The sequence below is a fragment of the Symphalangus syndactylus genome, chromosome 5 (assembly GCF_028878055.3).
Source record: "Symphalangus syndactylus isolate Jambi chromosome 5, NHGRI_mSymSyn1-v2.1_pri, whole genome shotgun sequence".
Classification (NCBI taxonomy): domain Eukaryota; kingdom Metazoa; phylum Chordata; class Mammalia; order Primates; family Hylobatidae; genus Symphalangus; species Symphalangus syndactylus.
In genome coordinates, this window is record NC_072427.2 from 84,006,206 (window position 1) to 84,128,101 (window position 121,896).

General features: G+C 44.5%; 2 protein-coding genes across 20 annotated transcripts; one reads left to right on the forward strand and one right to left on the reverse strand.

The window, feature by feature from the left end:
- Positions 1-47,982: 47,982 nt before the first annotated feature.
- PRMT2 (protein arginine methyltransferase 2) lies at positions 47,983-104,199 on the reverse strand. Of its 17 annotated transcripts, none has more exons than XM_063640418.1 (13): positions 104,028-104,188; positions 79,111-79,213; positions 78,552-78,657; positions 76,817-76,911; positions 70,219-70,326; positions 69,379-69,561; positions 64,227-64,388; positions 63,107-63,271; positions 54,035-54,210; positions 51,986-52,115; positions 51,006-51,142; positions 49,350-49,521; positions 47,983-48,623 (listed from the first exon to the last, which is right to left on the reverse strand). In XM_063640418.1, exons 4-13 carry the CDS (start codon positions 76,853-76,855, stop codon positions 48,591-48,593), a joined length of 1,305 nt encoding a protein of 434 aa, XP_063496488.1. In that variant the 5' UTR covers positions 76,856-76,911; positions 78,552-78,657; positions 79,111-79,213; positions 104,028-104,188; the 3' UTR covers positions 47,983-48,590. The 17 variants fall into 17 exon arrangements, with proteins under 17 accessions (XP_063496488.1, XP_063496489.1, XP_063496487.1 ...); XM_063640419.1 differs by lacking the exon at positions 79,111-79,213 and adding an exon at positions 80,876-80,963 and having other exon boundaries at positions 104,028-104,150; XM_063640417.1 differs by lacking the exon at positions 79,111-79,213 and having other exon boundaries at positions 104,028-104,199.
- A 3,958-nt stretch (positions 104,200-108,157) lies between these two features.
- Positions 108,158-114,600, forward strand: S100B (S100 calcium binding protein B). Of its 3 annotated transcripts, none has more exons than XM_055280068.2 (3): positions 108,158-108,400; positions 111,133-111,271; positions 114,048-114,600. In XM_055280068.2, exons 2-3 carry the CDS (start codon positions 111,134-111,136, stop codon positions 114,186-114,188), a joined length of 279 nt encoding a protein of 92 aa, XP_055136043.1. In that variant the 5' UTR covers positions 108,158-108,400; position 111,133; the 3' UTR covers positions 114,189-114,600. The 3 variants fall into 3 exon arrangements, with proteins under 3 accessions (XP_055136043.1, XP_055136042.1, XP_055136045.1); XM_055280067.2 differs by having other exon boundaries at positions 108,292-108,400; positions 111,126-111,271; XM_055280070.2 differs by having other exon boundaries at positions 108,293-108,400; positions 111,100-111,271.
- Positions 114,601-121,896: the final 7,296 nt, after the last annotated feature.

Below are 121,896 nucleotides of genomic sequence, written 5' to 3' on the forward strand. Positions count from 1 at the left end.
GAAGTTTCACAGAATGCTTCTGTGTAGTTTTTATTTGAAGATATTCTTTTTCCCAATATAGTCCTCTTAGCGCTCAGAAAGTCCAATTGCAGTTTCTACAGAAAGAGGGTTTCAGAACGGCTCAATCAAAAGTAAGGTTCAACACTGTTAGTTGAATGCACAGAACAGAAAGGAGTTTCACAGAATGCTTCTGTGTAGTTTTTATTTGAAGATATTAGTTTTTCCAATATAGGACTCTGAGCGCTCAGAATGTCCAGTTGCAGTATCTACAGAAGGAGTGTTTCAGAACTGCTCAATCAAAAGTAAGGTTCAACTCTGTTAGTTGAATTTACAGAACAGAAAGAAGTTTCACAGAATGCTTCTGTGTAGTTTATATTTGAAGATATTCCTTTTTCCACTATTACCCTCTTAGCGCTCCGAATGTTCACTTGCATTTTCTACAGAAAGAGTGTTTCAGAACTGCTCTATCAAAAGTATTTTTTAACTCTGTTAGTTGAATGCACAGAACAGAAAGAAGTTTCACAGCATGCTACTGTGTAGTTTTATATGAAGATATTTGTTTTTCCACTATTCGCCTCTTAGCGCTCCGAATGTGCACTTGCAGTTTCTACAGAAAGAGTGTTTCAGAACTGCTCAATCAAAGGTAAGGTTCAACTCTGTTAGTTGAATGCACAGAATGAAATGAAGTTTCACAGAATGCTTCTGTGTAGTTTTTATTTGAAGATATTCCTTTTTCCACTGTAGGACTCTTAGCCCTCCGAATGTCCACTTGCAGTTTCTACAGAAAGAGTGTTTCAGAACTGCTCAATAAAAAGTAGGGTTCAACTCCGTTAGTTGAATGCACACAACAGAAAGAAGTTTCACAGAATAGATCTGTGTAGTTTATATTTGAAGATATTTCTTTTTCCACTATTACCGTCTTAGCGCTCGAATATACACTTGCATTTTCTACAGAAAGAGTGTTTCAGAACTGCTCAATCAAAATTATGGTATAACTCTGTTAGTTGAATGCACAGAGCAGAAAGCAGTTTCACAGAATGCCTCTGTGTAGTTTTTAATTGAAGATATTCCTTTTTCCATTATAAGCCTCTTAGCGCTCCGAATGTCCACTTGCAGTTTCTACAGAAAGAGTGTTTCAGAACTGCTCAATCATAGGTAAGGTTCAACTCTGTTAGTTGAATGCACAGAACAAAAGGAAGTTTCATAGAATTCTTCTGTGTAGTTTTTATTTGAAGATATTCCTTTTTCCACTATAGGCCACTTAGCTCTCCGAATGTCCACTTGCAGTTTCCACAGAAAGAGTGTTTCAGAACTGCTCAATCAAAAGTAAGGTTCAACTCTCTTAGTTGAATGCACAGATCAGAAAGAAGTTTCACAGAATGCTTCTGTGTAGTTTATATTTGAAGATATTCCTTTTTCCACTATTACCCTCTTAGCGCTCCGAATGTTCACTTGCATTTTCTACAGAAAGAGTGTTTCAGAACTGCTCTATCAAAAGTATGGTTTAAATCTGTTAGTTGAATGCACGGAACAGAAAGAAGTTTCACAGAATGCTTCTGTGTAGTTTTATATGAAGATATTTGTTTTTCCACTATACGCCTCTTAGCCCTCCGAATGTCCACTTGCAGTTTCTACAGAAAGACTGTTTCAGAACTGCTCAATCAAATGTAAGGCTCAACTCTGTTAGTTGAATGCAGAGAACAGAAAGAAGTTTCAGAGAATGCTTCTATGTAGTTTTTATTTGGAGATATTCCTTTTTCCACTATAGGCCGATTAGCGCTCCGAATGTCCACTTGCAGTTTCTACAGAAAGAGTGTTTCAGAACTGCTCAATCAAAGCTAAGGTTCAACTCTGTTAGTTGAATGCACAGAATGAAATGAAGTTTCACAGAATGCTTCTTTGTAGTTTTTATTTGAAGATATTCCTTTTTCCACTCTAGGCCTCATAGCCCTCCGAATGTCCGCTTGCAGTTTCTACAGAAAGAGTGTTTCAGAACTGCTCAATCAAAAGTAAGTTTCAACTCTGTTAGTTGAATGCACAGAACAGAAGTTTCACAGAATAGTTCTGTGTAGTTTATATTTGAAGATATTCCTTTTTCCACTAGTACCGTCTTAGCGCTCGAATGTCCACTTGCATTTTCTACAGAAAGAGTGTTTCAGAACTGCTCAATCAAAAGTATGGTTTAACTCTGTTAATTGAATGCACAGATCAGAAAGCAGTTTCACAGAATGCCTCTGTGTAGTTTTTAATTGAAGATATTCCTTTTTCCATTATAGGCCTCTTAGCACCCCGAATGTCCGCTTGCAGTTTCTACAGAAAGAGTGTTTCAGAACTGCTCAAAGGTAAGGTTCATCTCTGTTAGTTGAATGCACAGAACAAAATGAAGTTTCACAGAATGCTTCTGTGTAGTTTATATTTGAAGATATTCCTTTTCCCACTATTACCCTCTTAGCGCTCCGAATGTTCACTTGCATTTTCCACAGAAAGAGTGTTTCAGAACTGCTCTATCAAAAGTATGGTTTAACTCTGTTAGTTGAATGCACGGAACAGAAAGAAGTTTCACAGAATGCTTCTGTGTAGTTTTATATGAAGATATTTGTTTTTCCACTATACGCCTCTTAGCGCTCCGAATGTCCACTTGCAGTTTCTACAGAAAGAGTGTTTCAGAACTGCTCAATCAAAAGTAAGGCTCAACTCTGTTAGTTGAATGCAGAGAACAGAAAGAAGTTTCACAGAATGCTTCTATGTAGTTTTATTTGAAGATATTTTTTTTCCACTATACGCCTCTTAGCGCTCCGAATGTCCACTTGCAGTTTCTACAGAAAGAGTGTTTCAGAACTGCTCAATCAAAGGTAAGGTTCAACTCTGTTAGTTGAATGCACAGAACAAAAAGAAGTTTCACAGAATGCTTCTGTGTAGTTTTTATTTGAAGATATTCCTTTTTCCACTATAGGCGTCTTAGCGCTCCGAATGTCCACTTCAGTTTCTACAGAAAGAGTGTTTCAGAACTGCTCAATCAAAAGTAAGGTTCAACTCTGTTAGTTGAATGTACAGAACAGAAAGAAGTTTCACAGAATGCTTCTGTGTAGTTTATATTTGAAGATATTCCTTTTTCCACTATTACCCTCTTAGCGCTCTGAATGTTCACTTGCATTTTCCACAGAAAGAGTGTTTCAGAACTGCTCTATCAAAAGTATGGTTTAACTCTGTTAGTTGAATGCACGGAACAGAAAGAAGTTTCACAGAATGCTTCTGTGTAGTTTTATATGAAGATATTCGTTTTTCCACTATACGCCTCTTTGCGCTCCGAATGTCCACTTGCAGTTTCTACAGAAAGAGTGTTTCAGAACTGCTCAATCAAAAGTAAGGCTCAACTCTGTTAGTTGAATGCAGAGAACAGAAAGAAGTTTCAAAGAATGCTTCTGTGTAGTTTTTATTTGGAGATATTCCTTTTTCCACTATAGGCCGATTAGCGCTCCAAATGTCCACTTGCAGTTTCTACAGAAAGAGTGTTTCAGAACTGCTCAATCAAAGGTAAGGTTCAACTCTGTTAGTTGAATGCACAGAATGAAATGAAGTTTCACAGAATGCTTCTGTGTAGTTTTTATTTGAAGATATTCCTTTTTCCACTGTAGGACTCTTAGCCCTCCGAATGTCTGCTTGCAGTTTCTACAGAAAGAGTGTTTCAGAACTGCTCAATCAAAAGTAAGGTTCAACTCTCTTTGTTGAATGCACAGATCAGAAAGTAGTTTCACAGAATGCTTCTGTGTAGTTTATATTTGAAGATATTCCTTTTTCCACTATTATCCTCTTAGCGCTCCGAATGTTCACTTGCATTTTCTACAGAAAGAGTGTTTCAGAACTGCTCTATCAAAAGTATGGTTTAACTCTGTTAGTTGAATGCACGGAACAGAAAGTAGTTTCACAGAATGCTTCTGTGTAGTTTTATATGAATATATTTCTTTTTCCACTATGAGATGAAACGGTGTGAGAGTACATAGGGAGGCTCATAACCTCAGTGTGGTTGGAGAAAACAGGCTGAAAGGAGAAACGGGAGAAAGTTACAAACGGAATCAAATGTGTTAGTAGTGGAGGGAAAAGCAAATATTGAATACGACCCACAGATCTTGGATAACGCTGTGTTTGGTAGTACCTTACATGAAAGGTTTTGACAAAATAGCGAGATAGATGGAGAAAATAATAATTAAGTGTTATATTTCCTCAGTAGAAACAAACAAACAAAAAACGTGTAATCACAGCCTGATATTTTAACTGGCCTCCACTTAACTTGCTGCCTGGATTGGCATACATATTCCGCTGCCTGAAAACTGCCCAACACTTTTGAAAGGTTGTTGCTCACTATTACACCCAGGCATTATTGCTTCACCAGCTGAGTTGTAAGGGGCCTCCAGGTGGCCTAGATTGTTCTCCTTATCATATACATTATTTTCATTTATCGATTTGCCCAGAACATCTAATGAAATATTACGGACACCAATAACATGAATACAAACATAGCTATAGACACTAAAAAGTAAATTGATGTCTTTTGAAAGGCTGCAATGTCTTAGATGCTAAATTTGGAGTATTTGCTTCTAATAAATAAATAGCTTGCTTTAATCATTCTGGTTTATGAATATAATATAGGGGAGCAGCTTTGATTTTTCCCTTAATCTTAAAAAACAATTAGCGAGGCATGGTGGCAGCACCTGTAGTCCCAGCTACTCAGGAGGCTGAGGCAGGAGAATGGTGTGAATCCGGGAGGTGGAGTTGCTGTGAGCCAAAATCATGCCACTGCACTCCAGCCTCGGCGACAGTGTGAGACTCCATCTCAAAAAAAAAAAAAAAGTTCATACAAGGAGTAAATGATGATTTAGCATAAAACACAGTTCATAGAACTCAAACTTTGTTATTTTATGGGATTATACTAACCTGTTACTATTCAAAATTTACCATTTCAAAAGAAGAAATATTGGTCTGGGAAAATTGCCATTGCTTATACAGAAGAATGGAGGAATATTTTTGAGCACAACAATTCTAATGATATTCCTCATCACTGGTTCCAAAACCAAGCCCAAGGAAGGCCTGCGTAGGGATAACGTGTAGAACACGCAAAAGAAACACACATCACCAGCTCCTCAACCCAGAGCTCCAAGGGAATGGCCAAGGAAGCTGTATTGTCCTAAGAAATTTGAGATTGTTTTGACTTACATTAAATCCTGCTCAATCATATGTATGTACACAGACACACACACACACACACACACAGACGGTGTCGTCAGTGAAGCCTCTAACAATGCATCTGGACTGGATAGATTCGACAATTAAAATGACTGGAAGAAAATAGGGCTTCATAAGTGGCACTTACTATTCACATAACACATTAAAAGGACATCTCCTAAATTAAATCTTGTCTATGATAAAAAGGCAGACAATCATGACCCAAGGCTAATTTATAACCGCAGAGATGTTCAAGACAGACCAATGCTTGCTATGTTTAGGAACTGACAAGAAAGTACAGGTCTTTATAATCTACCATTTTGCTTCATTTGATACCAGGTGACCTTCATAATGCAGGCAATAGAGAATTGCAAGGTTTGTCGGAGATTTCAGGTCTTTGGAAAGCTATGCCCTTTCACAAGAACAACCGTGGAAACAGGAAGAAAGTCAACTCCCACTTAAGGCAATCAGAATTTACAAATATTCCTTCCTTCATTGAAATTTCAATAGGCACTTGAATATTATCTTTAATTAATTCTTTTGTTACAATCATACATCACATAACATTTTGGTCAAGGATGGTGCACACACATGACAGTGGTGCAATAAAATCATAACACTGTATTTTTACTGTACCTCTTCTATGTTTAGACATGTATAGATACACTTACTGTATAGATATAAGTAAGCATATAGATATACTTAACTGTTGTGTTACAATTGCCTACAGTATTCAGTGCAGTAACATGCTGCACAGGTTTGTAGCTTAGGAGGAATAGGCTATACCATATAGCATAGGTACGTAATCAGCTATAGTATCTAGGTTTGTGTAAGTAAACTCTGTGATGTTCATACAATAATAAAATTGTCCAGCAATTCATTTCTCAGACATACCCCTGTCATTAAGTGACACATGACTATGTTAGTTAACACTGAGGGAACTTCATGGGAAATGCACTCTGCAGCTCCATCATAAATAGGAACCGTTTATGTCAAAAAACACATAAAAGCATAGTTGCAAGATTACAATTCCTTCCAGATATTTCATTTAGTATCTCCACAGATCACTAACTGCCTGAATAGCATTCTTGAGTCTCCACTGCCTCACATTTGATTTCAGGTCATTCCATCAATTGTCAAAGACGCATCCAACATTAACTTTCCAATACTGGTTTGGATTGTGTCAACATTGTCATCCTGGGCCACAACAACACAAAAGGCTAACTCGTTGAGGTAACATAGACACTGATCAGTGAGATTTTGCTGACGGGTGGTACCATTTTTTACCAAGATCAAGGGTATTCATACCTTCAGGCATATAGATAACATTGAAAAGGGCAGGTTCGTAGATAAAAAGGCGATGAGGAAGGGTTATTGCAGGATACATGAGCTACGGTGTCTCCTGTTTAACCTGAGTCTGAAGAGATTCAAAGTGCAGGTGCCATGCATGCCTCTTCAATAGTTCCATGTCGATTGATTTTCTGGGCTACACATCTCAGCATTCAAATTGCTAAATGCATATAAATGACAACTGAATATTTATAACCTGGATTTGTGCTTTTCAGTGACCTTATCTATAGTTATGTGCTTCAGTGATCTAACTTGGGGTTGACTCCAAACTTTGATAAAGTAAAGACCCTGCTTATTCCTTCAGTATTGCTGCACTGACAACTGATTTAGTGAATGCCACTGTGAAAATAAACCTCTTGGTGAATATATTTAGACATGTCTTGTAACCTGTACACATCTTAACCAGGGATGTTACTTGATCTTTCTATGTACAGGAGTGTGTGGAGATAGAACAACATACAGGATTGTAATTGTTGCCTGTGAGACTAATAGAAAATTCAAGCTAGTGAAGTATGTTTATGCATGGCACACTTCTCACCAGCAATTTTAGGAAGTTCTACCCACAACCCATATGTCTTTTGATATGTGGGTTACCTTGGAGAGAGAAAAAGGAACTCTGAACACAGGCACGAAGTCCTTTAGAATTTTATCTAGAGTTGGACTTGTCCCAAAGCTTTTGTATAAACTTGCTTGATGAGCAACTGTTGTCCACTGGTACCTTCACTGTACAATCCACACACAACCAAACTTCACAACTGGAGTCCTAAATTTGCACTTTGTTTGGTAAAGTTGAATGAAAAATGGTCTTTTAAGCTTATGCTCTCTTACGAGAGCTGTTATTAGATTAATTTTACTCCAAGATATGCCAGTTAGGAAATAACTTCCAATATAATTTCACCAGCCCCCTGTGGGTGGACTAATTAGTCATACATCACACTTACTCTGGTGGTGAAATGCCTCAAAAGAAGGTCTGCAGAGTGTTGCTCTCCCTAGAAGGACATGAATAAAGACACAAAAAAAATCATTCATTAAGAAGGAAGAAGACTTTCCTTGCCTAGATTTTCACTTGTAGGATACAATTAATTTTATCACTTAATATTTTGTCCTGGTGGGCATTCATTTTACAAATTTGTAAGATCAGTAGAAATGGTAACTTTCAGAAATCAAACTGTAAATGTTCTGTAGACGTTGACAGAAAGAGCTATTTGGAGCTGTGCTTTTGCCAATTAGACACTCTGAGAAAATCTGTGAAAGGATATTTTCAGGAAGTCATTGAACCCCCTAAAAATCAAGTTTATTGCTCTTACCATAAATATAAATAATTTATTATCAACCATTTTCAATATTCTAATAAGTAACCTTTATTGTTCATTTCATTGGCATGATCTAAGTAGACACGTGATTTATCTTCTTTTCCAATAAATTCAGAAAATTTGCTGCCTGGAAAAGCCATGTTTTAAAATTACCACCTGTTTGATGATTTTCTTATAAAAACATTTCCACCTAAGTATCTACCTCTATTTGTCCTTTATTTTCCCTTCCATTCTAGCTCTACCCCTTGTCTCCTTTGTGTGTCTCAGGATAAGTGCCCTATAACATTATGTAATTCTGGAAACCCTTCGATACAATGTTATTACATGTAAAAAAAAAAAAGTATGTTTTAGCAAACTCTTTGTTCACAGATTATCTTTGACTACTTGCCTATTAGACAATTTTTGTAGCCTCCATATGCTATTAATTTATATTCACTTTTAGAAGAATTTTCATCAAAAGCAAAAGTCTTATGTAAATTGATTATATGCTACTTGTACTTCTGTGTATATATACACACAGAGCCACATACATATATGTAACTCCGGAGGCCTGCCTGGACTGTTTAATAACTGTCCTGAACAAGAGCAAGAAAAAGCTGGTCAAATTTCAAACAACAGGTTGAACTGGGGAGCTCACATTTTGCATAAAATAGACACTAGTGGCCTTTAAAAATTAAACATTTCTACTGTTTTAAAAAATTGTAGCCATCATAGTATGAGGAAAAAATGTAATAATCCTTTTTAATTCTTGCCGTTTTATTAACCACAGAGTCCTTACGCCCTAACTTCATTGGTATCCCTTTGAGATTAAACAGAACACTGAATTTAAAATTCCGATAAATAAATAATTACACCATTTACTTGAGGCACTCTTTCACCTTTCAAGAACTATTTTGAGAATTCATTAGCTAAATATTGCTATAATGCAGGCTAGTAATAAATGGAAATAACGAGTTCATTGTAAAGTTTAAACTCATGATGGTATGATCTGGAATTTTTGTTAACCTAGAATACATAATTAGCTCTAGAGGTGAAATGAAAGACAAAATCACTTTACATATTAGTAAAAAACAAATAATGTAACTTTATAAGCTACTGCTGTTCTTTTGCTCTTGAGAACCAGTGACATCTCTAATTAGAGAACATTATGGAAAGGTTAAAGATGAGAATACGTGCAGTCTGTCTACAGGAAACCTCAACTGTTCAGGTTAATGAAATGTTTGCAGAAGTCATATTAATTAGCAGGTTCACAGGAAACTAACATTTATTGTATAAATTCCATGGTAAAATGTATTAGGGCTCCAGGCACACAACTGTGCGCCATCTACGTGACCACACAGTGCCTACTTCTTTCCGTCTTTATTCATTTCTCTCCTGATGGTCTGTATGTTATTGTTACATAGTTCTAAAAATCTTCCATGAGGCAGAAATTTCATTTAATGATATAGCTTTGAAAATAAAGAAAAACAGTAGAAACTTTCTATTTTCTTAAAAAGCAGAATTGTTGAATTTTCAAAGTTTCATTTATGTAGTGTCACAAGGTGACAAACGTATTTCTTTAATTCCCTCTTGTTGTTATTTTTGTGTAACATCAAACAAAGCCGTTTCTTTCATTTGAAGGTGAAAACTGCTCATCAAAATCCAGTTTAAGCTGAGAAACAAAGAACTAAATTTTGCATGAGAGATTATACACTGCATAAGTATAAAACAGGACCAGAAACAATGGTGGGTCAGCAATTTTAAAAAAGATGAACGCAGGTTATCATCAAATCAATTGTTACCAACACACCAATTCCACCTCTAGGCCAGAAAATTAGCCACTTCCCACAGGAAAACAATAATTGAAGACAAAGTTCACCAGTGAAAGTTGGTTATTTTTTTTTCCATCCTTGCATCAACTAAAATGATATCTATAGTTCCTCTTAACACTTTTCTTACTTTCAAATATCTGGGTATGCTTAATTAGCTGAGGCCATGTTTCATAGGCACATCTGGCTACAAGGGAAACTGGGAATTTGAGCCCCAATCCTAATGTTTGTAGAGTATTTAGAAATTTGAGAATTCCCTCCAAAGAAAGAGTTTTTTAAAACACTGTTAGGCAAAAAGTTTGAATTACAAAATGTGGTAGTAGCTCATGTCTAACTCAAATGCAGGGAAAAAAAAAACTGTAAACTCTAAAAAAATAAATACACATTTGATGGTAATAAGAAACAGAAAATAGGCAGAAATAGTAGAATATTTGATCACTGATGAAGTTTTTAACCATTGAATAAAGAAAAATTCCAATGATTTAAATTTGCATCAATGCAGCTTCACACCTGATGACACTCCCTGGTCTGTGCAAAATTGCATGTCTACGAGTAAAGCAGTGAGTTTTACTAGCTTGAGGAATAAGAGCACAGAGTTCCAGGCTGACAGAAAAGAAGAACTGGGAAATTTGAGTGACATGGGAGGAAATCTCACACAAGTGAAAGTCACAGAGGAGAATGTCACAGAGTAAAAATCTACAATCAGCACTTAAACTTCATTCAGATATATGACGGCTGCTACATTTCACATTGATAAAAAGAGACTCCATAGAATCCAGCAGAAAACAACAGCTAAATTGCTAGTACAGAGCAGATATTTCAACCATTGCATATAGCTCAGGAGTAAAAGTTTGGTGTTTGACTACACAAAGAAGACTAATATTAGAAAAGAGTCACTCTTCAAAGGAAAATAAAAGAACCTATCTCTACAAAATATCCTCCACATAATGTAACATATAATTTAACCTGTCTAGACATAGAACCAGGAAAATATGACGCATAAGAAAAAAAGTAAACAACGGATTAAGACATTGAAATGGCCCACACGCTGGGATTAGAAGATAAGAAATTTAAAATAAGCTATTGTAAGCATATTCAAGGATTTAAGGAATAGACGGTCATAAGACTGAATATATGGAGAATCTCAACAGAGAAGTAAAAACGACAAAGAAATAATGGGACAAATTTTAGAACTGAGGGACACAATATCTTATCTAAAAATGACATCGTACGCACATACCAGTAAATTAAAGATGGCAGAAAAAAACTATCAGTGAACTTAAAAAGAGATCAAGAACAATTTCCCAATACAGTTAAGAACACAGAGGAAGAAAAATAATAAAAATAGGGCCAGTCTAGAACTAATAAAATTGGAGTCCTAGAAAGAGTAGAGAAGGAGAAAATGAGACAGAAAAAGCTATTTGAAAAAGTAAAGACCAAAAGTTTTCCTAATTGTCAGCATATATAAACTTACAGGTTTAAGAAACTCAAAGAACAGAATAAAAATAAAGAACCAAATGCAGACATATCATAGTCAAACCACTGGGCAAAAAAAGAGTAAATCTTGAAAGTAGCTAAAGGGAGGGAGAAAAATAATGTACATACATGGAAACAAATAGACAGATGACCTGTCATCAGAAATGACAGTTTAAAAAGCAATGAAACCACATCTTGAAAATAAAAAAAAAAACCTGTCAACTCCAAATTCTATAACTAGAAAAAGTAATTCTTGAGAAAATAAAGATTTATTCAGATAAAAGAAAGCTTCGAACATCTGTCATTTGCAGACCTAAATACAAGAAATGCAAACGGAAATTTTTCGGGCTAAAGAAAGATAACAACAGATGGAAATTCTGAACTACAGGAAGCAAGGAGAAGCTCTAGGAATGGCAAGTGCATCAACATGAAAAGCTAAGGCTTTTTTCTTTTAGTTTTATAACAAACAACTGATGGTTTAAATAAAAAATTAAGTGTACTGTTGATAATGTATGTAAACTATTCTAAATTAATAGCTCTGACAGGAGACTAAACGCAACAATTTTGCTGCAACATTTCTTTATGTTACATGAAAACGTTGACTGTTAACAGTAAGTGGACTGCGATAAGCCCAGGGTGCTGATTATAATCCCTAGAGAACCACCACATGATATGAAGACATTCTTCTAAAATGCCAATAAAGGAATTAAAATGGAATGCCGAATATTGTTCAGTTAATATAAAAAGGCATGAAAGAAAGAACAGAGGAGCAAAAAATGAGGGAACAAATAGAACATAAGAGCAAAATAGGCCGGGCGCGGTGGCTCACGCCTGTAATCCCAGCACTTTGGGAGGCCGAGGCAGGCGGATCACGAGGTCAGGAGATCGAGACCATCCTGGCTAACACGGTGAAACCCCGTCTCTACTAAAAATACAAAAAATTAGCCGGGCGTGGTGGCGGCACTTGTAGTCCCAGCTACTCGGGAGGCTGAGGCAGGATAATGGCGTGAACCCGGGAGGCGGAGCTTGCAGTGAGCTGAGATAGCGCCCCTGCACTCCAGCATGGGCGACAGAGCGAGACTCCGTCTAAAAAAAAACAAAAAAGAAAAAAAGAAATAAAAAGCAAAATAGCAGGCTTAAATCCAACCTTATCAATAATTATTTCAAATGTATTTTAAATACTCCAAATAAAACACAGATTGTCCATCGGTATAGTCTGTTGTATGAATATACCACATTATCTTTATTCATCTGCCAATAGACATTAATAAAAGTACCTATAAGAGATGCATGCCAAATATTATGATATAGATAAGCTGAGAGTAAAATAATTTCCAAGTATACCATGGAAACAACAAGCACAAGAAATCTTATGTGGCTATATTAATAGAAGAAAAAGTAGACCTCCAAACAAGCAATATTACAACAGAAAGCTATTTCATAATGATAAAATGTCAAGTACTTATGAAGACATAATGCTATATTGCTAACTGATAGAATAACTAAAGAAAGTTAAGATAAAATAATTTTGACAACAGCTTGACCTAATCAATATTGACCAAGACGATAGAATATATGTTCTATTATGCTACACGTGAAACATTTATCAATAGACTATAGACCACAAAATATCCCTCAAGAAGTTTCAAAACACTGTAATCATAGAAAGTATGCTTTCTGACCATAATGAAAATGAGTTGAAATGGGTAAAAACAAGCTACCCAGGAAAGTCTACACTACTGGAAGATTTAAATACACCTTAAAATGCCCTTTAGCTCAAGGAAGAAATCATGAGAAACACCTTAAAATACATTGAACTGAATACAAATAAAAATATCCTATATCAAAATGTGTGGGATAAAGTTAAGCAGACCCAGAGTAAAGTTTTTGTATAAATGCTTATTCTAAAAAAGAGAAGTTCAAAACAAGTGAACTAATTTTCTACCTTAAAAAGAAAATCTAAAACAAGAGAGCAAATTAAGTCCAAACAAAGTAGAAGAAAGGAAATAAAACAGAAATTAGAAATCAATGAGACAGAAAACAGACACAGGAGAAAATTAACATGGCCAAAAGTTAGTTCTGTGAGAAAGAAAGAAAACGCAAATTATAAATATCAGGGATTAATGAGATTGTACAGTTGTAGACACAAGGGACATTAACAAGATAATGGAATATTGTAAAACATTTTATACCAATTTTCATTACTTGGATGAAAGGGTGAATTCGTTGAAAAAAACTTATAAAAAAATTCACAAGATTAAATGGAACATATGAATTGACATTTATTAAAGTAATTAATTGTCAAATACTTGCAGATAAAAACATAAAACTAAAGAAAATAAAAAAATAAGCAAACTCCAGATCCAAAGAGTTTTGCTGGTGAATTCTTTCAAACATTTTAAAAAAATAAAATGTTGAAATTATTTCAGAAATAAAGAAGGGGGAAATTCCAAACTTGTTTTATGAGTCAGAATTCTGATACCAAAACTGCAAAACCCAGGAATGCAAAACTGATTTCAGCTTAAAGAGCTATCACCATTCTAATCTGTGATTCTAATGAATTTGGCTATCTTAGATACTTTATACACGTGGAATCACACAGTTTGTCCTTCTGTGACTGATTTCCTTTACTTAGCATTAATGTCCTCTAGGTTCATCCATGTTGCATATTGCAGGGCTTTCTGCTTTTAAAGCTGAATAATACTCCGTTGCATGAATATACCACATTTTCTTTATCTATTGATCTGCCAATAGACATTAACCTTATTCCCACATTTTGATTTGTGTAAATAATGCTGCAATGAGCCTGAGAATCAGAGAATCATCCCAATTTCAATCCTTTCAGATAAATAACCTGAAGTGAGATTGCCAGATCATATAGTAGTTCTACTTTCTTAATTTTTTTGAGGAGCCACCGTACAGCTTTCCATAGAGGCTGCACAGTTTTACATTCCCAGAAACACTGTACAAGTGTTCCAATTTCTCCCCATTGTTAACACTCATTATCTTTTTCTTTTAATAAGACCATTCTAACAGGCTTGAGGCAATATCTCTGTGGTTTTGAATTACATTTCCCTGATGATTAGTGATGCTGAGCATCTTTTTCATGTACCTGTTGGTCATTTGGATATTTCATTTGGAGAAATATCTATTGCTGATTAAAAAAAGAAAAAACTCTCAGCAAGCTAGAAAAAGAAATTTTCTCGAAGTGATGGAAAGCATCCACAACAAAACATATAAACAATATTATATTTAATGGTGAAAGCGTCAATGTTTAAACCACACAGATTAGGACAAGAAAAGGATGTGTGTGTTCGTCACCTCTATTCAACATTGTACTGGTGATTCCAGATTTTGTGTATTAATATTTAGGGGACAACTGTTGTCACTGAAGCCCAAATCTTGGTCATCCTCAGAAAAAAAAAAAAAAAGTTGATTAGGTTGTATATAATCTAATTCTACTTGCTTTGGGCTTAATTTTAGAGAAATTCAATTAAGTTGCTTAATTTAAGCAACTTTTGCTTAAATTAAGCAACTTAATTGAATTTCTCTAAAATTACAGCTTGTATCAACTCTAGAATTTATTGGGCACCTCCTAGGACATAAACACTGCAATTTGGTGAGAGACATCAGGTAGGAAACAGCCTGGCTCTGACATAAATTCAACACACAGAGGGGGACACATGTTATGAGACTGACCTGCCTTCTCCATCTCATAAAAGGGGTTCTTGTTGCTGGTAACACAGATTAAACTATTTCAATTACATTCAAGATAAAAGGATTAGCAATTGTATGTAAGATGAAAAAATCACCCCTCAGGAAGACAAAAGTCTCACAAAAGGATATTTAAACTAGCCAACACTTTGAAATTTAGGCAGAGATCGCGCATTCTGGGTGAACTAAAGTAGCAAGAACAAAGTAGAGGCTCCAATTCTAGGAAAAAGGGGCCCTAATAAGGTTTACGATCCAGAAACTCAAGAAATCCAGACAGAAGGATGCAGTCTCAGCATTCAAGGCAGTAGCAATACCTGGATTACTAAGCCAATCCCCAAAGCAGGAACTCATAAACACAAATTGGATTGAGGAAGAAGCTTGCCCACCAGAAGATTTAGGTTATTACAAGGTAGAATGTGATAGAGAAAACGAGCATGGGACTGGAAACAAAAGGAGGAAGCCCCATGATTACAACTAGAATATAACTGTCAGAGATGGTGCGGAAACAAGACTGAAGAGAGAACTCCTTAAACCCCACGTGCCTTACGTCAGGACTGATCCTGGACACAGGCTGGAAAGCATAGCCTGCAAGTGCTGAGGGAGGAGGCGTGGGCTCAGCTGTGAGAAGGAGAAGGACATACAGCTGAAAAGCAGATACGGGTCTTGAAATCGCGCAGAGGGTTTGGGCCTTTGTTGCTCTCTGCCAGCAGCTGCCAGTAGTTCTCACACTTTGGCTGACATCAAAATCGCCTAGGGCAGTGGTGGGGAGGGGGAGAGTGTTGTAAAACCACAAGTGACCAGGCAGAAAACACCTGTATGTTTTCCAATTCAGTAAGTACAGAAATCTTAATTGGAACAAGGTGGAGGTCAGACATTGATAGTTCTGTGGACTGCTCCAGGGACATAAGCATGATCTTTAAAGAAGTGGCTCTAACCAGTTGAGGGCAGCCACTGGACAGAGAGAGGTCCAGAACAACCGTACACAGAGACATCATGCAATTACACTTTAGCAACCTCTCCAAATAACATGTCTCTTAGTGAAACTTGGGAGGTTGAAAATTAAAAACATAAAATCCAGTGGCATTTATGTATCCTAGGCACTTACATTTGTCTGGTTCTTCCACCTTGCCTTTGCGTGGTTAGAATTTTGGGTAGATAAGAGGTGGACTTACATGTGCTAGTGTGAGAACTTTGATACACTCATTTAGACATTGACCTACTATCTTGATGTTTGAAAGCTACAACCCAAAGAAATTTTCTTTTTACATAAAACAAATTCAGCCCTTGCCTTCCTTATAGATTACATCTTCCACTAGCAGTAATAAAAAAGAAACAATATGCATAAGTCAAAGTATCTTCTTAGATCCTCTGTAGTGTTTTATTATTTAGTTGTGTGAATTAAAGTAACTCTCAAAATTTCAAGGATGCCTGAGAAGCAATTCATGTTCAAAGGCTGCCCTCTTGTGACAATGTGTTGTATGTTTTACTGTAAAAGTAATCTTATTTCACCTTATAACCTCTACAATCCAATTCATAACAGCATAAAAAGGAAATAAAACCTCACGTAATTTTGAATTTTAGAAAGTACCTTGTTTATATGGCTCCTTAGATAATGAAGAGTCAATTTGCTAAATATTCCAATGAGTTGAAGGCTTGAATCCATCTCACTTAACTAGCTTGGTGGATGTATTTCTAAACCTATACAACCCACTCCTCTGCTTCTAAAAATTAAAGTTAGCTGTAGATTGAGATGTCAGTGATACAGTTTATAGAACATAACTTAGATTGTCATCTACATTACTGTAACTACAAGTACCACCCTCAGATTGAAGAATCAGTTTTATCAGTAAACATCTCTAATTGAACTACAAATGGTGTATGTCTTCTGGCTTTTACAAGCTCTTGGTACAACGCAGGGGATACATGATGTAAAAATTACAAAACAAGGCCACGCGCGGTAGCTCACGCCTGTAATCCCAGCACCTTGGGAGGCCGAGGCGGGTGGATCACAAGGTCAGGAGATCGAGACCATCCTGGCTAACACGGTGAAACCCATCTCTACTAAAAATACAAAAATTAGCTGGGTGTGGTGGCGGCGCCTGTAGTCCCAGCTACTCAGAAGGCTGAGGCAGGAGAATTGCTTGAACCCAAGACGCGGAGGTTGCAGTGAGCTGAGATTGCACCACTGCACTCCAGCCTGGTGGCAGAACAAGATTCCATCTCATAAATAAATAAATAAATAAATAAATAAATAAATAAATAAATATAAAATAACAGTGACTATAATGTTTTGTGATGTTAAACTTTGAGAGCTTTTTTTTTCTTTCTTTTCCCAAGTCCCTTTCCCAGTTCCAGGAGCAGTTATTCTAAGCTCATTGACGTAAAGGAATAGAAAGAAAAGGTTTGGTGGAAAAAATAATAACCTGCTATCATTTCTGTCTTTTGTTTTTTAAAAGCTTGAGCATTTGGGAGAATTTGGAAAGATTGTGGAGTAAGTGCAAAGAAGGAATTCGCTAACAAAAATTATATAGGGTAAAATGAGTTTTTTCCAGGTTAGAAAATACTCGCTCCCTACACTCCTACCTTCCTTTCCCATAGTTAAGAAGAGGAAAAAGCAAAGGCCTCTTGGTAGCAGCGGTGACATAGGCAGTTTCTTAGAAATATTCTAGAAGGCATAGTCATCTTTAAAAAAAATAGCTACAAGGATATGTCTAAGCAGAAGGGACCATGGGCCAAATTACGAGTAGACTTTTGCATTCCAGATATGGTAAAGAAGAAGCAGGAAGCCGGTGGGCCTAAACAGGCCACACAGAAATGGACAAGGAATAGGCCAGCAGCAGCTTGTGGGGACAAGATGTCAAGCCCCAAATGTTAAACCCACCATCCATCCTCCAAATTCTGGCTCTGTTTAACAAGGCTGTGGTCTGGCACTAGGTGCCACCTCAGTGACTAAAGCATAATTCCCCGTCTCCTGGGAGTGTTGACAGCTGACTCCTGGCAACAACACTCACAGCAAAGTTCCTTCATCCAAGTTCATGTCCCTTCTCAAGGCATCCCACATCTGAGAACTGCTTGGTACAGAAATATAATGGCCTGGCTTGCTTGCTCCAATTTGAGGTCATTAGGTAAACTCACCAAGATCCCTGTAGAGCGGGCTGCGGCCATGATAGTGATTGCATTCCAGCCAGCTTCCTGCTCTGCCCAATCCTATTGCTTTCACTCTTCGCAGGTGTTGGGAATATCCATTTCAACTTCCTTGCATGCAAATCTCCAACTCCGAGTCGGATTCCCAGGACACCTGACTGGTGACACCTCTATCACTATCACAGTACTTAGAGGGGAGCATCTTAAAATGATTTAAGGCTAACTGCCCTAAGAGCACAGACAGATGGTGGCTTAAAATAGAATTTAAGTGGGTTTAAAAAAAACATGAAAGAAGTTGACATTGCACGCTCATATGAGCTTATGGATCAAACCATGCATATGATTTCTAAGATCCCTTGTGTAGTATATATTTGCACTGTTTATAAATGACATCCCCTTGAATTGAATTCAGTGCAATTCAAAACAGTAATTTGTGGGAAAAATTAGGTATGCAGATAGCCTAGACTCTACTGAGGCACACATCATTTGGAGAATAATAGTGAACTGGCTGGTCTATGAGGGAAGAAAACAGTGAATATAGACTACTAGTGAACAAGGATATTTTCCCATATATATTCAAATTAAGGTGAATTTCTTTACAGAATTATGCCTCAGAAAAAGTATTTCCCTATATATGAATCCTCACAAGTTTTCCCACGATGAGTGCTTTTGTGATTATTTTGAATAACGAAGTAATATTTAAGGAAACTCTCTTGCCCCGAATGTACTTTATGTCAATTGATGTTGCATATAGAGATCATCAGAGTGAAGCTACAAGAAAAGGAGGAACATTACTTAGCAAAGACTTAGAGAATTAGTCCTAATAGTGTGAAATCAAAATTTCAAGTGAGGGAATAAATGCAGCTTTTAATGATTACTTAAATGAAGTTTAACTGTAGCAGGATCTACAAGAAATTGGCAACCTTTGGCTCCGGTAACAGAAACTCAGGATATCCGCCTTTCAGGGCTTTTGGATTCTGCATCATATTGAGAGAGACTCCTTTAAACAAGCAATAGGAGACTTCCTGTGACAACATAATAAATTCAAAAAGTTCTGTAACTCAGACAATGTAGATAGAAGTGAGGACTTTGGCCTAGACAGCCCTGTTCACTCTAAAGATGGATTAAATAATGAAAAAGATATTGATATCAAAAATTCAATCGGGAATTTGATTAAAGCATTTCATTAAATGTGATAATTTCTTAGTATATTATCTCACATATGCAATATTCATGTGAAACAAATTAAATACAAGTAAACATTTGACTATATTATCTGCAGCATAATTTACATATCAATTTACATATTCAGTTTTGCTCACGTGAAAACTTGGATCTTCTCAAGAAGAAAATTTGTGAAATCTTTAATTCCTCATCCCCAGAAATTTAAATAAGTCAATATCAATACTGTAAGTCAGTGATTTGTTCCTAAGAAGACAGTAAAAATTTTACAAAAATGCTTTAGACCCCTTCTCATTGTAAACCTGGAAAACAGAGAAAGGCTCTCTGATGCAAAAAGACACACCTTAGGGAGGAGGACATTGCAATGGGAACATGCCTGACAAAAGAAACTATGTAGATTCAAATGATGAAGGAAGACAAGGTCTTTAACAGAAAAACGATCAACCTGGAAGCATGGGGGAGTAGAAATAAATAAAGGAAAAATGAAGAGGCTTATGTAATTGTTTCGATATAGTTATCTTCAACTATACAGATCAACAACAAGGTCGATGTCAGTTGAAGGTTGGGCAGGTGGTTGCTGGATAGATGTCCTCACAGAAGTGTATTTTGTGTAAGGTTGCTATGGCTTTTGTGCAAGGTTGTGGTTTTTGTGGTATTTTGTGATAGTTTTTGTTATCAGGCCTAGAAGCATGAGAACCCTCTCTTCAAGGCCTTCTCTGAATCTATTTGTCCAGGTTTTTTCTTTTCCTTTTAAACATTAGTGACAGTTTTGATTCTGATAACTTTCATATCATGATCCCTAATTTCAAAAAAAAATTAAACATGTAATTTGTTAGTGATGTATTTGATAGGCTTAGATTTGTGAGTCACCTCTACTATCTATAGTGGTAGATATATCTGAGCCTGCTTACACCAGACTTCCATCAGATTTTCTCTTCAGTGGAATTGGAAGAGGGAGTTTTGGAGAAGGGGATGAAGGAATTGTGCTGCATCAGAGGTCCCCATCTAACACCACAGGGACTTTTCCTGTGCTCTTGCCAGGCCGGTGTATTACGCTGATGCAAAAGCAATTTTGGTTTCGTCATCGAAAGTAATGAGACCATCTGACTTACAATGTCTGTGCCATGACCAGCTTCTAATAGCCTCCGAGGACCCCTCTGCCCTGACACATACTGTCCTGGAACCACGTCTGCCTTGTAACACCTGAGGTAGCTGCCACCATGACCAATCCCTTCTCATCTTTACTCTACATGCAGGTAACAGTTATAATTACATCTCTGGGTATTCACAGAACAATTAGTACATCTAGGACTTCTACAAAATTTCCCTAGCTGATTTTGGTGTTCTGGTGTCCTGGCAGCTCTAGCCATGAAGGGATGATGCTTTATGAGCATTTCTGTTGAGTTTTTTGCTTTTCCTCAGAAACTGATTCCAATTTTCCTACATATGTTTGACAATTTGTTTGAACTCATTTATTCTAAACCCATTATTTTTTGTCTATTATTTAATAGGGAGGGGGGCGAGGGATAAAAGATTACAAATAGGGTGCATACAGCAGGAGGTGTACAGCCACCCTGGGATATGACTCCGAACATCCACGGAGAGGAGAGGCTGCTATTACTCCCAATATCGCAGGGGGTGTACATCCATTCTGTGACATTGTTCTTAATATTCCAAGGCAGAGAAGTTGATATTACTCCCAATATCACAGAAAGTGTACAAACCCGTGTGATATTGTTCCTATTATCCAAAAGAAGACAAGATGATATTACCCCCCATATCGCAGGAGGTGTACACCCACTCTGTGATATTCTTCGTAATATGCAGGGCGGGAGAGGCAGGGGGGCGAGGCGCCCCCCGCGAGGTGGGGACTGAGAGCCAGCCCCTCTGCCCCCCTGGCTCTTAGGACCCGTGGTGGACTCACAGCCTGTTTACCATATTGTGACTAATATCTTCCCCTCTGGAAATTATCAACTATTTCACAGACGGGTGTACACCGGCTTTCTACAGAGGACGTACACCCGTCTGTATTCGAGTAACATCATCCTCTTCCTCCCTGAAGATTAACAACAGTATCACAGGGGTGTTTCTACTCCCTGCGATATTAATAACAATATCACAGAGTGGGTGAACACAGCCTGCGATGCTGGAATTATTATCATCCTCTCCCCCTCGGGATACTAGGAACAATATCACAAAAGGATGGACACTCCCTGCGATATTGGGAGTAACGTCATACGCTTCTTCCGTGAATGTTAGGAGCAATATCACCGGGTGGCTGTACATTCATTGCTATGTTGCAGTCATGTCATACTCTACCCGCCGGATATTAGGATCAGTGTCACAGGGTGAGTGTACACCTACTGCGATATTAAAACTAATATCATGCTCTCCATCCCTGGATATTAGGAACAATATCACAGGCAGGTGTACACCTCCTGCGGTATTAGGAGTCATAATATTGTGAATTATTAAACATCAGTCTCATTAATAACTATCAATGCTAATATTAATTCATAGTATAACGTTATTAATCATTAATGATTATTTTAAAGAGAGGATTATGCACGATTAGAATTATTACTATTAATGCCATTTTTAATATTAGTTATTAATCTTAATGTTTATCATTGTTTTATTACCAACATCGGGAATGAAATCACCCTGTGATATTTTTCTTCATATTATAGGGAGATATTGCTTCTAATATCACAGTGGGTGTACCCCTCGTGTGTATACTCTGTGACAGTGTTTTTTATATCCTAAGGAGGTATTACTCCTAATGTCACAGTGGGTGTTCACCCTGTGTTATCATTCTTATTTGACCTGAGTGCCTTTTTTAACCCACACTACAGAAGGAATGGAACAGATAAAAAGATATGGAGATTGGACCGTGCTGCCGTGTGGCCGCTGCAGGACACCTTTACTATCCCTGTTTCTCAGGCTGTCGACGAAGGGGTTCAGCATGGGGGTGACCACCGTGTACATCACTGAGGCCACTGCAACCTTTCTGGGGGAAGAGGACACATCTGAACTGAGGTCCCCTCCAACGCCTCTTCCATAAACCCAGCAAACAACTGACAGGTGAGACCCACAGGTGGAGAAGGCTTTATACTTCCCACCTGACGATGACAGCCTCAGAATGGAGGAAACCATTTTATAGTAAGAGGAAAGGGTCCCCGAGATGGGAAGGAACCCAAATACGGCAGCAGGAAAATACATGATTATGCTATTGGTGAAGGTGTCACAACATGCAAGGTGGGGGAGTTGAGAAGGGTCACAGAAGAAATTAGGAATTTCCGCACCCTTGAAGCAGGTCGTTAGCAAGGCAATCAAGTTGTGCAGCTGGGAGTCTAGAAGACTGGGAAGGAAAAAAAAAAAAAAGACAACCAAACTAGGAAGCCACAGAAACACGGGTTCATGATGGCCGAGTGATATAGAGGGTGACAGATGGCTACAAACCGGTCATAGGCCATCACACTCAGGAGCGTGTCTCTCTTCCATGCTTCGAAAAATGGCAAACAGAGACATCTGAGTCAGGTGGCCTGCCTAGGAGATGACTCTGCCGTGAGATTGGATGTCCACAATCGTCTCGGGGACCGTGTGGAGGTGAAACCCATGTCAGGCGAGGACAGGTTGGAGAGGAAGAAGTACATGGGGGTGTGGAGGTGGGAGTCAGGGCTGATGGCCAGGATGATGAGCAGGTTCCCCAGGACCGTGACCAGGCACATGGACAGGAACAGCCCGGCGAGGGTTGGCTGCAGTTCTGGATCCCCTGAGAGTTCTAGGAGGAGGAATCTAGAGACATCGGTTCGATTCTGTGGGTCTGCATGGTTTGGACACCTTTTGCCTAGAAAAGGGGGTTGAAAAATGGGAAACAAGTAAACCAACACCCGGCATTGTGTCTGCGTTTTGGATAGAAGCAATTCACAAGTAATGTTTTCAGATTTCAGAGCAATCCACGCTCAGCAATATTTTGCAGTTCTGACAAACTCAATTGTCTTCTAATGCTTTCATCATTGATTTCTGTGTTCTTCACTTCTTGCTGTACACGCCTGCCTTAGAGACACTAGATTCAAGAATGTTCCAAGAACCAGATCATCATATATAACAAATGCGTAACTGCTAGAAAATACAGCCTATCTTGTCCGAAGAAAAATACGTAACAAAGCCGTTCTCTTCACTTGAAGAAAAAGGTAATCCTAATTAAAGGAAATTAAGAACTCAAATATTTTATTTTATTCTACTAGATCGATACAAATTCCCTTGATTAAGAACATTTATAAACACTGTATAGCAGCTGAGACCGGGCGGGGCGCGGTGGCTCACGCCTGTAATCCCAGCACTTTGGGAGGCTGAGGCAGGCGGATCACCTGAGGTCAGGAGTTCGAGACCAGCCTCAACATGGGGAAACCCCGTCTCTACTAAAAATACAAAATTAGCCGGGCGTAGTGGTGCATGCCTGTAATCTCAGCTACTCGGGAGGCTGAGGCAGGAGAATTGCTTGAACCTGGGAGGCGGAGGTTGCGGTGAGCCGAGATCGAGCCATTGCACTCCAGCCTGGGCAACAAGAGCTGAGAACATATCAGCTGGAAATGAAATGAAAGCTGATAGTTCATAAGCAGAAAATAGTTCCACATGCTGGTTAGGTCCTAGTGATTTCATCGTTCCGTTTTCTGACTTTTCACCTTCAGCAGGAGAGTAATTGCTTCCTCAAATCGGTGGGTCTTCTTTGAAAATTCACGTCAGCTACAACTCCTGTCTTTAGCTTAGGTGGACTTAGAGTTTTCATCAGAAAGTTCGGCCGGACGCGGTGGCTCACGCCTGTAATCCCAGCACTTTGAAAGGCCAAGGAGGGCGGATCACGGGGTCAGGAGATCCAGAACATCCTGGCCAACATGGTGAAACCCCGCCTCTACTAAAAATACAAAAACTTCTCCCGGTATGGCGGCGGGCGCCTGTAGCCCCAACTACTCGTGAGGCTGAGGCAGGAGAATGGCTTGAACCTGGGAGGCAGAGGCTACGGTGAGCCGAGATCACACCACTGCACTCCAGCCTGGGCAACGGGAGCAAAACTCCGTCTCAAAACACAAAAAACAAAAAGAATCAAGTAAGTAGAAGTCACACTGATGACAGCCAATTGTTGTGAACCAAGGAAGTGTCAATTCAAGAATTAGCATAGATTTTGACTTTTGCTACCTCTTCTGTGCCAAGCAAGATACAGGGTCTGGGGAATCAGAAACAAAAGAGACTCACTTGTTCCTCTCACAATACTCAGTACTTACTGAGATAAGGACAGAAGAAAATGTCCTGTCTGGAATGCAGGGAAACCGGAACTTCAGGTCAGGGGATATTTCCGTTGAACTGTATGGAGTTGAAGCTTAAAATAGTAACGAGTGTATGGGAGATTCACTTTGCCTTGACTTTCCGCAGCCATCACAGAGAGATCACGCAGCAGGCACCCACGATCGGTTTCATCATCGCTCGCTTCCATTAGATCACCTAGAAATCAGCTCAGATGAGAGTGCTGAGTCTCAGAGGATGGACATCTCACCGCCTGCCATACAGAGAAGTAGAAAGGGTGGTATTCCAAATTCATGGCCAGACTCTAAGTCCCGGGTACTCTACTTCATGGTCTTCCAACTCTCAAAAAGTTGTGGTTTGGGTTTTGTTTTTGTTTTTGCTTTTTTGAGACGGAGTCTCGTTCTGTGGCCCAGGCTGGAGTGCAGTGGAGTGATCTCGGCTCACTGCAGCCTCCGCATCCCAGGTTCAAGCTATTCTCCTGCCTCAGCCTGCCGAGCAGCTGAGAGGACAGGCGCCCACCACTACGCCCGGCTCCTTTTTTTCTATTTTTAGTAGAGACGGGGTTTCCCCGTGTGGTCCAGGCTGGTCTCGAACACCTGACCTTGTGATTCGCCTGCCTCAGCCTCCCAAAGTGCTGGGATTAGAGGGGTGAGCCACCGCGCCCAGCTTCCAAAAGTTGTAAGCAGAGCTCAGAGGTCTTAACCACGGGCAAGTCTGAGGAGCATTTTTTGAAACGCTTTCCAGCTTCCTCAGTAGGAATGGAAGCCAAACTCCGAATCCATGACTCCTTTGAGGCAGCCGAGAGCTGTAAGGAAAGCCAGGAACAGGGGCAAGGGAGAGATGCGTCCCGAATGATCCTGTGCCCATTCTTTCTGGAACCTTTGATGTGATCTCAGCTGCCCTTTCTCTACTTGACACAGTGATTGTGGCACCCACTGGTCTAGCTGTGGTCTACAAGGAACCCCCAAAGGGAAGGGCACAGTGAGCAGGGGCATCGGCCTGAGTGACAAGGATTTGAGAGGGCAGGATGGATGCAGGGAGAGGATCGGCCAAATGCCATGTGTCCGGACTTAGACTGCCTGGTTCAAATTGGACTTCACCCTTTTGGACTTCATGATCTGGTACAAGTCCTATGAAAATGCGTTGCTCCTTCTCTAGTCCGTAAAATCATCATGAAATGTGCACTCGTAACTGGGAAACTACGCAGATGAAATGAAACAAGCTGCATAGAGCACAGAGCTCAGAGCCTGGCCTTTAGGAAGCCCTCAGTGAAGGTTCATTATGCCCTGGTGTCTGTCTTCATCCTCTTTATCCTCATCATCACCTTCATCATCTTTGTTGTTCTTAGGGAATAGTTTAGAGGGACTCATTCCCTGCTATCTTGGGTGAGGTGTCTATGAAAAGGACAACTCAGTGGGGGAGGAAGGCAAAAGTTTGAATAAGATTTCTGAGGCCCCCTCACCACAAGCAAGAACAGAAACTCCACAGTCTGCTGAGCTGACAGGTTGCAGCTTGGTCTCCTCCCATCTGCCCACCGCACTGTCCTGTTTGTCCTGAGGATGAGGAAACAAAGCGAGGCTCCCGAACGTCCCTCAGCTGAACTGCCCTTCCCCCCTGCCGGGCCATGACCGCGGAGAACAGGTGCACTGCCCTCCCTGCGTGGTGCACGATGGAGGCTCAGACTCCGTCCTCAAGGCTGGCAAGAAGACAGGGTGAGACATGAGCCTCCTGATACAGGTGACGGGTGTGGAGCCCCCAGGACTGGAACCTCAGACTGCAGGGCTGGAGGCACAGACTGAGTATTGACTATTCTATGGCCTGGGGGGCTCAAGGCACAGAGCTCCTCATTAGCCAAAGTCGCCCAAGCTCCCCAATCTCTAAAGATTTCCTCATAAGACTGCAGGAAGAAGAAGAGAAAAGGGAGTGTCCATAGAAGCTTTGGGGCTCTTCCTGTAATCAGGAGGAAGCTTGTGTGTATTCTTCGCTTCTTTCTTTTCTTTCTAAAGGTCCAACTGCTTTCATTTTCATCTGTTATTATGGGAAAATATAACACGTATCAATACTGAAAGTTGTAAATAGATATGATTTCATCTAGAATGGCCGCTATAAACATTGACAATTTCCACTATTTTTCAGTTGACAGTTGAATGACATTAAGTACCTTTACTTTGTTTAGCAACCATCACCGCTGTCATCTCCAGAACAGTTTTGTCTTTGAAAATGGAAATGGCACCCATTCACCAAACTCTCCATTCCTCTCTCTCGCCCACCCCGGGGGCCACCATTCTGATTTGCAACTCTATGAGTTTAACTACTCTAGGCACTTGATAGAAGTGGAATCATACCGTGTTGAATTTGTTTTTCTGTTTTTTTGTTTGTTTGTTTGTTTGTTTGTTTGTTTTGAGACACAGTCTTTCTCTGTCGCCCAGGCTGGAGTGCAGTGGCGTGATCTCGGCTCACTGCAAACTCCACATCGTGGGTTTGAGCGATTCTTGTGCCCCAGTCTCCCGAGTAGCTGGGATAACAAGCGTGCGCACCCACGCCCAGCTAATTTTTGTATTTTTAACAGAGACAAGCTTTCAGCATATTGGCCAGGCTGCTCTCGAACTCCTGACCTTAAGGGATCCGCCTGCCTCAGCCTCCCAAAGCGCTGGGGTTACAGGTGTGAGCCACTGAGCCTGGTCTTGTTTATCCTTTTGAGATTTCTTTATTTCACTGACGATAATGTCTTCAAGGTTCATCCATGTTGCAGCCTGTGTCAGAAGTGCCTGTCTGGTTTTGTTTTTTGGTTTTGTTTCATTTTGTTTTGTTTTGTTTTGTGTTTACATGGAGTCTCACTGTCGCACAGGCTGGAATGCAGTGGCAAAATCTGAGCTCACTTCAACCTCCGCTTCCCGGGTTGAAGCGATTCTTGTGCCTCAGCCTCCCGAGTAGCTGGGACTATAGGCACACGCCACCACGCTGAGCTGATTTTTTGCATTGTCTTTTTTTTTTTTTTTGAGACGGAGTCTTGCTCTGTTGCCCAGGCTGGAGGGCACTGGCACGATCTTGGCTCACTGCAAGCTCCACCTCCCAGGTTCACGCCATTCTCCTGCCTCAGCAGGAGAAAATATCCCAGGTCGGGAGTTCAAGACCAGCCTGACCAGTATGGAGAAACAGTGTCTCTACTAAAAATACAAAAAAAAAAAAAAAAAGAAAGAAAACTGAACGGGGCGTGGTAGCACATGCCTGTAATCCCAGCTACTCCGAAGGCCGAGACAGGAGTATCGCCTGAATACGGGAGGCAGAGGTTGCAGTGAGCCGAGATCGTGCCATCGCACTCCAGCCTGGGCAACAAGAGTGAAACTCTGTCTCAAAAAAAAGAAAACAAAGAAAGAAAAAGAAAAAGAAAAGAAGAAAAAAAAGAAAATATTACTCCCATTATCGCAGGGGGTGTTCAGCCCTGATGATATTGTTTTCTAATACCGAGGGAAGGGGAGTATGATATTACTCCCAGTATCGCAGGGGGTGTACACCTTTTTGTGATATTGTGTCTGATATCCAAGGAAACAGAGGATGACATTACTCCCAATATCGCAGAGGGTGGACACCCCACTGGGATATGGTTCCGAATATCCCAACGGGGAGAGGATGATATTACTCCCCATATCAACCCTGGAGGGTTATCTTCCGCCCCTACTCTTGGCCACCGCTTAGCCGGAGCTGGTCTTCTCTCTTGGCCCGGCTCAGTGAAGAAAAGTCTCCATTCCTCCTCTCGGGGTACCGTAAGGGTCATAGTAACTCCCGTTCCAGGTAGCTTTAGCAGCAAAGAGCCGTGCTCTGTCAAAGAGACAGTGCCTCTCAGCTTGTTAAGCAAGTCCCTCCCCAACAAGGGCAAGGGACAGTCAGGCATGGACAAAAACTGATGAGTCACTGTATGTCCTCCTACAGTGCAAGTCCCAGGCAAGCAGAAAGCTTGCTTTGCTGAAACCCCCGTGGCTCCGATGATGTCAGTAGTCTTTCCGGAGAAGGGGGCGACCGGGGCGGTTACTAGCCAATGTCTAGCACCGGTATCTACGAGAAAATCAACGCCTCTGCCCCCGACTGTCATTCTGACCATGGGCTCTTTGGGGACACTTGAGCCCGCTCTCCCTCGGTCCAAGAACCCTTCTGCCAGGTTGAGCAGGGCACCTTCCTCCTTGTCCGGGGCCTCCTGCTCTGAGACACCTTGTTTTCTTTTAAGCTGAGGGCATTTGTTCTTCCAATGTCCTATTTCTTTACAATAAGCACACTGGTTACGCTGCCAACTCTGACAGCCAAGCTGAGTTTCTTTCCCAGGGCCCCCCTTCCCTTGCCTCTTTGGGGGGACCCCTCTGATTCCTGCAGCTAACAGGCAGGTCGGCATCTCACCGGGCCTGACGTTCATTCTCTGTGCGGTGTTCCTTACCGCTTACTGCATCCCTGTTTACAAACACCTGCTTAGCTCTTTCTAATAATTGTGATGTATTCGTCCCTGCAAGCCCAGCCTGTTTCTGCAGTTTTCTTCTCATGTCTTCTGCGCTTTGATGGACTCAAGCCATGTGAAGCATGTGCTGATTTTCAGGGCTATCGGGATCAAAGGGAGTATACATACGATAGGCCTCACACAATCTCTCATAGAATTGTGCTGCACTTTCTTCTTTTCCCCGAATGACCTCAGAGACCTTGTTAACGTTTGTGGCCTTCTGAGCTCCCCTCTTGAATGCTTCCAAGAGAGCTTCCCTGTCTCGGTTTAGCCTTTGCGTATCCTCTCTTTCATTTGGGTCCCACTGGGGGCCGGTTCCTGGTAACTGGGTCCTTCCATAGTCTTGGGGGTTTTGATAATCAGCTGCTGCATGTTCCTCTAGCCACTTAGTTGCTGCTAGGAGCGCTCTCCGCCTTTCGGCTCTGTGAAAGAGGAACATGAGCAACCGGTGGCAATCAGCCCAGGTGGGGTTGTGGGTCTGGATAATAGTTGGGAGCAAATCAATTCGAGCTTGTGGCTTTTCGGTATAGGACGGGGTATGGTTTTTCCAGTTGAGAAGGTCGGCACAGGTGAAGGGCTGGTAGAGAAAAACACGCCTCTCCACCACGTGACCATCCTCATCTATCCCAGTATACCGCTGCTCTGTCAGGGGCATTTGTATCCCCGTTTTGGGTCATCAACGAGCTGCCAAGGGAGGGGTTTCTCCCGAGGCCTCACCCCCTCTCTTGTCTCCTCTGGGTGGCCTAGGGATACGCTTGTCTTGCGGAGGCGCAAGCACTGTGGGCTCAAGAGTGGGGAGCCTCTTTCCCTGGTAAGGGGAGGGCATCACTGGGATCACTGGTGCCGTCTCCTGCAATGGATCTTCTGACATTGGGTCGAACAGAACTTGAGGAGTTGATTTCCCTGGGCGGGTGGAGCGGGATCCTTCCTCAGCTGTCTGTCCCTTGGCTACTAGTATTGCTGCTGCCTGCCCTCTTAGCCACTGTGGGGGGTCTAGCGACAGCTGTCACCAAGTGTCTATGTATGGGAAGCGGTCTAGGTATCCTTTCCCAGTTACCATGTGCCACACTTGAGAAACAAGGGACCTGTCCAGGCTTCCTTCTGACGGCCAACCCACTTCTAATGTTGGGCAATCTATTTCCCACAAAGTTTGAAGTTCCCCGGTGGTCTGCTGGTTAGGAGTCGGCGCTCTCACCGCCACGGCCCAGGTTCCATTCCCGGTCATGTGAACCAAAAAGTGGAGCAGGACGAGCCGCAGACAAAACCCCTCAGACGCCGGATTCAAGAAGGAAGAAGTTCCTTTTAATCGGCCGGGGGCGTCGGCAGACTCGCATATTAAGAGCCGAGCGCCCCGAAGGAAGACAGACTTCCTAGGCCTTTTCTCAGGGCTTACAGCTCTAAGAGGTTCCACGTGAAAGGGTCCTGATGGATTCAGAGCACATGTGCTTAGAGTGGGGGAGAGGGGGGTTCATCTTTTCACCTCAGGCCGGCTCATCAGTGGCAGCAGCTGGTCTTGACACTGACTTCAATCCTCTTGGTTTTCAACTTTTACTTCCTCCTCCTCTTCAGAGACAGCAGACAGAAAGAGAAATGCCTTCTCTCCTCAGGGCCACAGGATGATATGACTCCCAATAATACTGTGAGGAAGGTCGCAATATTACTTATGACAATTAATAATATCAATTATTAATTGATATTAATAATTATCAATATTAATAACTGATCGTATAATTTTTAAAATCAATACCGATAATAACGATAATTAATATTCAAGAGTCATACTGATGATAACAATAAATTATTAATATTAACTATTAATAACGCCTGATATTAATAACTGGGACTGATCATATTCATTAGAACACAGTAATATTAGCTCATAATAATTAATATTAATATTAATATTAATAACCCAAAAACTTTTTATTAGCAATTATTCCTTAACATTAATATTGGTAATTCATATTAATGTGAATCATAAACGAGTAACAAGTAATACTAATATGACTCCTAATACCGCAGTGGGTGTACCCCCACCTGCGATAGTGTTCCCAATGTCCAGGGAGGGAGAGAGCATGGGATTACTTTCAATATCGCAATAGGTGTACACCCCCCTGCCGATATTGATCCGAATAGAATCTCCAAGGGGTGGAGTATGACGTTCCTCCCAATACAGCAGTGGGTGTACATCCACCCGGTGATATTGCTCTGAATATTCACGGAAGAAGAGAACGCTAAGACTCCCAGTATCTCAGGAAGTGTACACCCCTTCGGTGATATTGTTCCTAACATCCGGGGAGGGGGAGGAGAAGGGTGATATCACTCCCAATATCCCAGGCAGTGTACACCCACGCTGTGACATTGTTCCCAATGGCCAGGAAGGGAGAGGACGCTATGACTCGCGATACAGCAGGAGGGGTACAGCCACCCTGGGATATGATTCCGAACATGCACGGAGAGGAGAGGCTGCTATTACTCCTCATATCGCAGGAGGTGTACATCCATTCTGTGATATTGTTCTTAATATTCCAAGGCAGAGAGGTTGATATTACTCCCAATAACAGAGAAAGTGTACAAACCCGTGTGATATTGTTCCTACCATCTAGAAGAAGACAAGATGATGTTACCCGCATATCGCAGGAGGTCTACACCAACTCTGTGATATTTTTGGTAAGATGAGGGCGCGAGAGGCAGGGGACTGAGAGCCAGCCCCTCTGCCCCCCTGGCTCTTAGGACCCCCATCGCAGGGGGGCGAGGCGCCCCCCGCGAGGCGGGGACTGAGAGCCAGCCCCTCTGCCCCCCTGGCTCTTAGGACCCGCGGTGGTCTCACAGCCTGTTTACCGTATTGTGACTAATGTCATCTCCCCCTCTGGAAATTATCAACTATTGCACAGACGGGTGTTCACCGACTTTGTACAGAGGACGTACACCCGTCTATATTCGAGTTATATCATCCTCTTCCTCCCTGAAGATTAACAACAGTATCACAAGGGTGTTTCTACTTCCTGCTATATTGGGTGTCACGTCCTCCTCTCCCACGTTGCAATTAGAAGCAATTTCAGTGGGGGCGTGTCCAACTTCTGGGATATTTAAAGTAATATCAGCCCCTTCCTTCCAGGATCATGGGAACCATATCCCTGGAGGGTGTACACTTTCTGCGATACATGTAGTCATATCACCCCCTCCGCCTTGGAATATTATTAAGGACCATCTCACACGGGCTTGTACACTTCCTGCGATATTGGGGGTAATATCAACCTCTCGGCCTCTGAATATTAGGAGGAATATCACGGGGTGGATCTTCACCTCCTGCCCTATTATGGGGAATAATATCTGTCTATTATGGGGAGTAACATCATCCTCTCCCTTTCAGGATATTAATAACAATATCACAGAGTGGGTGAACACAGCCTGCGATGCTGGAATTATTATCATCCTCTCCCCCTCGGGATACTAGGTACAATATCACAGAAGGGGTGGACACTCCCTGCGATATTGGGAGTAACGTCATATGCTTCTTCCGTGAATCTTAGGAACAATATCACCGGGTGGCTGTACATTCATTGCTATGTTGCAGTCATGTCATACTCTACTCGCTGGATATTAGAATTGGTGTCACAGGGTGAGTGTACACCTACTGCGATATTAATACTAATATCATGCTCTCCATCCCTGGATATTAGGAACAATATCACAGGCAGGTGTACACCTCCTGCGGTATTAGGAGTCAATAATATTGTGAATTATTAAACATCAGTCTCATTAATAACTATCAATGGTAATGTTAATTCATAGTATAACGTTATTAATCATTTATGATTATTTTAAAGAGAGGATTATGCATGATTAGAATTATTACTATTAATGTCGTTTTTAATATTAGTTATTCATCTTAATATTTATCATTGTTTTATTACCAACATCACTTATGATTGATTTCAGTAACATTCATTACTGATATCATTATTTTATATTAATGGTGATATTGCTATTAATTAATAATAATCATTAATATTTTTAATCCGCATTAAGCTTTACTCTCTCTACTGTAATTATTAATATCGATGATTACTATTAATTGTTATTGTATTTATTAATATTAGTAATTAATAAAACTGTTCCCGATATCCTTAGGGGAGAGGATATGACTCCCAGTATCGCAGAAAGTGTACACCCCTCTATGATGTGACTCCTAGTAGCCAGGGGGTAGAGGGTGACCTTATTGAAAATATCGCGGTGGGATATCCATCCCTACGGCCATCTTGTTTCTAATATCCTGGTTGGGAGCGGATGATAGGATTCCCAATATCGCAGGGGGCCGAGACCTCCCCCGTGATACTGTCCCTAACATCCAAAGGTGGAGAGGACGATATTTCATCCAATTTCGCCGGGGGTGCCCACCACCCCTGTGATATTGATCCTAATATCCAGGGGGCGAGGGGATGATATTAGTCTGAATATTGCAGGAGGTGGACATTCCCTAGGGATATTGTTCCTAATATCCAGGGACCGAGAGGATGCTATCACACCCAGTACAGCAGGGGGTGTACACCCCTTCTGTGACATTGTTCCTAATAGGCAGCGGAGGAGAGGAAGATAATACCCCGAATATCGCAGGGGGTGTACACCCCCTTGTGACATTGTTCCTTCTGTCCTGGGAGGGAGAGGAAGATAGTGGCGGCAATGTCGCAGGGGCTGTCCACACCCACTCTGATATTGTTCCCGATATCCCTAGGGGGAGAAAATGATGTTACTTCCAATATCGCAGGGGGTGTACATCCTCCTGTGATATTGTTTCTTCTATTCAGGGGGAGAGGATGATATCACTCCCAAGATCGCAGGGGCTGTACACGCCTCCTGCGATACGGCGAGTAAGAGCCAGCCCCTCTCCCCTCCTGGCTCTTAGTACCGGGGGGCACCCTCGCCCCCCTGAGATGCGGCTCGTAATATCCAGTGGGGGAGAGGGGGGTGATATTACTCCCCCCATCGCGGGCGGCGCCCTGTTAATCCTTTACTCCTGGGATGTTTTCTCTACTGCCATACTTGGTTGACACCCTGGGACATGATTTTCCGTATTCTGGGAAGATGCCACTACTAAAGTCACAGGGGGTATACACCCTGCTATATCCTTAATGTAAGGGAATGTTCATCTTCATGTCACAGGACTCTGCACACTGCGATATTATTCACAATATCCTAGCGGGACAATAATAAGAATATCATAATGTGTGTACACCATGTGGTGTTATTCTCAGTCTCCTAAGGGGAAGTTACTTTGATTGCCACACGGGCTATGTTCCCTTTAATATTATTCATCGTATGCTAGGGGGATGTCACTCCATAGGTCACAGGGTTTCTACACCTTGTGAAACTCCTCGTATTATCCTTAGAAGATGTCACTCCTCATATCACAGAGGGTTTACACTCTGTGATATTATCGTCAAATTCTAGGGAAATATTACTTTTAATGTCACAGAGGGTGTACACCTTGTGAAATATTTCGTTATAGTTTTGTGGGAGGTTACTCCTAATGTCACACGGGGTGTACGCACAGTGATATTACGTGTAATATTTTCTGGAAATGTTAGTCGTAAGACACAGTTCCTGTACACCCTTTAATATTCTTCATAATATTCTGGGAAAACGTCACTACTAATGTCACAGGGCGTGTAGACCCTGTCATAAAACTCGTAATATCCTTGCAGGAGTTCACTACTAATTTCACAATGTGTGTACACCGCCTGTGTCATTATTCATAATATCCTAGGGGGATGTTTCTTTCAATGTCACAAAGGGTTTACAAAATGTCACAGAAGGTGTTCACCTTGTGACGTTATCTGTAATACACTAGAAGGATGTTACTCCTAATATGTCACAGGAGTGTGCACCCTTTGATATTATTTGTAATGTCATAGAGAGATATGACTTCAAATATCCCAGTGGATGTACACACAGAGTGTATGCCCTGTGATACGATTCATAATATCCTAGGGAGATACAACTCCTGATGTCACAGTGCGTGTACCCCGTGTGTGAGTCGTAATATCCAGGGTAAAAGATTACTCCTAAGATCACACAGTGTGCACACCCTGTGATATTGTTCTTCATATTATAGGGAGATATTGCTTCTAATATCACAGTGGGTGTACCCCTTGTGTGTATACTCTGTGACAGTGTTTTTTATATCCTAAGGAGGTATTACTCCTAATGTCACAGTGGGTGTTCACTTTGTGTTATCATTCTTATTTGACCTGACTGCCTTTTTTAACCTACACTACAGAAGGAATGGAACAGATACAAAGATATGGAGATTGGACCGTGCTGCCGTGTGGCCGCTGCAGGACACCTTTAATATCCCTGTTTCTCAGGCTGTCGACGAAGGGGTTCAGCATGGGGGTGACCACCGTGTACATCACTGAGGCCACTGCAACCTTTCTGGGGGAAGAGGATACATCTGAACTGAGGTCCCCTCCAACGCCTCTTCCATAAACTCAGCAAACAACTGACAGGTGAGACCCACAGGTGGAGAAGGCTTTATACTTCCCACCTGACGATGAAAGCCTCAGAATGGAGGAAACCATTTTATAGTAAGAGGAAAGGGTCCCCGAGATGGGAAGGAACCCAAATACAGCAGCAGGAAAATACATGATTATGCTATTGGTGAAGGTGTCACAACATGCAAGGTGGGGGAGTTGAGAAGGGTCACAGAAGAAATTAGGAATTTCCGCACCCTTGAAGCAGGTCGTTAGCAAGGCAATCAAGTTGTGCAGCTGGGAGTCTAGAAGACTGGGAAGGAAAAAAAAAAAAGACAACCAAACTAGGAAGCCACAGAAACACGGGTTCATGATGGCCGAATGATATAGAGGGTGACAGATGGCTACAAACCGGTCATAGGCCATCACACTCAGGAGCGTGTCTCTCTTCCATGCCTCGAAAAATGGCAAACAGAGACATCTGAGTCAGGCGGCCTGCCTAGGAGATGACTCTGCCGTGAGATTGGATGTCCACAATCGTCTCGGGGACCATGGGGGAGGTGAAACCCATGTCAGGCGAGGACAGGTTGGAGAGGAAGAAGTACATGGGGGTGTGGAGGTGGGAGTCAGGGCTGATGGCCAGGATGATGAGCAGGTTCCCCAGGACCGTGACCTGGCACATGGGCAGGAACAGCCCGGCGAGGATCGGCTGCAGTTCTGGATCCCCTGAGAGTTCTAGGAGGAGGAATCTAGAGACATCGGTTCGATTCTGTGGGTCTGCATGGTCTGGACACCTTTTGCCTAGAAAAGGGGGTTGAAAAATGGGAAACAAGTAAACCAACACCCGGCATTGTGTCTGCATTTTGGATAGAAGCAATTCACAAGTCACATTTTCAGATTTCAGAGCAATCCACCCTCAGCAATATTTTGCAGTTCTGACAAACTCAGTTGTCTTCTAATGCTTTCATCATTGATTTCTGTGTTCCTCACTTCTTGCTGTACACGCCTGCCTTAGAGACACTAGATTCAAGAATGTTCCAAGAACCAGATCATCATATATAACAAATGCGTAACTGCTAGAAAATACAGCCTATCTTGTCCGAAGAAAAATACGTAACAAAGCCGTTCTCTTCACTTGAAGAAAAAGGTTATCCTAATTAAAGGAAATTAAGAACTCAAATATTTTATTTCATTCTACTAGATCGATACAAATTCCCTTGATGTAGAACATTTATAAACACTGTATAGCAGCTGAGACCAGGCGGGGCGCGGTGGCTCACGCCTGTAATCCCAGCACTTTGGGAGGCTGAGGCGGGCGGATCACCTGAGGTCAGGAGTTCGAGACCGGCCTCAACATGGGGAAACCCCGTCCCTACTAAAAATACAAAATTAGCCGGGCGTAGTGGTGCATGCCTGTAATCTCAGCTACTCGGGAGGCCGAGGCAGGAGAATTGCTTGAACCTGGGAGGCGGAGGTGTCGGTGACCTGAGATCGAGCCATTGCACTCCAGCCTGGGCAACAAGAGCTGAGACCATGTCAGCTGGAAATGAAATGAAAGTTGAGAGTTCATAAGCAGAAAATAGTTCCACATGCCGGTTAGGTCCTAGTGATTTCATCGTTCCGTTTTCTGACTTTTCACCTTCAGCAGGAGAGTAATTGCTTCCTCAAATCGGTGGGTCTTCTTTGAAAATTCACGTCAGCTACAACTCCTGTCTTTAGCTTAGGTGGACTTAGAGTTTTCATCAGAAAGTTCGGCCGGACGCGGTGGCTCACGCCTGTAATCCCAGCACTTTGGAAGGCCGAGGAGGGCGGATCACGGGGTCAGGAGATCAAGACCGTCCTGGCCAACATGGTGAAACCCCGCCTCTACTAAAAATACAAAAACTTCTCCCGGTATGGCGGCGGACGCCTGTAGCCCCAACTACTCGGGAGGCTGAGGCAGGAGAATGGCTTGAACCTGGGAGGCAGAGGCTACGGTGAGCCGAAATCACACCAGCCTGGGCACTCCAGCCTGGGCAACGGGAGCAAAACTCCGTCTCAAAAAACAAAAAACAAAAAGAATCAAGTAAGTCGAAGTCACACTGATGACAGCCAATTGTTGTGAACCAAGGAAGTGTCAATTCAAGAATTAACATAGATTTTGACTTTTGCTACCGTAAGGGACAGATAATGATGGCCTAAGCTGCTCTTTTAGGTAGAGTAGTTAGAAAAGGCCACTGAGATGAGACTCCATTTGAACAGAGACTTGCAGAAAGAGACAAGGCTTAAAGCAGGCAGATCACTTGAGTTCAAGAGTTCGAGACCAGCCTGGCCAACATAGTGACACCCTGTCTCTACTTTAAAAAAAAAAAAACACTAGCCGGGCATGGTGGTGGGTGCCTGTAGTCCCAGCTACTCAGGAGACTGAGGCAGGAGGATTGCTTGAACCCAGGTGGTGGAGGCTGCAGTGAGCTGAGATCATACCACTGCACTACAGCCTGGCAGCCTGGGTGACAGAGCAAGACTCTGTCTCAAAAAGAAAAAAAGAGACAAGACAAAGTTGTATGTGGTGATTTCTGGCAGAGGGAACAGAAGGTTGGAGGCTCTGAGGCAGGAGGGATGGGCAGGTCTGAAGAGTAGACGGCAGTGCAGTGAGAGGGCCATTAGCAAGGGCCTGGGTGGGAGAAGAGCCGTCGGTGAGGTGGGCTGTGAGACAGATCCCCAAGGGGCTTCTGGGTCAGGCAAGGGTTCTGGGTTTACTCTGAGTGGGAGCAGAAGGTTCTGGAAGATTTTGAGCAATAGCAACCCCAACTCCATCCTCGTCAGAACGGAGGGTTATTGTGACGATGGCCTTCTCTTTTCTCAAGGCACAGATATGAGCCTTCAGGGAGACATTTCTAATGGAAAAACTGAAACAAAAGCTACACCTAGGACATTGGGGGCCATGCAATTTTCCTGTGAGATTCCATTAGGACTCTGCAACCCAGAGGAACTCTCTCCAAGAATCTCCTCACACCTTGCGCACAGGGAGGGCAGCCCAGCAGACGGAGGCCCCTGGCAGGCCCGGGGGTGTGGACACTTGGGGCGTCCCTGCGGTGTCCTCTGCACGGCTGGCTGGGGATGGAGAAGGCCAAGCCGGTCGTGCTGCTCCAGACTCTATGACAGCAGAGACTTTACTCACCTTTGCTTTTCCCAGGCCCTCCCTTTCCTCCTCCTCCCTCTCACTTACCTTCTCCTCCTTTTCTTTACTTGTTCTCCACCAACCTGATTTTTCGTTTGTGCTTGGCTTGTGGAGGATTATTTCTGCACGATATAGGAAGGAGATTGTGGAAGCCCACTGCTATAGGAAGGATTCCCGAAACTAAAGTATCCATAAGTGTCTATTTTAAGCAGCTAAATGAATCCAGTCAATGGAATGACAAATTGCCAAATCATGTCTTATGGCCAGCTGACAAGAAATCCCTGGAGCATATATAAACCAAGGAACAGGTGCAACTCCAAAAAAAGCATTCAAGATGAGTTACAAAGATTATGACAAGGTAAGACGGAGCCAGAACCACTAGTTCAAGATTAGATAAAAAAGAATTACATTGTAGCTAGATATTTATTTGTTTAAATATACCACTTTATAATACCGTTTATTTGCAGAAATAATTGTTAAAAAATTTAGTCAAATTATTTTAAGGAAGAGTACAGAATTTTTCTATTTTAATCTGGGTTCTGTAGTTTAGACTATCGGTTTCTCCCCTAAGATTCTATTTCTAACTAGTAACAGTGTTTTCCACCCTTACGCCACTTGAGTGGGAGGACATCGTTGGTCCAATGCTAGTTCTGCAAACTGCAACTTACAAGATTTTACAACATAGTCTTAATTCTTTCCCTAAAAATCCACTCATGGCATGGGGTTGGGGGTTAGACTATTTCGGATGAACAGAAAGAATTAAAGGTACTCGCAAACACAAAATTTACTTCTCCTTGGTCCACACACAGACGTGGAGATACAGATTAAATTGCTACTTCTTGAGTCAGGTACATTAGGCCTAAGTCCCAATTCTGCTATTTGGCATTACATTGGTCAGGCTACTACTACTTTTACATATTTAAAATACAGGGATAATAATAACACCGACCTTATAGGGTCATTGGTAGGATGAAGTGAGATTTTGCCTGACCGACACTTAGCCAGGTTTCTGTATCATAGTAGGTGTGCTATAACTAGCTATATTAGGGTTGTTCCTACTGGTCTTTTACCTAGATGATTGCTTCTAAATTAAATAAAAATAGATAACTGAACATTATTTATACAATTTTTTGCTGTTTTTTATTTCTATAAATTTATGGGGTACATAAGAAATTTTGGTACATGTATATAACGCATAGCGGTCAAGTGAAGGTATTGAGGACAGCCATCACCCAAGTAAAATCGATTTTTGTTAAGTGCATTCCCCCTGCTCCACCATCAAATATGGAATTAATTCCTTCTGTCTTACCATATGTTTGTCCCCATTAACCCAGTCCTCCTTTTCCTCTCTTTTCTCCCACACTCATCCTTCCCAGTCTCTGTTATTTATTTTTCCCCTCTTGACCTCCATGTGATCAAATATTTTAGTTCCCACATACAAGTGAGAACATGCAATATTTATTTCTTTGTGTTTGGATTATTTCACTTAAGATAATTCTCTCCAGTTCCATCCATGTTGCCACAAATGACATGTTTTCTTTCTTTTTACGACTGAATAGAATTCCATTGCGTATATATATGACATTTTCTTTATTCATTAATTTGTTGATGAAAACAGGTTGATTATATATATTTGCTATTGTGAATAGTGCTGCAATAAACATTCCAAGTTTAGGTATATCTTTTATATATTGATTTCTGTTCCTTTGGATAAATAGGATGTGTACATGAAAAATCCAAAGAAATTTATAATTAACAATCAAAGTAATTAGATACAAGATAGTATACACGAATCAAATGTATTCTGAAACAAAAGCAACAATTAGAAAATTATTTTTTGAGATAAGATCTTACTCTGTCACCCAGGCTGGAGTGCAGTGGCACAAACTCACTGCAGCCTTGAACTCTTGGGCTCAAGCAGAGTCCTCCCACCTCAGCCTCCTCCCACCTCAGCCTCCTCCCACCTCAGCCTCCTCCCATCTCAGCCTCCCCAGTAATTAGGATTACAGTCAGGTACCACCACACTTGGCTAAATTTTTTTTTTGTCGAGATGGGGTCTCCCTATGTTGCCCAGGCTGGTCTTGAACTCCTGGCCTCAAGTGATCCTCCTGCCTCAACCTCCCATAGTGCTGGGATTACAGGAGTGAGCCACTGTACCTTGCCTGAAAATTAATTTTTAAATGACATCATTTACAATTGCATTAAAAATATCAAACACTTAGGAACTAGTGAAATGTGTGCAAGAAAACTATAAAACATTGACATAAATTAAAGAAGAGTATCTCCAAATAAATAGAGATATTCCATGTTCATGGGCTGAAAGTCTTTATATTGTAAAATATAAATTATTCCTCCACATAATCTATAGAATCTAAGCAATCCCATTCAACATCCCAGCAGGTATTTTTATGGAAATTAGCCAGTTGATTCTAAAATTTATATGGAAATGCAAAAGGCTAAAATAGCAAATACAATTTCAAAGAATAACAAAGTAAGAATATTTAGAATACTAGATATCAAGACAGTAATTCAAACAGTATGATATGGACACGAGAATAAATAAAACAGACCAATGAAAGAGAATAGTGTTTAGTGAGCATACCTCTTTGGAAAACCACTTAGCAGAATCAGTTAACACTGAACATATGCACACCCTACAGCCCCACAAATCCCCTCTCTTCTAGGTACAGAATAATGCCCCCCCCGACATAAATATCTAGCTACAATATAATTAGTATGTCTCCATACTAATCCCCAGAATCTATGCATACGTTACCGTACATGGCAAAAAAGAATTAAGGTTATAGGTAGAATTCAGTTGACCTGATCAGCCGACCTTAAAATAGAGAAATGATCTGGGATTATTCGAGTGGCTGCAAACCTAATGAGATGAGTCCATAAAAAGGAAGGAAGAAGAGCCTGTGAGAGGGGTTTGACCTACCCTTGCTGGTTTTGAAGATAGTCGAAGGGTCCTCAAGCCAAGGCATGCGGATGGCTTCTAGAAGCTGGGAATGGCCCTCATCCAGCAGGAAAATGGGAACCTCGGTCCTACAACCACAAGGAATTGAATTCTGCCCACAGCCCAAATGGGCAGGAAGTGATTCTCCCCTAGAACCTCCAGGAACAAACACAGCACTGCTGGCACCTTGATTTTAGACTCTACTGGACTGCTGATCTGCAGAACTGTAAAAATATAAATTTGTGTTCTTTTAAGGCACAAAGTTTGTAGTAATTTGTTACAACAGCAATTGAAAATGAATACAGCAGCAGAATCAACAAAAATCCTGACATATGTCACTGTAGGCCACCCCCTTGGTTCCTGAGCAAGTATGCATGTGTGCACATACACAAGCACATGCCTCTCCCCATACCGAGAATTCCAAAAAGACTGCACCTATTATAATGCAATGGCCCTTCTTTCAACCGTAAAAGCCCTCCTCCTCTTCCAATGGGAGACGGCCTAGAGTCAGATCCACACAGGTCATTCCACAAGTCCAGGATCTGAGGATGCCGTCCACCCCTCTGGGAAGGTATAACTGCAGTTTCATGATCTTGCAACCTCTAGGCTCCAGACAAATTTAACTATTACCAAGGTACCTAATCAAGGAGAGAAAACAATTTGAGCCAAAAAATTAGAGAGAGTCAGGTACAGTAACCGTGGTCCAAACAACACGTTGCAGCCCCCTGGGCAGTGCGGAAGGGAGACCCTTGGTCAGATGGACAATTTGGCTGATGCAGGTTCTGTCTGTGTGGAAGATGTGGTTTCTGCTCCCTTTTATTCCCTGTGGCCCTGCCAGAGAGGAGCCTCGTGAAGGGCTGTGGCCCGGGATGGAGCAGCCATGAAAGCCTGCATTCTGAGGGTGGGTGAGGGGCCTGAGGTGGCTCAGGGGACGGAACGGTCATAGGGTTAGGGTTAGGGTGAGGGGCCTGAGGTGGCTCAGGGGACGGAACGGTCATAGGGTTAGGGTTAGGGTGAGGGGCCTGAGGTGGCTCAGGGGACGGAACGGTCATAGGGTTAGGGTTAGGGTGAGGGGCCTGAGGTGGCTCAGGGGACGGAACGGTCATAGGGTTAGGGTTAGGGTGAGGGGCCTGAGGTGGCTCAGGGTTAAGGTTAGGGTTAGGGTGAGGGGCCTGAGGTGGCTCAGGGGACGGAACGGTCATAGGGTTAGGGTTAGGGTGAGGGGCCTGAGGTGGCTCAGGGGACGGAACGGTCATAGGGTTAGGGTTAGGGTGAGGGGCCTGAGGTGGCTCAGGGGACGGAACGGTCATAGGGTTAGGGTTAGGGTGAGGGGCCTGAGGTGGCTCAGGGGACGGAACGGTCATAGGGTTAGGGTTAGGGTGAGGGGCCTGAGGTGGCTCAGGGGACGGAACGGTCATAGGCTCCCGCATGCCAGGCCAGGGCACTGTGCTGCATCATCATTCTCTCCAACGCTGTGTTGATGCCTATCAATTGATTCTGGCTGTAAACAAATATTTTCCTCTGAATCTTGCCGTTCTTCCTGCCCTGTCTCCAGACCTTTAATCCATGACTTCTATCCCTGCCTCCTCTCTGGCTCCAAGCAGTGGGAACAGAGAGCTGAGGTAGCACCAACACCCCCAGGAACTCTGCTCAGCCCCCAAGCCATGAAGAAGTGAGAACTTGCACCAGGAGCAAACACAGCAAAAGGGGTTTGTGAGGGTACAGGATTCTCTGCTCCCCCATCCTGACTTCCAGAATACCGGTTTGATGGTTCCCTGCCCAACTTTGTCATGGGGAAAGGAATTCAGATTTATGGTTCAAAAAGATGACCATGGGACTGTAAGTGGCCCTGGTCCCTGGCCTCGGGAAGGAGCACATCTTTACAGTCTCAATACACCTTTCCAGCTGGTGGCTGTCTGCTGTCATATTAGTAGTACTGAAGCTACATTTGTCTGTCTTGCATTGCCTCACCGATGGCCTCAATAAACAGCCAACACTCCCTAACACAGCCATGGCTTTCTACCAAGAGTGCTAGACACCAAGCCATGATACCTTTGCTAAGTAATGAACACTGCATAATTTTAGATAAATTAAAGTTTTAGATAAGTCCAAGGCTCATGGATATACCCTAATCCAATCATAAAATAAAGCTCACATCCAGATTCATTTAGTTACTTGATCATTACTAGGAATTTTCCTTGTTACAAAATCCAAAGAAAGGGGCTCAGTTTGATATTCATATTATCTTAGTTATCTATTTTCAAGATAGAAGAAAAACGACTCTGGATGACACAACGGATCCCCGCAGAGCACTCCTCAGTTTAGAGAGACGGAAACCGAGGCCTGATCACTGTCCTCTTGCAAGACTGTAGCAAAACGAGACCCAGAAGCAAAGTTTTCCATCCCTGGACCCAGTTACTGTCCTTGGTCAAAGCTCAGACTGTGAAATCCTTGCCTAGATTCGATTCTGAAGAGAGGGAAGAAGAACGGGGAGGAGCTTAAAGAGAGGGAACCTGGGAAGGGCCGATGGGGCCTCCGTGGGATCGCTGAGGCTTGCTTGGGAGTCTCCAGCTGCGGCGGCAGAGGGGCTGCACCCGGGGACGCTGGAGAGCGGCAGCAGGGAGCTGAGGAGAAGTCCATCCCCAAACTCCACCCACTGCAGTTAAGAGTATAGCGACTTGGTCTTAGAAAACCTGGGTCCTCTCTATTTTGAGGTCTGGAACAGCTGGAACAGTCTGGCTGCAAGATGCATGCAGGACGCAGATCTGCCCCACATCCACTGTTGTTCTCCACTACTCCAATTAACTTCATAAAACTTAAAGTAGGAATGTGTTGCTGACATGGCAATACTTGGATTTTGTTTGCTGTGCTTTCTGAAAAATCTAGTTCCATTAATTTATTTTATTAATGTTTTTGTATATCCTTATTTGTTTTCCATTTTATGAACACTATGACGAATGAAAACAAAAGCATTTCTTGTTCCACATCCCGATGCCAAGATGAGCAGTTTCCAGTGCAAGTCAGGGGCCCTGGGAAGACTTCAACAAGCAGCTCTGGAAAACGAGGAGGCTCCACCCTGGAGAAGCCGCATCTCAGCCGTCACCCCGGGTGGGGTGAGACCAGGAGGCACTTCCATGATTTATGTAACACCTCGCTCCCAAAAGCATCTGAAGCATTTCACACACGTACACGCCTCGGGCAGAATTAAGAGTAAATAAAGGCTCCTGGACGCAGACGTTCCCATCAGGGAGGCCTTCGTTTCCAGGGGTCGACGCGTGGGAGCTTCCTCCGTCCAAGCGCAGCGGGTATTTGCAAAAGAATAAGCTCCCCCAAGAAGGGTCCTCAGAAGGGCGCAGACCTCCGGCCGGAGGCGGTCCTGAGCGTTAGGGCTGGGCCGACTCGAGGGCGGGTCCTCTCCGCCCTGCCCCCGCGGTCCCCTGTCTGCCCAGCGTCCCCGCCGCTCGCTCAGAGGGGTCTTCGCTCCCAGAGGACGTGTCTCTCCCGACTCCTTGCGGACTTCCCCTCCCGGGAACGGCGGAGTTCTGCACGGACGCGGCGGGAGAAAGCAGCGGGTTAGGGTCTGGGCTTTTTGTGGCTCGAAGGACACACGGAGGGAAGCATCCGCGCGTGGGAACAAGGACTTCTCCCAACTCCTTCCAAGTGGGTCGTCCACGGACGCACGGGCTTTCCGAATTCGCCCCGTGTTATCCCTGCTGGCCACTTGCTAGGGCCGCGCACACCTGCGGATAAGGAAACCAGTATTTGTTTGAACAGAGTCCTCCAGGAGAAAACCGTCCAGTTTTGAGCCTCCGCCCACCCCCAGAGGAAACCCGACAGATTTGTGCCACGGTTCCTAATACCTAAGTGAGAGGCAGACACCTGGCAACCCCGGCAAAGGCGCGTCTTAGGCTCACCGGACGCTCCCTGCACCCGTCCCTCTGGCTGCCGAGCCCCCAGCGCCTTCCCGTTTCGGAAAGAGGCGGGCGCAGACCCCTCAGGGTGTCCCGGGGGACGGCAGGTCCGGCTGGTAGCTCCAGGAAGAGGCGGGGCGCTGGGACCCCAGCGCTGGGAGCTGCGCGCACCGGGATCCGCTGGCCGCCTTCTGCGTGAGCCCAGCAGGCGCACAGAGCCCTCTGCATCATTGCTCACCTGTATCAGGGCTTTTAGGCCCAGATGCCAACAAAGTTAGACTCCAAGTGAGCATCTGGGCCCCCAGTGCTTACAAAGCTGAGCAATAAGTACGAAGTCATGCCTGTCTTTTGTGCTCTGTCACCCAGGCTGGAGTGCAGTGACGTGATCTCAGCTCATGGCAACCTCCGCCTCCCAGGTTCAAGTGATTCTCCTGCCTCAGCCTCCTGAATAGCTGGGATTATAGGTGCGCGCCACCACACTCGGCTAATTTTTGTATTTTTAGTAGAGACGGGGTTTCATCATATTGGCCAGGCTGGTCCCGAACTCCTGACCTCAGGCGATCTGCCCGCCTCGGCCTCCCAAGTAGCTGGGACTACAGGTGTGCACCATCATACCCAGCTAGTTTTTAAGATTTTGGAGAGGCAAGGTCTTGTTATGTTGCCCAGGCTGGTCTCAAACTCTTAGGCTCAAGTAATCCTCCTGCCTTGGCCTACTGAAGCACTGGGATTACAAGCATGAGCCACCGCATTTGGATGAGATGCCTTTTCTAATGACCACGTATGAAATTGCACCCAGACCACCAGCCTCCATGTCCGTGATAGAAAATCCTGACACAGGCTGGGCACTGTGGCTCACGCCTGTAATCCCAGTACTTTGGGATGCCAAAGTGGGCAGATCACCTGAGGTCAGGAGTTCGAGACCAGCCTGGCCAACATGGTGAAACCCCGTCTCTACAAAAATACAAAAATTAGCCAGGTGTGGTGGTGCATGCCTGTAATCCCAGCTACTTGGAAGGCTGAGGTAGGAGAATCGCTTGAACCCGGGAGGCAGAGGTTGCAATGAGCCGAGATCATGCCACTGCAGTCCAGCCTGGGCAACAGAGTAAGACGCCGTCTCGAAGAAAAAAAAAAAAAAGAAAGAAAATCCTGACACAGCTTCTTCACAGCTCAATACTCAAAAAACAAACAAACAAAAAAAAAGCCACCGAAAGGGAAAAGATATTCACAAATATATATGTGTTACAGGACTCAGCCAGATTATATCAGGAACACCTGGAATCTCAATTAGAAATAGAAAAAAAACAAACCCTAATAGTAAAATGGGCCAAAGACTTAAGCACCTCAAAAACAGGATATCCAAATGAGCGGCAAATCTACAAAACTGGATTCATCAATGAAATGTATACCAAATCCACACGCCCACCAGAGCAGGTAAAATGCAAAACACAATACTGGGTGTTGACAGGGATGCCAACTCTCATGCACAGCTGGCAGGGATATTAGATTCCTCGACTTGAAAACCTGGTATACAGTGTACACCCAACAGAAATGTGTACATACATGCGCCAAAACACATAACACAGAAATGTCCACAGTCTCAGTAATCATCATAGCTAAACCATGGCAACAACCCAGAAGGACACCATGTGAAACAAGATTCATAAACTGTGGTCTATTCATGCAGTTGAATACTATGCCACAGTGAAAAAATCAACCACGCCACACTGTCTAAAATTCATAGATGACTCTCACAAACAATGTTCAATTAAACAAGGCAGACACAAAAGAACACATGTACGACTCCATTCAGGCAAGAGTAATCGACAGTTACAAGTTAGGACACCACCCTCGAGAGGGTGGGCACTGAGTGGAAGGGGAATCGGGGAATCTGTAGTGTGTCCTGGCCTGGATGCTGGTTACATGTGCATCCACTTTATAAAATGCCATCATCTATGTACCCACGACTAGCGCTGTTTTCAATATATCTTTGATATTTCAGTTTTGTTTTTTGGGGTTTTTTCTTGAGACAGGGTCTTGCTCTGTCACCCAGGCTGGAGTGCAGCAGTGCAATCCTAGATCACTGCAGCCTCAACCTCCTGGGCTCAAGTGATCCTCCCGCCTCAGCCTCCCGAGTAGCTGGGACTACAGGCACATGCCACCATGCCCAGCTAATTTTTGTATTTGTTTTGTAGAGACAGTATCTCGCTCTGTTGCCCAGGGTGGTCTTGAACTCCTGAGCTCAAGAAATCATCCCACCTCAGCCTCTCAAAGTGTTGGGATTACAGAGGTAAAGCCACTGCACCCAGCCTATATTTCAATAAAATTTAATAAAAATCAAAACAATACAAAAAAAGTTATGGACATGTATCTACTGATGTGGAAGTTTTTTCACAATACTGAGAGAAACTTACAAAGCAATGCATATAGTATGATCCTGTAATTACAAAAAATAACATATATGCATAAAACAGGATACACAACAACATTCACTCATTTAAAAATATTTATTGAGCATGTGCGATGCACCAACACACAATTTATTTGGAAGACGTCTACACAACTGTACTATCCCATGCAGAGTCCCATCGCGTACATCGCCACCTTAGCTCGCGTGCTGAGCCAGGGCAGTGTTCCCTACATGCCACTGGCACAGCCCTGTGCAATCCTACGTCCCACATGAGTGGATGAGCGACGGCAGTAAGGGCACCACTAACACAGGAGGCAGGGACAGTCACTGTCACACGGTACACGGGCTGATATGCGTGCGTCCTAGGAGTGTAGACCTAGACCTAGCTTAGGAACATGGAGCTCCGACCTAGCCACGGGTCGGCACTGTGGGCACCACGGGTGAACACCTGGAAACACAGCCTACTTCTACAGGGCAGACACTGGGCAGCGGGGGTGGCCACGGCAGCTCCTGCCGAGCCCAAGCGTGTTTGTCTGTGAAGGACCCTGACGTCACCTGCCAGGCTGGGGAGGGGTCAATGTGGAGTGAATGTTCACCGACTTTCGCAGGAGTGTGCAGCAGCCAGGTGCAGCTTGGTTTGCTTGTGCAAAGATATGCACACTGCTTTCCAAATAAAGCATCAACTATCATCTCCAGATGGGAAAGACTTTTTCTCCAACCTGAAAAAGATAAATGACGACAGGTCAATCAGATGATAAATCATTTGATTAACATGCTACATTTCCTAATGGTTTAATATTAGACAACAGTATTCAGGTGCAGAATTTTTTTAAATGACAAACTTTTAACAAAAACTTATCACAAAGCAAAGCACAAAACAAATATAAAAAATGAAGGAAAACCATTTATTTTTATTTTCTTTGCCACATTATTCCTGAGTCCAAAGAAGAACATTCCATTTTCAGCAGCCTCTGAGCAAGGAAGCCTGAGTGAGCTGGGCAAGCTACACATGAATTCACACACGGATCCGAAGGCTGCCAGTCAGAACACGCATCACGGACAACACACCTAGACTAACTGCTGCCTGGGAAGTCACAGAGGCCTGTGTAAAGGGAGCGCCAAGGCACAGCTCAGGCTTCTGTGCATCTGGGGGCCCCTCTGGACATGGCACGAGGGGCCTCAGGCTGATGTGGGTCTCTGCTCTCCCTCACTTACCGTGTCACCTGAGGAAATTACTTCCCTTCCAGAGCCCTCCACTTCCTGGGCTGTCAGATGAGAAATGAAGCCAATAACAACAGGCGCTTTCTGTGTGAGGATTAAATCACTCCTGCACAAAAGGCATGGACCCCAGTGTGGGCCAGCATCTGCCATCACTACCACCACCCAGGCCTGTCTCCCTGAGGACCAGCACCCACAGAACAGAATCTTACAACTACGTATCTTACTTTTTGAGATGTGGGGTCTTGTCTGGAAGTGACAGCCCAGCTCAGAGCCACAGACATGTGCCTTCTCCACACTGGGTTTCTCTGCAACACAACTGAACCCGTGACCACGTCTCCTGTATGGACAGGGACTGGGTCGTCCAACATAAACAGCGTCTGCTTCCAGTGTGTGGTGCTGCAAGACAGGGGTGTGTGTGACCTGGAGGCTGAGCTAGGGCAGTCTCCACATGGCCCTCGGGGCGCTGACTCAGGCTCGCACTGGCTGTCGCCCCCAACAGCACCCACACAGCCGGCAGTCCACCCTGAGGGCCTGGGGACACAAAGCTTGGCTTTTCAGGCTAACTCGGGGAACATATACACCCCCAGCCCTGTGATCTAAAGGGACTCTATGGGATACACTGGGATCAAAGTTATGCTGGTGAGACAGATCCTGCCAATGCCAAACACAAGGCTGCTCCTGAGACCACTCAGATTCCAGGAGGTATGGACGGCTCACCCTGGGTGGCCCAGAGGATGCGGGAGCTCAGGGGACACACAGCTGCACTAAAGGTCCCGTGTGGTGCTGACTCCCCAGCCCACCAGGAGGACTGCTGTGCACCCCCTTCCTGCACCCTTGCCTAAGTTGCAGAGGCTGGTGATCTAGCTCCTGCTGTTAAACTGTGGTGTACACAGACAGAATCAGGTCCAAGGAGTCGCTTCTGTGAAGGTTACAAGGTGAGGACAACTGTCACATTTGGGGGGAAATAGTAAAACGCTAGGATTCTGCACTGCGTTGCGTTGGAAACATCTCTAAGTTCTTCAGGCTCTGTCTGCCCTCAAACTCCCACTGTCCACGGTGGGGCCAGCAGTGAAGTGGGGGGCTCCTCAGGTCTCCAGTTTTTCCCTGACTGTGGCCACACCCCTCACCCCAGCCTGTGACCCAGGTCACTGCCCCCTCCACGACCCCAGACTCGGGGATGGGTATAACCGGCCTCCAAGCTGCCCACCTCCACCCGGTGACGGCACTGGAGGGGGCACCACAGGAATCTTGTGATGGGGACCACATGCCAGGCCAGGTCATTAACCCCGCACCTCTGCGACCTCCCTGGAGCCGGGGTCCCCTCGCGGGGCCATCACGCTGGGGAGTCAGCGGGCCAGGTGCCAGAGCGGGGCAGCCAACCCCACCCAAAGGGAAGGCCTGCAGGGCCCCGAAGGCAGCTCCACCGCCACACATGCTCAGGGTGCTGGCGGGGAAATATGTCCCAAAAAACAAGCGCCTCCAAAAGCGTCAGGTGAACCCCGACGTCCTGTGGAGGCGCTTTGGGTCAGACTATGAAGAGCTGTGGCTGCTCCTCGGGGGCTGGAAGACAGGGAGCTCCTCTCGTTGGGGCTGTTGTTGGGGGGGACGCCCCAGGCTGGGCCCAGAGTGGTGGCGAGACCCGGAAGGGGGCACACAGGCTGCGGTGTCTACACCACCCCTGTGCCCCCACGCGCGCCGCCCCCACCCCACCGCCCGCACCCCCATGTGCCCCACCCACCCACAGCTGCCACGCCGCGTCCCACCCCCTCCTGCGCGCCCCATCTCCGCGCCCCCCTACTCCCCTGCGCCCCATCTCCGCGCCCTGCCCCATCCTCCACGCCCCCCACCCCGCACCCCGTGCCCGCGCCCCGCACACTCACGGGTGGAAGGGCCCGGTGCTGAGCACCTGCGGCGGCTGCCCCTCCTGCAGGCTCTGGAAGTGGACGCTAAACCAGGCCGTGAAGCCGTGCAGGGTCCCCGCCTTCCTGATGTCGAAGCGCAGCTCGCCCCTCAGGGTCTGGGTCAAGCAGATGACAAGGCACGCGTGGGCACCGCGTGGCACCGCAGGGCCCAGATTGGGGCGGCCCCCTCTGCGCGCCCCACGCAGACGCCGAACGCGTCAGGAACCGCAGAAAAGCCCCCCGCCCTGGGAAAACCACCCCCAAAACCCGCATCGTGAGTTCAGAGGCTTCAGTCAGAAACATTTCAAGCATCTGAGCTTTTTGCGCCCAATTTTCTGCCCCAGATTCCTGCGGAATCTTTTCGGCGCTCAGCTCTTCAAGTTAAGGAGTTGGAGAGCTCCAGGCTGGGCCTTTCCACAGCAGAACGAACTAAAAACCAAAGCGCGCCCGCGCCGCCACGCCCGCCCCATCTCCAGACGCGGCGCCAACTGGGGTGCCAGGCAGGGCGGGGGCGCGGGGAAACCGCCCAGAGCCCACGAGCGCCACCGCGCGGCCGCAGACAGGGATTCACGGAGGGAATTCTAACAATTCTGTCATGAAGGGTGGCTAAAAACACTTGAAAAAAAACTGTCATGCAAATACCATAATGAAACGAAATATAATTTATTTGATTTTGAAGATGCTGAGAATATTAAACATAAATCTAAAATGAAGACGCTGGAGACATAAAGAAAATGATGTACAATATGAAAGAATCAAAATAGAACGTAAAAAAGAAAAAAGACTGGAAAAAATCAGTAGCAAACGTTTTATAAACTCACTTGTTTGTATAACAAAATAATCAGTTATTCACTCACACCCCCAGCACTCACTGAAGGTTTATGATAAGCCAGGCTCTGGTCTGAGTGTTTCGTGGTCACTGACTATCGAATGTAAGGAGCAATTCAGCTTTTTCTCACCTCTAGATCAGAAATTTGCACGGTTCTCATGTCCAACTGCAATATAGTGCACGGTTCAGAGAGACAGTCTTCTGGTTTCAAAATGTGGTTATACTTGGGCTTTGAAAAAAACTCCTTAATTGCTAAAGATCTAGGGGAAAAGGTCAAAGCGACTGTTGAGAGAAATTGCAAACATCTTAGGCTTCAAAACACACATGTGGGACCACGGTGAGTGCTTTCCCTTCTGTGTCACCAGGATGCTAAGCCACTATCTGGGGTCCTGGAACCCCAGAGCAGCCCTCAGGCCTCCAGAGGCCCTGGGTGCCTCCCCCTCTGAGAGGACCCAGACCCTACCAAGGTATCCAGAGACTTCCTGGGCCTGACCTGGAGGCATTAAGGAGCCTGCGAGTCACTGGGCACTTCCCTGTGAGGTCTCATTCATGGGATCTGAGCACACGGAAACCAACGCTCACCCCTCATAACCTAGAGGACAAGGGGAGTTGCAGCGTGTCTTGCCTAGTTTTAGAATGTATTTGATTTCAAAATATCTTTTGTGGGTTTTCTATTAACAGTAAATGAACGCGGTATTCCTGCTGTAGGTTACTCTATAATAAACGAAAGGAACTAGAAGGGCTGAGGCGGCCCGAATGAGTCTGAGTTTCAGGAGAAATACTTGCCCTGTTGCTACACAAATTCAACACAGAAACAGACACTAGACACCGCATGGCCCCTGCATGTCACCATTTGCCAACCCCCATCACTGGTTGCACTGGGCTTGTAAGTCACCTATTATTTACCACAGAAATGTTTTTAAAAATAAGCAAAGCGGTAACTTCTGAAATAGCAAATAAAAGTGAATGTTTTAATAAAGATTCCACTATATTTACATATTTATTTTTCTGATAAAAAATTACGAATTTAAAAATTGGAAACTATGGACAAGCATAAAGAAAAGCTTAAATTCCCCATATGCCTGTCTTAGCATTGTGATATACTTATTTTTATCCTCCAGACATATTTATATAAATTTATTTATGCAAGCAAACATCCATTCTGTATACACGGTTTATTCTGCCAAGTTTTACTGTCTCTTAAACCCTTTCTAAATATCATTACATATCTCTAAAAACCTATGGTTTCTTTTTTAACACATGCACAGCAGTGCCCCACCAGATGGATATACAGCAATTCAATCACGTTCCTCTGGACGGCCACTGGCTTCCAGTGCCGGGAGGAACACTCAGGTGGGAGGCTCTGGCAGTGACTGGGGTGGGCGGCCTGATGCCAACCTCTAAGGCCCCGGCAGCCACACCTCCCTGCCACTGCCAGGCAAGCCCGGGCTACTATCTTAATTTACTCTTTGCTTGTCTGGTAGGGAAAACAGCATGTATTTTAATTTGCATTTTAACTACTAACAACGTTATAATTTTTCATATATTGGTAATGTTATTTATTTTTTGCGGTTTGCCTGTTCACATGATTGGGCTGTAATTCCATCTGGCTAGTCATCTCTTTCTAATTGATTCCAAGACCTGGCAGCACATGATTTCCCTAATTACTTGTTTGCTTTTACAATTGTGTTTTTGCTGATTTCTGCCACACAGACTGCCAGATTCTATCTAGCCCAGGGTCCATTCCATCCATTGTTGCTGCTCATTTCTCCACCTAAGATGGTGCACACAGGCCCCCATGCATGGATGTCTGTCGCTGACGCTGATGCCATGCAGAATTAAGTTTTCACGTATGGCGTGAGAGAACAAGGGCTCATCAACTGCTCCAGAATAATTTGCTGACTTGGCCCTCACTCCCTCCTAATCATAATGCCACCTTTTTCACATACGAAAACTTTTGTTCCTTGCATTCTACCCTGCTCTGCCTATCTGTCTTTTCTTGTTATAGCACCGTACTGCTTTAATTACTCCAATGCTACAACAGATTGTCCTATCTGGGTGCACAGGTACCCTCATTTATCCAACCGTCGTATGGGATCTCCCACGGCCTTGGCCCACCTGCAGACTGTGGACCAGGAGGCCCCACAAGACGGTGCCAGTCCCAGCTGTGGACACTTACTTCAGAGCGCTGAGGTTGAACTCGTACGCGTTGTCCCAGAAGAGCACCTTGCTACGATAATCCTTATCAGCACTGCAGGGCACAAGGTGCAACGCAGCCATGGTGGGCCAAATGACCCCGTCCTCCTTCAGCCAGGCATCCCGGGCATACAGGATGGACTCGATCATGAACTCAAACTGCATAGGAGTGAAAGACACACAGGAGACACATCACAGGCCCTGTGGCTGCACAGGCCTCTCACCACCACATTCGTAACACTAGTCTGAGAGTTCTACAGTTTTAGCCTCAAGAATATTCCCGCCTAGGCCAGTGTACCATGCAAGAGAACATCTCGAGGGTTTATTTTATGCCCACATGTAATGGTCACTGATGCATCTCACAGCCTGGGTTTAAGTCACATAATTTCCCATTAGAACTATGAACTGCAGCAGAGCTAAAAGCAAGGACAAATCTTCACTCTTGTCCCATCTCAGTCATGGAAGAGTTCGTAGCAAGCAGATTTTGAAAGAGCCCTGAAGTGTTGCAGGGTCCCAACTGTTACATAAAATATATTTGGTCTGTAGCATTCTCAGAATTTTCACAACCCTTTAAGTGGACTGAAATCACTCCTTAAGAAACCGAAAGCCACGCAGGCATGCCCTGGCCATTCACGTGCTCCTTTGGTCCACCTTGCATCCCTCAGAAGGTCCCAAGTCAAGGGAAGCACATCACATCTATGACTGAGGAAGTGGGGGCCCAACGCCCTCAAAGGCCAGGCTTTCTGTCTAAACCAGATCTTGCTTCAAACACAGAAAGGAGTACAGGGAGCACCAGCGAGCTGGGGCCAAGGCCTGTGGCCCTTTGCAAGCCACCCGGGGAGGCTGCACTTCATCCTGTAGTTGATGAGAAACAACAGAAGTGTTTTGCTTTCCTTAAATAATCTCCAGCTGCTTTTATTATAGAAGTAATACATGTCTTGTATGGAAAATGTAGAAAACTTAGAAAAGCTCAAACAAAAATAAAAATCACATATTAACCCAGTACCCAGAAGGAACCACTGTTATCACTCTGCAGTTTACTTTCAAGTATTTTTCTACACATGCACACAAAAAATATATACATCTTGTTTTTTAATCTTATTTTTTCAGTTATATAGCGAAACAGCTTTTTTGGTGTACAGCCTACGAACTTTAGTGCTTGTGTGGATTTTGTCCTCACAACCACAGCCAGCATACACACGGCTCTGCCACCCAAAACACTCTTCACCCTTTTCTCTGGTGGTCATGCCCTCCCCGGCCCGACCAAGCCACCGATCTGGTCTCTATCCCCGTGGTCTTGTGTCTTTTTAAGAATATCATATAAATGGAACCAAACAGTACATAACCTTTCAAGACACGTTTCTTTCACTCACTGTACCGTTTCTGGGGTTCCTCCAAATTACCTGTTTCAATAACTGGCTCCTCTTCACCGCTCAGTAGTATTCCGCTGTGTGGATGCACCAGTTTATCCTTAAGGATTATCCAGATGAAGGACACTTGGGTTGTTTCCAGGTTTTTTTTTGCAATTATAAAGGGAGCTAGTATAATCATTCACGTACAGGTTTTTGTGTGAACACAGCTTGCGTATCTCTGGGCTGAACACACAGGACAGGGACTCCTGGGCATAAGGTGAGTGCACCTACAAGTCTACAAGAAAGCACCCACCTGTTTCCACAGTGGCATGTTCCCTCCAGCAATGCACGACTTTCTGCTGTTCCTCCTCAATGGCAGTTGGTATTACTATCTGATTTTTTTTTTTTTTTTTTTTAGTCATTTTTCAATGGGTGTAAGTGATATCTCACTGTGACTTTAATGTGTATTTCCCTGATGGCTATGTTGAACATCTTTTCATGTGTGTATTTCATATCTGTATATCCACTTTGGTAAAGTGTCTGTTCAAGTATTTTGCCAATTTTCAATTGGCTTGTTTTCTTCCTGGTGAGTTTTGAGATTTCTCTGTATATTCAGAACACACACTGGATATATTCTTTGCAATATTTTCTCCTAATCTTAGCTTGTCTTTTTTATTCTCTTAGCATCATCCCTTTGCAGAGCAGTCGTTTTTAGTTTTGATGAAATTCAATTTATCAACAGTTTCTGTTATGGATCATGCTTTTAGAGTAAAAACTCTTTGCCCAAGTCCAGGGGATGAAGATTTTCTATGATTTTTTCAAGAAGACTTATAGTTTTATATTTCACACACAGATCTATGATGAATTTTAAGTTCAGCTGTGTATGAGGTGTGAGGTTGAGGTGTTGTTTTTTAGATGTGGATGACAACTATTCCAGTAACATTTGCTGAAAAGACTGTCTTTTCTCCATTAAATTGATTTTTGAACCTTTGTTAAAAAAATCAATTGACCGTATTTGTAGAAATCTGTCTCTCATCTCCATTCCATTGACTTACGTGTCTGCCCCTTCACCAATACATTGTCCTGAATACTGTAGCTTTAAAATCAAGTAGTATAGTTCCTCCAACTTTACTCTTCTTTTTAAAAATTGTATCAGCTACTCTGGTTCTCTTAGTCCATTTTTGTGTTGCCAAAAAGGAATACCTGAGGCTGGGTAATTTATAAAGAAACGAGGTTTATTTGGCTCATGGTTCTGCTGGTTGGGAAGGTTCAGGATTGGGCATCCAGTGAGGGCTTCGGGCTGCTTCCCCTCACAGTGGAAGGCAAAGGGGAGCTGGCATGTGCAGAGACCACAGGGTGAGAGCAGAGGCAAGTGCGTGTGCCAGGCTCTTTTTCACAACCAGCTGTTGTTGGGACCTGAGAGAGCTAGAACTCACTTATCTACCCACGAGGAAGGGCATTCATCTATTCATGAGGGATCCACACCCATGACCCAAACACATCCCACTAGGCCCCACCTCCCAACACCACCACACTGAGGATCAAATTTCAACATGAGATTTGGTGGGGACAAACCATAGCAGTAGCTCCTTTACATTCCATATACATTTCATAATGAGCTTATCTATAAGAACAAATCCTGCTTGGATTCTAATTGGAATTTTATTAAGTCTACAGATAAATTTAAAAAGAACATACAACTTTACTAGGTTGAGCCTTATCTCTCCATTTATTTAGGTTTTCTGGGATTTCTTTCATTATCATCTCATCATTTTCAGCATCCACATCACGTTTGGTTAGATTTCTAAGCCTTTCATATTTTTGAAGCTACTGTAAATGATATTCTTTAATTTCTAATTGTACATTGCTAAGATATAAAAATGACTTCTGTATGATGACCTTGCACTCTGTGATCTTGTTAAACTCACTTATTAGTTTTAGGAAATTTTCTCACAGATTCCTTAGGATTTTCTGTAGGTTTTTTTGTAGATGTCCTATGTCATGTTAAATTTCCTTCCATTTCTAGTTTGCTGAGAATTTTATCATGAACTGATGTTGAATTTTGTCAATTTTTTTCTGTATTGATACAATCATGATTTTTCTTCTTCAGACTGTTAATATGGTAGATTACACTGATTGATTTTCAAATATTGAACCAGCCTTGCATTCCAAGGATAGTTTTTTTGTTATGGTGTATTATTATTCCTTTTATATCCTGCTGGTTTAAATTTGCTAATGTTTTCTTGAGGATTTTTACATTTATGTTCATGAGGGTTATTGGTCTGTAGTTTTCATATTTTGTGTTAACACTGGTTTTGGTATTAGGGCAATGCTTACGTCATATAATGAGTGAGGAAGTGTTCCCTCTTCTTTTCTGAAAGTTGTTTAGAATTGGAGTTTTTTCTTCATTAAATGTGTTGATAGAATTCACCAGTGAAATCATTTAGGCTAGAGATTTACCTTTCAGGTTTTTAAAGTATTAATTCAATATCTTTACTAGTTATTAGACCATTCAGGTTATCTATTTCATGTTAGATGAACTGTGGTAATTTGCAGTTTTCAAAAGAATTGGTCCATTTCATGGACCTTCTTTGCTTCTCACTCTATGTATGTACACAGAGGGAGAAGAAGGAAAATGGTAACTCAAGACTGTTTCAGGAATACAGCTGTTCCTTGGTGTCTATGGGGGACTTGTTCCAGGATCCCCGTGGATATTCAAATCCTTGGATGCTCAAGTCCCCCAAATAAAATAACGTGGTTTTTACATACAGGCTACATACATCCTCCGACAGACTTTAAATCATCTCTAGATTACTTCTACCTAATACAATGTCAATGTTATGTAAGTAGCTGCTATACTGTATTGGTGTGTTATTTGTATTGATGTTTATTGTTGTACTGTTATTTTTATTTTCAGATATTTTCAATACATGTAGGTTGTATCTACAGATGTGGAGCCCACAGATATTCGACCGTACTTCAAATTCTTGTCTTCTTCACCAATCGATTGCTACTATGTCTTTGTTCCAGAGTCCTCAAATAGTTTCTCCCTGTCTACTCTCCAGGATTTATAGCTGCATTCAGTGGGAGAGATGAAAGGAATATGCCTTCTCCATCTTACCTGGAATTAAAGCTAGGTTACCACTATGTCTAATTTTTAAACACAAAATTGGAATCATACTGTACATACTCTTTGTACTTTTTTTAAAAACTAGTAACATGTCACCAACTTTTTCCAAAGATTGTTAAAAATCTTTCTAAAACATAATTTTTAATGACCATATGTATTGCTACAATTCTGTTGTTTCCAATTTTCTCCCCATTTTAAATGGTGCTGCCATGAACATTTTTTAACATAAATTTCTGTACAAATTTGACTATTTCCTTAGGATAATTTCATCAAAAAAATTTGGTGCCCGGTCTCTGGGTCCAGCTGCTGGGAAGGAGGACACTGCAGTCTCAGCACCCACCAGCTCCTCCTCCTTCTTCCTCCCCCGAGGTCAATGTGCCCTCAGAAGTGCAAGCTGCTGATTAACTATGCTGCATTTTTTTATGACGTGAAAGTTCAGAAATGCTCCACACCAAAAAAAAAAAAAAAAACAAAATCAAGAAAAGAAAAAAGGCTGTCATTTTTTGTCTCAGTGCAGACAAAGTGCATTGTTGTAGAAGGAGGTGAAGAGACCTTGATTGGAGATGTCTAAGTGTAGCCATAAGCAGTCCTTCAAGCATGTGGCGGTAATGTTTACTGAAAAAGATGTCTCTGTACTTTGTATGAGGCAAGCTTTAAAACCAAGGAATCCAGAAGAGTTGATGGTTTTGTGTGTGTGCGTGTGGGCACCAGAACTAGCACCTCTGAAAAGTAAAATGATCGACATGAGCTCCAGGGAATGCAACCAAAAAGAAACATCAAGGCATAAAACACGAACGTCAAGCAAAGGGGCCAGAAGTCCTCCCTTAGGCCTGTCCCACTGGGAAGCCAGGCGGCCTTGGGTGTGGCCTCTGCAGGGTGCCCTGTGTAGATCGTCCTTCAGTGCCACAAACTGAAAGTGCCCGTGTTTACTCTTATCTTCTTGTTGTGTAAATAAGGCAAATACATTTAGGCCAGAGTCTTGCTGAGGGGGAGCTGTCCCATCATCTGAACTATGCATTCTGTAAATATGTGCAAACAGCCTTAAATAAATCCAAAGTCTAAAGTTTTATTGGTGTGAAATTAAATTCTTATTGGCCACGTGCCTGTTTTCATGAGCTAACTTATAAAGATTTTTGTTAAACTCAGGATTTGTGATAATACAGTCCATAAAACAGTACAAGGCTGTGTGAAGAGAATTATTACATCTTTGTTAACCTCAGCAGTTACTTTGTTTATTTTGCTTAGAAAATTGGTCATAATGTGGTTGTAATTTTGGTCCACATTCTTTATTCTTCCTTGAGCTAAAGAGAATAACGGAATATAATATGTCCTCATCACATATTGACAGCACGAATACACTAACAACGGTAAGACTGAGTCTGGCAGTCTTTTAACTCTACCAAGTGTGTAACGGAGACCCTCAGTGACCTTGCAAAGCATCCTGAAATCCAGGAGGCAGCCCCTGCACCTGCAGTGCCACTGGCTAGTGGGAGACTGCTGAGTGTGCAACCTGCTTCTCGGAAATCGTGGTGTGACCTCAGGAGAACAAGCAAGATCCTGTAACAACTAATGATAACGCAAATTAGGGCTCCATTGTCACCTGCTTTGTTAACAAAAATGATTAAATGGTCTGTTGACGATCTAGGACACCTGTGATATCTCTACTTGCGTCTCCTTCAGAACTTTGATGCTTCTGGAAGAACAAAAAAATTTTAATGCTCTTTGACTTATTCTGCCCTATTTTCCTTCAAAAGGCTTTACCAATTTACAATGCCAAAAAAAGGGCATGGCGGTGCACATTTCCCCACAACCTCAGCATGGGGAGCATCCGATATTAGAGGATTGCTCAGCCAACTTTCCAGGTCACAACTATTAAAGTTACTTTTAAATTGTTGGTGGCATTAAACAATGCTCAAGCTACTGGCCTCTGGCATTTCTGTGCCTTTCTAGTCCCTGCTCACCTTCCATGAGGTTACCTTTATCTTACGTTTTTCTTATTGCAACTCTTTACATCACGCAATTCTTTAGCTGCAATTCTTTAGTTTCATTTACCATTTAATAATTTTTAGCTGTGCTAATGTATGAAGGGGAATTTTTTGTCAAATATTTTATTTGACAGCTTCATTATGAACTTGGTTCTTAGAAAGACCTTTCCCATACTAACAACAAATAAACTTGTAGCAATTTTTTTATGTTTCCTCCTTTTCTTAAATATTTAACTCTTGAGCCCATCTGAGGTTTATTTTAGCAGATGGTGTGAAGAAGGGCCTCTTTTCTCCAAATCAGTCATTCCAGCACCATCTCTGAACAACTACCTGCCCCCGCTGCACTCACTGAAAGCTGCCCCTCCTATGCTAAACGCACATGCACTCTTCTCTGTCTTCAGACTTTTACTACATGTCAGCGTCAGAGTAGGAAGATGGGCCAGAAGAGATGAAGGCCTGAGGGCTGAGGGGCTCTGAGAACAGGCAGACAGCAGGCAAGGAGGATGTGAAGAGGGCCAGACGCACAGGTGCAGGGGAGAATGCAGCAGCTCAGGAGAGAGGCAGCCTGGGGACGGAAAGTGAAGGTGGGTACAGCTGCACCAACGACTCCCAAATTCACACCCTCCCTCCCTCAAAGCCTACCAATCCTGTACCCCAACAACTATTGCCATAGGGACTCTCACAGCCCCGTCTGCCTGTTCTGGGCCTCCTTGGCCTAAGTAATGATGGTGGTGGTCCCTCAGTCTCCCTGGGGGGAGTCTGAAGTCGGAACGGCCTCAAGCCCTCACCTGCAAAGCTCCACCTTCCCCCTCCACTGCCTGCACTGGAGAAAACCACCACATGGTCCTGTCTGACTTGCCCCAGCACTCCTCCAAATGTCCTGCTCAGGGTGGCCCCTCCAGGCCAACGCCCACCGAGACCCCAGGCCATGTCCCCACTGCCCAATCAATAGCTGGCCCTGCACGTCGAATGGGCGTCCTATGTTCAAGAACCACACAGATGTCCACCCTCCCCAGGGCCCTCCCTACCCCGGCCCCCAGCCAGTCCTGGTGGCCCACTCCCTGCGGCTCAGGGCTGGGAGGCACCGTCCTGCTCACGCCAGGCCCCCTTCGGCACATCCTGCCTGCTGGCCCTGCTCTGCATCCCCACACCTGCCCCATGCCAAGCCCTGGCTCCTGCATCTTGACAGTAAAGCCACAGTCAGTCCTGGAAGTCTGTGCACCTCCCACGCAGAGGGGCCTCCCCTCACACAGGCTGTCCCAGACCTCTCTGCATGCTAGGGGACCACAGCCAGTCCCTGGCCTCCAGTCCCGGCCACACATACCCAGGGGCCTCCAAAACACAGCCCACCTCTTACTCCATCACTCACACACCAGTGGCACTCCCCTCGGTGTCCAGGATGTGGCACAAAGTCCTCAGACAACAGTTCCCTACATCTGGCCTCTGCCTCCCTGATGCAACACAGTCTGGCCAATCTGGCCACTGGGCAGCCCTGGAACACAGCAACATGGTGAACACAGTGGCTACTCCTCTCCCCTCCCTCTGCCTCGCGTCCCTCCTGTGTCCCTCTCACCCAACCTGGGGCACAGCCGGACACTCCAGCAGCCAGGCTTCCCCATATCACTGCCCACACACCCTTGGCCTCACCACAGCCTCACTCCTCCTCTGTCCTCTTTTTGTCCCCGTGGCCGGGGCACCAGCTGTCAACAGATACTTGCTGAATGGGCGCTGCTGTTCGGGGGCAAAGGCAAATGCCCCTTCAGGGAGTAGGAGTGGAGCCCGTTTCTCCTGTGTGCCATCTTATGGCTCCACAGATGTTATTAATAAGCCAAGTCACAGCATGGACATTGAGTCTATTTACATTTATCCTCTGACAACAAAATTTCAACAGGACTAAAGGCCCAGTGCCATCTGTTACCAGGGGAAACCGTTTCCTGGGAAGCAGCAGCCATACTCCACACTCCTTCACCCAGACCCCATCTTTCTGGGTCTCTACACTGAGACAAAGTTTCAGGTTGGGATGCTCCACTGCAACGTCCTGTGTCCCAGGATGCTGAGCCCAGGAGGAGAGCGCCGGGCAGACAGCATCCAGCCACACTCCCGTCAACTTCCCTCCAAGCAGACAGCGTTTCTGCAGGGCATATTTGCAAGCAACCGGAAAACAGTCCACTTCCACCCACATGTGAAACTCAGGGTGAGCAACCGAGGCTATGCTGGCCCTACAGATGCCCAAGTGGCTTCACAGCATCACTGGGGCCAGTCTAAGGCGAGGAGACCCCGGCCAGGGACGAAGGCCCTACTGGCATTAAAGAAACAGCCTTACCTGTTAGGCACAGGATTTTTACAGACCCCTGAGGAGAACACAGTTCATGTAAATCACTCATGAAAATGTTACATCATTTTTTAAATCAGGTGAAAATTCAAGACACTGAGCCAATGTCCACACAAGAAATTAATTACACCTCACATTAGGGAAAACATCAAAATGAGTCATGCACGACCCTTGAGATCCTGAGGTCGACCCAGCCGAGCCTGTGCTCAGAAGCCCCCCAGCTCCGGCCCCCAGCTGCCCGCACGCCCGCCCTCACCAGCAGGCAGGTCCCCATCCACTCAGACACCAGCACGTCCACCTTCTCGGGCAGCACCACATCCTCCACCTTCTGCTGGAACACGGTGATGATGTCGGCAAAGCCATTCTGCAGGACCAGCTGCCCCGTGTGCTGTGCCATCTCACTGGCCTCCACTGCGTACACCTGCAGCAGCAGAAGCACTGTCAGTGCACATCCGGCCCGCACACGTCCCGTCATCTACTCTCCTGAGTCACAACCAGCATCACGAGAAACGGTCAATGACACAAGAGGGAAGCAGCGTTCCAGACAGCAGAGGCAGCGAGGGCTGGGCCACACCTGCCCCTCCAGGGGCACCCAGAAAGGAGCCGCCTCTAACCCTCCCAACTGCCCCCACCTCCTGGACAAGACACAGACGCAGGACTGCAAGAGGACGGAAGACTCGCTTGCCCAAGCCGGCTGCCACACGCACAGCAATCTTAATCCGTGACCAGCACAGCAAGTTCTTAGCACCCAAGTGACAATGCTGGTCTGTGCCACATCTGAGGCCTGTCAGACAATTTCAAACCCAGGTTCTCAGAGAAGGGTCTGGTGGGAAGCGCCCAAGCGCTGGGTCCTGGGTCCTGCAGAGCCTGGACTTGGGTGGACACTGTGCTGCAACCCCACCCACTGTGTAAGGAGTCTCCAAGGCTGCAGCTCGGCTCAGCTCAGCACCGTACAGACGGCCCAAGAGGGGTGGGGAGGGGGCCCAGCGTGTGCATCCCTCCCATCCCCATGAGACCATCCACACCCAAGGCCCAGCACAGACATGTGGGTGCACCTGTTTCTCTACTCAACTGAAATAAACGTCTCACAGAACATACCCCGCCCCACACAATTCATGGGAAATTTTCTATTCTGCCCTATTCCTGTCTGTGCTGTTTGTGACTCATTACGTGGGCGCCACAGCCTCTAGCATGCAGTCTCAACACACTGCTATTTTACCGACCCTGGGCCCCACGTGCAAGGACACTCATCAAGACCATGGAGTGATCAGTGAGCCCCCAACAGCTCAGGGTCACAAGTCAGCACACTCAGAGGCCACCTCGGACGTCACCAGCCTTGGCACAAACACCCGGGATGCGCTTAAGACCCCACTCACCGCTTTAGGCCGCGCATAGTGTGCACAGAAGAGACTGATGATTCCAGTTCCACAGCCCACGTCCAGGATGACCTTATCTGTCAGGGACTCTTTATTCTGCAGGATGACACTGTGGTATTTAGTTGTTCGCGGCTGGTCTGCCAACATTTCCAAGTGGAGTTTCTGGAAGAAATGCACATTCAGAATCACTGCCTGTGACCTAGAGCCATGCTGAGGTCTGGACCGAGATGGAGGGTCAGAGCCACAGCTGATGACCCCTGACCCCAACACCCTACATCTAAAAATATGAGCAAAACACAAGAGCAACAATACAGGCATCTGGAGTCCCTCAGCTCAGCACCGCATGGCCAGGCGAGCAGAGAGGCAAGAGGGACCACTGTGCACACAGGGGTGCAATGTCGCCCGGACCACCCATGCCCACCTGAGGCAGGAGGGACCACCGCATCCCAACCAGACTCCCCAGGGCCAGGTGTCCAACTAGAGAAAACAGCAATACACCATGAGAGAGAGGCCAGCGTAGGTGGGCAGGGGGTCCCCCAAAGTCCTGTGCACACATGAGCTCACCCCAAGGGATAAGCGAGAGACCCAGCCTTGTCCTGAGGGAGGAAAATGCCTGAAACCCAAGGACACCCACATGAGAATCAGCCACCTGGAAAGGAGGCAGAGAAAGGCTTGCTCAGGGCAGCCAGCAAAGCCGCGGGCTGGTGGAGAGGCTGCATCCCTCCCACCAGCACTCTCAAGCTGCAGAAGGCCCAGCCTAGAAAGAGCATTGCCAGAAAGAAGACAGGCAGCAGTCGGGAGCAGAGCGAGGACGGCGCCCAGACCATGCCAGCAGACAGGAGCCTGCACGAGGCCCTCAGAGCCCACCTTGGAACCTCCCAAGACTCCACAGAATAAAAAAACAAAGGGACAGGCGGGAGGCGGCAGGAGGCATAGACAACAAAGCAAGGCCCAACTCTCCCGCCCGGAAGCAACGGATGGGAAAGGCCTACAGTGCCAACCCCAGTGGAGACAGAGCTGGGGCAGCTCCATCAGCACCACACAACACAGTTCAGAGCAAAGCAGGTTCCCATCGGTTCACACCAACACAGGAATCAATTCACCCAGAGGACATGATTATTCTAAATACTTCTGTACCTAAAAACGGATCTTCAAAATACATGGAGCAAAACCAATACAGATGCAAGAAGAAATAGACAAATTCACAATTATCATCAGAGATTTCAACACTGTGCTCTCAGTAACTGACAGAAGTAGAGAGAAAAATTGGTAAGACTGTGGAAGGCCTGGACATCACTGTCAACCAAGTTAATCTCATTGGTATTTAGAGAACACTTCACCCAACCCCTTATAACGGTAATAATAAACAAAAAATATCTAGGAACAAATTTAACAAGAAAGGTGCACAACCATGTATGATAAGGAGATATTATCCTTATCTTAAAATGCTAAGAGATATTAAACAAAGCTTAAGGAATCAGACTGAGAGTCAATGTTATAAAGATGTCAGTTCTCCCAAAATTAACATAAACATTCCATGCAGTACCTACTAAAGGAGGAAGCACAACAAAATGATAACAAAATTAGTTTCAAAACAGTTAAGTGCCCAAGGCTAATGAGGAAAATGCTTTAAAGAAAAGAACTGCTGGAGACCTAGCTCTTGCAGACCCTACAAAGGTGCAGTGATGAAAATGATGAAGCACTGGGAACTGCAGTAAACAGACCAGTGAAACAACAGGAATTCTACAGCAGACCCCTGAAACCCAGAGCACGACAAACGCACCGTTTCACATCAATGCGAAGGGAATCGTCCAGTAACTGAGGCTGGGGTCGCTGGAGATTTGTGGGCATACATTAGGGCGGAATTTTACATTATATTTTTTACAACAAGTAATTTCTAGATTGTTTATTATTTAAAATCTCATTGTTTAAAATAAGATCAGAAGGCCAGGCAGGGTGCCTCCCCCCTGTAATTCCAGTACTTTGGGAAGCTGAGGTGAGGGTCCCTTAAACTCAGGAGTTTGAGGATACAGCGAACTATGATTGCACCACTGCACTCCAGCCAGTCATATGACAGAGTGTGACACCATCTCTAAAAAACATAAAAAACAAAAATAAAATAACATAGAATCGTAACAGTTCTGAAAAAAAAAGTGTGGGTATTTATAATCTTACAGTGAGGAAGGTTTTTCACAAAGAAAAGAAAAAAAAGTCACAAAGAAAAGAAAAACATATCAGGCTATACAAAGAAAAAAGTTCTATGTGGGAAAGAATTTCACAAAGTCACAAAAATTCACAAATTCAGGCTAAATTACTTAACACATGAATCAACAAAAATCAAAAGAAAGGGGCAAATAATATGAAAGTTTACAAAAAAAGAAAAAATACAAAAGGCCAATAAACACATAAAAGATGATCAATCTTACTTAAAAAATGGACATCAAAACTAAAAGATGCCATATTTAACCTTTAAGATCAAAGTCCTTCTTCACTTTGATTTGTGGTGATTTGATGTGTGGTAGAGCTTTCACACACCATCAGTGGATCCATGCCATGGTCTGAAATGTCCCCAGAAATCCACGTACTGAAACTTAATCGCCAGTGTGATGGCTTAAGAGGCCACCTTTGGAGGTTTGTGGTGGAAGAGGCGTTCCCAGCCCTCCCACCTTCACCACGTGAGGACAGCCATGAGGCGCCATCTTGAACGCCAATGCCAGTGCCTCCCCAGCCTCCAGAACTGCGAGAAACAAAGCTTTGTTCTTCATAATTTACTCAGTCTAAGGTATTTTGTTACAGCAGCACAAACAGACTAAGTGTATAATTAGCAAATCTTTCAGGAGGGCGAATTGGCAAGATCCACTTAAGGAAACCACACGTACACACACACACACACACACACACCCACCCTAGGAATTTACCCTATAGAAATTCTAAACAGCATTTAACAGGATTATATAGGACTCCATTACAGCATTATTTATCATGATAAACAGCTATTAAATAACCACTGTCCAAATATCAACAGGATCCTTTTAAAGTAACACAACGCTCTGCAGCTGTTATAAAGAGTAACAGGTGCCAATATGAGAGATCTTCAAAATACTACAGCTACGTGAAAAGAGCAAGGTGAAGACCTGAGTGGTGGAACAATGCCTTTTCTATACATTAAAAACATAAAATGCATTAGGTGTCACTTGGACTTCGTAAGCACAGAGGAATCTGGTGGGCAGTGGTTCTCTGAGCTGAGAGGCGGCAGAGCTGGGAGGCTGGCATTGGCTTTTCATTATGTATCTTTCCTTAATGGACAGAAATCACTAGCCATGTACAGACATGAATAGTTTTTAGCACTTTTAATTGTGAAATATGGCATACCTACAAAAAAGTGCAATAAAAAGTATCTGCACAGTTTATCAAGTATTGTTATATAGCAAACACCTCTATATCCAAACATCTCTATACCTATATCCAACCCTAGAACACTGCCAGCACGTCAGAACTCCTGACTCAGCCACGCTGGTCCCAGAGCCTCCCCTACCAGCAGGTAACCTCCATTCAACAATCAGGGGAGCCACTCCTGCCCTCAGTCAGTCTCAGTACCCATGCGCACTCACCAACAGTACCTTCTGGCCGGGCGCAATGGTTCATGCCTGTAATCCCAGCCCTTTGGGAGGCTGAGACAGGAGGATCACTTGAGGCCAGGAGTTCGAGACCAGTCTAGCCAACATGGCAAAACCCCCTCAACTAAAAATACAAAAATTAGTCAGGCATGGTGGCACACACCTGTAGTCCCAGGTACACAGGAGGCTGTGGCAGGAAAATTGCTTGAACCTGGGAGGCAGAGTCTGCAGTGAACCTGGATCCTGCCACTGCACTCCAGCCTGGGTGACAGAGCAAGACTCTGTCTCAAAAAAACAAAAAAAAAAAAAAAAAAAAAAAAAACTTTCTCATGTGGCCTCTTAACTTTATATAATTGAGTCAAACGTTATAGATTCTTTGCCCTATTCCTTCTTTCAACTAACATCATTTTTATAACATTCATCCTGCAAGTAACTGTTTTCATCTAGTTTTAAAATGTAACCAGAGATTGTTGCCTGGACCATCGGGTTATAGGCATTTCTCCATGGTGGGGAAAAAATGTCAGTAAGCTGTTTAGAAGTTGGGCTTCTATTATTTTTTTAGGGACAGAGTCTGGTTCAATCACCCAGGCTGGAGTGCAGTAGCGCAATCATAGCTCACCGCAGCCTTGAACTCCTGGCTTCAAGTGATGCTCTGACCTCAGCTTCCCAAAGTCCTATGATTACAGGCATGAGCCACCACACCTGACCTAAGTATTATTATTCATAGATTTATAGAATTTTTTCTATTTTTTTTTTTTTTTTTTGAGACAGGCTCTCGCTCTGTAGCCCAGGCCGAAGTGCAATGGCACCATCATGGCTCACTGCAGCCTCGGCCTCCAAGGCTTGAGCAATCCTCCCACTTCAGCCTCTCGAGTCGCTGGGACTACAGGCGTGCACCACCATGCCCAGCTAATTATATTTTTTATTTATTTTTTTTTTGTAGAGACGAATTATATTTTTTATTTTTTCTCACTATGTTGTCAGGCTGGTCTTGAATACTTGGTCTCAAGCCAATTGTCCTCTTGCCTTGGCCTTCCAAAGTGTAGGGATTACAGGTGTCAGCCACCACACTCAGCCTAATTTCGTTTTTAAAGTAAAATTTACTACTTTTTTTTTAAATAATGAGGGAGCATGCACATAATCTCATTGCTCAAATCATATCTCTAAGCCAGGGGTCGGCAAACTAAGCCATGGGCCAAATCTAGCCCACCACCTGTTTTTGGATGGCCTTCAAACAGTGGTTTTCACATTTTTAAATGATTTTTTTAAATCAAAAGAAAATAATTTGTGACACATCAAAACTGTACAGTATAAATTCAAATTTCAGGATCCATAAAGTTTTATTGGAACACAACACTGCACACTTTGTGTGTCGTCCATAGTGGCTTCCACACAACCATGTCAGAGCTGAGTGGCTACAACAGGGAAGCTCTGGCCTGTAAGACTATGGGCCTGCTCTGAACGTTGCAGTAGGAACTAAAGCTAGAAAGAACCCACCGCCTGGCCGGCTGAACAGGGAATTTAGAAAGCAATACCAGAGTTCCATAGCTGCCGAAGTACTCTTCATCCTGCCACGTGTCCTCGGGGTCGTACTCATCCATGTGCTTCCCCACATGGTTTGCTGGAATGTACCCACAGCAGCCCGCACGCTCACCCCACCACCAATCTGCAGTGGTTTGTCTCAGGATAAGAATTTTTTCTCCTCTCAAAAAACTGAGCTGGAAAAAAAAAAGTTAAAATTCAATAAGAAAACCAGTCATTGGTATTTCAAATGTGGCTCAGTGATAAATCTCATCAATGGTGACAAAATCACAGAGATTTCAAACAGGAGTCAGTGGGTAATGACAGCAACTGAGAATGTTTGCAAGTGACACCATGACTTAGCAATGCCTCTGGAACATCTACCTGAAAGGAGGGCACAGCTTAACTGATATTTTTAAAAAGAAGGAGTAAACATTTTCAAATGGCTTAGGAGAGAATTTCTCAACAGCCTCTTCATTGTAACTCAACTATGCCAAGTGAGGCTTAGTCTAAGAAATTCCTGTCACAAAGTAAACAAAGCTACGTCCAAGCAGATATAGCTTGATATATTTGGTAGCCTTACTTTTCATTAACTGGGTGGGATCTAAATTCCAAATAGAAACCAGAACAGGTGCTTCTGCCCCTGGCTGAGGGTCGCCACTCCATACCTGGTGTCTTTACATCATGCTTGAGGCAGAACTGGTTAGGCTGTGAGCTTCACACACAGGTCTTGTGTGGCCCTAAGCATCTGAATACTACTTCATTTAACTTTGGTATGACTTCTGCAAAATTTATCTCATTTTGCCACTGAACATGCTGAAAGCCATAAAGCACGGACCACCACGCGTGGCTACCTGGGTCTCATCGGTGGCAGCATAGTCCGCGATGGCCACGAACTCCTCTGGCTGTACTCCCTCCTGCAGGAGACCAGCCTCACTGCACTCAGCAGGCTCTTCTCCCTGCTGAAAGCCAAGGAAAGGGTGAGGAGAGGACGCTGGAGCTTCTTTTTTTTTTTTTTTTTTTTTGGCTATGTTATTAGGATGGTTTCAAATTTCAAATACAGATTCATGTGTCCAAGGATTTATTATACAAACTATTTGGATCATCTTTACTACTATAATCAAAGGCTGTCACCTTCACTCTACATTTCTTTTAAAAAAAAAAAAAAATGATTTGGACCCTAAAAGAGAACATCAAAGCAAGAAGTCAGAAACAGGCACCGCTAGTGTCTATTTGGTGAGGAGCCCTTGTCCTTCATCAGCTCTGCTTCCTGCAGGTGATCATCAACCCCATGAAGAGAAACCAGTGTGAGGACAGAGCCAGGGGCCCAGCACCCAAGGCAGGCACAGCCAGGGACCTGTGGAAAGAGCTGATGGCATGGCACAAACCTCCACGAAGCAGCAGAGCCAGCTTGGACCCACACGGGTCCTTGGAGCCTCCCCCAACCCCTCCATTTTTTTTTTTTTTTTTTTTTTTTGAGACAGAGTCTCGCTCTGTTGCCCAGGCTGGAGGGCAATGGCATGATCTCGGCTCAGGGCAACCTCTGCTGCCTCCCAGGTTCAAGTGATTCTGATGCCTCAGCCTCCCAAGTAGCTGGGACCACTACACCCAGCTAATTTTTTGTACTTTTAGTAGAGATGGGGTTTCACCATGTTGCCCAGGTTGGCCTCGAAATCCTGAGCTCAGGCAATCCACCTGCCTCATCCTCCCAAAGTGCTAGGACTACAGGCATGAGCCACCATGCCTGGCCATTCACTTTATATAAGAATAAGCTTGCCTGGAAGACATCACTGCAGGGGGCAGAACCTCAAATCCCACACTCCAGTTCAATGAATCAACCTTGCCTCAATACATACATTTTAAACACATTTTCCTAAATATAAAAGTAATTCGTGTTTACTTTAGAAAATGTGTGAAAACACCAAGTACACAGAAGAAAATTAAAACCTCCTGTAATTACGCTCACTGATCACAGATAATAACAGACAGCACACTGGTGTTTATACTTTCAGACTTTTAAAAAAGTGGACACATAACGTAAGTACAAAGCGTTCACTGGGTTCACACAATAAGCCTGTGGCCTATGGTTTTCACTTTATAAACTCTGAACATTTTTCTTATTAAATATACTTCTAACGCTATTTAATATCTATATCGTATTCCAGTCGATGAATTATCATGACTTATCTATCCAGTTTCCTAGTCTTGTACATTTAGACTTTTCAGTTTTTACTATTCTAAATTATGTTAAGATGAATTTCTTTCAACATAAGTGATTCTGTATGTACCTTAATCTTCTTAGGGTAAGTCTCTGAATGTGAACTTGATGGACCGAGACTACGCGTACTTTACGGCTTTTGGTTTTACCACCCAGTGCTCTCCAGAAAGGTGTTCCTTGGACTGCTTGCTGAGAGGGAACTGCCAATCTTCCCACACTCTCACTCAATAGATACCAATCACTTTAGTCTCTGTCAATTTCATGGGTAGAAATCACTTTTGTTACTTCCATTTCCCTCTCTTTGTGTGGTTAGGAGTTTTTAAAATACTTGCTGGCATCTTTTTTTTACCTTACTAACTGCCTATTTGTACCCTTTGTGCTTTTCCCTATGCCAGGAGCATGACTCACTCTAAGGCAGCACTGCCCTCTGCTTGCTCTCCACCCCATCCCTGATCCACCCAGCCCAGCAACCCTTACTAACCCCCCGGTGGGCGGCCTTCCACACCTCCACCATGCCCATGTCATACACAAAGCCCTGCGTACACGTATACACACACACACACACACACACAGGCCATTTCTTTGCTTGACTTTAAGATGGAATCTCGCTCTGTCGCCTAGGCTGGAGTGCAGTGGCACAATCTCGGCTCACTGCAACCTCCACCTCCCCAGTTCAAGCAATTCGCATGCCTCAGCCTCCCGAGAGGCTGGGACTACAGCCGTGTGTCACTACGCCCGGCTAATTTTTGTATTTTTGGTAGAAATGGATGGGGTTTCGTCATGTTGGCCAGGCTGGTCTCGAACTCCTCACTTCAAGTGATCTGCCCACCTGAGCTTCCCAAAGTGCTGGCATTACAGGCGTGGGCCACTACGCCTGACCTGCACTTTGCTTTTCTTACACAATACCTTCTGGAAAAACTCTCCAACTGTTAGAACCCTGATTTACTAGCTCCAATGGCTGTATGATATTCCATAGCAGGAATTCCGCTTGATTCTTCAGCCATCCCCCATTGATAGACTTTGTCTTGGTATCCAGTTTTCTACCAACATAACCGATGCTGCAACAAAAGAAGTCTGTGCAGATAAGCTTATGTGATGACATTTTATTTCTGCAGGATAGAATGCCAGGGTTGAAGAACACGCTTTTTTTTTTCTTTTTTTTTTTTTTTTTTTTTGAGATGAGGTCACCCTCTGTCAACCAAGCTAGAGTGCAGTGGCGCGATCCTGGCTCTTGGCAACCTGCACCTCCCAAGCTAAAGCAATCCTCCTACCTCAGCCTCTCAAGTAGCTGGGACTACTCTTTGTGTAATATAGATACTATCTGACATCTCAAGAAATTCCCAGTTATCTTGTTTATGATCAGCACCTCAAGAGTCAGGTCAACAAAAATTTCCCAAACTGAAGCACAAAATGAAAAAAAAATAATAGAGCATGAGACATGTCAAACAGCAGCAAAAATTCTAACCTATGTTTACATGGAGACCCCAAAAAAGAAGAGAGAAGATGAGGCAGAAAAGAAAATGAAGAGATAACGGTGGAGATTTTTCCAAAATTAAAAAAAAAAAACATCAAGGCCAAGGTAGGCAGATCACCTGAGATCAGAAGTTTGAGATCAGCCTGGCCAACGTGGTGAAATCCCGTCTCTACTAAAAATACAAAAAATTAGCCAGGCGTGGTGGTGGGCGCCTGTAGTCCCAGCTACTCGGGAGGCTGAGGCAGGAGAATGGCGTGAACCCGGGAGGCGGAGCTTGCAGTGAGCCGAGATCGCACCACTGCACTCCAGCCTGGGCAACAGAGCAAGACTCCGTCTCAAAAAAAAAAAAAAAAATGTAGGCAAAACACATTTCATAGTTTGACACAGCAGACTCACACTAGTAAATATAAACATAAAGTTGTCAGGTTGAAGGGAAAATGATCCTACATGAAAACACAGAATGCAAGAAAAAAGGAAAGACCTCAAAAAAGGCAAATAATATGTGGGGAAACATAAAAAAGACTATTTTACTTTATAAAAAAAGACTCGATAGCATAAAGCAACAATGATAATTTATTGTGGGGTTTACAACATATGTAAAATTAAAATGTTACATCAACAGTATACAAATATGGACGCTGGTAAATGAAACTAAGTTCTAAGATCTTTACCTTATGAAGTGGTTAAAAAAAAAGACTGAAATTGAGTTAGGATGCATAGTGCAATTTCTTGGGAAAACACTAAAACAATATAAAAAGATACAGCTAACAAGCTAGTAAAGGAGGTAATGTGGAATTACAGAAAATACTTTATCCACAAGAGGGCAGGAATGGAGACATGCACAAAAAAGAAATGTGACAAATATAAAACAAACAGCAAGATGTTACACTTAATCATATTAGTCATAACATTAAATGTTAATAGACTAAATACTCCAATTAAGAGGCAGAAATTGTGTTTAACAGAGGAATAAAAAACCAGACCTAAGAGCTAGACCCAACTAGCTCTTTACAAGAAAAACGCTTTAAATATAAGGACTTAAGTTGAGGAAAAAAAAATACACACACACACACACACACACACTTTATGTAAGCACTGATGATAAAAAAGCTGGTACGGCTAATTAACATTAAAAAAGGTACATGCAAGAAAGGAAGTATTTATTAACAGGTAAAAAGACAGATATTTTATAAAAAAACAAGGTCAATTCATCTAGAAAACAAAACCTATACTAAATATATACACCCAATAACAGGGAATCAAAATATACAAAGCAAAAAGTGATAGAACCAAAAGGAAAAATACATATATCTACAATCATAGTGGAGAATTTTTAGTAACTGACAGAAGATGGCTAAAAAAAATCAGAAAAGATACAGAGATTTGAACAATATTAATAACACATTTAATGACATTTACAGAATGCTACACTCGACAACTGCAGAACACATAGTCTTTGCAAGTACTCATGGAACCTTCACCAAAATATTCCATATGATTAGAATATAAAGCAAAGCCTGAATAAATTTCAAAAGACTGACATTATGGAGAATGTTATGTTCTCTAACCAATGTAATCAAAGCAAAATTAAATAAGAAAAAGTAAAATTTCCAAACTGTGTAGAAATTGGTCAACATACTTTCAAATAGCCCAGAAAACTTCTAATTTCCACTGAATATATTAGAAAATATTTTGAAGAATGAAAATGCATTTAAATATGTGAGGTACAGCTATAGCAGTGATTAGAGGAAAGTCATAGCTTTAAAGACTATTAAAGAAAGGTTTAAAATCAATTATCTAAGCTTCCCTCTCAGATGTTACAAAAATTAACCCAAATACAACAGAATGAAATAAAGACAAAAGCAGAAATCAATAAAATAGAAAAACAGAGAAATCAACACAGATAAAATTGGTTCTTTATAAAAATAAAATTGATAAAACCCTAAGAAAAGACTGATCAAGTGTGAAAAAAAGAGATAAAACACAAATTACCATTATAAGACATCTCTTCTATAATGGAGGGTGGTATTAACAGGATGAACACAAGTATTACTGAAATACTACCATGACCAGTCAGCAAAATTAAAATAACAAGATACCATTTCTAACCCGTGAGACTGCCCAAAACTTACAAGTCTGATACTGTCAAGTGTTAGCAAGCACTATTGTGGGCTACTGACAGACCTGTGAACTCATAAAGTCATTGTGGGGAACAACTGATCATTATCCAGTAAAATTGAAACTTGCAATCCCTTGCACCCTGCAATGCCATTACTGGAGCACAGAGGCATGGAGAAGGATGGTCACTACAGTATTGTTTGAAATAGAAAAAACTAGAAACAACTTAAGTGTCCAACAAAAGGGGAATAAGTAAAATGGGGTAGATGCCTACTGTATAGCAGTGAGACTGCAACAGGCCCATACACATATCTACAAATAGGATACTTTACACTTTCAGAGAAGGAACACACTACAGGAGTACCCTATAGCGGCAGGATTGACCAGCATTACACACATAACAACAAGGACAAATTCGCCAAAGGTAAGGTTAAGTGAAGAGGCAAGCTACAGGTGACAGAGAGTATGACACCACTTATGGAAACTCTAAAAAGCCCACACAAACAATATCATATGTCATTCAAGGATATCTATATAAGCCATAGAGGTATAAAAATGGTGCAGTGGCACAAAACAGATTCATGATTCACAGTAGTGTTTGCCTCTAGAGAGAGAGGAGGAGGAATAGGACTGAGACTGGGGAACAAACTTTAGCTAGAGTGTTGCTTTTTCTTGTTTAAGAGATGAAGTCTCACTTTCTCGGCCACGCTGGAATGCGGTGGCTATTCACAGGCACAATCATAATACACCACATCCTCAAACTCCTGGCCCCAAGTGATCCTCCCGCTTCAGCCTCCTGAGTAGCAGAACTACAGACACACCCGACAGTATTTTTTATATATATATACACACACACACACATATATATACACACACACACATATATAGCTTAATGTACACTGTTTAATGTACTTGATGTTTACAATATCATTCTGGAAATGTCCTAATATTTGTTAAATTTCTCAAAAGAAAAATAAGATGTCCACAGAATTAAAACATTTTATGAATAATTAAAGAAATTAATGAAAGATTCTGACTATAAATAAAATTCCTATATATAAAAAGCCAAATGAAAGATCATTGGAATGAAAGAGACAAAAAGAAAACATTAAAATTGACATAACAGATACAGAAATGCTTGATTTTTAAAAACAGTATCTATTATTCAGTTGGTGACTTTTACATAATCAACATTCCTTAAAATTTGAGGGTTTTTTTTTACTGCTAACTTGAACGAAACTACATGGGTACCCCAGACAGAAACAGTATGAATACATAAATCCTTTCCAATGTGTCCAACTTGCCTTCAATATATTGCTGGTATTATGCCTGAAATTTTATTGAACAGCTCAGAAAATATGCTTGCTTTGCCAGTTCACGTACCAGAAATGGAACCCTAAATGATGCTGATGCTTTGGGGCTATGTATTTCCTTAGAATTGTTATGGTGCCCAATGCAGGATGTCACCTCACAGGCACTGCGTTTCCTCTGCCTCACAATCTTCACATTTAAGCATTCTACTGCCGGTGGCCACCTTCCAAGGCACAAGTCAAGCTCCATCACATCTATGAGCTGACGCTTAGCTCTCTTTAATGCTCATATTCATTAAACACAGATTTTTAGGAAGTGGAACCGAAATTACCTGCGATTCACTTCTGGGACAGTCACCTGATGTTGCCATAGTTCTCTTAGGCTCTGCCTCATAACTGCTGCTTTATTTCATTTTCTTTTCCATTTCTACTTTTAAAAAGAGAAGGAGACACAAAGTACTTGTTACATTGCTTAATAACTGAGTTCACTTAACTTCTAAGGTGCATGATAAATGTCCTCTACCAAATCGAAGTAAAATGTGTATGTGTGAAGAATAGTATAGAAATGAAAATTTACAGTTCTTTACAGAGACAAAAGGATTTAAAAATCATAAACTTCAAATAGTGTGTTTTCTTCACTAGTCTGCAAGGTATTAATCTTGTTCATTTGCTGAAGCCTGTTAGTTTCTGTTAGATCAGGTGTCGACTTAAGGCAATAAATCAGTATTCATTAATTTCTTAGAACTGCGATAGCTTTAATTCCAATTAAAAGTCCCCACCTGGGACTTGACAGTGTTTCCACTAACAGGAACCAAGATCTGCATCTTCCAGTCTTTTCCTTCTTCTCAATTCTTATTTTTCCAGTGATAGTGTAACCCACACACTGCTCTGGGATCAATGTGTTTTTAAAAGTGCATAGCAATTCTTTGTTTAAGATGCATGCTTCACTTCTAAATCCAGACTTGAAGCTTATTTTTGTGATATTCGTAGTTACAAATGCTTACTGATTTACATAATTGTATTTTCATTGGAAAACCTGGGTCCAAATTGGGACGGGGTCGGAGTGGAGGCCGCGGTGCGCGCAGGATCTAGCCCTTCTAAGATGCCCTCGGGAGGAACAGGATCATGGAGGGTGGGAACAGGTGGCCAATGAAGGGGGGTGAGAAGGGCGCAGGAAGCGAGAGGGCCGCGCGTGGACGCAGGGGCACGAGAGGGTCAGGCTGGGACAGCGCCGCGAGCTTCGGGGCAGGTGCCGCCAGGCAGGTGGGCGTGGCCGCGGAGGGCGTAACAGTTGGTGGTGGGGTGGGCGTGGCCGTGGAAGGCGCTGGATGGTGGGCGTGGCTGGGAAGGGGCGCAGCGCGCAGGGAAGGGTGTGACGGGGACCGAGCTCCCGTTTGGACCCCAGGGCAGGTGGCAGAGATCGCGAAGGCGCTCGGAGGTCCCAAAAGGGGGCGGAGGCCTCTGCCCGCCAGCGACGCACACGCAGTGCGAGGACGCCTCACCTGGCTTGTCCTTCCTTACGTGCAGTCCAGCCATCTGAGCTGCCCATCAGGACACCTACCTCAATCGCGTTTCTCCGCTGAGTTCCGCGTCCACACCGCCAGCGCGGAGGGGCGGAAGGTCCTTTCCAGGAGCCTGAGCCACCGCCCTCAACCCGCGCAAGCGCAGTGCACGCAGGCCGTCAGCCGAGAAGGCCCGCCCAGGGCTCGGCGCCCCGCGCAGGCGCAGTCCTAAGACGTCCGCCATTCCAGGGAAGCCGAGCCACCGCCCTCGACTCGCGCAGGCGCACCGCTCACAGATCGTCTGCAGCTAGGGCTGCGCCCCGCGCAGGCGCACTTCACATCTGCGCCTCCCGCGGTCTTGCGAGCGGAGGCCAGCGCCCCCCTGTGTGGAGCTCGTCCCCAGTCGCCCGGCCCCGCGGCGGGTCTCGGCTTGGGGTCCGACCCAGAGTACAGGGCGCGGGGCAGGATTCCGACCTGGGGCGGGGGGCGGGGTTGGGCCATTCACAGCCTGGGAAGCGACAACCCCTACGAGCCACAAAATGGCTGGGACTTGGGGGACCCCCACCTCCTCTGTCTTCACGCAAATAATTCAGTTAACTTTCCCATCCGCGCTGCGCAGTGTGCGCCCTCTGCCTTTCTTCTGGATAAGTGGAAGCAGAACGATGACGTTTCTGTTTGGGGGAGAGGAAGTTTGGGGTTAGGGAGAAATGGGTGGCACTAATGCCTGTAAAACAGAAATAAAATTCGAAGCCCCCACCCCCTGCAGCCGTCTGACTGGACGCCCTCCTTTACCAGGGAACCCTGAAGTTCAACCTGAGAGACTGTTCTGGCCTTGAGGGGAAGTAAGAGTTGGACATGCCTTTTTACACTCCTCCAGCATTAACATCAAGGCAGACCTTAAGTCTGATTTAAAAAAAAAAAAAAAGTAGAAGGAAAATAAGTTTTGGGGCCCCAAAATTATTAAGCTTAAAAGGAAAAGTCAAGCTGGGAACTGCTTAGGGCAAACCTGCCTCCCATTCTATTCAAAGTCGTCTCTCAGCTCACTGAGATAAATGTGTATCTGATTGCCACCTCTGGAGAGGCTAACCAGAAACAAGGAATGCAACTATTTGTCTCATGTTTACCTGTGACCTGGAAGCTCCCTCCTGCCTTTGCTTCGAGTTGTCTTGCCTTTCCCGACCAAACCAATGTTCATCTTACATATATTGATTGATGTCTCATGTCTCCCTAAAATGTATAAAACCAAACTGTGCTCTGACCACCTTGGGCACATGTCATCAGGGCCTCCGACGGCAGTGTCGTGGGCGTGCATCCTTAAATTCAGCAAAATAAACTTCCTAAGTTGAGTGAGATCTGACTCAGATATTCAAGGTTCACATTTTGGTAACCACAAAGGGATTCTGCGTAGAGGTGCCACTGACCATTGACAAATCTCCTGTCAGTCCTTAGTACCAGCTTGAGTTACTTTGATGGCTCAAACCAATAGGACAATTTGCTGAGGCCTGGAAGCACCCGCTCCAGAGAATCCCTGATCTACCCAGATTTGGTCAAGATCTAGTTTATTTTGCTGTACAACTCCTTTTGTGTGTGTCGGGGGGAGGGGGGTTGGGGGGCGGGGTGTGCTTTACTCTCTTCCAACATAAGGAAGTCAAGTTTTTTCCTGCTTCCATGACAATGGAAGGCAGGTAACTCCTTTATGGAGTTTGAGCTCGCTTACCACAGGAAAGATGAGGGGTCTTCTTCCCCTGCTTCTAGGATGGTAGAAAGCAATCTTCAGCCTGAGACCCATCCCTAGGAAGTAACTGAATTGGGGTTTGTCTTGGCCATTAAGATTAACAACCAGCTGGTCTTAATTTCTCCTTACCATTAGTGTGCTCAGTAATCTTATACATTGTCCAATCCTTCATTTCGCTTAACTGGTTTTTTTGTTGTTGTTTCTGTTTTTTGTTCTTTTGTCTTTTTCCCATTGAGTTTGACGACCTCTATCTGACTTGATCAAAACCAGCCTTCCTTCCTTCTTTCCTCCTTTCTCTCTTTCTTTCTTTCTCTTTCTTTCTTTCTCTTTCTTTCTTTCTTTCCTCTCTCTCTCTCCTCTCTTTCTCTCCTTCTCTCCTTCTTTCTTTTCCTTCTTTCTCCTCTTCTCTTCCCTCCCCTCCCCTCCCTTCCCCTCCCCTGCCCTGCCCTGCCCTTCCCTTCTTTTTTTTCTTTCACACGGTCTCCCTCTGTTGCCCAGGCTGGAGTGAAGCGGCATGGTCTCAGCTCGCTGTAGAGTCCCTGCCTTGGGCTCCCGTGATTCTCCTGCCTCGGCCTGCTGGGTGGGTGGGATTGCGGGTGCGTGCCACCACGCCTGGCTGGTTTTGGTATTTTTGGTGGAGGCGGGGTTTCGCCATGTTGGCCAGGCTGGTCTCCAACTCCTGGCCTCTTGTGGTCTACCCGCCTCGGCCTCCCGAGGTCCTGGGACTGCAGACAGAGTCTCGCTCACTCGGTACTCGGTGTTGCCCCTGCTGGAGTGCGGTGGCGTGGTCTCAGCTCGCTGCAGCCTCCACCTCCCAGCCTCCTGCCTTGGCCTCCCAGGGTGCTAGGATTGCAGCCTCTGGCCGGCCGCCGCCCCATCTGGGAGGTGTGGAGCGTCTCTGCCCGGCTGCCCCATCTGGGAAGTGAGGAGCACCTCTGCCCAGCTGCCCCGTCTGGGAGGTCTACCACAGAGGCCAGACGCAGTGTGGAGGCTGGACGTGGTGGCTCACACCTGTAGTCCCAGCACTCTGGGAGGCTGAGGCGGGTTGGTCACTTGAGGCTAGGAGTTCGAGACCAGCTTGGCCAACATGGCGAAACATATGAAAAAATAAAACAAACCAACCAACCAACCCAGCAACAACAAAACAGGCTTACCCTGGAGTCATACTCGAATTTTTTCTATTTTCCTCCATTTCTGATCCTTTATCCCACTTTCTTTTTCTTCCTCTTCCTTCTCCTTCTTCTTTGTCAAAGACATAGAGGATTGAGTTGTTATCATTGATCCATACAAAGTCCCTCTCTCATTTATTTTCTTTCATTCCCACCCCCATTTCTATTCCCGGTCTTCCCAAGTGCAACCTTCCTAATATGTTTGATATGCATCTTTTTGTTTGTATGTATTTTTAGAAAATGTTTATTATTTTGTGTGCAAAAAAAATTTTAAAAAATTTAAAAAAATACAAAAATGAAAAAAAAAAAAAAAAAAACAAAGGAAAGTTCCAAATTATGAGAAGCGAGTCCTCTGAAGTGGCTAAGTTTCCCCCCTCCCCACCACACACACACACAAAAGGTGGTGTGATGGGGGGAGGAAAACAGCTAGCAAAAGGAAAAAGAAAAAAAAGTTTTATTTTGACTACTTAAAGGGTTTTTCTTACATAACAAGCCCACATTTTTGCTAGCCAGACCAACCAAAAAGAGTAATGTCTGTCACCCCACGCTGCAGTTCCATACCTAAAGGCTCTGCCTTCTTTTTTTCCACCACGACAGTCTGGGTTTAGTTCCTAAATCAAGCCCTTTCTGGTTTGATACTTGATACTTCTGAAATAGCAGAAATTTGTCCTAGTTGAAATATGATAATGAGATTTATTTATTTATTTAGACAGAGTCTTGCTCTGTGTTCCAGGCTGGAGTGCAGTGGCACAATCTCCGCTCACTGCAACCTCCACCTCCCAGGTTGAAGTGATTCCCATGCCTTAGCCCCCTGAGTAGCTGCGATTATAGGCGTGCACCACCACACCCAGCTCATTTTTGTATTTTTCTGGTAGAGATGGGGTTTCACTATGTTGGCCAGGCTGGTCTCAAACTGGCCTCAAGTGATCCGCCTACCTCGGCCTCCCAAAGTGTTGGGATTACAGGCGTGAACCACCATGCCCAGCCAGTAATGAGATTTAAAAAGTTTATTTTTAAGGAGCTCAATGGTTAAAAGCTTAATTAAAAGCTAACATCCAACATATGTGTGTATGTGTGCCTGTGTGTGTGTGTTTGTATTTAAAAGGCTTCGAGTTTTGTTTTTTTTGTTTGTTTTTTTCTCTCCTAGGACCTTGTCTTTTTGAGCAAAAGTTTTTTTTTTGTTTTGTTTTGTTTTTTCTTGAGACAGAGTCTTGCTCTGTCCCCCAGGCTGGAGTGCAGTGGCGCATCTCAGCTCACTGCAAGCTCCGCCTCCCGGGTTCACGCCATTCTCCTGCCTCAGCCTCCCGAGTAGCTGGGACTAGAGGCGCCCGCCAACATGCCTGGCTAATTTTTTTGTATTTTTAGTACAGACGGGGTTTCACCGTGTTAGCCAGGATGGTCTCGATCTCCTAACCTCGTGATCCGCCCGCCTCGGCCTCCCAAAGTGCTGGGATTACAGGCTTGAGCCACCGCGCCCGGCCAAGTTTTTTCCTTCTTAGTTGACTGGCTTCTGTTTTCTTCATTTACTTTTGCCATCTCTTCTTTCCCTTGCACCCTCTGCTTCATGAGAAACCTAATATAGTTTATAATACCCAGGGTTCCTTACAGAAAATGGAGAAGTGCCAGATTCCCCTTGGAGGAGAAACCTCTGTTTCCTTATGGAACCCCAAATGTGTAAACAGACAAGTTCATCTCAGCTCTTTTTTTTTTTCATCTCAGCTCTTAAACTGCTTGCTTTTGTATTGTGTTACCTAATTTTTTTACTAAAATAGTTACTGCAACAGAGGCTACTCTGGAGTTCTTAAGGAATAGTGTAGTTTAGACACGTAGAAATGTCTTTGTTGAAAAAAATTTTTTAAGTGCACTGTAAAAGCATGATGTAGTCTAACCTCATAATAATTTTTGCTTTTTGGAGACCCAGGATTCAGTGTAGGGTCTGCCCAGAGCTCAGAGATCCAGTTAAAATATAGGTAGTCTCTATCTAAATAAAATTGGTCTCCTTATACAATCCTATGATAGATTTTCATAATTTTATGTTTCATTTGGCATCCATCTTTAATCTCTCTTTAGCACCACCAGTCTTTTTCCTCTCTGTACCTTAAAATGTAAATTTTTCTGTCTAATTTTTCATCTAATAGTTTCCTTCAATATGCAGATTTAGGGCTATTTAGCTGACAACTGCCAGGGCAATGACACAGGTTATCAAGAGTTTGCAAGTCTAAGATAGAAAAAAAAGGAGATCTTAGGAATCTATAAGATGTACTTCTATTGGTATACCTAATACATCTATGTATTTATGTGTTGTGTACACAATGTTTGTCTATTAAAAAATATATAAGAGCTCTAATTAATGGGCTTAAAGAAAAATAAAAGTGCTCAAATAAATACTTTATTAATTAAAGAAAAATAAAAGTGCTCAAATAAAATACTTTATTAGAAAAAGGGAAAGACTAGTCAAATGTTAAGTTTACTTAACTTAAAATCTTTAATAAATAAGTTAGCTTTAAAAATAGTGGCCAAGTAATTTAGAAATGTCTTAAGAATTGCCAGCATACACTTTTGTTTGCATTTATTTATCAAGCAATTCCTACTTATCCCTGCCAATTACTATAAGGTGTCAACATTTGACATAGGGGTTACAAAACTATAAACCCAGCCCCAAATGGAAGAACATAAATGGCCTGATGGAGCTGAAAAACACAGCACGAGAACTTCATGAAGCATACACAAATATCAATAGCCAAATAAATCAGGTAAAAGAAAGGATATCAGAGACTGAAGATTAACTTGATGAAATAAAGTGTGAAGATAAGATTAGAGAAAAAATAATGAAGAGAAATGAACCCTTCTCAAAAGAAGATATTAATGCAGCCAACAAACCTGAGAAAAAGCTCTTCATCACTGGTCATTACAGAAATGCAAATCAAAACCACAATGAGATACCATCTCACACCAGTTAGAAAGGCGATCATTAGAAAGTCAGGAAACAACAGATGCTGGAGAGGACGTGGAGAAATAGGAATGCTTTTACACTGTTAGTGGGAGTGTAAATTAGTTCAGCCATGTGGAAGACAGTGTGGTGATTCCTCTAGGATCTAGAACCAAAAATACCATTTGACCCAGCAATCCCATCACTGGGTATATGCCCAAAGGATTATAAATCATTCTACTATAAAGACACATGCACACGTATGTTTATTGCAGCACTGTTCACAATAGCAAAGACTTGGGACCAACCCAAATGCCCATCAATGATGGACTGGATAAAGAAAATGTGGCACATATACACCATGGAAAACTATGCAGCTATAAAAAAAGGTGAGTTCATGTCCTTTTCAGGGACATGGATGAAACTGGAAACCATCATTCTCAGCAGCTAACACAAGAACAGAAAACCAAACACCGCATGTTCTCACTCATAAGTGGGAGTTGAACAATGAGAAAACGTGGACACAGGGAGGGGAACATCACACACCAGGACCTGTCAGGGGGTGGGGGGCTGGGGAGGGATAGTACTAGGAGAAATACCTAATGTAGATGATGGGTTGATGGGTGCAGCAAACCACCATGGCACGTGTATATGTAACAAACCTGCACATTCTGCACATGTATCCCAGAACTTACAGTATAATGATAAAAAAAAAGAAAAATCTGCTGATGTATAATTCTAAGCCTAAGAAGAGTAGCCATTACAAAGGAAGTCAAAATAAATTCATTTTCAGATAAACAGAATCTGACTGAAGCAAACATGCACTAAGATGCTAAAAGAAGAACTTCAGGCTAAAATAAGATAATCTCATAACTGCAGGAAGGGCAGAAGAGTACTAGAAAGTGTAAATAAATGGATAAATATGTTTTTAATATTTGTCCTTAAATCAACAATTATTGTGACTTGTGAGATTTATAATGTGTAGAGGTGGAATATGTGCCAACAGCCCGCACACAGAGCAAGGGGGATAAGGAAACAATTGTAATGTGCTGGATCTTTGTTAGGACAAAGAAAAAGTATCCTAATAACTTCAGGCAGGTCAACAGTGCATATTGAGATCTCAAAAAATACAATGATGTATGACAACAAGCAAAATAGAAGATAAAAGAAAAATAATAAATTTTAAAAATGGAAAAGAAAACTGTAAGAGAGTACTACAGAAATAAAAAAGACAAGACAAATGAAAAATAAAGAGCAGTGCAGCAAACCACCATGGCACGTGTGTACCTATGTAACAAACCTTCACGTTCTAGCATGTATCCCAGAACTTAAAGTATAATAAAAAATAAAATAAAAATAAACAGCAAGGTGGCAGAATTAAACTGAACTATATTTGTAACAACATTAAATGTAAAGATAGAAAACATGCCTTTTTCTTTTTAATTTTTGAGGCAGAGTCTAGCCCTGTCACCCAGGCTAAAGTACAGTAGCACAGTCGCAGCTCACTGCAACCTCTGCTTCGGGGTTCAAAAGATTCTCATGCCTCAGCCTCCCGAGTAGCTGGAATTAAAGGCGTGCGCCACCCTTCCCAGCTAATTTTTTTTTCTGTATGTTTACTAGAGATGAGGTTTCACCATGTTGCTCTGCCTGATCTCGAACTCCTGACCTCAAGTGATCCACCCACCTCGGCCTCCCAAAGTGCTGGGATTACAGGTGTGAGCCACTGTGCCCGGCCAATGCCAATATTTTTAAGTATCTCTTTTAGAGATTTGACTAAATGGTAGTTATAAGAAACATACTTTACCTATAAAGAAACATTCAGTTGAAAGTAAAAGAGTGAAAATACCACACCAACACAAACCATACTGACAGTGTAAAACGCAAACCATACTGGTATTATAAAAAGCAGACTTTAATGCAAATGGTATTACCAGAAATAAGAGAATGATTTCATAATGATAAATTGTCAATTCAGTAGAAAGAAATAGCAGCCTCAAATTTGTGTGTCTATAACATAGCTTCAAAATATAAAATCCAGAAATTCAAAAATTAATATAACTCAAAGGAGAAACGGAACCATCCATAATTGTAGTTGGGGAATTTAACACACCTGTCACGTAACTCAGAACAAGAAGGCGGAGGACAGAGATTCAAACAGCTCATTTAACCAACATGACACACTACATGTCGGCATACGTCATGAGACTTACATATATATACAAATATATAAAATCAGTATATCCACTTCATCCACCCCTAGCAGAGTGCCTGTTATTTTCAGGTACACGTGGAACATTTACCAAGAAAGCAAAGTAGACCTATGGTTTGTCATAAAGCAAAGTTTGGCCAGCTCTGAAGCGGCCCCACTTTCCCTGCCTCCTAGTATCTGTGCCTGCTGCATTCAATTTGCTAATTCAGGATTGCCCCCTCCCAATCAATAGGTCAAATGTTGAGATGGATGATGTGACAGACACTAAGAGGGCATGAAAACACCTGTTATCCACCATGGGTGCTTCTGGGTGCAGCAGCCCAGCACCCAAGCTGGTCTAGAACTGGCTTGAGTGGCTTGGGAAAGGATGGAGGTGGGTAGCCTGGGTTTTCTTGGGGTTAGGGCACAGGGAAAGAGAAGAGCTCATGTGTGCAGGTGGGACTTGTGTGGTTTGAGCTTCCCACTGGCCCCACGGGAAGCCATGTGCACACTTCCTCATCAGACCACCAAGATATGTGGTGGAATGGCGGCAAAGCTTGAGAGCTGTCAGCAGTCAGCCCCTTATTGACGCCTGCAGTGTGTCCCTACCTTTAGTGGGTGGGACCTTTGATTTGCTTTGAACCATAGAATACCACAAGTGTAATGGGATGTCACTTCTGTGATATAAGATTTTGACCTCCATTTTGCAAGGAGACTCTCTTGCTAGCTTTGATAAAACAAGTGGCTATTTTGGGGATGTTCTCCATGACAAGGACTGAGGGCTGCCTCTAGGAACTCACTGAGGCTGACAGCCAACAGCCAGCAAGAACTAAGGACCTCAGTCCTACAACCTCAAAAAAACAATTCTTCCAATAACCAGGTATAGCTGCTGGTTTTCTAGCTCATGATAGCTAGTTTTCATACAACAGTCTGCTCAAGCGGCCTTAACAAAATACCACAGACTAGGAGGCTTAAACAACAGAAATTTATTTTCTCACAGTTCTGGAGGCTGGAAGTGCATGATCAAGGTGCCAGCAAATTAGATTTCTGTTGAGGGCTCTCTTTCTGGCTCATAGACAGCCACCTTCTTGCTGTGTCCTCAAACGACCTTTCCACTGTGTGCATGCAATGAGAGCACTCCAGTATCTGTTCCTCTTCTTATAAGGGCACCAGATTAGGTGCTATCAGATTAGCGACCCACCCTTATGACCTTGTTGAACCTTAATGACCTCCTGTGGAGCCTAAAGCAGCTCCATCTTGGATGCTGATCCTCCATGTTGACTTCTGATTGACCCCAGTTCCTGAAATGCCTCTAAGATTTGTATTTTAACTACTGATCCTTGTGTAAGAGCATGCACTTACCATAAATCCTGCCCTTAGGGCAAAGCAATCTTGACATTATCTTACTTACCATGCAGTTATCCTACACATCACCTCTGAAGCATGCATACTCTTCCTCTATGGTCTATAAACCCTGCGTCTGGGAGGGTAACAGTGAGGAGATCCACCCACTTCCCTCACTGCTGCCCAAGACACAGACATAGTTTCTAAGAAACTGGATTTGTCAGCCTGTTTCTTCAGCCTCTGAGCCTCCTCGCCTTTGGGGGCAGGATTGCATAGACCTGCTCACCTTGGAATACCTTGCTAAGGGCTCTATCTTCAAATACAGTCATATTGGGGATTGGGTTCAATATATGAATTTGGAGGTAGGGGACACAATTCAGTCCCTGATACGGTTTGGCTGTGTCCCCACCCAAATCTCATCTTGAATTGTAGTTCCTATCTGTGGTGGGAGGGACCCTGTGGGAGGTCACTGAATCATGGGGGCAGCTACCCCCACGCTGTTCTCATGATAGTGAGTGAGTTCTCATGAGATCTGATGGTTTTTATAAGGGGCTTTTCCTCCTTTGCTCAGCACTTCTCCTTCCTGCTACCCTGTAAAGAAGGTGCCTTTCTTCCCCTTCATCTTTCGCCATGATTGTAAATTTCCTGAGGTCTCCCCAGCCATGAGGAACTGTGAGTCAATTAAACCTCTTTTCTTTATAAACTACCCAGCCTCAGGTGTTTCTTCATAGCAGCATGAGAATGGACTAATATGTAAATAATGTGTGGCTAGAGAATAAGCTGTGGTGTTTTTTTTTTCCGGTGGCTGTAAATTCTTTGACATCTTCCCATTGAGAAACAGGGTCCATGTTCATTCCCCTTGGTCTTGGGCTTGTAATGTCTGATGTAACCACTAGGTCGTGAGGCCTGCAGTGGCTCCTGAGGCAGCTCAGGAAAGGCCATGCAGCTCTCTCAGTCCTCTAGGAATGCAGGCTCTTGGGACACTCCTCAGAACCCAGCCTCGCAGAGACACCATGCACAGTGCTGCAAATGTCAGCTCCAGGTGAGCCCAGCCTTCATGTTCTCTCCTACCTGGTGCTACGTGAACTCGGGATGGTTCTACCCAGCCACAGAGCCACAGCTTTCATGTTCTCTCCTACCTGGTGCTACGTGAACTCGGGATGGTTCTACCCAGCCACAGAGCCACAGCTGTTCTGTCTCCCCAGCTGAGGTCCTAGACCCTGAGCCACACCAGCACCATGTGCCAACCGATCATGCCCTGGGAGAAAAATAAAACAGCTGATGCTTTTATGCTATTAGATGGTGGTTTCTTATGCAGCAATAGTAACCAGAACAGAATCGGGTACTTTGAAGTGGGATGCTACCATGACAAAAGCCAAAAAATGTTGCGGGTTGGCTGTGGGACTCAGCCCCAGAGAGGAGGCTGGCAGGCATGAGAAGGCAGCTGGCAAGGGACAGAGGAAAAGCAAGGAAATATTCTGGAAGTGAAGGAAAGAAGGCTCTTGTCATTGAATGACTGGCTTCTTTCACCTGTACATCATGAGGAATGATTAGGGAGAGAGGCACTGGAGAAGGAATGATGGGGTTTTCAAACAGAACTTATAAAAACATGAAGGAGCCAGGATTTGCTGGGCTCAAAAATGAAACTAATTTTCATCCCCAGTTTCTCCCAGCAGAAGATTCTCAAAGAATGAAAGGGCTCAGGGCAACGGTGGGACCCGCAGCCCTGTAGGGAATATGTGGGTTCAGAGCAGACATGAAGCCAAGAGTGGGATTCTAAAACCCTCCATTAAGATGCAGAAAGAGTTCAATTGGTGTCTCACCAGCCTTTTCAGATGCAAAGGACCTCCCAGGGATGGTACCCATGTGCCTCCCAGGCCCCTATTAAGGAGACCTTCTGGGAATCTTAACAGCATTTTTCCACAACAGCCTCACACGAAGCCCCAAATAGGAAATAGTCTATTTAAAAGAGATCTGGGGTGCAGGTTTTGTCTAATGGAGTGAACATCAATACAATTTATAGAAAACCCACAAAGTTATTAAAGGAATTGTACTAGAAAAATAAAAGCAGCCCGTGTTTGTGGTTGAGCAGTCTTCTTAGCCTGTAGAAATTCAGGGGCCCACTGGCCTCCTTTCATTTTGTACTATCTGGTTCTTTTAATCCAAGCTGGCTTTTATTTTCTTCTCAGGTACCTAGAGAATCAGTCCCTGGAGCAACACTGGGCCCTAATTGCAGACTTGTTGACCTGAGTCAGATTGGATTTCAGAATCTCTGCAGACTGCCTGCTTTTTGCCTCAGTTTCCCCCTTCTGAGTGGCAGGGGCCAAGGTGTCTGTCCTATCTCCATCCCCAATAGACATAGGGTGAAGAGGTGGGGTCAGGTGCTTGGCTCTTCAGGTCACAAGTCTGTGGACTGAGAAGGAAACACATTGAAGAGTCTGTGCCTGAGGAGCTGTGCCCATGGAGCCTCACCCCCGCATGGACCTGGTTAGGTGGTGAGACCTGGAGCTCTGGCTGCCATGATGATATGAAACCATGGGTGTCTGGGTGAGTCTATTTTGCATGTGTAGGGGGTGCAGCCAGAGGGCAGAATGTATTTTCCAAAGTTGGTCATAGTGATGTCTGCAATCCTCCCCACATGCTCTTCCTTCTCTTGCCATTTCTCCGTCAAGAAGTGGAGTCTGGCTGGGCATGGTGGCTCATGCCTGTAATCCCAACATTTTGGAAGGCTAAGGCAAGTGGATCGCTTGAGGCCAGGAGTTCGAGCAGCCTGGCCAACATGGTGAAACCCCATCTCTACTAAAATTACAAAAATTAGCCAGGTGTGGTGGCACATGTCTGTAATCCCAGCTACTCAGGAGCTGACGTACAAGAATCACTTGAATCCTAGAGAAGGAGGCTTCAGTGAGCTGAGATTGCACCACTGCACTCCAGTCTGGGCAATGAGCGAGACTCTGTTTCAAAAACAAAAACCAAAAAAAAGCAGAGTCCAAGCACCTCCTTGATTCCTCCTGCTCCGATCCACGACAGCAGCATTTCATGTGGTTGGGACTTGGACTCTGGAGGCAGGCCCAGGTTCAAATCCTGGCTTTGACACTGAGTGATACAACCTGGGTGAACTACTCTGAGCCTCAGTTTCCCCCATCGTGATGAAGAAACATGTGTTTCCTATGCAGGCTGAGGCTCGGAAGGCTGCTAAGCTCCTTTCCCCGCTAAGGGGAGGTCCTCATTTATGCCATTGCCCGGGTTTCCTTTGCGTGTGACTTATCACACGGTGCTCTAGAGCCCTGTCCTTGGAGACTCACACCCCTGTGACCAGGATGAGGTCAGGGCTGTGCTTAATCAGGTGACTGTCCAAGGAGCCCCCTTCCACCTCCAGAGTTCAGAACTCAGTGTCTTACCTGCCTCCCAGGAACCAGAGCACACTGAATACGCAGGGCTTGGCAGGGCACCTGACGGCCAACATGTTGGGGGGCATTGGAGCACACAAATCAACACTCCAGGGGCAGGAGTGGTTGTCACTTGAGTTGCAAAATCTAAGGACCCTAAAAGAGTCCCTGTGAGGCCTGGCCCCTTGGTGTGCTGAGCAACTGACCCGTCCCCGACACTCTCCTACCCAAAGAGGCCTCTGGAGCCTTCCTACGGCCAAGGGACCTGGCCAGCTGCACAGTCTGAGGACAGAGCGAGCTCAGCCAGGGCTCCGTGAACAGGTGTCCTTCTGTGGTCATCATCACAGGCAGCAGCAAGGTCAGGGTGGGGCATCAGCATGGGGTGTGCACTCTCTCATCCTGGGCATCTGAGTTTTTTGTTTTAAAAGTTGTGATCACCAAGATGCTGTCCTTGTCTGCCGCTGCATCTCATGGTCCCCGCTGTGGGGAGATGCACAGCCAAGTGGGCCTCAGCTGGGGAAGGGAGGTGCATGCATGCGACTCAGGCAAACACGGCCCCTGGGCCTCGTTCCAGGGAGCCCCAAAGGCAGAGTTCAGAAGATTGCAATTTTCTAAATTAATACACAATAACAGATAATTAATTTTAAATGTTGAACTTAATACATATGTTACAGGAATTACATCAAATTATTTGATTTTATTATGGAGTCTCTCTTAAGTTTTAATTCCAAAAATAGTTTATTCTTCCTATGATTTAAATTTTATTTACATTAGCACTCAATAGAACTACTAGATGCTAAATATACTTGTGGATGTATTCCAGTTACACTAAAAATTGAAATATAGTGCCAGGTTTTTCACAGTGTTTTTAACTTGAAGTTTGTTTTTCACAAGCAAAAGAGGTTATTGTTCTGCAGTAGCAAAACTGCTAGGGATTGAGCTTCCAGATTTTTTTAAATTTTATTTATTTTTATATGTATATATATTTTTAGACGGAGTTTCATTCTTGTTGCCCAGGCTGGAGTGCAATGGTGTGGTCTCAGCTCACTGCAACCTCTGCCTCCCGGGTTTAAGCGATTCTCCTGCCTCAGCCTCCCCAGCAGCTGGGATTACAGGCGCCTGGCTAATTTTTTTTGTATTTTTAGTAGAGATGGGGTTTTACCGTGTTGGCCAGGCTGGTCTTGAACTCCTGACCTCAGGTGATCTGCCCACCTCAGCCTCTCAAAGTGCTAGGATTATAGGCATGAGCCACTGTGCCCAACCGAGTTTCCAGATTTTAGGTTCTCAGCTTTCCTCTTCTCTCATATGTTTGGTATGTTCTTTATTTAAATCTCTAAAATAAAATAACTCATTTCCACCTCCTGGGTTGTTGTTGTGGAGGTGGTTCAATTCCACAAAGGCATTTTTACAGTCAAGGCGTATGCATCCTCACTTGTTAAGTAGAGTTTGTTTGTTTGTTTTTGTTTGTTTTTTTGAGACAGAATCTCTGTGACCCAGGCTGGAGTGCAGTAGCAGGATCTCTGCTCACTGCAACCTCCGTATCCCGAGTTCAAGGGATCCTCCTGTCTCAGCCTCCCAAGTAGCTGGGACTACAAGCATGCGCCACCACGCCTGGCTAATTTTTGTATTTTTAGTAGAGACAGGGTTTCACCATGTTGCCCAGGCTGGTCTCAAACTCCTGACCTCAAGTGATCCACCTGTCTCAGCCTTCCAAAGTGCTGGGATTGCAGATGTGAGTTAAGTAGTTTGAACAATCAGTTGATTAGGCTTCTGTGGCTGCTCATTTGTGCATGTGGCCAAGCACTGTGCTGTCCTGGCCCACAGCATCCGACAGGAAGGGACGGGCTGTAAGACGTGGGATCTTCTGAAGTCGTCAAATGAAAAACACTCGTGTTGAGTGAAAACAGAAATAGGCTAACCCTATGATTTTTTAAAAATTTAAACCTGACATGATTTTATTGCAAATTTCCAAGAATCCTTAAAAGTTATAAAAAGCATAATCAAAATAAATATCTGTGACAGAGTTCTACAAAAGACAAAACTCAGTTTTCCTTTTGAGATCTTGCCCCAGCATCAGTTCAAACACTTCCTCTCATATTTCACCAAGACTCAGTTCCTGAGCAAGAAACCACAGGCACAGCAAGTGCCATGAAAAGCGCCTTTGTGTGGGGTGGGCTCTTCACACTCCAATCTCCACTTCCTTCTCAAAGCTTCGAAAAAAGTTGGAAAATGAAAACAAAAGCCCTGCTGTGCTGAGCTGGGCTCTGGCGTTGCCATGGACCCAGGGCAAGCAGCGGTGCTCCTGCTCTGCCCCGGCTCAGCTCATGCTGGGCCTGCACTTCTGGAAGGCAGCACGGACTTCGGAAGGACTGGTTAGAACCCAAATGAATTAATGGAATTTGACATGGTTCAAAAATAATAAAACGTGATACCCATGAAATGCTGATATTCCGTCTCAATTTGCCAGACTGGGGGCCCCCTCGATTTAGAGTATTCTAAAGTAGCCGGTAGGTTCACTCTGCCCTTTTAGACCTCATATATCTGGCTCAGAAAGAAGTCTCTGTCCCTCTGCTATTTGCTGTTCTTTGCTTTGCCCAGTCTGACTCCTGCCAGTTCCAGGTTCCGCAGACAAGAACAGTAACTTTTATAATAATAATAATGACTCCTAAGTGAGTGCATTGGGCCCTTCATGTGTGTCTGTATGTGTGCACATGTGTGTGCGCGTCAATTTCCGGGCCCTTCGTGTGTGTCTGTATGTGTGCACATGTGTGTGCGCGTCAATTTCCGGGCCCTTCGTGTGTGTCTGTATGTGTGCACATGTGTGTGCGCGTCAATTTCCGGGCCCTTCGTGTGTGTCTGTATGTGTGCACATGTGTGTGCGCGTCAATTTCCGGGCCCTTCGTGTGTGTCTGTAGGTGTGCACATGTGTGTGCGCGTCAATTTCCGGGCCCTTCGTGTGTGTCTGTACGTGTGCACATGTGTGTGCGCGTCAATTTCCGGGCCCTTCGTGTGTGTCTGTACGTGTGCACATGTGTGTGCGCGTCAATTTCCGGGCCCTTCGTGTGTGTCTGTACGTGTGCACATGTGTGTGCGCGTCAATTTCCGGGCCCTTCGTGTGTGTCTGTACGTGTGCACATGTGTGTGCGCGTCAATTTCCGGGCCCTTCGTGTGTGTCTGTACGTGTGCACATGTGTGTGCGCGTCAATTTCCGGGCCCTTCGTGTGTGTCTGTATGTGTGCACATGTGTGTGCGCGTCAATTTCCGGGCACTTCGTGTGTGTCTGTATGTGTCCACATGTGTGTGCGCGTCAATTTCCTTTACTCCTCTGACAGCCCTCTCGGAGTGCAGCTTTTTTTCTCTCTTTTACTCAGCTTGAGAAAGGTTGTCTTTTGACAAGTTTTGTTCAGAGGTCACATCTGAACTCAGCTCCAAGGCTCCAGCACCCAAGCCCTGACCCCATGGCTGCCTGCTGGCTGGGAGTGACATTCTCTAGAACAGGAAAGGCAGTGAGTTCTCATTGCATCAATACTCGCATTTGCTACAACAGAAGCTTTTTGTCTCTTCTTCACATTCCTTTAGAACACAAGCCTCCTTTTCTGCTTGTGGCCATCGGTCACTGGAATCAGCCTCGTGAGTGGCTTGGTGGCGGATGGCACCGTCCTTTGTGGGAGAAAACAATGTTGCTGCCCAGGCCTTTCTGGAATGACCTCTTCCCACCCCCTGACCAGCCCCAGCAAGGCCCAGGGCTGGCTGCCTAGTTGATTGGAGCCAAGAGTTTGCTGAATGGATGAAGGGAGAAGGGACATCCAAGTGACTGAAGAAGATCTTAACAGAAGATTTATATATTCAAATAGAGGCCCCTACTGAGCCACAAGCTCCTTGGTGCTCTGGCCTGGGCAGGCAGCACTGTTGCTTTTGAAGGACAGCCCCTTCCTGTCATGGCAGGTCATCGTCTGGGAACCTGGAGCTACATCAACTCATTTCCCTCCATCTGCAGAGTAGACAGAGGGTGAACCACACGGGTGCCTTTGGCATTCAAGGTGCGGTAGACTAGACACCATGGGCCTTGAGCCTCCATCACCCCCTCCCAATTATCTCCAAAGTTTCACAGGCTGCAATGCCAGGCAGCTCTCCACAACGCCATGACCACTAGTCAAGTGATAGCTCTTGGCCACAGAGTCATGGCAGCGTTGCTTACAATGGCACCCTTCTTCCCAAGCCAAAGAGTGCATGGTCTCACTCTCCTGGGAAACACTGTGGTGATCGCTCTCCAGCAACCAGCTGCCTGTTGGCACCCTTGTTGTCTCCTTAAGCTTTTTTATTATGGGGAGGAAGAGGTAGTACACATTGTTTTACAGGTGGACTAGTGACATTTGTGATGTCTTATTATACTACTTTGGGGATTTTATATCTTCAGAAAGTAACTACTCATTTTTGGTTTCCAGTTCAACATGTAAGGAGCTATGAAATCTTTGCTCCATCCTAACAGCAAGTAAAAAGCTGAACAAACTGAAAAATTAACAGCCCCTCTTAGATCCAGTAGAGAAGTGAGGTCACAGGACAAACTATTGTTCCCAGCATTGGAAAGACAGACAGGTGGGGAGAGAGAATCACAACTCATCTCCAGCGGAAACCTCCAGTGCCAGGGTAGGAAAACCTGAAAAATTGCTGGAGGCTCAGTGTGGCAAGTCTGAGGGACAAAAGCCTCCAGGGGGACCCCCGTCCTGAGGGCCCCTACACTTTTGTGAATTTTACCTCCAGGAGCTCGACCAGGTCCTCACAGTGAAGATTGGAGAAAAATCCCCTTGTGCTTCAGCAGGGGGAAGAAAAAAGGAAACATCTTGACATAGGGCATTCTGTTCTTAACAATGCCTGTCCTTGAGAGTCTATTTTATCCCAGCCAAACTGGCTGGGTTACATCACAGCCTGACCTACCAACTCCAGGCGGCTCTGGACTTTCATGCAGGTGAAGAGAAATACACAATTTCAGCCCCCTACAGCCATCCTGTCCCACTTACAGATGGGAGAGCACTTGTGAAGGTCACAATTCAGGGGGGCAGGGTCACCACAGACCTAGACCTACTCATAGGACTGTAGAATGCTTCCCTCCCCCGCACCTACCACCACATCACTAAAGGTCTTTTTACAGCAGTTCCTTCTAGCCGGATTTCATTTCCAGCCTTCAGAAAACATTACAAGGCACACTAAAAGACAAAAACTAGTTTGAAGAGCCTAAAAAAGCCTCACAAGCAGAGTCAGATATGGCAGGAATGCTGAAATTATCAAACCAGGAATTTTGAAAAGCTATGAGTAATATGTTAAGGGATTTAACAGAAAAAGCAGATGGCATGCAAGAGTGGATAGGCAACAAAAGCAGAAAGATGGAAATTCTAAGAAATAATCAAAAGTAAATGCTAGAATTTGAAAGCCATTGTAACAGAAATGAAGAACCCCTTTGATGGAGTCATCAGTAGACTCATGGCTGAGGAAAAAATCTGAGAGCTTGCAAACATGACAATAAAAACTTCCAAAACAAAGAGAATAAAAACCGGGCGGGAAAAGCAGAACATAATATCCTAGAACTATGGGATAGCTGCAAAAGGTGTAACATACACATAATGAGAATAAAAGGAGAAGAAAGAGAGAAAGGAACAGAAGCAATACGTGAAGCAATAATGACTGAGAATTTCCCCAAGATTAATGTGAGATACCAAATCACAGATCCAGGAAGCTCAGAGAACACAAATAAGATAAATGCCCCTCCCCCAAAACTAGGCATATCATATTCAAGCTTCACAAAATCACAGTTAAAGGAAAAATCTCAAAAGAAACCAGAGAAAATAAACACCTTACCATAGAGAAGCACAATAAAAATTACATCTAACTTCTCCTCGAAAACTATGTAAGCAAGAAGAAGATGGAATGAAATAGAGTCATATATCACTTAATGATGGGGATACATACTGAGAAGTGTTTCATTAGGCAATTTTGTCCTTATGCGAACATCATACAGTGCAGGTACACAAACCTAGCTGGTACAGCCTGCTATACACCTAGGCTGTATGATACAGCCTGTTGCTTCTAGGCTACAAACTTGTCCAATATGTTACTACTGGATACTGTAGGCAATGAAACACAATGATAAATATTTTTATATCTAAACGTAGAAATGGTACAGTAAAAATATGATATAAAAGATTTTAAATGTTATAACCATATAAGGCATTTACGATGAACGGAGTTTGCAGTACTGGAAGTTGTTCTTGGTGAGTTAGTGCTTGAGTGGTGAATGAATGTGAATGCCCAGGACATTACTGTACTCTACTGCAGACTTATAAGCACCACTGTACTCTACTGTAGGCTTATAAGCACTGTACACTTAAGCTATGCTAAATTTATTTATTTACTTATTTATTTATTTTAGAGACAAGGTCTCACTGCGTTGCCCAGGCTGTTCTTGAACACCAGGCTCTTCTGAACTCAAGCAATCTTCCTGCCTCGGCCTCCCAAAGTGCTAGGATTAGAAGCTTAAGCCTCTGCAGCCAGTCATACATTAAATTTATTTAAAAATATTTAAAATATCCTTGCCAGGCATGGTGGCTTACATCTATAATCCCAGCACTTTGGGAGGCCAAGGTGGGTGGATCACTTGAGGTCAGGAGTTCGAGACCAGACTGACCAACATGGTGAAACCCTGTCTCTACTAAAAATACAAAAATCAGTCGGGTTTGGTGGCACACGCTTGTAATCCCAGCTGCTTGGGAGGCTGAGGCAGGAGAATCGCTTGAATTCGGGAGGTGGAGGTTGTAGTGAGCCAAGATTGCACCACTGCACTCCAGCCTGGGCAACCGAGCAAGACTCTGTCACAAAAACAAAAACAAAATTATTATTTCTTCAATAATAAATTAAACTTAGCTTACCATAACTTATTTACTTTACAAACTTTTTTTCTCATTGACTCATTTGTAATAACACTTAGCTTAAAATACAAACACATTGGCCGGGCGCGGTGGCTCACGCCTGTAATCCCAGCACTTTGGGAGGCCGAGGTGGGCAGATCACGAGGTCAGGAGATCGAGACCATCCTGGCTAACACGGTGAAACCCCGTCTCTACTAAAGATACAAAAAATTAGCCGGGCGCTGTGGCAGGCGCCTGTAGTCCCAGCTACGCGGGAGGCTGAGGCAGGAGAATGGCGTGAACCCCGGGGGGCAGAGCCTGCAGTGAGCCAAGATCGCGCCACTGCACTCCAGCCTGGGTGAAAGAGCGAGACTCCGTCTCAAAAAAAAAAAAAAAAAAAAAAAAAAATACAAACACGTTGTATAGCTATACAAAAATATTTTCTTTCTTTATATCCTTAATCTATATGCTTGTTTCTATTTTTAACAATTTTTAAATTTTTTACTTTTCAAACTTTTTTTTTTAACTGAAACACAAACACATTAGCCTAAGCCTACACAGGTCAGAACCATCAATATCACTGTCTTCCAACTCTATACCACATCTTTTCCCCCGGAAGATCTTCAAGGACAATAAGACATATGGAGCTGTCATTCTCTATGATAACAGCACCTTGTTCTAGAATATGTCCCAAAGGACCTGCTCGAGGCTATTTTACTGGTAACTAACTGTTAACTAACTTTACATAGATAGATAGATGATAGATGATAGATAGATAGATGGATAGATAGATAGATAGATAGATAGATAGATAGATAGATAGATAGATGAGTACCATCTAAAATAATACAATGTATTGTATAGTAAATACATAAACCAGTAAGATGGTCATTTATGATCATTGTCAAGTATTATGTATCGTACATAAGTTAATGTACGATACTTTTATGTGACTGGTAGCACAGTAGGTTTGTTGACACCACTATAACCACAAACACATGAGTAATGCATTGCACTATGATGTTATGATGGCTACAACATCACTAGGCAACAGAAATTTTTCAGTTCCATTATAATCTATGAGACTACCATCGCATATGCAATTTGTCATTGACCAAAATGTTGTTACATGACACATGGTTATATTTAAAGTGTTGTAAAAATAAACCCTCTGATATGGTTTGGCTGTGTTCCCACCCATATCTCATCTTGAATCATAATCCCCATGTGTCATGGGAAGGACCTGGTGGGAGGTAATTAAATCATAGGGGGAAGTTACCTCCATGCTGCTGTTCTCATGATAGTGAATGAGTTCTCATGAGATCTGAAGGTTTTATAAGGGGCTTTTTCCTCTTTTGTTCGGCACTTCTCCTTGCTGCCTCCATGTGAAGAAGGATGTGTTTGCCTCCCCTTCTGCCATGGTTGTAAGTTTCCTGAGGCCTCTCCAGCCATGCTAAACTGTGAGTCAATTAAACCTCTTTCCTTTATAAATTACCCAGTCTCAGGTATGTCTTTATTAGCAGTGTAAGAACAGACTAATACACCCACCAACCTAGAATTCTGTGGTCTGCAAAACTGTCCTTCAAAAGTAAAGGAGAAATAGACTTTCTGAGACAAACAAACATTGTTGCTAATAGATCTGAAGAAATGTTAAAAGAAGTTCTCCAGAGAAAAGGAAAATGATATTTTAGAAACTCAGGTCTAAGCTAATATCATGATGACAGGATCAAATCCACACATATTAATACTAACCTTGAATGTAAATGGGCTAAATCCCCACTTAAAGGACTCAGAGTGGCAAGCTCAGTAAAGAACCAAGACCCAATAGTATGCTGTCATCAAGAAACCCATCTCACATGCAACGACACTCACTGGCTCAAAATAAAGGGATGGGTAAAAATCTACCAAGCAAATGGAAAACTGAAAAAAGTAGGAGTTGCAATCCTAATTTCAGGCAAAAAAGATTTTAAACCAACAAAACTCAAAAAAGACAAAGAAGGGCATACAAAATGGTAAAGGGTTCAGTTCAACAAGAAGACCTAACTATCCTAAATATATATATATATATATATATATATATATATATATATATATATTTCATAAAGCAAGTTCTTAGAGCACTTCAAAGAGACTTATACTCCCACACAATAATAGTGGGAGACTTCAACACCCTGCTGACAGTACTAGACAGATCACTGAGGCAGAAAATTACCAAAGATACTCAGGACCTAAGCTCAGCACTGGGGTAAATGGACCTGATAGACATCTACAGAACTCTCCACCCTAAAGCAACAGAATATACATTCTTGTCATCACCACATGCATACTCTAAAATCAACCACATAATGAGACATAAAACACTCCTCAGCAAGGGCAAAACAACTAAAATCATAACAACCACTCTTTTGGGCCACAGCACAAGACAATTGCTCAAGGCCAGGCAGGGTGGCTCATGCCTATGATCTCAACACTTTGGGAGGCCAGGCGCGGTGGCTCACGCTTGTAATCCCAGCACTCTGGGAGGCTGAGGTGGGCGGATCACGAGGTCAAGAGATCGAGACCACGGTGAAACCCCGTCTCTACTAAAAATACAAAAAAATTAGCCGGGCGTGGTGGCGGGCGCCTGTAGTCCCAGCTACTCGGAGAGGCTGAGGCAGGAGAATGGCGTGAACCCGGGAGGCGGAGCTTGCAGTGAGCCGAGATTGCGCCACTGCACTCCAGCCTGGGCGACAGAGCGAGACTCCGTCTCAAAAAAAAAAAAAAAAAAACCACTTTGGGAAGCTGAGGCGAGTGGATCACTTGAGGTCAAGAGTTTAAGACCAGCCTGTCCAACATGGTGAAACCCTGTCTCTACTAAAAATACAAAAATGAGCCAGGTATGGTGGCACATGCCTGTAATCCCAGCTACTCAGGAGGCTGAGGTGGGAAGATTGCTTGAACCCAGGAGGTGGAGGTTGCAGTGAGCCGAGATTGCCTCTCTGCACTCCAGCCTGGGTAATGGACTGAAATTCCATCTCAAAAAAAGAAAAAGAAAGAAAGAAAATTGCTCAAAACCATACAATTATATGAAAATTGAACAACCTGCTCCTGAATGACCTTTGGGTAAATAAAGAAATTAAGGCAGAAATCAAGAAGTTCTTTGAAACTAACAAAAACAAAGGTACAACATTAACTAGAGTCTCTTGGACACAGCTAAGGCAGTGTTAAGAGGGAAATTTTTAGCAATAAATGTCCACATCAAAAAGTTAGAATGCTCGCGATCAAACAACCTAACACCACGACTAGAAGAACTAGAGAACCAAGAGCAAATCAACCCCAAAACTAGCAGAAGACAAGAAATAACCAAAATCAGAGCTGAACTAAGGGAGGCTGAGACAGAAAAAACCATCCAAAAGATCAACAAATCCAGGGGTTGGTTTTTTAAAAAAATTAATAAAATAGACCACTAGCTAATAAAGAAGAAAAGAGAGAAGATCCAAATAAACACAATTAGAAATGACAAAGGGGATATTACCACTAACCTCACAGAAGTACGAATAACCAGCCGGGCACGGTGGCTCACGCTTGTAATCCCAGCACTTTGGGAGGCCGAGGCGGGCGGATCACGAGGTCAGGAGATTGAGACCACAGTGAAACCCCGTCTCTACTAAAAAATACAAAAATTAGCCGGGTGTGGTGGCGGGCACCTGTAGTCCCAGCTACTCGGAGAGGCTGAGGCAGGAGAATGGCGTGAACCCGGGAGGCGGAGCTTGCAGTGAGCCCAGATTGCGCCACTGCACTCCAGCCTGGGCGACAGAGTGAGACTCCGTCTCAAAAAAAAAAAAAAAAAAAGAAGTACGAATAACCATCAGAGAATGTTATGAACACCTCTATGCAAACTAGAAAATTTGGAAGAAATGGATACATTCCTGGATATATACACCCTCCCAAGACTGAACCAGGAATAAATTGATTCCCTGAACAGATCAATAACAAGCTCTGAAATTGAATCAGGAATAAATAGGCTACTAACCAAAAAAAGTCCAGGACCAGATGGATTCACAGCTGTATTCTACCAGAGGTACAAAGAAGAGCTAGTACCATTCCTACTGAACCTATTCCAAAAAATCGAGGAGGGGGGACCCTCCCTAACTCATTCTATGAGGCCAGCATCATCATAATACCAAAATCTGGCAGAGACACAACAAGAAAAAAAGAACTTTAGGCCAAAATCCTGGATGAACATCGATGCAAAAATCCTCAACAAAATACTAGCAAACACAGCAGCACATCAAAAAGCTTATCCACCATGATCAAGGAGGCTTTATCCCTGGGATGCAAGGTTAGATCAACATAGGCAAATCAATAAATGTGATTTATCAAACAAACAGAACTAAAGACAAAAACCACATGATCATCTCAATAGATGCAGAAAAGCCTCTTGATAAAATTCAACACCATTTCATGTTAAAAACTCTCAATAGGCCGGGCGCGGTGGCTCACGCCTGTCATCCCAGCACTTTCGGAGGCCAAGACAAGCGGATCACGAGGTCAGGAGATCGAGACGATCCTGGCTAACATGGTGAAACCCCGTCTCTACTAAAAATACAAACAATTAGCCGGGCGCAGTGGCGGGCGCCTGTAGTCCCAGCTACTTGGGAGGCTGAGGCAGGAGAATGGTGTGAACCCACGAGGCGGAGCTTGCAGTGAGCCAAGGTCGCGCCACTGCACTCCAGCCTGGGTGAAAGAGCGAGACTCCGTCTCAACAACAACAACAACAAAAAAAAAAACAAAAAAAAACAAAAAAACTCTCAATAAACTAGATATTGAAGGAACATACCTCAAAATAATAAAAGCCATCTATGACAAACCCACTGCCAACATCATACTAAATGGGCAAAAGCTGGAAGCACTCCCCTCGAAAATTGGCACAAGACAAGAATGCCCTTTCTCACCACTCCTATTCAAAATAGTATTGGAAGTCCTGGCCAGAGCAATCAGGCAAAAGAAAGAAATAAAGGGCATCTAAATAGAAAGAGAGGAAGTCAGACTAACACTGTGAACAACAATCAATATACAGAAATACATGTAACATCCAAAACTATAAAAACCCTGGAAGACAACCTAGGTAATACCATTAAGGACATAGGAATGGGCAAATATTTCATGATAAAGACACCAAAAGCAATTGCAACAAAAGCAAAAATTGACAAATGTGATCTATTTAATTAAACTAAAGAGCTTCTGCACAGCACACACACACACAAAAAACTATCAACAAAGTAAACAGAATGGGAGAAAATTTTCGCAAACCACGCCTCTGACAAAGATTTGATATCCAGCATCTATAAGGAACTTAAACAAATCTACACACACAAAAAACCCCAATCCCATTAAAAAGTGGGTAAAGGACATGAACACTTTTCAAAAGAAGACATACATGTGGCCAAAAAGCATATGAAAAAAAACAACTCAACATCACTGATGACTGTTAGAGAAATGCAAATCAAAACCACAGTGAGATACCATCTCCCATCAGTCAGAATGGCTACTATTAAAAAGTCAAAAAATGGCCACGCACAGTGGCTTACACCTGTAATCCCGGCACTTTGGGAGGCCGAGGTGGGCGGATCACCTGAGTTAGGAGATCAAGACCAGCCTGGTCAACATGGTGAAACCCCATCTCTATTAAACAAATACACAAATTAGCTGGGCGTGGTGGCACGTGCCTGTAATCCCAGCTACTCAGGAGGCTGAGGCAGGAGAATTGCTTGAACCCAAGAGGTGGAGGTTGCAGTGAGCCAAAATCGAGGCACTCCAGACTGGGCGACAGAAAGAGACTCCGTCTCAAAAAACAAAACAGAAAAAAGTAACAAAATAACAGGTGCTGCCAAGGTTACGGAGAAAAAGGCATGCTTGTACACTGTTGGCGGGAATGTAAATTAGTTCAATCGTTGTGGAAAACAGTGTGGTGATTCCTTAAAGACATAAAAACAAAATTACCACTCAACCCAGCAATCCTGTTACTGGGTATATACCCAAACGAATATAAATCATTCCATCATAATGACACATGCATGTGGATGTTCATTACAGCACTATTCACAGTAGCAAAGGCATGGAGTCAACCTAAATGCCCATCAGTGGTAGACTCGGTAAAGAAAATGTGGTACATACACACCATGAAATATTATGCAAGCACAAAAAGAACAAGAACATGTCCTTTGCAGGAATATAGGCAAACTATCGAAAGCAAACTAATGCAGGAACAGAAAACCAAATACCACATATTCTCAGTTTTAAGTGGGAGCTAAATGATGAGAACACATGGACACATAGAGGGGAACAATAGACACTGGGGCTTACTGGAGGGTGGAAGGTGAGAGGAGGGAGAGAATCATAGACTTACTCCAAAATCCCAGAGGTCTGTGCTGCAATTCTCCTACGGGTGCTTGTCAGAGGGTCCACACTGCATTTCAGTGTGCCACAGACACTTCAAATATCACTGGATCTACCGAATCCTACGAGCAAAGTGGTAAAGCAGCTTGCATTACAGCCTAAACTTTCTCTGACCCCCATTTGAAACTTCCAGCCTCATAGGCTGAAAGTAGCACATGCAAATATAATAAATGTTGTATCTAAAATCCCCAAAGCCCAACTGAATATTGTGTTTCTTTTTCACAGGAGGTGGTGCAAAATACATCAACTTGTTTTTCACTTGGAGGGGATATTTCAACATATGCCACACCTCTGAACCTGCTAGAAACTTCACTGAGGTGGAGGGCCCCTAAGTTTTGTGGAGATCATCTCCCACCTTTGCTACTTCCTCTTTTTAAGATTCAATAAGCATAACATTGTCAATATTAGCGGACCAGTGTAATGTTGTGTGAACTGACAAGATGACTAGATCTCTGCAGACAATATCATTGCATAGAGCAGAAGAACTGGCATGTCCTTCAGGCAACACTGTGAGTGTATACTGTTCACCCTGTCAGGTAAAAGTAAACTGCTTCTGGTGGTCCTTGAAAATTGGTTTGAGAAAAAAGCATTAGTAAGATCAGTAGCTGCATGCAAAGTGCCAGAGAATATGTTGATTTTCTCCAGTAGAGATTTCTCATCTGGCACAGCAGCTGTAATTGAAGTCACCAGCTGATTACATTTGCAAAAGTCCACATTCTTCATAATCCATATCATTAGGGAAGCAGGCACCTAAGAGAGTCAGAGTAATGCCACTTTAAGTTCAGCTCCATTTTGAGATTAACAAGGCACATTTCTTGCAGTCAAAACCTATAGACCTAAGATGTTTATAGCTGAGGAAACAGCTGAACGATACTTGCAAGGACACACTGCTACAACAACAGAGAGTGCAGACATCCCAATACCCAAACAATATATGCTTTCAAGATAACAAGGGTTATGCTTCAATGTACACACACACTAAAATCTTAAGGATAGTTTTCTTTGAATCAATAGAATAATAAATTTTGCCACGCTGTCTGCTCGCCCACATACAGTCACAGCTTAGTTTAATCTTTACATAGACAAAACAGCTATATATGCACTTAAAGACAGTGCATTCCTCTGCTTGCTTTCTGAGGATGCCCTACTCTGTAACGGAATATAAGAGCTTTCAATAAACTATCTCTTCTCACTTCACTCTGCAACTCACCTTGAATTCTTTCCTGCGTGAGATCCCAGAACCCCCACTTTGGATCTGGATCGAGATCCAGATTCTGGTAACAATATGAGTTTTGCACAGGCCAAAGTGGCCAGTTAAATGGGTTTGTAAGAGGTGTCACAGTGCCTGCTTATTTCAACTCTTTAATGGTGGCATTAATCTCCAAAGCTCTTTCAGGGATTCAGTATTTCTGGATAAGAAGGGGAAGTTCTGGAACTTTCACCAAACTTCTCCTACCATCATGGTCCTCATCTCATATGTAAAAGAGCCAGTGAGGGGATTTAGCTAGTGTATGTTTGTTTGAATTATACAACCGGGAACTGAAAAACTAACTATAGCGAGAAAAGTGTACCAAGTGGGCCCCCTGTGAGTCGGTCTCAAGTTAGAACCTCTATCAAGTGAAGACCTGACCATCACAAGTTTCTACTTTGACTGGTGAGCCACAGTGCCATTTCTGGTTCCCAGGAATTTGTGTCAATTGAGGCAATCCCTGAGACATCTAGGTTATTTCCTTTTCATTATTTGTTGGCTGCAGGACACTTCAGAAAAGGTGTGGAAGAGGGTTTATGGTATTCTTTCTCACTAGCACAGATTCTTTCTCAAGGGGCCTTGGCTTTTTTCCCTTCAATCAAGATGCTCTAGGTCTGACCCAACTTAGGTCTGGAAACTTGGAGAGAGCCCATGATCTCCACTGTGGTGATTCAAGTTAGGTATTTTGGTGAACAGACCTAGAGGTTTTCCTGTTGTGTGGATTAAAGACTACTCTAGCGACTGTCCGTCTCTTCATTCTAAGGAACACCGTGAGCAACTGACCACTGCCAAAAATCTCTGTGGGCCAAGGCATTCTGATTATTGGTGTGTTCCTTCTGCTGTTTATGGCTGACATGCCCACCTTGTCTTAGCCTGCCACTCTGAAATATTATCATCCCGCTGAAATCAGAGGTCTACTCTAGCAATCCATATGGTCATATGTAGGCTACAGACCATGGAACTTTTCAGGTGTTCCACTCACTCAATAATGCATTTCTCATTACTTAGCAAAGGGTCTTTCTGTGGAATATAGCTGCAGGGGGTGGGTGAATGTGGGAGTCACACATGATTGGATCTGGTGGCTGTCCAGTCTAATGGGATAAGATTAAAACTGAGGGGTCAGGACAGATAAGCCAGGGTGATCAGGGAGTGTGAAGGTCAGGGAAAATCACCCAGAACAACCCTGCAAAGCAGGGATTACGGTCACCCCTTTCACAGAAAGGCTTAGTAATTTATCCAAAGTCAAAAGACTGTTAAATGGTGGAGGCAAGATTCAGACCCAGCAATTGTAGGAATCTATGGGAAGCTGGTGAGGTTGTATCCATGAGCTCCTGGGGAGCCTGGGCAGACAGTACCATCCTGGGGCCCCAGCGTGCTTGAAAGCCCTTCTCCTCCCTGTGGCAGATCCTCTCTCTCAGCCTGCTCCCAAGACCTGGGAACAGGGTGGACTCACGACCCCACACTTGCCATCCTAGGAAGCTGCAGTGTGCAGACAGCAGGCCCGCCTGGGCCCTCCTGCTGAATGCAGTGCCCTAGGCACAGGTGTACGGTCACTGCATGAGTGGATTTCAAATTATTTTTAACCCCTGCAGGAGCAGGCTAGAGCGTTTTCTATGGATACTGAAGGGTTAATCCAGAGTTCAGGTTGCCACTCTGGGGAAGCGGTCAGCACTTACAGGGATGGTCCCTCCAACATCTGAGCGAGGAAGGGGCACAGAGCACAGTTGTGCCTTCCTTGGACCTGGGCAAGCTCTGTACTTCACAGAGCAAGCCTGTATCAGATCCTTCAGCAGAGACCACAGCCAGGGATGGAGAAGCCAATGAGGAAGTGAGGGCCGACCACACTGCTCAGGCCGTTCCTTACAGGAGGCTGGGGCAGGCTGAGCCACGTAAGACCACAGCTCTCAGCCCTGTGCTATTTCCAGGGCACACTTATGGATCCTGAATGGTAGAGAACTTCCTAGATAAAACAATGACAACAAAACAGCCATGTGCACAGATATCTCGTGGGAAACCCTTTCACGGCCACTTTGAAACTGGGTTGGGAGAAGTACCTGATGCTGGGTCAGGCATCCGTTGGGGACCATGGACATGTTTGGAGAGTTTGGGCCAATGCTCTTGTGTAGTTTGTCAGAAGGAACACCTACGTCTTCACTCTTGTGAAGAAGAACCCATAAACTGGCCCCCGTGTTCAGAGGCTCCAGTCGAGCGAGTTGAGGGGACAGCTGGACTTCTCCTTCCTCAGGCTGGCTGGAGGCTTCAGCAGGGGGCACACCGTCCACACGCCTCTGTAAAACAGCGTTCGAACAGGACATCTCTAAGGCATTGTCCAACTCTGACAGTCTGTGACCTTCCACCCTGCGGTGGAGGGAAAGGCTTTGGGATACAATCCACACATCACGTTTTCCCCTAAAAGTACCACCGGTTTTAGTCCTTGCAGACACTGGCCTCAGCAGCTTCTCTGAGGCAGCCCTGTCGAGCCCAGGACTGACCACAGACAAGCACTACTGTCCACAGAACTTCACGCCCAGTGGGGCCAGACTTGGAGGATGGCAGAGGAGAGAAGCTCCAGCGGCCTCTCCATTAGAAACCAGCTTGCAGGCCACTTAATCTCCTACGCTCAGCCTGTACTTGGAAGCTGCTTGTTCTTGGATGCACATTTGCTTTGTTTGAATCAATTAATCCAAGTCTCTCTCCTCTCCCCACCCCCAACCTTGCCTTTAGGGGAACATCAATATTCATGTAATAAATAAACCGCACAAAAAGCTGACTCCCCACTTCCTGCCCTACAGGGCCTTTTTTCTTCCTCAGCCCATGTGCAATCCTGGCTCCCAGCAAGTCCCCGGGGCTGCTTGGTCAATGCAGCCCTGTGTGCAGGCCTGGCAGCCCTGCCACCCCCGCCCTCGGCTCCCATTGGCTGCCACGGCCTGCAGTGGGCTGCACCAGGGTTCATCCATCCTCCCTGGGCAGAGGGAATAAGAGGCTGCCTCTGCCCACCAGTCCTGCCGCCCAGGACCTGCAGCAGAGACGAGGCCTGCAGCAAGGAGACCAGGAAGGGGTGAGACAAGGAAGAGGTGAGAAAGAGCCAGGCCAAGAGGATGCTCAGGAAGAAATGGTTCTTTTCTTTTGGGTGGAAGGGAATGGAGGGGTAGAAACTAAGTGGTAGCTTAAAAAGCCCCTTTAGGACAATTGGCAGCATTTCAGAAGTGTCAATAGGATGATGTGTTTTAATCTCCACATTATTGCTGCTTTGTTGACACCTGACTGCATCAGCCCTAGACAACTAGAGGTGTGTTTTGCCGTAAATCAGAGAAACGTCAGGTTTCATGGCCCAGAAGTGATCGTTGACATTTTCCCAGCAGTACTACAAATACTGCCTCCTCCGTAACTATTTGAAGAGTAAAGATTTTGCTTCCCACTGGGGCTGAAAATGATGGAGAACCTAATGCTAGTTTAGTCCTATATCATAAATAAATGCTTCCCTTTTCTCATTATTTCTTCCACCGCCCTGGGTAAGTAACTCTTCAGTTTTCCAGTTTCCCTCAGTTTGAAGTGCCAGGGTCCCCACAGCCCCAGGACGCCACTCAGAAATTACGTAACAATTACAAATAAACTGGGTCAAAGAAACTGGGGTTTTGGTGGGTCTTAACTTTCCTCAGTCTCATGGTTTCTCAGGGAGGTTGAACCCCTTCTTTAGCGGGATCCTCACATGCTAGGTAACTTGTCTTTCTAAGGAGTTAAAGTTCAAATGTTCTCTTGTTCTCAATATTAAAAGATTAATATAGGACATTCAAAGAATGTGAGACAGAAAAGGATACTTATTTCCATTTCTCTTAAAAGATAAACTATAAACCATCAACTATTTCTTAGGTCAAAGGGAAAAATTTAACAAGAAGTTTTAAAATTGATTTGTAGTGTGGTTATGAAGAAAACCACATTTTCTAGTGGTTTCTATTAGTGTTCTAATATATGGGATACATGTTTTATGCCTTTCCTTTGTAATAATCCCATTAGTCATAATTCATAGAAAAACAATTTAATTTCCTTTTCCCCAAATCATCATGGACTTTGAGGAGCATCAGAATGGTGTAAAAGTGTCTTGTTTTGTTTAAAAAAATACACACACATGCAAACATACATATATCAATAATTGAAAACTTGAGTGCAAAGAATAAGCAAGCATGGAATGTTAAAGATTTTAATCCGTCTTAATTGTTCTATTTGTGAATTATCAAATTTTTAGGGACTCAAGAGCAAAATAAGGTACACTGATTATTAATAGAATGACTTTAGCAAAGATCTGGCCAGTATAAAAAAATCTTCAATCCTGTTTCCTTCAGAGGATCAGAAACAAATAAAATTTTTAACATCTAATTCCAAAATATTTTTAAGATGTAAGTCATATATTCAACATGGGAATGATTTTTCAACACTATTTGATGTATTAATTTGTTTTTAATTATGACAATGCAAATGTTCTTATTTAATGATTGGAACTCAAGGCCAAAAGCTGGTAGATTTCTCTGACTGCGCATCTGTTTTGTGAAACAACTGACAAGGCATCCTTTGTAAAATGCGCCTCATTCCCAGACTGACCAGATATTTCCTTGGTTTGTAGGCTGTGGCATAAGGTACTTGCTGTGAGGGAGGTAGGAGGGCTCTTACTTTGATAGCTGCAGAGAAACACCTATTCCTGCCCGCCCCCACCCCCGCCTCCGTCCCAGTCACTGCAGTGAATGAGCCACCCTTTCCGTACACTGGAGGTGGAATGCAGGCTCAGCAGCTCAGCTTTCTGCTGGATTCTGTCCCTCCCTGCGACAGAACCACACCTATTTAATCAGTTAAACTTAGGATACATTTTTTTTCCTGGTAGATCAAATAACTTTCACTGTTATTCTTCAAAAAGATTGTGGCCTTTCTACCATATTTATTTTTCCTGATGAATTTTACAGCTGTTTTTGTCATGTCACCCATCCAAAAAAATTCCATTATTTTTATTAAAAATAATTTAAATTTACATATGAATTTAAAGGAAAAACTTCCTACGTTGCATGTTCCTCAGAATCTCTTAGAAGGACCTACATTTTTCTTCCTAAACTTAGTCTTAGATCACATGTTATTGCTATATGCACAGGATATTTTGCACTGTATTTTCTACTTCTTTCTTTTCTTTTTCTTTTCTTTCTTTTTTTTTTTTTTTTTTTTTTTGAGACGGAGTCTCGCTCTGTCGCCCAGGCTGGAGTGCAGTGGCGCAATCTCGGCTCACTGCAAGCTCTGCCTCCCAGGTTCACGCCAGCTATTTTCTACTTCTTTACTGATAGAATATAGGAATGCTATTGATTTTTGTCTTCTTATTTTGCTCTTAGTCACTGTCTCACTTTCAGATTGATTTTAACAGCTTGCAGTTGATGGTTTGCTCACCTGCACTCTACCACCTCATCTTGGAGCCTTACGGGAACGGAGAGGGACCCTGTGGGGAGGAAGCAGAAATTAATCCCTGAATTCCCTTGCTGCTCTTCTTCTGTATTTTTGCCAGTTTCCCTGTTGGCCCAACCCAACCAGAATTCAGAGGGCATGTGAATATATTCCTGTGGCCCACAGCTGTCTAAGGGGCAGGTGGAAGGATTATGATAAAAGTGCAGATTCCCAGAATGCCCCTCCAGGCCATGCCTGCTGCTCTGAGCTTGAAAAGAGTGCCAGGGCCATTCTATCCCCCTTGTCTGGGCTGAGGTCTGTATTGATAACATGTGAAATGTTTTATGATGAGGTATAGATAAGAAGGCAACTTTCCTTTGCGAGCCCCTAGGATGTCTGAGCTGGAGAAGGCCATGGTGGCCCTCATCGACGTTTTCCACCAATATTCTGGAAGGGAGGGAGACAAGCACAAGCTGAAGAAATCCGAACTGAAGGAGCTCATCAACAATGAGCTTTCCCATTTCTTAGAGGTGAGTCTTGCTTTTCAAACTTGACACTTTCTCCATCTCCTCTTAAAATCCATCTGTACACTGGCTTTATCTTCTCAGCTGCCCTGAAGGTGATTTCATTTCCCTTCCAAGACTCCTGGGCTGCTTCTGCAAACTTGTTTGAGTAACGGAACCCTCAGTGTGGGGCTGGCTCAAATGAGCCCCTTGTTTTCACTTCCTTATCAACCATCTTGTGTACAGTGGGTGCATCAAGGTCCCGAAGGCCAAAGCGTCCCAAATAATGCTGGACTCATAACTTACCATGGGCCAAAGGGAACATAAAAGGAAACTGTTAAAAATAAGCTTTGGGAATGTTATTAGGAAAAGGATGTATTTTGGCTTTACCTAGATGTTTAGTATTTACTATGGAGATAAGATATGCCAGACTTTCACTCAGTAAACACTGACTGTGCACTAATTAAGAACTGTGAGATATGCAGGCATGACAGACATGGCTTCTGCTCTGGGGCACCCAGCCTGGCACATGGATGAATGACCATGACTGGCTTAACTGAGGGCGTGACAGGGATCTGTACACATCCTTTGGAAGCCCTGGGGCTTTGCAGGAGGCTCTGTGGAGTACCGGATATTGGTGAGGAAGTGTCTTTAGTTGGGGCCCCTACTTTAGGAAGCTGTGTGAGGGCTCCTGGCAAACCCTGTTCTTCAGACAGTTCCCGTTGTGGCTTGTGGTGGAAGTATGTCCAGACCCTTGCATTAGGACTCATTTTCCTACCCACCGTCTCCACTGTCCTTGGGTCAGACCCACCTGTCTTTACTGCCCACCTCATGCCCTCATGGAAGTGAACTGTGAACCCCCTGGTACCTAATGCTCTCTTAGAACCAAGGCTGGCTTGAGGCATGCCTTGAGCCAGAGTAAAGCACCAGTGGTGTGCACATATGAAATGTAATGAAGGGCTTCCTGGGTCACTGATACGAGCAATCACAAACGGGAGAAATGACCAGACAATGAGCCAGCACACTAGTGTCTCACCAAGCGCTATTCCAGGATAAATACCAGGGCAGGGCTCTGCTGCATGGGGACGGGGAGCTGCCCTCCTGAGCTGGCCAAGCCTCTCAGTGCAAGATGACGAGCCCTGGCTCCAGCAGCACGGCAGTCCCTGCTTTCAGGGCAGGGGGAGGGGGTGCTGGCTGGTTCTCCTGTCCCCACTCCCACCAAACACTGCCCCACTGTGAATGGTTCAGAGTGGAGCAGACAGGCCTGAAACTTTGCAGAGGGTGTCCCCACATCTGATTCCAGGACCGGTTTTCTCAGGCATTCAAGCCGACAGAGTGACAGCAGTCCCACTCACACACGCAGTTTTCTAGTTCCACCAATCTTGCCTTCTGACTTGATCTGAAAGTCCCAGGTTCTTCTGAACAAGGGCTGTTGTGAGGATGAAACGGGACAGTGCTTAAGTGCTTAACATATAGTGAAAGCTCAGCTCATAGTAGCTACTATTATTATTTTTATACATAGAAAAAGCTTCGCATGTGGGAATCTCAATTTGTAAATGATAAATAATTCATGGTAAGCATATAAAGGCATCACAAACATTTGCTGCCCTGTTTTATCAAGGTAATTGCAGTTTGGAAGCAGATGTATAATATAATTGAAGTTAGTGCCCTGCTCCTGCCCATCCACAGGTGCCTCCCCACCCCTACCCCCCGTGGAGTTACAATCTTCTCTATGTTTTGTTCACTTATTTAGTTTTTGAGATAAGGTCTTGCTCAGTCACCCAGGCTGGAGTGCAGTGGTGCAATCTTGGCTCATTGCAGCCTCAACCTCCCAGGCTCAAGCAATCCTCGGCCTCAGCCTCATGAGTGGCTGGGAATATGGGCACACGGACCACGCCCAGCTAATTGTTTTATTTTTTTCTTTGTAGAGATGGAGTCTCCCTATGTTGCCCAGGCTGGTCTCAAACTTCCTGGGCTCAAGTTATCCTCCTGCCTTAGCTTCCCAAGGTGCTGGGATTACAGGTGTGAGCCACTGTGCCTGACCCCTCTGTGTCTTATAGCCAAGGCAGCTGTTGTACATTACACTTGACTTCTCCAGGCCAAGCCTTCCTATCCTGGGGAATTGTTACTCTGCATTTATGCTCTTCATCAGTGTTCAATATCCAAATTTTTCCCACCACGTTTGTAGCCCTGCACTGTGGTTGTTCCTCTGAGGCTTTGTACATCACTTAACAGCCACACCATTCATTTGGCTTCAATGTCAGGCAGAACTGTCAGGAAAAAGTTTCATGACACCTAGAAAACAATTCAAGTGGGAAAAAGAATACAGTGTTAACAAATGTAGACCATGTTCCCAAGAGTTACTTCAGCAACAAAGAAGACTTTCAAAACATTAAATTCCACTGGAAGCCTTTGAGACAGAGGCTTCCACACACACAACACATGAAAAGTTTAGGAGGGCCAAAAGTTTATTTTTATTTTGAGACATTTGCTCAGGCTGATCTAGATGGTATTTTTTTTTTTTTTCAGGTATTTTAAGTATGATAACAACCTTCAGTTTTTCATCTCTTGCCTGTTCCATTCAGCCTTTTCCAGTAGCTCAGGGCCAGACACTGACCCCCAGAGATTTCTCCTTGGACAACAGCCCCCTGGTCACATGAGACATCTTTTCTGATATTTTGCATTTGATGTTCTTAGGTTATTTCGGACACAAATGATCAGAGTCACTCAACTTTTAATCATGTTTTAATGGTCCAAAATTCCATTTAAAAACAAGGTCGGCAACTTCTTTTATCTCTCTTAGGAAATCAAAGAGCAGGAGGTTGTGGACAAAGTCATGGAAACACTGGACAATGATGGAGACGGCGAATGTGACTTCCAGGAATTCATGGCCTTTGTTGCCATGGTTACCACTGCCTGCCACGAGTTCTTTGAACATGAGTGAGATTAGAAAGCAGCCAAGCCGTTCCTGTAACAGAGACGGTCACACAAGAAAGCAGACAGCAAGGGCTTGCAGCCTAGCAGGAGCTGAGCTTTCCAGCCATGTTGTAGCTAATTAGGAAGCTTGATTTGCTTTGTGATTGAAAAATTGAAAACCTCTTTCCAAAGGCTGTTTTAACGGCCTGCATCATTCTTTCTGCTATATTAGGCCTGTGTGTAAGCTGACTGGCCCCATGGACTCTTGTTAACAGTAACTTAGGAGTCAGGTCTCAGTGGTAAAGCGTGCACCGTGCAGCCCGCCATGGCCGTGTAGACCCTAACCCGGAGGGAACCCTGACTACAGAAATTACCCTGGGGCACCCTTAAAGCTTCCACTACCTTTAAAAAACAAAGCCTTATCCAGCATCATTTGAAAACACTGCTGTTCTTTAAATGCGTTCCTCATCCATGCAGATAACACCTGGTTGGCCAGTGTGGCCCTGCAAGGGCGTGGTGGCCTCGGCCTGCTTCCCGGGATGCACCTGATAACCAGGTGAACACTCAGCGCTGGCAGAGCTCCTGGAAAAAGCAACTCGATCAGAACTCGGAATCCGAGCCAGCTCTGGGGGCTCCAGCGCGGCCTCCGTGCCCCATGCAATTCAAGTCGCAGCTGCAGGATCCTTGCCTCCAACATGCCTCCAGCACATGCGGCTTCCGAGGGCACTACCGGGGGCTCTGAGCCACCGCGAGGGCCTGCGTTCAATAAAAAGAGCGCAGCTTGGGAGGCCGAGGCAGGTGGATCACAAGGTCAGGAGTTGGAGACCAGCCTGACCAACATGGTGAAACCCCGTCTGTACTAAAAATACAAAAATTAGCCTGGCGTGGTGGCTCGAGCCTGTATTCCCAGCTACTTGGGAGGCTGAGGCAGGAGAATCGCTTGAACGCAGGAGGTGGATGTTGCAGTGAGCCAAAATCGCGCCACTGCACTCCAGCCCGGGGGACAGAGCAAGACTCCCTCTCAAAAAAAAAGAAGGGCAGCAACAGCGCTCCAGCGCCATCAAAAGGCAACGCAAGCAAAGAACGTGGCTTCCCCTCTGCCCTCGCGAGCGGGAGGCTTCCCCGGTGGCGTCCAGCCACTCCACAGGGGACTTCCGGCCTGTTGGGTCACGTGTTCTTCCCTAAGCCAATCACCAGGAAGGTGATGGTCCGGGGGCGGTCACGTGCCTGCCCACAATGCATGCTGGGCCACCAGCCCCATTCCCGGTGTTCACTGTGCTCCCCGTGGTCCGTGGCCTCCATCTGAGAAAGCTCACGTTCCTCAGGGTCCCTCTGTGCCTTCTGAACAGTAGCACGTAAAACAGGAAGTCCTGCCTGTCCCAGGCAGTGTGGGAGGCCCGGAGGCTCGCAGGGCCCGCGGCTGGGTGGGGCAGAGGCAGGAACCACAGCTGTGATGCCCGAGAGATGGGGTGGTGAGAGGGGACTGGGAGCGGCCGGAGGGGACCCAGCGAGGCCACTTCACATGTAGCCACCTGGGGAGTCCCCAGGGCCCTGTGCTCACTTCTCGCTCAGCTCTCGCCGTCTGGAAATTCTTGGTTACTTTTGGCCAAAGGGCGATGTTTTCATTTTGCACCAGGTCCTGCAAGGCTGGTCCTGGTGCGTGCTCTGGGCTGGGGAGCAGGAGACCAAGCTTGGGAGGCCCAGGGAGCGACCCTAAGTTGGGGGGTGGAAGGGGCGCTGCTGCTGGGGGGCGGCTCTGGGCTGCCCTTGCCTCGGATGCCCGCCTCCCACCTGCAATCCTCCCCAGAGGATGCTCTGCCGCCTCGGCCGGAAGTCGAATCGGCCCTTCCAGAGCCTCCTCTGCCCACCCTGATCAAAGAATCCTAAGGTGACTAAGTCCCCAGAAGCCTACTCTGCTTCCAAACCAGACAGGGAGAACGGTGGTCCTCCAAGGAGCTTGGCTCCAGCCCCATCCCTCAGGGATTCCCAGGGAAGCTTCTGGGCACACGGGGGCTCCTCCACCATCCAAAGGGGGTCTGGGGGGACTTATCCAATCAACTGCTGTTAGCTCTAGGTTGTAAATGCCAACCGTCCTCTCCTGGCAATCCCTAGCTGAGTGTGGCCCGCCCTCACCCAGAGGCACCTTCCAGTTCCATGAGTGGGTGGTGGTAGTCCCCACAGCTTGGTGGCCAGCACAGGCCTGGCCTACCCCAAAGGCTGCCTCCAGCATCCCCAGGTGGACAGGGGATGGGCCCGGGCAAGGGGGTGGGGGAAACCCGTCCCCAGCTTTGATCAGGAACACATGGAGTTCACTCAGGCCTGGAGGGCAGGACCAGGTGTGAAAAGTCTGTTTTCATGAACCTGTTGTCCAGGCTGCCATTTCCATGGCCAGTTCAGCCACAGAATTTTCTGTGCTCCATCAATTTGTCCGTTTGATCCACAAGATTCTGGGCCACAGCCACTTCGCAAATCTGTCCCTGCCAGCAGTGTTGGTCTCTCAGGGTGGAGACCCTGGGGCCAAGCTGAGGACCCCATTTGTTGACTTGCAGTGAGAAGGTGCTGTTGAGAAGTTGGGCTGCGAGAACCCACCATCTCTGGACCCTGGGGACCATCCTCTACAGGGGCTGCTGTCCCTGCCAGAAGGACAAGCAACACAATTGCCAGACTTTCCTGCCACCAAGAGGAGGAATCGTCATCTAATAATTGGATTGCGGGGGGTAAGGCCTTGGGCCCCCAGGCAGTATCTGGACATACCCCACCTGTACCCACCAGCAGGGACAGAGACAGCAGGAAGGCTATTGGGCTCTCAAAACCTTGGCTATGTGCCCTCCCGACCCCATGCCTATGCCTGGGGAAAGGGAGCAGTGAGGAGGGAAGTGGAGAGTTGGTGATCCTGGGCTCCCCTGGCCTCTGTCAAGCTCTGGCTCTCTCTTGTCCACTGTTCCAGATCCCCACCTCTGCAGGGCCCCAGGCCTGTTCAGCCAGACCCTGCTCCTCTTGCAACCAACAAGGGAATCAAATTTCCCCCAGGCTGGCTGGGGCCCTACTTGGGTATCTCCACTGTGGGCAGTTTGTCTCCACAGCATGACACTCTGTGAGCCCAATGGGCCCATTACTGTTCCCTGCAGCTATGCCCTGTGAGGCCCCATCCTGGTCTCTAAGGCAAAATGGGGGCCCTTGAACCCACATGCCCCCAGCCAAGACCCTGGAGAGAGTTTGGAAACTCTTCTTAGAAAGTTGTGGGAGACACCTGGGTTTGTTCGCTTTTGTTTTGGGGTTCTTAATTTTAGGGATTCCACCCTTATCTTGTGCAGACACAAATCAGATTTTTGTAATTGCAGATAGATGGAAGTGTTTGGGCATCAGAGTAAGGTTCCACTGGTCCTTCATCCAGCGGGACCTTCTATACACAGATATTACTTTCTGCCCACAATGGAGACACCCAAGTAGGTTCCACTAGCCCTGTCCCACAAGAGCCCAGATATTGCCTGGTGGTATTTCTTTACCAAGAACTGGGCTGCCTTGGGGACCAGGTGGGTGAGCACAAGGGATGCCTGGCCTCTCTGTCCTGAGACCCCCCTTAATTATGACCCTCACAGCCATGTCCACCAGCAACCTGGCAGGCAAGACAATGGCACAACCTCCTTTCACTGCATTTAGGGAGAAAATGGCTGGCCTCTCTCTGAAGGAGTGCAGAAAATACACATTATTCAAGCAAGTTAGCATGAGGCAAGCCTAGAGCTTTTACACAGGGCTGGATGTTGAGCAGAGAGCTGAGGATGAGGTTGGCACTCTTCTCAGGAAAATAGCCCAAGGCCCCCAGGATCTAAACCTTGCAGGAAGGAGGCCAGACTTGGCTGGGCTAGAAGGAGCTTTTCTTATGTCTCCTTACCCCAGCACCCCTAATTTAAAATACAGATCCCTGAGATGCATCTCAGGTGTTCAGGAGGCCACTCCTGAACTTTTCCTCTTCTGTAAGGGGGTGGGGGACACTACAGAGGGCGTATTGGGTCCCATGGCCCCCTACAGCTCACTGCACAAAACTCTGCTGGGATCTTGCTACATATCCCAAGTACCAGGGCCCCCAGCTCTGAAGTGGGACCGTGACTCCCTGGGGTTTTTAGTTGTGAGACTGATCAAACAAGAACTCAGGTGATTTTTATCCTCAGGGAAGTTAATAACACCAGGTCAGCAAGACAGCACTGTCTGCCTAGATTATACCTCTAGAGGAATTGTGACCATCCTCTGGGTGTACCAGCCCCCTCACTCAAGAGTTGACTCTGCAAGGCACAGAGTGGAAAAGGCCTCAGCTTCTCTAATACCCAAGGATCCCTGAACAGGGACATCACTGCCTTTGCCCAGGCTTACAGTAGCCAGGCCCCTCTGGACTGCAGTCTCCTCATTCAAGAAAGTAGGAGTGTTGGGTGGTGTGCAGATAGTGCACTAAAGTACACCCCACCCTTTCCTACTGGTCTTCACATTTTGTGGAATCCCCAGCCCCTGAGTGTTCCTGATCTCAATTGTGAGGAAGAATCCATTAAGTATCCATTGAGTATGTTAACTGCGGGTTTTTTGTAGTTGCCCTTTATCAGGTAAATTTCCCTTATATTCTTAGGGTTTTGGATTTTTTTCAAAAGCTTTTTATGTGTTTACCGAGGTTAATGCAAGATTTTTGTTGTTGTTGTTGCTGCTTTGCCAGCTGGAAGCTTCTTTAGCCAGCAAGACCTCTGTTCATTTGTTCCCATCACCCCACTCTGGCCCATGGCTCCCAGGCTGGCCTGGCCCCACCAACACTCCCATCGCATGGGCCACCTGGCATCAGGGGAGTAAAGGAGGGCTACAGTGTTACAGCTCCTTTTGCACCGGCTGTTCAGTGGGTCCCAGGTTCTTGTCCCGCATCCAAGAAGAATGAGGTTATGCAGACAACCAAAGGGTGAGCAGGGTGGAGAATTTTATTGACAAAACAGCTCTCAGCAGAGAGGGAGACACGAGTTGGATGCGCTACCCTTACCCAAAATCAGGTAGTCCTCCCCCTGCCTGAAGGTGGGCAGTCCCCGCAAGTGTGGCTGAGTCCGGGGCCTTTTTTTTTTTGACAGAGTCTCATCTCGCTCTGTTGCCCAGGCTGGAGTGCAGTGGTGCAATCTCGGCTCACTGCAAGCTCCGCCTCGTGGGTTCATGCCATTCTCCTGCTTCAGCCTCCCCAGCAGCTGGGACTACAGGCACACGATGCCACGCCTGGCTAATTTTTGTGTTTTTAGTAGAGACAGGGTTTCACCATGTTAGCCAGGATGGTCTCAATCTCCTGACCTTGTGATCTGCCCGCCTCGACCTCCCAAAGTGCTGGGATTACAGGCATGAGCCACTGTGCCCAGCTGAGTCTGGGGCTTTTATGGGCTCAGAATGGGGGAGTGCTTGGTGATTGGTTTGTGAGTATGCAAAAAAGGCTAAAACAAAGGCATCACTCAAAGATGGAAACAATGTAAAAAAACAATTAGGGAAGGGTAGGTATATGTAAAATAGGTGAAGGGTGGGGGTCAATCAGAGGAAAGCACACCAAATGGGAAGAGAGGTTCTCAATCCAGTCCATGGATTTATCTGAGATTTGGAGCTTGGCATTCAGGTTTTTTTTTTCTTTTCTGTAGCAATTTTTAAATTTTATTTTATTTGCATAGGTTATTGGGAAACAGGTGGTGTTTGGTTACACTAGTAAGTTCTTTAGTGGTGATTTGCGAGATTTTGGTGTACCTGTCACCCGAGCAATATACACTGCACCCTATTTATAGTCTTTTATCCCTCAATCCCTTTCCACCCTTTCCCCCTGAGTCCTTGTATTAGTCCATTTTCACACTTCTGATAAAGACATACCTGAGACTGGGCAACATACAAAGGAAAGAGGTTTAATGGAGAATTCACAGTTCCATGTGGCTGGGGAAGCCTCACAATTGTGGCAGAAGGCAAGAAGGAGCAAGTCACATCTTACGTGGATGGCAGCAGGCAACAACAGAGAGCTTGTGCAGGAAAACTCTCCCTTATACTAACCATCAGATTTTGTGAGACTTACTATTATGAGAACAACACAGGAAAGACCTGCCCCATGATGCAGTTACCTCCCACCAAGTCCCTCCCACAACACATGGGAATACAAGAGATTTGGGTGGGGACACAGGCAGACCATATCATTCCACCCCTGGCCCCTCCCAAATCTCATGTCCTCACATTTCAAAACCAGTCATGCCTTCCCAACAGTCCCCCAAAGTCTTACTTCAGCATTAACTCAAAAGCCCACAGTCCAAAGTCTCATCCAAGACAAGGCAAGTCCCTTATGCCTATAAGCCTGCAAAATCAAAAGCAAGTTAGTTACTTCCTAGATACAGTAGGGGTACAGGCATTGTATAAATTCAGCCATTCTAAATAGGAGACATTGGCCAAAATGCCAGGGCTACAGACCCATGCAAATCTGAAATCCAGTGGGGCAGTCAAATCTTTGACTCCTTCTCACATCCAGATCACACTGATGCAAGAGGTGGGTCCCCATGGTCTTGGGCAGCTCAGCCCCTGTGGCTTTGCAGGGTACAGCCTCCCTCCTGGCTGCTTTCATGGGATGGCAATGAGCGTCTGCAGCTTTTCCAGGCCCACAGTGCAGGCTGTCTGTGGATCTACCATTCTGGAGTCTGGATGATAGTGACCCTCTTCTCACAGCTCCACTAGGCAGTGCCCCAGTAGGAACTCTGTGCGGGGGCTCCAACCCCACATTTCCCTTCTGCACTGCCCCAGCAGAGATTCTCTGTGAGGGCCCTGCCCCTGCAGCAGACTTTTGCCTGGGCATCCAGGCATTTCCATACATCTTCTGGAATCTAGGTGGAGGTTTCCAAACTTTAATTCTTGACTTCTGTGCACCTACAGGCTCAACACCACATGGAAGCTGCCAAGGCTTGGGGCCGCCACACTTGGATAACAGCCCAAGCTGCACCTTGGCTCCTTCCAGTCACAGCTGGAGTGGCTGGGAGGCAGGGAACCAAGTCCCTAGACTGCACACAACACAGGGACCCTGGGCCTGGCCCATGAAACTGTTTTCTTCCAGGCCTCCAGGACTGTGATAGCAGGGGCTGCTGTGAAGACCTCTAACATGCCCTGGAGACATTGTCCCCATTGTCTAGAGGATTAACATTCAGCTCCTTGTTATTTATGCAAATTTCTGCAGCCGGCTTCAATTTCTCCTCAGAAAATGGGGTTTTCTTTTCTATCACATTGTCAGGCTGCAAATTTTTTGAACTTTTATGCTCTGTTTCCCTTATCAAACTGAGTGCTGTTAACAGCACCCAAATCACCTCTTGAATGCTTTGCTGCTTAGAAATTTCTTCTGCCAGATACCCTAAATCATCTCTCTCAAGCTCCAAGTTCCACATATCTCTAGAACAGGGGGAAAATGCCACCAGTCTCTTTGCTAAAACATAAGAGTCGCCTTTGCTCCAGTTCCCAACAAGTTCCTCATCTCCATCTGAGACCACCTCAGCCTGGACCTTATTGTCCATATTGCTCTCAGGCTTTTGGTCAAAGCCATTCAACAAATCTCCAGGAAGTTCCAAACTTTCCCACAATTTTCTGTCTTTTCTGAGCCCTCCAAACTGTTCCAACCTCAGCCTGTTACCCAGTTCCAAAGTTGCTTCCACATTTTTGGGTATCTTTTAAGCGGCACCGCACTCTACTGAATACCAATCTACTGTATTAGTCCATTT

Coding starts and splice junctions, on each gene's coding strand:
- S100B (XM_055280068.2), top strand. CDS start 111,134: ATGTCTGAGCTGGAGAAGGCCATGGTGGCCCTCATCGACGTTTTCCAC. Junction 111,272..114,047: donor AGCTTTCCCATTTCTTAGAG/GTGAGTCTTGCT, acceptor TATCTCTCTTAG/GAAATCAAAGAGCAGGAGGT.
- PRMT2 (XM_063640417.1), bottom strand. CDS start 76,855: ATGGCAACATCAGGTGACTGTCCCAGAAGTGAATCGCAG. Junction 52,116..54,034: donor TTCAACCTCAGCGCTCTGAA/GTAAGTGTCCAC, acceptor CTTTTCCCCTAG/ATCTTTAGCAATTAAGGAGT. Junction 49,522..51,005: donor AGCACCGGGCCCTTCCACCC/GTGAGTGTGCGG, acceptor CCTGTCTTGCAG/CACCACACACTGGAAGCAGA.